At 39.6% G+C, this 126599-nt stretch overlaps 3 protein-coding genes across 7 annotated transcripts; 2 read left to right on the top strand and 1 right to left on the bottom strand.

The window, feature by feature from the left end:
* Positions 1-61811: 61811 nt before the first annotated feature.
* On the bottom strand, positions 61812-82585 carry OSTF1 (osteoclast stimulating factor 1). Its single transcript, XM_067315584.1, has 10 exons — positions 82430-82585; positions 72891-72937; positions 72177-72227; positions 72025-72088; positions 69342-69395; positions 68787-68894; positions 68284-68333; positions 68107-68185; positions 67543-67641; positions 61812-64640 (listed from the first exon to the last, which is right to left on the bottom strand). Exons 1-10 carry the CDS (start codon positions 82461-82463, stop codon positions 64582-64584), a joined length of 645 nt encoding a protein of 214 aa, XP_067171685.1. The 5' UTR covers positions 82464-82585; the 3' UTR covers positions 61812-64581.
* Positions 82586-82824: 239 nt separating this feature from the next.
* Positions 82825-92385, top strand: NMRK1 (nicotinamide riboside kinase 1). 2 transcript variants are annotated; one of them, XM_067315995.1, is made up of 10 exons: positions 82825-82931; positions 84340-84471; positions 85220-85278; positions 85778-85868; positions 86545-86593; positions 88164-88335; positions 88414-88485; positions 89507-89613; positions 90618-90707; positions 91092-92385. In XM_067315995.1, exons 3-10 carry the CDS (start codon positions 85250-85252, stop codon positions 91109-91111), a joined length of 630 nt encoding a protein of 209 aa, XP_067172096.1. In that variant the 5' UTR covers positions 82825-82931; positions 84340-84471; positions 85220-85249; the 3' UTR covers positions 91112-92385. The 2 variants fall into 2 exon arrangements, with proteins under 2 accessions (XP_067172096.1, XP_067172097.1); XM_067315996.1 differs by lacking the exon at positions 84340-84471.
* Positions 92386-95720: 3335 nt separating this feature from the next.
* Positions 95721-126386, top strand: LOC106490920 (carnosine N-methyltransferase). Of its 4 annotated transcripts, none has more exons than XR_010887031.1 (8): positions 95721-96098; positions 98554-98749; positions 99590-99753; positions 109487-109627; positions 114774-114952; positions 116511-116620; positions 117531-117634; positions 117927-118013. XR_010887031.1 is itself a non-coding variant. In XM_067316685.1 (8 exons), exons 1-8 carry the CDS (start codon positions 95770-95772, stop codon positions 125255-125257), a joined length of 1284 nt encoding a protein of 427 aa, XP_067172786.1. In that variant the 5' UTR covers positions 95721-95769; the 3' UTR covers positions 125258-126386. The 4 variants fall into 4 exon arrangements, 3 of the variants coding, with proteins under 3 accessions (XP_067172786.1, XP_067172784.1, XP_067172785.1); XM_067316685.1 differs by lacking the exons at positions 109487-109627; positions 117927-118013 and adding exons at positions 112625-112709; positions 125099-126386 and having other exon boundaries at positions 114820-114952; positions 116511-116624; XM_067316683.1 differs by lacking the exon at positions 117927-118013 and adding an exon at positions 125099-126386 and having other exon boundaries at positions 116511-116624.
* Positions 126387-126599: the final 213 nt, after the last annotated feature.

Below are 126599 nucleotides of genomic sequence, written 5' to 3'. Positions count from 1 at the left end.
GTGTCAGTGTTCCTTAAAGCACTCGGATATTTTGGCCTCTTAAATACCTAGAAATGCTTTCTAGCTCTGGTACAAAGATCAGTCATTGAAAAGAAGTTTCCTGACCTTGCCACTGAGCCACAGCAACCTTGAAATCTTCTAGTTATTGGTTTGTTATTCATAGCTAGGAGGAAGTTGCTCCTTCTGCTGTTCAGCTGTTGCTGGGTCAAAAGTGAGTTCTTTTTCGACATTTTTTCTCCTGAGGATATTGCTCTCATTATTCCTCAGAAAATGTATTCCTTTACCATTACCATCTCTAATTGCTCATGCTCTTAGCATTATTTTGGGTGTGTTGTAATTGTCTTACCATTCAGGAAAGTATGTTGTACAGAAAGGAGCCAGGAATTCTGCCTCAGAGAGATGCAAAAATTGACTTTTTTAACAGTATGTTTCAGTTTAAAGTTTTGGGGGTTTTGTGGGTTTTTTTATTATTTTTTTTTATAATGCACTGAGATTGCTTGGCATCAGCAGGGAATAAGATGATTAGAAATTCTTTTTTGTTTTAGATCACAGTAGCGAGCAGCAGCCCTGGAACCTAGAAAGACAAATCTGGGCAGCGGCAGGCTGTGGGAGCAGAGAACACAGGAAATCTTAGGATAATGCTTTTCATCTTCACATGCTATAAACCAAAAACTGCAAAATAAGTCTTGGAGTTCCTCAAGCCTCTTGGCATCATCTTTGTAGTCTTGAGTCACTTCTTCAGTATCAATTTTTAACAGCCTTCAGGTTACTGCCAGAAGCATCCTGTCTACCAGCATGGTCAGTATTCCACATTAACTCTCAAGCAGTCTGTCCAGTGAAAAGGTAGCAACTGTGCAGGTGTGTTTCAAAATCTGAATTTTAGAGATGCATTCCTCCGAAGATCCCTCCCCAAGTTCTTTTGCTCCTCAGTTTTTGGGTGTAAAATGGATATATCAATACTTCCTTATCACGCAGAGATGCAAGGATAGGCATGTTTAAAGATTTTGAGGGACTCAATAGGCACAGTGTACTTGGAATAAGCAGAGAATTTTGGAGGGGTGGGTAGAGATTTTAAAGATTTTACTTCAAAAACGTTAGAGAACTTGTTTTATCCAATGGAGCCACAAAGTACTGGCATCTGATGCCCTACTGGGAGCACCTACACTCGCTTTCTGCATGTTTAGAAGGGCCCAGAACCCCCAACCCTGGCTGCATGTCCCCAGTCCGCTCCACCAGGGCAGCAAAAAGACTGTCCAGTTTGGACAAGACTAAAGCCGTATTGTGTGACCATGTGTTTGTCTTGCCACTTCACTTTCTCCCTTTCCTTTTATTTGTGAGCATAAAACTGACTTTAGATGACTTCAGATTTCAGGCTAGAGAACCAACAGTGATCTTATTCCATCAACTCTTGGAGATTCAAATTCTACCAATGGATGACTGTGGGCAGCCTGCTTTATTTTTCTGTGTTGTCCTTCTTTCCCCAATTTTTCTTGTCATCTGTTCAGAAGTCAAAAGCCTATCTTCATTTATGTGCTTACCCACTGTTGTATATGGTGAGATCTTGATTTTTAGATTCTGTTTATGGTATTGCGAATTCTTCCATATTTGCTGAGAGACATGTTGCCTTTTTGGAAGATTATAATATAATGTGAAATAGTTAATAATAAAAAGCAAGAAGACAATATCCCTTTGAAGCTGGACTGCATGAGGAACAATTGTAAGGATGAGACTTTACTATCAAAAGTAGAAAGCGGTTGAAGTAGTGTCAACTTTACCTTTCTTTTCAGAAACCTAATTCATAAGCTGACTGTGACTGATCTAAAATTAAAAAAGCAGGCAAGATGTTCCTTAGTATTGGGGTCCAGAAAGAGGACTTGGGAACCTGTGAGTTATGTTTGTCTTCACAGTTGTTTTATACACATTGAAAGAAGTATGGAAGAGGGAAGACAAATGTAGTATTATACATGTTCAATGTGGAAAAGTAAAACCAAGGTCATAAAGTCAAAATAGAGGTGAGCTTCTTAGGTTGAGCTTTTTATTGTTATTATTCAGCAGAATAAAATACAAAATACTGTTCTTTTTGACTGCAGGGAGTGGTTATACATGGTAAGGGGCTAATTATGGCTATGGTTAAGTAGGCAAAATAGGCAAACAGGCCAAAATCATTGTGCTCTGGCCATTAGCTTTTACACAGCCTCGGAAAGTAGACTCTGCCCTTAGTGACTGCTATCTGGATTTCACTGAAGATTTCTAGGGGACTTTTCTTTTATATATAACATACGCTAATAGATTTAGCATTGTTCTGTTAACTGAAGATTATGTACTCGTGCAACAGGAAAAATTAAAATTCCTGACAATGCAAGAAAGCTATAACAGAAAAGCAAATAGACATCTTTTGTATCGTATGGTACAAGTAGCCACAGGATTCCTATGAGGATCACGTAATTTATTGTATGTAATAGTCTGATAGATAGTAATAATATATAATGGATAATAGATATGCCAAAACTACACAAACTGCTTTACAGCCCCATGTTGTTAAACAGCTCCTAAAGCTGCCGTCCTACCTTTGCATAGACTGCCGTGCAAAGAATCTAGGATACTGGTATCCCAAGTCCAAGTGGGAATTCTTCCTTCACAAGCAATTTCAAGGCCTATGGGCACGCAGGAGCCCAACCTGGCCATGGTTTTACGAAACAGTGATTCTCCTGAGCATGAAGACTGATTCTCAGTCTCACCTTAACCCAGTTGCTGATAAGAAAGCAGAGCCTTTGGTCTCTCATCCTTATCTCAATGATAATCAGTCTTCTTGCCTCCAATGGCCACTGTAATGTGCCAGGAGAACCTTAATTCAGAGCTGCACAGAATATGCTGTAGCAATCTCAATTTGGAGTGCACTCCAGAGAGTTAACTTGATTTAGTAAATGGGATTTGAGAGGAAATAGGCTGGAGATAATTAAAGAAGCATTGTGTAAGGAACTAATTAGTGTTGGGTGGGGAAATGGAATCCCTTCTCCATCTCTAACCACTTTGTATGCCTCATCCTCTGTTCATGACAGTAACATCTAAGTGCCTTCCAGTACTGTAGTGAGCAACACTTTGGCCTTTTACACACCTTAGTACCTTCATTTATCTCCCCTGAAGACAAATGTGTTGTGGCTACGGGTTTCCTTCTAGGTGACACACACATATGTTAAGAAAAGAAATTTGAAGAAAGGAACTTTCACATAATCTATCTTCTTCCCTTTCCCTCACCCCCAGAAATCAGGCATCTAAATACTACTTTAAGCATCAAAAATTTAGATATAGCATCTCAGATTCCCTAATTAGCTATCATCTAATCCCTTAGCTATCTAAAATCTCTCAGGCATCAAGTTTCTAGATGGCACTTTTGGGAGATCTTTCTTTCTTGCCAACCAAGAGAATGCCTTCTCACCAAGCAGCTGGGTACTGAAACAGTGGTGGCATAATTCCCTCCAATGTAAAGCTTTTTCTGATTATTTACAGGATAAATAACTATTTACTAGGAAAGAGAGAGACTGAGAAAGAGACTGAGATTCTCTCTGCCCATTGTTAGCGTTTTCTCACTGGTTCCAAGGCCTCATGCTTGAGAGATAAGAGACACAAGTCCTCTAACTTAAGATGAGAGGAAATTGCACCTTTTGTCTTCTGTTTCACAGTATTCTAATTAACAGGATATTGTTTGAGAAACACTGACCTCTGCATCTAAGTCTAGATATGGTTCACAGCTGCAAATCTTGGCTGACGGAGGTACCTCCCTGCAACCAGAACTGTTGTCTGCATTTCAGGGAGGCCTAAAAAAAAGACTTTGGAAGAGTATCTTTCTTGCCATCAAGGGTGCCTCTGACCTAGAAAAAAAAGGAAAAGATCATCTTCCGGTTAGCTATTTATATAGGAAATGAAATCTGTGCTTTCTGAAAAGGCAGAAGGAATTAATAATAATACCACAACAAGGTCTTATTAATCACTCTCCAGTTTGCCCTCTCTTCAGGGTCTGGGAAAGTGTCCTTTTCTTAAACCATACTCATTCATGACTTAAGAGCTTTCTGGGTGCTTACAGCCTCCTCCTGCAAAACAAAGAAACACCAAGGTTATTGTTGGTAGGACCCAGACAGATTAGTGCTGCCAGGTTCTGAACAAGTTTTGCAAAATGCTGTGATGACTAGGGTCTTGCAGAAATCAAGGAGATACAACTCTGTAGAAACATCCCTTGATTTTGCAATGTTTTCATTGCCATTTATTGGTTTCTTGGAACCATAAGCTGTAGCTGGTTGGGTTTTGTGGATTCGGTTTGGTTTTGTTGAATCTCTGTACAAACAAATGAGAGCTCAGTATAGATCATGGCAGCATTCCCAGGAGACATAAAACAGTGTATAAAATAGCTGTGGACTAAAATGGGTTCATTAATCTTTTTTCACTCTCAAGTATAGTGATTTTGGTTGGTTATGAAAGTGTTATGTAGCTGGAGGGAGGATTAAATCTTCTGTTTGCTGAAATGTTGGACTTCTGCAGAAGAAGACCACATTCAAGTCTTTTCTTTTCTTTTCTTTTTCTTTTCTTGGCTGCCTTTCCTAAAAGATGTTCAGTCTGCACCCACCCCACCCCCCTATGCCTGGCACAGCACTTGCTTTGAAAAGTGGCAAGGCAGACAACCCTGACACAGAGAGACCATTATGTTTCTTCATACACAGGTATAAAAAAATCCCTTTGTGTATTTTCTCAGTAAACCCCAATGCCACACTTGCATCTTCACTTTAAAACAATAAAAAAAAATGAGCCTGTTCTTTGCCATGGCCAATTCAAATATAGTTTATAAACCTTGATTTCACTGTTAGGTGGGAAGGATGAGAAATTCAGCTAGGGCATAAAGGAACTAAATGAACAATGAACTAAAATAGACAAAACCAATTCCCTTGGTTATGGATACCTAAAGTAGTGCAAAGGAAGACAGACAAAAATAAATTGGGAAGAAGAGGTTGCTTGTTAATTGTCTTACAGTAAGGACTGGATCTCAAGTTTCTCTCCTCCATGGCTGCTTTGCAGAAGATATTTCCTGAGTAGGACTGAATCTTGACCTATTCTATGGGATAGAGTACTTCTTCTAGGAGTCCTGCTCCCCAGCCTCTCCTATTTTCCAACAGAAAAAGACATCTTCTCTGGAGAAATGGCTATTGAAGCCTAGATTCTCAGATCCAGCAGCTCTTCAGAAACTGTTCAGCTAAACCCTTTAATAAAGCAATTTGGTGTGTCCCTAGCTCTTCAGAGGTCACCTTGAGATACCTACCTCCTGCTGAAGCCCACTGGAGTTGATGGTACTGCTCTCTATGCTGGTGGTGATGAGCACCTGGCAGAAATGGGTGCTTTCTGGAAGCGCCATTGATCTCTCTCTACTGTTACGCAATTTTCCACACCAATGTGGCTTTGTTGACGTCAGCAGGATTTCAGTGGCAGGACAGTGGTGTAACAGAGCGGAAAATCGAGCTGTGAGCCCTTGAATGCATTCAAGTGAACCTGCTTCTCTCCTTTCCAGCTTTATCTCCCTCTGCCCTTCTTCACTACATTCAAATAATGACAGAATTGCTTTTGATAATTGTGTCTTTCTCTCTTCTTGTTCTTAATTAAAATCTTTAGTAACTCTTTTTTATTAGTGCACCCATTTAAACCAAGCACATGAACAATTTGCTGTGCTGTGTTTGTGAGAGATGGAGTGAAAACTCCAGTTATAACAGACTAATCTGACAAAAAAGCAGCCTCTACCAACAGGGCTGCATGAGGTTATGTCAATAGGGATACGCTGATTATGGGTGTAGTTCTGGATAATGCTGGGATATAGAAGATGCTCTCAGATTAATTGCTGCAGCTAATCCTAGAATCAATGAGCAACATCACTGATAGGATTTAGGCTCAGAATGCCGGTCTCTCCTCTGTAGACTCCAGGCATGGATTTACAAGGCATAGCAAGTGGCTTTTGCTTCCTCAGTACTGCATTGTCTGGTGCCTGACTTTTACATGGCTTGTGGCATAGTTTTATGACTGTACAGGCTTCCTTTCCTTCATTTCAACATCACAAGTCCATCCTCCTTTAGTGCACAGAACATCACTATTTGTAATTTGCACTGTAATAGCAGCAAAATTTTATGAGGCTCCTGTGTGAGCCTTTCTACAGACCCATTGCAACAACAGCTCTGTTCTCAAGGTCACTCGTCATCTCATATGTAGATAATCTGAGCATAAGACACTTTCAGGAAGCAGCACGATGTCTTAGCGAAATGAGATGGGTGGGACAGAGTTGGAACAAAAAGATTTTGAAATGTTGCTACCACACTTAGAGCACAGGCCTCTGTTCTTTATGAAATCAGGCTCCCACTAAAGTTCAAGGAAATTCTGAGTGTGCAAGTCAACACTGTATAATCCATTTTTATTGCTTTATCATTGATTACATGAAGATAGTCAAATCTCAGCTTTTGGCATTGCCACAGTCATCAGGAAGAGTTATTGTTATTCTGACACAGACTGCACAATTGGATAGGAATGATTGTTTTCCACTTTTCTCTAAAGCATTAAATCCTGGAGCTTCGCTGTGGGGTTATTCACCTGCTCAAATTTAAGACTGTGCTTAAATTTGAAACTGTAACAAGCCTGAAACTAGGGCTTCATCGTCTGTCCCAGCAAAATGAAGTATAATAGTGAGCAGGAAGTGAATGTAAATGGAACTTAAGGCATTCAATTTTTACAGATACTCTTTGGGGGGAAGGGGGCTTGTTTTTTTTCCTGAAATACAAATTACTCACATGAGATCAAAAGGGAATGGAAAGTGAAGCCCTCCCTTCCCACACCATTTATTAATTACAAGTTGCAGTTTGCCCTGAAACTAAATGGTAAATTTTATCCACATCGCAATATTCTGTCCATGTTTTCTGAACATGTACACAAACATAAGACACCAAACTTCAGTTGAAGAAATGCTACATACAGAAGTGCTTTGTTACACATGTTGCAAAAGTCAAAACAACAAGTTACTTTGTTGGTCTTCCCATATGATCACCCCCGAAGGGGCTTAGCTTTTTAAGAGCACAGCACAGAAGTGCAAGAACAGTAATCAGATTTTTCTTTTAATTTACTTAAAATTTAGGTATCAGTTGTGGTAAACTCTTCTGTAAGTCATTCCGGAATACACACAGACTGTGAACTGCAACAAGTTTTTTTGTTGGTTTTTTTTTTTCGCTTTTGTCTTCTCAACTTGATCGAGTTGGTGGCTTGGTTGCTGTAACTCTAAGTGCACATGCTTAGGGAGAAAAAAAAGTAAAACAGATCTATGAAAATCCTCTACAGGAATGACCTAAAACAACTTCCAATTCAGGAAAGATACCACTAACTTAAAGTCTGGTATCTTCTAGCCCTGGCAAAATCCAGTGTTACGTTTCATCAGAAGGCTGAGATTCTGTCTCTGCCCAGGTTCCCATAAAGATTTGGAGGACCTGACACTTTTACATATAGGAAATACTGCTGGTTACTCTGCTTAAGCATTGACTGTGTAGGACTGTGTGCATCTTCAGTTAATCACACAACACACGTGTGCAGTGCATGTGCTACAAAAACAATCGTGTTTTGCTCTGCTTTTGAGCTGCAAATCAAGAAACTGCAGTTTACCAGCTGTAATTGCTGTGCTTCCTTGGCTGTTGAGGATATTTTACTGACCAGAAGACAGAGAATGAGGGCACTCATGAATGTTTGGCAGAATTTATCAGCCGAAAGAATCATTTTTATAAGGAATATTTAGCATTTCATACTTAATTGGGCAGAGAAGAAAATACATGGCAGCTGTCTGCTTTGCATGCTGTATCCAGTTAAGGAAGAAGAAAAACATGACTCCTTGGAGAAATCTTCAAAATTATGAGTAGTTCAGTAAAGCATCCTGGGGACTGCATTTTCAGTAAATTGCAGGGAGAGGTTGGCACACAGCTCCTGCACTCCATAAAGTCTCGAGTCTGAAGCTGTATAGTGACTAACAAAAAAAAATAATAATAAAATGATATTAACAAGTTAATGATGCTCCAGTATTCCCCATTTACAACTGACTCTGAAAACCACTGAGTCAAAAAGAACTACTTAAAATTGTCGCAAGCATAGGAAAAACTACGGGAAAATGATGAGCATTTCAAATTCCCAGGAAGAGTGTTGTTCTGGTTTTACAAGGCATTAAGACCCACAGCAGCTGGGCGAATGAGGTTGTCATAAGGCAGGCTCTTGAGCTTATAGCAGGTGGGGAATGAGGAGGGGCACATAGCAAGAAGCTGGGGGTGTTTTGCAGGTGAGGGGATAGATCATGGAAAGATTTCAGTGATTTCCCTATGGCAAAAATATTACTTCAGTTATGACTGGCAGTCTACACAGGTAATGGCACATGGAACCATACTTATTCTGGTGTGTTTTTTTCCCACGGATTTCTGAAGGTGTTAGACACTTTATCAAAAGTACTCTTTTGTACAGAACATTGAATTTCCTTCTTCCCTATCGCCACATCTTATCCATGGGATGCTGAGAAGAGGGAAATGTACTTGTTGCTTATCTAATATTACTTCATCCTTATCTTTACTCTTTGCCCTTATTCCTTGGTAATGTGCTACTTCAGCTAGTTGAAACTGTCATTTTTTTCCTCAGAAGTGTGCATAAACAATGAACAGACTCTTGTGGCCATGTATTTTTACAAGAAAAAAAACAGGAGGAATCTTTTAAATTTCAAAATGAAGCTGTTTCCATTAAAATCTCTCGTGTTATGGTTCAGATTCTGGTTTTCAAATCCCAAATTGTTAGTGTTAGGGAAAAAAAATATTTTTCAAAACCAACCCTTTGAAAGAAAGTCTCAGTGAAAAACAATTGCACCAGCTCTACGTGTGAAATCTCAAGCCATCTATTTTAAAAGCAATTACTGTGGTCTGCATATAGCAAGTATTCAGGTGATGCAACAAGCTGGCAATCTAGCAGAGTCCACTCATCATTAGTAATAGGCTAATTACTCCCTAGTAGTGAGTAAGTAAGCAGTTAGAAGCAGCCGGTAAAACAAGTTTCAAAGGGGGTTGGATGGAGGTAGTGTGTTTATAGGATGATTCCTGTTATCACAGGTGTGACGAACAGGGAAAATTGAAGTAGCCTGGGGGAGGAGGAGTCTTGTCCTGTCTCAGATATGGACTCCATGGGATGACATCCAGAGATGAGCCTGGGTCACATTTTTTGTTGCCATTGTGGAGGGTAGAAGTGGCAGATGTCCTTTAATGCCAAGCTAAACTGTAAAGGTTGCCTTAGTGACTAATCACGCCTAACACTATTGTGTGAGAGAGAAACTGGTGGTTAGATCTTGAGGTCTTTGTCCAAGTTTGATTTTATTCTTTACATAAATCAGAACTATGTATAAAATTCTCAGTTCAACTGGGAACTGAATAAATGGCATAACCAATAGGAGTTGTCTCTGCCTATTCAGGGTCACAATTTATATTTTAATTCTTCCTTTCCTTTCTGTGCTTTTGAAACTAACACATTAGATTCATTACTTTCAAACAGCACAGCCTGAACAGCTCTGTCCCTCTGTATGTAATGACATCTTAGAAATGTTATGATTTGCTGTGATGTATTCCTCCTGTGGTACTTGTGTTCAATCTAAGCAGATTTCTAGCATCTTTTATTTGTACTCCTCTTTTCTTCCACATGCAGCACTGAAGATTGCATTGCAGTCCAACAAAAAGTCTGCTCAGATTACTTCTACGCCTCTTTATAGGAAAAAGTTTTGATATGTTCAACTGCTGTTATTATTGGTTTTTGAATTCCTAAAGACTGACTCATTACAGTCTGATGTTCATCTTGATCACATTGGACTATTAGTTTTTGATCACGGTTAAAAGCTAATTGGTAGGTGGGTCTGTGGCGTACACAGAGTTAATGCAGGAGGTGCAGAATGCATAGAAAGGAAGTCATAAATCTTCACTAAAGATTGCTTTATTCCTTGGCACAGAGCCAGTGAAGAGCACTCTCTGAATGCTAATACGTTCCAGGTCATTTAAGGATGCGGTTGTTGACAGTGATGTGTTGGCTGAGATATGGATTAGATGTCCTAATAAGACTCTTTGATGTTTAGGTTCTCTGAACTAACAAAAGCTCTAACAACCTGGTGTGTGACTTAGAAATACCCTCTGATTATGCAGCCATGGGCTTGGAAGAAGCCTTCATAGGTCCTGGAATTAGGTCTGGTCCTGGTGCCATCATGGACCGCAGCATTCTGGGGAGCGGTGCAGGGCTGGACACCAAAGACATGTGCACACCTACTTCCAGCTGCCAGAATAGGCAATCTATCTGCTCTTTGTGGTTATCAAAAAAGGAGAAGTAGTGCAAACATGCCACTAGGCATCATGCGGTGAGCATGCTGCAAGGCTAAAGTTGAACACTGCTTGTGTCCATTTGAACTTAGCTCCAAGTGACACACAAAAGCAAAGGACCATCTGAGCAAGTGCTAGGGGAATGCTTTATGGCCTTGGCCAATACTCAGTGTGTTACATCCAGACTCTCAGATAATCCAAAACATAATCCTGAGAGGGAAAGCAGAAGAGTTACTGGTGGCATTATCATCTCTCTCTGTAGTGGTAGTACTCAAAATTGATGCCAAGGAGTTCACAGTTAGGAATTACATGTTTTCCAGTTAATATTGCTTAACTATGACAACTTGGTCTGAACCAAGCAGCAATATAGCAGCAATATTTCAACCTGTACCAAAGAAATTGCATGATAGTGAGTCACCTTTTGCAGAGAGCAACTTGATTTTTCACTGGATTTAATATACATTATATATGTTTAGAATGTCTTATGTTTTTGTGGGTTAAACAACAAGCTAAAAATTGACCTGCAGCATTAGACATCACTGTGGCAGAATCAGATCTAAAACTTTCTGACCACCAGTTGTTCCTTGTGATGAGGATGTATCTGAGCCGCTCTCATGGCCAAACTTTAAAAAAAAAGAAAAAGAAATCTAAAATGGTCTCATTTCCCTGCAGCCAGGCTTAGGTCATAATGTTAAGAAATGAAACCAAAACTCCTTTGGTAGGTGAACAGCTATGTTAAAGCACTGGGAACCTCTTTTCTTGTTTTGTAATAGACATGTTTCCCAATAAAGTCAAATGGAGGAAGTTCACATTTGCAGAGGTTGAGGTCGGGAGATTTCTTTGCAGGGGTGCTGCTCCCTGGTGTGTAATTAAAACCCTGAAAGAAATCTACCTAAACAAATAATAGCACTGTTATGACACGAGTTGACAGATGGTGCATGGTCATGCAGGTATACAAGTTGTTTTTGTTTTTTAACATATAAGCAAACTTTCTTTGAAGTAAAGTTCTATTGTTATAAGTAGATCTATGCAGAGGGAAGCAGATAGCAGGAGACTTTGATTTCTGTTTTATTCTCCTTGTACATATTCAATTATTGGAGAAAAAATAGCTACCTTATATGTGAGCTGAGAGTTCCCGAAAGGGAGTGGGGGGCAGGGATTGCTTCTGTAGTGTTTGTCTGCCCCTCTTCCCAGTTGTATATAAAGCTTGCCCATAGATTAATATACGCAGTGGTACTGTGTGGTGTGATACTCCACATCATTCTTTTCTCTTTTGTTCTCAAGAAATGTTGCAGGTCTTTGGCATCTAGTTCTGCTCAGGAAACAGACTAGTATCTCAAAAAATGTTTTCTACTCAAAAAGTGCCTCTTCTCAGAATGGAAATGTGGTTTGAAAAAATGGTCAGAATGTTGAAATCACAGCCATGACCTATCGGCTTTCTCACAAAAGCATTTGGCAGACAACTTCGAAGTTTGGTGCTTCAAGGGCTGCAGGTGGGAGCACGCTGCTCTGTGTCCATGAGGATGGTGCTTGAGGTCTCCCCATTCCTGTTCTATGGTAAGGTTTTAAATCTAGGATTAGTTTGGGATACTTTCCCCTCCCACCCAACTTTATTTTCCTGGTAAATTTCACCACTTTTCTTTTTTTTTTTTTTTCTTATCTTTCCAAAACATCAGAATTAATAGTGGAACAGAAATTCTGAATTTTGATTAGCTCTCCTCAGGAAAGGTGATGTGCTTGGTGTTTATGTAGTGTTTTCAGTAACCAAATCAGGCTGTCTCTACTTTGCAGATGAAGAAAGTAAACCACAGATAGATTAAGGGACTTCTTTAGACTCACAAAGAATACAATGGCAAAACTGAGAGTAGCAGCCAGATCCTTCAAATTTCCATCTGTAGCCGCTTTCAGGGAAATTAGCCTGATTTTATTGCAGAGATCACACAATCAGAAACCGTGTCAAAGTCTTTCCCAAATTGAGAAGATTAACTTTGTTCTGGAGGGATAAATCCTGGTTGATCTCAAACCTTTTGCTTACAGAAAAAGTCAAAAGTACATGCTATCAGATTAGATTGTTTTGGATTGTTTTAAGGGGTTTGAGATATCCAGATGTGCATGGAAACAAGGGCTGGAGACATAACTGTGTTAGTTGCTAACCCATTGATAAATAGCATCCATGCAGCACGCCTTTTATACTAAACTCAGAACTGTCACTGATCATAACTGAGCTATTATATAAATACAGCTGTGGTAAAATATTTGGGACAAATGTTCGACATGATGGTGAAGTATATGGCAATCATGTGCTATCACCTCATTAAACTACTGTTCTGTGATCAGCTCCATCTGCCTGTCACGACTGTGTTTCCTATCACAAGCACTTCATTTTTAAGCTGTGTTTTTCTGATGTGGCTGTACAGGTTCAACCTCAGAATGAATTTAAATATTAACCCATATACGGTCAATGCACAAACCTTTTCTCCACTGGCCTGTCATATGCAATACATACAGAGACAACTAGTAGTTTTATGAAACACTAAAAAGCAGTTTATCCACTATATGGGCTTATGGTTTGTCCTAATCTAGTCGGGACTTCAGAGTAGTGAGGGTGCACAGCAGCTCGTAGAGCTGAAAGGTGCCATCGAATTTGGAGGAGATCTCCTTCCCCTTGCCTTTTGGCTGTGCTTAGGTCACTGGATGCTTAGGTCACTGCTATACTCAAAGGATAGCCTCAGATTTACCTATTTTTATATTGTGTTGTTCCATTACAGTGATAAAACACTTACTAGTATGTTTGCACCATCAACAATTATAGAAATGAACATTATATAGTTCCTTCCCACCAATGGAGGAAAGATACAGAAGGAAGTAAGAATGAGAGAAAGGAAATAACCAGGAATATAATTCTATTATGTACAAAGAGATACTTAATAGAGGAGATCAGGGATGAGTTGACAAGGCTTTGCTCCCTTGGTAGGGAACCAAACAGCTCTGGCCAGCATCTCTTGCATGAATTGTGTTGCTTGTCTGTAGCTCCACATGCTGTTTCTCCTGGTGGTGTCTGCAACATGGCTGATGCGTAAGTGATGGCTGGACACAGGCATCATGCAGGGATCAGAATTTGCTGCTGGACTTCACAGGGACTTGATGATGAACATGATGGAGAGCTCATCCTTGGAGCCTGGGAGGCCTCATGTTTGGAGCGGGTGTTATCTGGAAATCCTGCCTCCCTCCACATCCCTGTCGCCCTCCCCGAGGCAGTCAGTGATAGTTTTCCAGAGCTGGGCAGAAAGTTTGCAGCAGCACAAAGTTGCAGTAGCAGTGATGGATATCAGAACAGCAGAAGCTTTGCAAGGAAGCTGGCGCTGATGTAGCTGTACGGTGCAGACCCATCTGAGCAGTGGAAAAAACACCAGTGTCCCAAATGAGGTGGGCAGGCAGTGCGGCAGGAGAGGGCTGGCAGAGGAGAGCTGCTGACATGAACCTGACAGGGACTGAGGGTCGGTGTCTAGGTCAGTGAGGTTTGCAGCACTACTAAACACTCACTCTCAAGCAAATTGCAACTACTAGCCTTTAATAGCAACTCCCAAGAGCACAAAATGAGCAAAATGCCATCAGTGCATGTTAATAGACATGGCTATCACAGCTTAGCTGGGAGGAGAGAAGGTGGAAGGTGGGAGTATCTTGGTCCTCCCAAGGATCCTGAGGGTTTGTGAGTGATGAGAGCTGGATTACATGGAGCTAGAAATAGGAGTCAGCTCTCAGTCAGGGCTTGAGCAATAGTCTTATTTGCTTCAGTGAAGGACCCCCACGCAGACTGAACCCAACCTGTGTTGTTGCCGTTGGCACCAGACAGAGAATTATATTTAGCTAGGTCAATACAAAAGAAATGTTTTAACTCAAATTTTCCATGTTTCACACCTCTAAATTTTCACTTGCTGTCTGAGAGTCAGCTCAAGAGAGCTATTTAGAGTAATATGTGCATGGGTGTGCCTGTCTATTGTAGAGGCTTGCTTGTTCTGATGGTGGTACTTTTAATGTTGAAAAGTATGTGATGCCATTCTATGCCATGCCCTATCTGAACTCAACACTCTACTTTCCTGGTTGTTTTTTTTATTTATTGGGTTACTGTCATCCGGTAGTTTGTTTCCTAGTACCTCCAGGGAAACCTCACTGATTTATTTGAACTGTCTCCTATGCTACTTCTTCAAAGCTAACCTGCAAAACTTTCCTCCTTTGAATCAGTTCTGTGTCCACCTTCACCATGTCTGCTAGCTTTTAGACAATAAATTTCAGGCTCTGGAAGAAGTCCCAAGGAGCTCATGCTCTTTCAAGCCTAACTTTATATTCTCCTTAAGAAGAACGACTTAAGAATACTTTTACATATCCTGTTTTCAAGGCAAGCTGCTGTTATTTCCTTCTGCCCTTCATTTGCTCATTTGAGTCAGTCAGCTCTTCCTCCAAGGATCATGTCCAGGGTTAAAAATATTTGTACAAAACCTGTCTGGCATTATCTTGATCCCAGCCTATGGTCCTTATTCACCATAAACAAGTACAAATTCCAGTTATTGTAATGGTGTGTATTGAGTGTAAAGGGTCCCGTACTGTTGGGTTTGCAAGCGAGTGGAAGTGAACTTGTCTGAAAGCATGCAGGTCTTTGCTCTGAGTGAGGTGAGCCATTTTTCCTGCACCGGGAGCAGGTCACATCTTTCCAAGGCTGTTTCTGAGCTCTGTGGAAAGAGGAAGAGCCTTGGACAGATTTGGGCTGGCTGAGAGACAGGCTCTGCTTTTCCTGCAGAAGCAGGCTGAAGGGCATGATTTGATTAAGTAGAATAGGCTGTTTCTTAAACAAAATCTTTCTTTGCGCAGGGATTCTTAAATGTTATACTTTTAAAACTTTCACAGTGAAATCACAGTGTTCTAACACCAAAATGGTTGGATTTAACACACTGTTGGGGCTGCTAGCATGCTCTGACATACGACACAATCTTTCTCATGCTGACTTAGCTAACCTGCTTGTCTGTATTGACCAAGAGGCATTTTTCCTCTTGCTGACAGTCTGAGTAGGGAGGTTGTTGGTTTTTTTAAGTGATGTTGACCTAAAGGCATCCTTCTCCCTCTCTCCACCAGGCTGTGATACACTCAGCTATCACTCACTTCTGGCCTAGAATTTCACTTAAACTGAGTACTTAACAGGACACCTTTTCTACTACTATTACTATGATTACTCTTCTTTCAGCATCTGTGACTCTTAGCTCAGGAATGTTGTCTCAATGAGAATCCATTCCCTCTGGCACAAAAGCATTGAATGTCACTCTGTTAAGTCTTACTCCAATCAAATAATAAAATGTATAATTAAGAAATTATGGCACTGTTTAAGTGAACACAGTTCTTTGATCAAAAGGTCTGATTTAATTTGAAAACACGTGGCTCTACTGAAGTCTGGGCCAATCAGTCTAGATGCGAGCAATGTGTGTGGGCCAGATGCAGTTTGGCTGTAGTCTTTACTGAAGTCACAACCCGCCTTTTAAAATTCTTGAAGTGCTGCAAATCGGGGGCAGGGGCTGTTTTGGTTTCATTTATTTATTTTAAACTAAAGGCAGCAGCAGTCCTACCTCTGCTTGTGAAGCTCGGACTGCCTTTGCCTGCTGGAATTGGGGGGGGGTGGTGGTGGCAAGAAGAGCTTTAAAAGTGATTCTGCTCACTGAAAACAGTGAAATTTCAGAAATGAAATGCGAGGAATTAAGCCTTCCTGGAACCTCATGGATGCTGGCTCTCCAATGTGCCATGTGGTAAGATGGGAGTGAGCCGTCGCTTTTCCTGCGGAGGCACAAGCCACCCCACTGCAGTGCTGGTCTGTGGCCGTGCCTGCTGCCCCACAGGGCACATGTGATGGGGGGACAGGAGCTGCGAAGCCACCTTGCTTCCTCTTTTTCTGCACATCTGCTTAGTTTGGCCTTCCGGCTCCAGCAGTAGATCAAAACGCCCTGTCCAAGTGGTGGCTGGTGGAGTGGGAGATGGCACCTGACCTTCTGGCCAGGAGTGGTCAGGCTGCATTTTCACTGTAATGATCCCTGATGCAGAGAAAAAGCACAAATTCCCCAGAGCAGCCTGCTCTGAGCTTTTTCGAGGAAGGCAGAAGTGGCTATGTTCACCTACCCTGCTCCCACCTCAGGTCTGCAGCTGTGCCCTCCTGGCCACCACACTCTCTGGGCCTCCTAGTTCCTGGGTGTCTCCTCCCACTTCACCTTTCCTTCTCTTCTGCTCCGAGAAGGGGGAAGGAGGTGTTTAAAAGAACCACATGTGCAGGAGAAAATGTGTAGTTCTTGTCTTTGGCTTATTTTTAATAACAGTAAAATTGAATGGTGGCTGTGTTGATATGAAATATCAAAATACCAGCTTGAAACCTGCTTTATTAAATAACTTGCATGTGGGCAGAGTATATGTAATTTTTAGTGTTTTTTAATAATTCTCTTTTTATTAAATTTTTCAAGTACAACAAGATGTGTTACGATGTTATCATTTTCAAATAATGACAGCCTGTTTCCCTTGGGCACTAACAGTTTACAAAACTCTTGTGCTTGGGCTTGTTACACTTTCATAATTATGGCCTTATCCCATATTCCTTGACATTCCCATCTTCTATTAATTTTAGTGGGAGTTTTAGATATACAGGCCATCCAGGATGGAGCCTGCATTAACAATGAACAAAGTGAGCTAATTCTTTTCTTAGCTACAACTGTATGCACCCATGAAACCAAGTCTACATGATGCAGATAGGTTAATACTGGACCATGCATTTAGTGAGTATGGGAAATGTTTGTTCATTTAAAATAAAAATAAACAAATAAACAAACCAGGAGATTAAAAATACCACATGAATAGTGTGACTGCCTTGCAGTATTGCTATCATAAATATCACTGTTCAGTAGCTGCTTAACATTCTTTCTTAGAGGCTATGTAGCGGACTTCTGACAGAGACTTTTGTTTGTGAACCCAACCTGTCCATCATCTACTTAAATGACTCTTGAAGTTGAACCCTGGTATATCTTCTGCATACAGTGCTCTGCATATTTTGACTTGGAAGCAGATTTAAATCACAGCACTTCTGTTTAAAACCATAGCTTTACCAAGGGGAAACCTATATGCACTTTGAGTTGGGAAGTTTGGACATGTGGAAGGAACTATAGACTGGAAAACAGGGTACGTTGGCCAAACAGATGGAAAAAAATGACAAGAGCTCCGTCCTTGCTTAGTCCTTGTCAAGAACAGAGCAAAGCAACTGCTTGAGGTCTTTCCTGAAATCCGTTAGGCAATTGTTAGCTCTGGAAAATCCCTTTTTATCTAGCTAGTCATGGGCTCTCTGTCTTTTAACTTTTTAAACGATCCTTTAATTACTTGGTTTCTTTGAAATCCATGTAGCAGGAAGTTTCATTACTTTGTAGTCTCTTCAAACAAGTTCTCTCCTTAGGTTCACTGGCCGCTTTGGTTCAGAGTAACCAATTTACTCCGAATCAGACAATGTGATGCAAACACATGCAGACTTCTTCCTCTGCCCATGACAAGACTGTGGCTTATTCTTTTTCCAAGAAGCAGTATACACAGAAACTGAGCCACACATAACGAACATGAAATTATTACAATTATAACCTCTTGTTTTCCTCAAAATGGTAATAGAAGGATTCTATTCTATTACTAATTCTTAGTAATATACATTCCTTTTAAAGCTAAGAGTTTAGAGAAATGCTATTCTTTGCATTATGTTTAGCTAATTCTGTAGTAGAAATATTGTATATCTTCTTGTTCCATTCAAAGACAGACTTTTGGACTGCAGGACATAGTTCTATGTATCTGAGTATTTTCAAGCTATCTGTTGCAGCTCCCAGCATTCATTCTGCAGTTTTGATATGGCAAAGTTGAGGTATTTCGCTTTCAAAATGTCAGTATATTAAATTCTCAGCAGAAAAAGCAATACCATGAATTGCACTTCAGTGGTTGTTATGATTTCAGAAAGTAGCCACTACCCTCACACCTACCATGTTGCTTGGAAAGCACCTATTCCTTCTGAATAATGCCTATTCAGGAATAAAACACATTCAGTTGAAAATAATCCCTGAAATAAAGAGATGAAAATGAACTTAAAAAAAAATTAAACTGAGATCAGTGTGGCCTTTTTAAAGATAAGTAGATGGAAGAGTTCCCTTCTACAGCTGGGAATGGAGTCATGGGCCCCTGACCACACCTCTGATGGGTGCAGCTGCCACTATGCTTGAAAGTGAGGTTGCTCTGGTGGTACTGGGGGTCTTCTGATGAGTGGTAGTACAGAAAGTTTTGTTTGAGCTCATTTCTCTTAGCTGTCCAGAGCATCCACTTGTGGACATGTCCCAGATAAAGACGCTCATCTGGGAAGTGGGAGACTTTTATTTGAAGCCTTTGTCCAAATTTGTCCTACTTCCTCCAGTAAAACCTGCATTGCCCCCACTCCCCATTTTCCTGGTTAGTACAGCCCTTCCTCCTGCAGCTCCTCACAGCACCTCCCGCCTCTCCCAGCCACTGCCACAGAGGTTTCCTTGCTGAGACAAGCGCTGCGAGGGGCGAGGGCGAAGGCTGCTGAGACGTGCTGGGGAGAGAGGCAGCGGCGCGCCCTTGTCTGTGCCTAGCGAATATTTTCGTAGACCAGGTAACGCAGCATTAGCAGCACCTACTGTGATAGTTTGGGGATTAAGGCATTTATTTCAGAGTTGGGAAGTGATCCAGAGCAAATGCCTAGCCAGTGGGAAACCTGCCATGTTGGTCTTAAAAAAATGGGCTTTCATTTCCATAGGCTTTCCTAAAACTGTCCCAAAAGGGGAGCTTTTTATTTCCGGTTAAATTGAACACCTGCTTCAACACAAAATGCATTTTACCTTTTTCTGTTAATTTGTTTAGGCAAAATCTATATAATGTTTTTCCTTACCTTTGTGCTTCAGCTTTTGAACTAAATTGGTAGTTGTTAAGTGCAGGGGCTTTGCTATGCCATGTAATTCCTCGCGGAGGGGAGAATATTTTTTTGTTTTACAGTAGTAGTACTCAGGACGCATTTTTACAATCAAAGGAGGCCAGCAGACTCCTAAAAGATAACCTGTAACAGTAGGATAAACATAACTCACTAGCTCCAGGATTTCGTTGCTGCTGAACTGCAATAAGCAATTACTTCTGAGAAACCGAGAAAGACAAAAGTGCAAGCAGAGGACATGATTCTACAAATAATAATAAATAAAGTTGGGAGAATGAACCAATGTCTTCACCAACTCGGCATGCCTCATCTGGGTCTGGGAACTTACTAACGAGGCTGCCAATGTTGCAGAGTTTGGACACTGCCGTTTTAAAATAAAAGTAGCTAGGGGTATATCTCCCAAGTCAGAACGGTCTCAGATATGTGAAAAACATCCCTTATAATGTATAGCCTTTGGCTTAGCACAAAAAGCTGTAATTCAGCCCAGAGGCGTTACTAGTTAATATCATCAACTGTGAAAGCACAGTTCAGGGGGCTACATAAATTAAATTGCAAGAAAGAGACTGAATTTTATTTCTTGCCTTTCAGTTGAGAACAAAGATTATTGTTATTACTGTATTGGCGTTTGTGGGGAAATCATGCAGCAAGGATAGATTATTGCATGGGGAAATAAAGAAGACAATGGTTGAAAAGTGTAGTGATGGCAAATCCAGATTATAAGGAATGAATCAAAACTTTGGAGAGTGGCAGAAAACAAATGTGCCACTGGCATTTCCTCTGCAGTTAAAGCCGCCATTGTTTCGTTTATCATTTTTTAGATCATGGGTCAGATTTTCTTGTCATTTATGAGGAGGTAAATCTGGACCAATGGCAACTATTCTGAGAATGAATCCACCAGTTTAAATGAATTGGGCCATTACCTTTCTTATCTAAAATGGCAGCTTTGTCATTGAAGTTATAATTTCATCAGTGGTGCAAAGAAGGGGACTCAGACACTGGAAGCATACTGAGAATATAATTTTGGTTCCTTATGCTAATATTAGAGACTCATTTTACCATGGGTGGACTAATTCAAAATGCTTAGGGAGCTGTAGCATGGCCCATGAGCTGTCACAGTCCATCTACCATAAAGTTTAAAAGGAATAGAGCATCAAATATTTATCAGTCAGTTAGCTGTCAGGAAACCCTCTGTCTCTGACCAAAGAGCTCATGTTTTCTCTGACTGATCTTGAGTTGCAGCTCCTGTTGTACACACTGGCATGACAGAGGGATTTGAGGTATATGGAATTATCTCAAATTGTTTGAAGCTGTAGTTATCCAGCTAAATACAAATATTGGATGAATTTGACCTTACCTGCCCTAACACCAGAGCTTTCTTTTTTACAGTATTAGACATTCTTCAGGCCCATGTGTGTGGTTGTCTGCACTTAGTCATATATTTGTGCTGTGCAATGCAGAGATGCTCAGCACAGTAGGCTTATTGCCTGGTATTAGGTAGTGCCTTGCAGAGGTACAGCCTTAGCTCCTGGAAGCAATGTAAGCAATTTTTAAGACACTTCCTTAAGACCTCTCTCTTTTGGTGGGGTGCAGGGATAATGGCCAAGCTGCTGCTAGCTCTAGGACTGCCGTGTGAGGGTCACCTCAGTAAAACATAGTGCAAGGTTAAGGTGTTCACTAGGGGACCTGCCCAGTAACACCACCAACAGCAAAACGCAGTGGCAAAACAAACACACGGAAAACCTAAGGATTATAAATACAGATCACTGTGCAGGGATTTAGCTGGGTATATTGTACTAACCTCAGAGGAGCCATGTGCCAAAATCCCCTGGCACCACCTTCAGATTTCATCGCCAGAAGTCTTATTTAAAGTAACAGTGAAGATACACGGCTGATGTTGGCACTTTTCCCTTGCCCACTCTGTACGCGAGTCCTGGGGCGCGCACACACACACCGGTATATCAAGGCACAGGCATATTCTGTAGGTTCTTGTTCACTCCTGCAGTATAGTTGGCAAACTGGAAAAGTCAATATTTATTATGTATTTTCCCTCTTCTGAAAAATTTCCTGTACTTAAAGTGTATATTTCCATGAGATATTACACCCCACCATAGCAAAGATATTGATAATCTTCCTAGGCTTCAAAGGAAAGGAGTGAAACCTTAGTTACTTTGCTTTTTATTGTTGTGAGTTTGAATCTGCTCACCAGAAATCTTGCAAAAAATGGTTTCTCTGTGTAAACTGATTCACAAGAATGAATGAAACAGATACATGCTCCATAATTATTGTGCTCAGTAATTGAGGTACAGCCACATCCTGTTACTGAAATTGCACATAGATGCGTCTGGAGCAAACTCTTCACACGTTGACTGTCAGATGCTAAGCTTCGGCATATCGCATTTGTCTGTGTTTAAAGGTTTGGGTCTACTTGGAAATGACACATCATTAGTGACAAAAAGAGGATTGTTTATGTTCTTAGTGCCAATTTTGCAATTACTAGATAACATATATTTTCTGGCTTATTTATGATAGGATTAAAAGATCATTTTGTTGATGTATATACACTATGTGCAAAGCTCTAGACCTTGTTCCTCTCATATTTTCAAGGAGAGGCAAAAGCAAATGCAAACATAAAATACAGCCAGGCTCTCTCTGACGTGTATTTCCAATCCACCACACCAGGAACGGGTGTACAAATAGCTTTGTGGCAATGTTTTACCCTCAGCTTCATGTAGTGCATCCCCTTTGATGCTGGTAGTGTTGCACTGCGTAAGCCAAGAAACAGTTTAGTTGTTCTGTGAAGGAGAGGAGAGATCCTCCATGTAACCAAACATGCCTCTTTTGGACCTGAGATTTTAAGACTATTATATGCAAATTTTCTGTATATGCCTCAGAATTATGTGTTTGCAAATATAAGGAGTGGTTAATTAGCCCACATTAATAGAATAGGTTTTCCTTTAAAACTTACCATGAACCCTTCCCAGTTGTTTGAGTAGACTGTTATTTTACTCTGGTCTTTCTGAGGCAGAGAGTTTAAGTGTGTGTGTCTCACGACTGATTTTGAGAGTTTTTCTGATGTGAGTGCAAACAAAATATGTGACTCCATGAAGGGCTGGATGATTAAAGAATTGGACCTCTCAGCTCTGAATTGCCTTCTCAAACCTAGCCTGGCTTGACAGCAATGAAAGACTATTGCTACTTGATGTTTCACACAATTTCATAGGAAACTATTTTAATTTTAGCATGCTGTCCAGTGGACAGAGGATGCCAGAAAATTGAGAAGAAAGTGCAGTTTGTGCTGCTCAGAATACAGACTCACAATCACAGTTGACATGCCTGTGCCTTGACAGTCTTGGGCAGGAGACAGAGCATCAGATATTTCCCTCTGGGACCTTTTAAAGTGATTCCAGCTCTCCCTTCTGCCTTTCCCCTGTTGTCCCATATCTTGTCCCCATCTTGTGCGACCAAGCAGCGAGCTGAGCCTGAATTAAAAATAACCAAAGGGAATCACTACAATATGAGATGTAGTGGCCAAATTACCTTCTCCATAATTGAAGGGCTTTAGTGAACAGTCTCTGGTGAGATGAGAGGTTGCAGCTCCTGTCCTGGGGTGGCAGAAGCAGGCTGTTGCCTTGATGCTGCAATTACAAATAAGTTTGCTAATTTAAACTGCCCCAGCAAGGTACTCTCCTGACTCCCCCATGATGCTGACAGGGATTTGGATGGCACTAAATATTCACGCACCTTTCTTGCATGCTTACCTGGATTAAGCATGTGAATTTAGGCATCTGCTTAAGCAGGATTGCTGATGGGGTGCTGCAGGTGGAGCCATGCTTGCCCCAGAGAGCAGCGGGGCTGAACACTGCTGAGGAGTTGGGGTGAGGAGGGGCAAGACTCTGCCAGCAGCGCTGGGGTGGGTGCAATGGCGCAAAATGCCATGGTGAGCAATGCCGGGCACTGGTGTTGGAGATGCTGATCAAGCATGCCATTGGATTAAAGTATTGAGGCATCCATGCAATGTAAAGCCAACCGCTTTATTGAACTCGTACTTTATAAGTGTGTCAACACTTCTGTGGTCTGCAGAGTGCTGTTATAGGTTCAGATGACTGGATGATGGTCTTGGCTAGCTCAAATCCATGGAGGAAGAGGCTGGAGGAGACAGTTCAAAGGAAAAGAGATAAGTAAGTTTTAACTGGAATGTTTTGAAGATCAGTCACCAAACAGCATTCCAGTGCTCTCCTAGGACCAGGCCTTCGCTGCCTTTTTTTGCCTGCATGTTGGTTACTGCTCAATGCAAAATGCATCTCATATCTCTTTGGGGTCAAATCAAACCCCTGCACAAATGGAGGGAGTGTTGTATTTGGTTCCTTGAAGGAGCAAAATAAATGTGTCACTGAGTTAAGCACTCACTGAGGCTAAGAGCTGTTCTTTGCGTTTTTCTTTTTTTGCTTTGTTTCCACAAAAATAGTTTGCATTACAACAGTGAATTATCACTGCATTTTAAAACATGACAGATCATGGTGGGATTTCTGTCTTTACGCAAGCCGTCTAGTTGGAGATTGCAATTTCCACATGTGGCATACCTCAGACAAAACTGCCAGCCAATTAACATGTCCCCTTGTTAAGCTGAAAGCATTTTTTTGTTCAGCTGAATTATACATAATAACTTTGTACAAACCCCACCCTGTACAATCTGACTACCTGAGAGCGCCAGGAAAGCAAGAGGCTCTTTGTTTATTGCCTGTTCTATTGGCCTTTGGACAGTTATAGATATTGATCTTGTTCCATAGCATGGATTCAGCTACTCAATCTATTTCAGATCACCATGACTGTAGGTGATCAGCCTTTTAAAGCACCAGAGAAATGAAGGTGAAAAATGATTTACATTGTTCTTGCTGACTTTTTATTACAGAAACAGATGTTGGAGTTTTACTGACTGAAATAATCAGCCACAGAGCTAGTAGGTCATCAGCCCAGCTTTCCCCACTAAGTGCCACAATTGTAAAACAAAATGCACATTCCATAAATTACAAGTTTTATTAGAGATGCCAAAACCAGCATCTAGATAATAAGAGTATAGATGGGGGGCGGAGTGGAAAAAAGAGCATGATAGCTTTGCATGATGTTGCTTAAGACTTTACAGTGAATTTTGTAAATCCACTGTCTCTTCATCCTACAAAACGTAGAGAATGTTTTGCCTTCTGGAGGAAAGATGGGAAAGGGAAGGAGGGGTGAAGTGTTATAAGGGTATAACTGAGGTGGCACGGTGCATAACAATACTTGCTGCTACTTACAAATCTTGACTCTCACCAAGTGTTAATTGAGTATTCTCCCTGGTGTGGCAGAAACTGAAAAGCAGAAATATGAAAAAGATACTGCAGATGAACTAGGGAATCCAGAAGTAGAATTTGGGGGTTGCTAGCACTTTTGCCTGAGCTTGGGTTATATATCTCCCCACATGGGAAATTCTAGCTTCTGAGGCGCAAATAAAACAAATACAGTCCATCGGTTCAAACTGCATGGGATTTTCTCTATCTACATTTTGGAAAAGGGATCCAGTTTTCATGTAGTTGATAGTAAGGGAGTGAGGAGGCACCCAGATGCTATTCTGACAGAGAAGGGGACCAGTGAGTGAAGGACCAGCTGCAAATGAGAAATAGAAAGGTTAAGTGAAGGCAGTTGCAGCTCCCTTCTTTGAGGAAGCTAATGGTGATTAGGACTCAGTCTACCTAAAAGACAAAGCTGACAGTGTGAAACAAGTCAAATAAGAATAAGATTGGAGGAAATTTTTTTAAATGTGACTCTAGGCCCCAGTGTCTTACTGAAAATTAAGAGAATTTAGATTCATAAATGCTTAAAGGTCTAGGGTTTTTTAGAATAGAGTAATGGGAGCTGAATGGCCTGAATTTGTCTTCAATTCCAGGTCTAAACCATTTTGAAAATGTTACCCAGGAATCATATGGGCTTGCAACTGACAGTTCAAATGAAGCTGCAGTGTAATACATTGCACGCACAATGCCATTTGGAAGGAACAGAAGGATGTATGAAACTTGCTCTTAATGACTGTCTTTACTTAGAGGAAATGAGCAGTTTTTTGCAAGGGGTTCTGAGCCAGAAGAAATAGCTTGGTAATGAAAGGTTATGGGTCCTCTTCAGAAAGGAGAGAGGTCAAACTATTTCCTAGTTATTGTTCTGCTAATTTCCTGGTCATGCAAGAAACTGTGTTTGGTGAGACAAAGCAGTTTGTGTGCAGGTGTAGGGTACAGTTCATAATCACATTTCTCCCCCTGTGGGCACGAGCTGTGTAAGTTTTTATGTCTGTCTTGGGTAAAAAAATCTGCACATTTTCCCTTTGGGAGTTCAAAGACCAGACTGAATAACATCTTCCAAATCTTTCCTTACAAAAGCTCCTCAGAGGAAACCTCAGGAGCTTCAATTACTGTCTTGGAGTTAAAATCCTGGCCCTAGTTATGCATATAGTGCTTGTCGCAGGTGTGAACACAACTGCATTTGGAGGTGGCAGACTACACCTGTCAGAGCTGAGGCTGAATGGCACTTCATTCATGCCCAGTGGATTATAATAGCAAACAGTTAAAAAGATGCTTGTATCAGAAGTTAAACACAGGGTGACAAGCTCAAATGACTGGTGAACCTTTTGGACCTAACCATCAACCGCAGTATGTCATTGGCAGAGGAGAAGTAAAGCTTTATGTTAGAATGTAGGTTTTCTGCTTCTTGGCGGAAGACACTGAGCTAGTACATTTCTGACATCTGGATTTGCTTGGCCATCTCTGCTGCACTGCCAACAGAAATGGGACAGGGAAGAAAGAAAGAGCTCCCCTTGAGGTTAAACTATCTTAGATGGTCACCAAAGGCCCTCTTATAAGAGATCCCACAGAATGGTGTGATATGTAGCAGGATTTCTTTCACCTCTGTTGCTCTTATTCCTCCAGTGTGGGCTGTAATGGCATAAAACAGCTACGGTTTCTGCTCGGTTAGACTCCACATGGGATTGGAGTATCTTCAGGCATTAGTATTGCTACCTGGACAACAGGAACATGCTTCCTCTCTCCGTTGCCACTGATAAATGCGGTGTTCCCAACAGAAACATGCCTTGAGGAAACCTCTAGGGAGCAGGGCGAACATATCTATGCCTAACATACCAAGGTAAATTCACCTGACACATGAATTGCCCAGACAGGAACATAATTTATGACCACAGTGAATCCAAAGAGTGTTGATGGGTTGGGTTTTTTTCTGAGACAAAGGGCTGTTGCATGTTGGGCATGATTCTTGTCCGTTTTCCTGCAGCTGATGTGACTGTATGCAGACCGTGGTTGCATATGCCCTGAAAAGATGACAGATGAGGGGTCTGGGTTTCTGCAGAGGTAAATTTTCTCTGAAGCTTGGATTATTTCAGAAAAAAAACTTCAGCTCTTTTACTCAAGAGTTTAAGAGGCTCCTGTACAGCGCTTTGAGTCTTGCATTTGTTTGTCTTAATGTCTGCTTCAGTAGGATCTGGGTGTCAGTCATGAATGTAATGTTAAAGATCTTTTAATGTACCACACTAGTGTCTATTTTATGTAATTTGGACTGGATTTTTTTCCCCCTCAGAAGGAACTTTGAGCTCATTTCCAGCAGACCTTGTATGGGGTGAAGAGATTATGGCAGAGTGATACATGCAGGTAAGGTCTCTGCTCCAGTGGAGCTCTGTACAGTCTGCAGGGAGAGCAGGGGGCTGTTAAAGCTGGGAGGGAAACAGGGCTAGTTTGCCAAATGGTTCCATAATGGAAGTTGCACATGTTAGTGGCAATTTGTAGCAACTCAGCAGAGCTTAGAAAACCTACAGAGTGAAATGCATCCTTTATTTGCTTTGTGTTCCTAAAAGAAAAATCCACATAAATGTCTGTTGTGAATATTCTGCTGTCATTATTTGGCAGACGGAAATCCAGATGTGCTAATGTGAAGGCAGACCTGTGCGCAACACTGTGATTTCCACACACTCAGTGAATGAAGAAGTCACTCTGAATACAAAAAGCACGGTGCTCCACTGTCATTATGTAGCTTACATGGCCACATTGAAAGCATTGGGAAGTATTACCCGAGGTGTTACTATAAAGTCTTGCTTTAGTTGCATCTTGTGAAGGTTTTTGCTACCCATACAAAAATATAGATGTTAACGTTATTAAAACTGTAGCCTACAGAGAGCAGGATTTGCCCTAGTAACACTGTACAGCTATGAATACAAAATCTGCCGAAAGCAACTTTGGGGCTGCCCTGGAGCCCAGATGTGCATCTGTCATGCTGCCAGCTTGAAAGCATAGCCTTGGGGAACAGCCAGGTTGCACCCTTTGAAGAGGTGCAGGACACTGTGTGCCCCGGCATACCTAATGTCGTGAGCACGCACCCTCAAGCGGACTCGCGGGGGCAGTCCGCGGGCTGGCAGGGATGCAGGCAGCAGGAAGCAGGGCTGAGCTCGCAGCAGTCACAGTTCTTCTTGCATAGTATAAAGTCCAATAAACCAGTGCTCTTGCGACAATGCCAAGTCCAGCAATGACACTAGAACTACATGCAATAAAACAGTAAATAACAAGTAAATAACTCATTTTTTCTTTAGATACTGTGAAATGCTACCCATGTGTTTAGCTTGTAGAAGAATACCTAAGAAGAAGAATACATGTTGCATTGTAACTTGAGAATATTACAGACTGAACTATATAGAATATGGGGGTGTCAATTAGCAGACAGAACTGGGGACGCTTGTGTTAGTATTTGCAAGAGGTGATAGGTCATAAATGTAGAAGTAATTGGTAACTTTTATTTTAACACAATTATTTTCATCAGAAGAGAGCCAATGTAACCAAGCCTTTCCTCAAAGGTGTTTCTTAGTGAAAGTTGTGCTAGGTGTGCTAGGGTTTTCCGGGCCTGAGATGGATCTCCAATCAGCTGAAATCAAAGGTTTGGGATCAGGGCTTCCCTCATTCCAGCTGAGTACCTTACCAACCAGCTAGTTCACTGGTGTCAAGAAAATATTCTGAAAAGTCTTTTTCCCAGGATATTTCAGAGTAAAATAAGTGTCAAAGCCAATTTTTGTTTTTCATTGCTGTTATTTCTGATATTCTTACTAACTCTTTATGGAAGCTCCAAGCTTCTATAGATACTCGTCATGCCTAACCATTATTTTCTTTATGAGTACTTGACTGTAACTTTATCATTAAGTAATGCTGCAATTCATACCGAATATTTATTGAATGCATGTAGCAAAACCTAAACTGACAAGCGTTCAAAAGAAGGCTGACCTTGTGGTGGAAATACCATGATTAATAGGTTGGTCCTTGCATTTTTTTTTAAGGATCCTGCTGTCCTTTCTTTTAGACTTTGATATAGCATGATAATTTTTAATCAAGAAGAAGTGCATGCAGGTGTCCTGTGACTGGAGAGATAGGAACCTCTGTCAGGGGGAGAGGTTCTCACCCATTTTCATATGAGGATCCTTTGCAAAGGTTTTGACAAGCTCTGTGGTGTGCGTGTCCTACAATGATACAACTCCCTCGCCTCTAATAATTTGCTGCCTAAAAAGACCACATTGGGCCAGCTGCGATCTTTTGTCTTTCTAACATTTAATGCAAGGACTCAGAAGGAGAAAACAGCTGTAACACGACATGGCCATCTACTGATAGAAAACTGTATAACTTGTGAAAGGTGTGCAACAGGAAGGAAGGGAGCATAGATTTCCATACCTGTTTAATATGAGTTCTCCCCTAAAGATGCCATGCTTCATAGATGGAAAATGCCCAAAGAACCAATAACCTTTTATCAAGAGCTCCACGTTTAAAAGCTGATGTAAACAGTAGACCATCAGCTTACTACTTTAGGGTTTGTCTACAAAGGAAAAAATTACCAGAAGAATTACAGCAGCATAAATCCTCTGTGGATAATCTGCTCTTGATATGCGTGTGCATGCAGAAGTTACATTGCTATAACTTTATGCAAGTAATTATAGTAATTGTACCTTCAAATCTTCCCTGTGAGAACACAGTCTTAGAGGTAAGCATGCAGCTGTGGGAACTCAGATGCTTAAGAAACTCTACGGTCTCTTCTTCCCCTTCCCCCACCTTTACACTGTTGAAAGTCAATACAGATTTTAGAAATCTCCTGATGGTGAAGGCAGTTACATATCATGCAACGTAAAACTTTAATCATTCTTCTAAGTAATATGATATTCTGCCAGAAGTAAAGACCTCTAAGTGCATATGGGGCATTCCCAGTTTACATTTTGGCAGAAACATCTGAGAAAGAGATTTGGTATTTAGACACTACATTTGGTGGAAGTGATATCGGAAACACCTAAGTGAACAGATGATGTGAAAAACAAAGCTATGCCAGTATTTAAGGCATTACCCATGAGGTCTGTTTGTGACTCATCTGTTGTGGCCTTTCTGAACCTGTATAGCACTGCTTTGGTACAAATATCAGTAAAGTAATCTTCTTGGGAATTTTTATTCCAGTTCACCTCTGACAGCTCTGTGAGTGCACTTTTCTCCATGAGAATATGTAGAAACCAGTTAAAAGTTCCTCCATGAGCTATCCTGCAGAACAGGTCTTGCACATAAGGAACTGTTTGATATCTGCTGCAGTCTTTTTGGAAATGATGAGGTTCCCTCTCCAGGGAGACCATATCACTAAGCCCACGGGTTTATAGATAACATATTTTGCCATTAAGGAGAGGCAGGAGGACAAGGGAGGGAAATTCCCTCTTTGCTCCACACTCTACATCAACGCCAGAATTATCTGAAAAGGTGAGATCGTGAAGGTAAACAGAATTTAAATGCCAAGCAGAAAATAGAAATAGGACATTTGACAGAGGTGAGAATGAGGTGTGACAGACTGAAGCAGAGGTGCAATAGCTTTCAATGAAAATTAACATGGTGGCCTAAGAATGGAAAAAGAAAGTTTAATTTCTCCCCCGCCCCTTGGAAAGACATGATAAGGCGAATTTGATTCTGCTTAAGTACTGTGCATTAGGTAATGTGTGTAGCACAGTACTGTGTGTAGGTGTGTTCCTATGTGGATATATATATATTTGTACTATGTGTGTGTGTGTATGTATATATATGTATACACACATACATATATATGTATGTGTATTCCTTGTTTCTATGACATGCAAACACCTTCTGAAATACTAGAATACAGCAAGAGTCATCTTGCCTGTCTCTTCTGTTACTGCTACGTCCAGGCAAGTACCTCAAGGTATTCCTATTTAATTTAGATACATAACTCATTTTAAGAATAGCGTGGACATAAATCTATCTCCACATATACGTGTACATGAGGAGAGAGCATGCTTGCAGTTGCATTGCCGTCTGTGGGTTGATGGAGAGGAGGAGCAGAGAGGTGGAAGGGTTCAAGGCTGTCAGCTTCATAGTGTCTAAATGACTGAGGAACGCTGCTCCAGCTGCATCCATCCTCTGCATGCCAGAGAGGCAGATAAGGGCAAAGTTAGACCTCTCCTCTCCTACAAGTGCTGTCTGAGTTATTTTATTCTCCGACATGAGTTCTCCACAGATAGGAAATATACACTGATGTATATTTTATCAAAGCGGCTACTTGTCAGATAGAAGTTGGAAAACACCTTGGCAAAAGGAGATAATGGTGTTTGGTATCTAGCTCTGAGTTATTTCTAGTAAAATGATTACTGAAAGCTACCTTTGACTACTTTCACTTATCAAGAAATGTATGTGACAGGATGGTCTGCCAAGGAAGCAGTGCATGTGGTATAAATGGACAAGGTCGTGTGACACATTGGAGGGCTGAAGCTCACCTTGTCCCTTTTCTGGTCCCATATTCTCTTTTGTGTTTTTCTGTCACTGAGGTTTTCCTGCGGTCCAAAGACTGTCATTCTTTGAGACATGCTCCGCTATTGCTTAGCCAGAGACTGTGGTTCCTGAGTCCCTTTAATCTGAAATAAATCCATGCTAATTCTAAGAGTGATATTGCTTCCCTGCCATTCATTTCTCTCTTGCTAGCACTAGCACTTGTGGGGCCATATGTGGAGCCAGGCAAGGAACTGATTCATCTGAAAGCGGTTTCCGTGTGTGCCAGCCGTGGCAGGCATTTATGCTGGATTAAATTGACCGTGCAATTATGGCCAGAGAAATGATGGCTCATGGCCCAGTTGTCCTTAAAAGGCTGGTGGGAGACGTGACAGCCAGTAAGCAACCAGAAAAAATATATAAAGCCAGCTCTCTAGAGCCTGTAAAGAGAAACTTAAGGGCAGAAGGAGTCTGTAGTTCCAGGGCAAAAGCATTGGAGGCGTTTTTTTTTTTTTTTCCCCCCATTTTTTAATAAAATTTCCTCGAAGCCATGCTGAAATAAATGTAGAACCCCAGCCTTTAAAGGTGCTGTGTCTTCACAGAAGCCAGAGCTAATGCTCAACTTAGACTGGCGATCATCAAAAAAATGTTCACAATATGGATTTGTGAGCACAACTCTGTGTGTGAGGTTTAGCTGTGGGTGCCAGGTAATGTGAATATAAAATAACTTCTGCCAAGAGGTTGTGATTTGCTACAAGGAATAGGCATGGGTGCATACAAGTATTGACATTATCTTCCCCCATCCTGTCAGAGTTTTCTAAATGGGAAATATGCCTTAATTTTTACCTAAATGTGTGAAGTGGGACTAATTGTAACAATTTAAGAAGATAAAAAGTATTTGAAAGAAGAGATTATTTGAAAAGATGACAATATGAAGAGAACAGTAGTTGTTCAAAGGATTTGTTTATTTTTTGTCGGTATTACTTCCAATGTTAAAAAAAAAAATGTTGATTTTAAATATATTATGCTTTCTGATGGTAGGAATGGCAGGAAAATAGTATCTTCTTTTCATCTGTTTTTTAGCCTTAAATTTGCACTTTCATTGCTCTTTGGAGGGTTTTGTCACAGTTATGAAGGCTAAAAATGCCTAAACTTTTAATACAAAGTGCACTGAGATTCTTCTAAAACATCTTGATTTCTGGTAGCTCAGGCTTTAAGGGAAAAAAAGACAAATATCACAGAACTTTCAGGAAGATTGAGATAGCTGATGATACAATAGTGTGTGTCCTCTTTAAATCTTTCTTTCTGTTTTGTTGTACTTCTACCTGCAATTTTCCACAGATGATTATCTCCTGTCTGCAAACTTAACTCTTTTAAAGAAATGTCTTTTTTTTTTCTTTTAAGGTGAAAGAAATAATAGGAAACGGGAAGAACAAAATAGGAAAAAATAGGATAATAGGGTTCTTGATTTAGAAAAAGGAACTAATAAAAAGAAACCCTTGTCCTAGAAAGCAGAGATGCACAACAAGCCAGAATATAGCTTCAAATCTTGTTAGGGTTTTTTTTGTGGGCAAAGTAAATTTCACTGCAGCTTTTAAACTTCTGACCCCTGATCATTATCAGGTAAGAACCTTATCAATTACCATAAATTTAATTACACTGCTTTAAATATTATGCAGAAAATAGTGCATGGTAGAACTTGTATTTCTTATCTACTCCTATAAATGTGTTATGCTGAAAGCAGATTTTTTTTCTTTTTGTCTGTAAACATGAAGAAAGCCTAGAGAATGTTTCAGAAAGGAACTGAGAACATTCAGTATTTCTCATGATAAAAAATTCCTGTTTTCCTTCGCCACTGCACTCCCTACAGAAAAGACTGTGGATTTCTTTCTTTGAAGACTAACACTTTAATCTTCAGAAATGATTGACGCTATTTTACTTGAAATAGACATTTTGATTCTGATTCAACAAAATAGGATTCAGAGGACCAAGCCCTGTTGGTGCCATCATGCCCTATAACACAAGGACTTTTTGTTGGGCTCCCTGTTGTGTCCTGGTAAGGGAAATAAAACACTTACCAAGTTATGTCTCTTAACTTTGCCAAATCTCTTCTTTCAGTAGAACAGAGTCCCGTTCTTACATCTAGACATTGGCCTCCACCTAAACAGCTTTTCTGTTTTCTTGAACTTTGTCCAGGTTTTGGACCCAGGATCAGCTTTCGTGGTCATTTATTTATCAAATGCAACAATATGATCAATATATGGATGAGATCGTTCCTTTTTAAATGACTACCTAGCTGCTGGCTAAATGTTGGTTTCAGTACACGGGCAGCTACCAGCTGCTCTCTTTTCCAAGGTCCGTTCTGTGTTGCTGGCTTCTGGGGGTAAATGCTGGTCTGGGTAGCTCATACAGGCTTTGTACTGTTGTCTCACAGAATCACAGAATCACAGAATGGTTGAGGTTGGAAGGTCCCTCTGGAGATCATCTAGTCCAACCCCCCTGCTCAAGCAGGGTCACCTAGAGCACATTGCACAGGATTGCATCCAGGCGCGTTTTGAATATCTCCAGAGAAGGAGACTCCACCACCTCTCTGGGCAACCTGTTCCAGTGCACTGTCACCCTCACAGTGAAAAAGTTTTTCCTCATGTTAAGATGGAAGTGTCTGTGTTTCAGTTTGTGCCCATTGCCTCGCGTCCTGTCGCTCGGCACCACTGAAAAGAGTCTGGTCCCATCCTCTCGACACCCTCCCTTCAGATACTTGTACACGTTGATAAGATCTCCTCTCAGCCTTCTCTTCTCCAGGCTAAACAGGCCCAGCTCTCTCAGCCTTTCCTCATAAGAGAGATGCTCCAGGCCCCTAATCATCTTTGTGGCCCTTCGCTGGACTTGCTCCAGTAGTGCCACATCCCTCTTGTACTGGGGAGCCCAGAACTGGACACAGTACTCCAGATGTGGCCTCACCAGGGCTGAGTAGAGGGGGAGAATCACCTCCCTCGACCTGCTGGCAACACTCTTCCTGATGCACCCCAGGATACCGTTGGCCTTCTTGGCCACAAGGGCACATTGCTGCCTCATGCTTAACTTGGTGTCCACCAGCACTCCCAGGTCCTTCTCCGCAGAGCTGCTTTCCAGCAGGTCAACCCCCAACCTGTACTGGTGCATGGGGTTATTCCTCCCCAGGTGCAGGACCCTGCACTTGCCTTTGTTGAACTTCATGAGGTTCCTCTCTGCCCACCTCTCCAGCCTGTCCAGGTCTCTCTGAATAGCAGCACAGCCCTCTGGCGTATCAGCCACTCCTCCCAGTTTTGTATCGTCAGCAAACTTGCTGAGGGTGCACTCTGTCCCTTCATCCAGGTCATTGATGAAGAAGTTGAACAAGACTGGACCCAGTACTGACTCCTGGGGGACACCGCTAGCTACAGGCCTCCAACTAGACTCTGTGCCACTGATCACAACTCTCTGAGCTCTGCCATTCAGCCAGTTCTCAATCCACCTCACTGTCCGCTCATCTAACCCACACTTCCTGAGCTTGCCTATGAGGATGCTATGGGAGACAGTGTCAAAAGCCTTGCTGAAGTCTAGGTAGACAACATCCACTGCACTCCCCTCATCTACCCAGACAGTCATTCCATCAGAGAAGGCTATCAGATTGGTTAGGCATGATTTCCCCTTGGTGAAGCCATGCTGACTACTCCTGATCACCTTCTTTTCCTCCACATGCGTGGAGATGGCTTCCAGGATGAGCTGCTCCATCACCTTTCCAGGGATGGAGGTGAGGCTGAGTGGCCTGTAGTTCCCTGGGTCCTCCTTCTTGCCCTTTTTGAAGACTGGGGTGACATTGGCTTTCTTCCAGTCCTCGGGCACCTCTCCTGTTCTCCATGACCTTTCCAAGACGATGGAGAGTGGCTTAGCAATAATGTCCGCCAGCTCCCTCAGCACTCGTGGGTGCATCCCATCAGGGCCCATGGATTTGTGGGTGTCAAGTTTGCTTAAATGATTTCTAACCCACTCCTCCTCCACCAAGGGAAAGTCTTCCTTCCTCCAGACTTTCTCTCTTGCCTCCAGGGTCTGGGGTTCCCGAGGGCTGGCCTGACCAGTAAAGACTGAAGCAAAGAAGGCATTCAGTAACTCTGCCTTCTCTGCATCCTTCGTCATCAGGGCACCCACCCCATTCAGCAAAGGGCCCACATTTTCCCTAGTCTTCCTCTTACTGCTGATGTATTTGAAGAAGCCCTTCTTGCTGTCCTTGACATCTCTTGCCAGATTTAATTCCAAACGGGCCTTAGCCTTCCTTGTTGCATCCCTGCATACTCTGACAACGTTCCTATATTCCTCCCAAGTGGCCTGTCCCCCTTTCCACTTGCTGTATACTTCCTTCTTCTGGTTGAGTTTTGCCAGGAGCTCCTTGCTCATCCATGCAGGTCTCCTACCTCCTTTGCTTGACTTCTTGCTCATAGGGATGCACCGCTCTTGAGCCTGGAGGAAGTGATGTTTGAATATTAACCAGCTCTCTTGAACGCCCCTTCCTTCTAGGTCCCTAACCCATGGGATTCCTCCAAGTAGGTCCCTGAAGAGGCCAAAGTTTGCTCTCCTGAAGTCCAGGGTTGCGATCCTACTTGGTGCCCTGCTGCCTCCTCGCAGGATCCTGAACTCCACCATCTCATGGTCACTGCAGCCAAGGCTGCCCCCGACCTTCACATCTTCCACCAGTCCTTCTTTGTTTGTTAGTACGAGGTCCAGCAGCACACCTCTCCTTGTTGGCTCCTCCACCACCTGTGTCAAGAAGTTGTCACCAATGCTCTTCAGGAACCTCCGGGACTCTCTGTGCCTAGCTGTGTTGTCTTTCCAGCAGATATCAGGGTGGTTGAAGTCCCCCATGAGAACCAGGGCCTGGAATCATGAGGCTACTTCCAGTTGTCTGTAGAAGGCCTCATCGACTTCCTCTTCCTGATCAGGTGGCCTGTAGTAAACACCCACAACAGTGTCACCCATGCTAGCCTGCCCTTTAATCCTTACCCATAAGCTCCCGACTCGCTCTTCATCCACCCCTAGGCACAGCTCAATACATTCCAGTTGCTCTCTCACATAAAGAGCAACTCCATCACCTCGCTTTCCTGGCCTGTCTTTCCTAAAAAGCATGTAGCCATCCATGACAGCACTCCAGTCATGTGAGCTATCCCACCATGTCTCTGTAATGGCAATGAGATCATGGCCCTGCGACCGCACACACATCTCTAGTTCTTCCTGTTTGTTCCCCAAGCTGCGTGCATTGGTGTACAGGCATTTCAGGGAGGTGATCGAGCATGCAGGTTTCCCAGGAGGGGTAAAAGAGGGTCCTCCATAGCCACATCCCATGCGCACTTCCCTGGCTGCATTCACCTGCTGGAGGCATCCCGACTTGAGCTGTCTTTTGCCAACTACCCTGGCACTATAACTCTCCCCTTCCCCCATCATACCTAGTTTAAAGCCCTCCTTACCAGGTTGGCCAACCTGTTGGCAAAGACCCGCGTGCCCCGCCTCGTGAGGTGGATCCCATCTCTCACCATCAGTTGTCGATCTTCAAACAGGGTCCCATGGTCATAGAAACCAAAACCCTGTTGCCAACACCAGCGGTGCAGCCAGTCGTTAACCTGGAAAGTCTGTCTCCTCCTCCTCTCATCCATCCCCCTCACTGGCAGGATTGAGGAGAAGATGACCTGGGCTCCCAGACCCTTGACCACCATCCCCAGAGCTTTGAAATCCTGCTTGATGGTCTCCAGTTTGCCCTTGGTGTCATCGGCGCCCACATGGAAGAGCAGCAGTGGGTAATAGTCCAAAGCATGGACAAGCCTTGGCAGTCTTTGCATGACATCTCTCACACGAGCCCCCGGCAGGCCACAAACCTCTCTAGACAAGAGGTCAGGTCGGCAGATAGATGCCTCCATCCCCTGCAGCAGGGAGTCCCCCACAACAATCACCCGCTGCTTCTTCCGGGCGTTCCGGCAGGGCACAGGGTCTGTTGTCCCAGGTACTTCCCTGGCAGCCATGCCCATCTCCTCCTCATCCTGGAGGGCACTGAACCTGTTCTTCAGCTTCAAGTCTTTGGGAGGAGTAGGAGCCTTTCTCCTCCCACGAGCAGTGACCAGTTTCCAGCCTTCTTCTACGGTGTTATGATGTACCGTTTCACACGGCACAGAGCCCTCTGGCAGCTCCACTGCTGCGGGGGGCTGGGACTCCCGAAGCTGCACAGTCTCCGAGAATACCCTGTCTATCTCATGCTCTGCTTCTCGGATGCTGCGCAGCCTACTGACCTCCTCCCGTAACTCCCTTACCTGACGACACAGCTCGCCAACAGCAGCACACCTCCTGCAGGAGAGCTGGCTGCCAGCCCAGGCCTCCCGGAGAGGCCCCAAGCACTCCCTGCAGCCTGACACCTGCAGGGCTGCATCTACTGTCAGAGGGTCGGTCTGGGTCCCAGCCTCTGACACAGCGACTCCAACAGCCGCTGGGGAACGCGCTGTGCGGCGTGTCACGACCATACTTGAGGAAGCGTACACCGCAGGGAACAGAAACGAAGGTCCCTTCGCGCGCCCTTCTGCACAAACTGCTGCCTCTGTTCACTGCCTCTGTTTGCTGCGCTCTAGGCCTGGCTCTTATATAGGCCTCTCCCTAGCACTGACTCACAGGGTGCTTGACCGCCCAATCAAGGGCCACTGGGACCAAAGGCCCCAACCCCCTCTGGTCAGGGGCAACCCAGAGAGCTCGTTAGCAGCAGCCACTCCTAGCTGGAGCTTTTCCCACGAGCTTTTCCCAGGAGAAGTCAAGGCCTCCTGCAGTTGTCCTTGCCTAGCTTCCCCTTTCCTGTTCACAGCGATCACCTTCTAGGTCCTCGGGGGTCCTCAGAAAGCCCACAACTTCCACAAGATCCTCAAGTTCTAGTCAGAGCCCAACCACTGCTGCGCAAACTGCTGCGTCTGTTCGCTGCCTCTGTTAGCTGCGCTCTGTGTTGCTTTTTGTTTTACAATTGAACCCACTATTGGTGCCATGCAGTTTCTAGGTGACAATTAAAATGAGCTTTTGGAAATATAAAAAATACTCATAAATGAGTTGCCTTGACTGCCCTGTTTGAGGCTAGGGTATTTACTTGGAAATTAAGAAAAGAGGTTTTTATCCGAATTTGGCTGAGGCAAACCGCTGGTAAAAACCTTTCCGTAGGCAGTGTCCTGAATCCCTACTACCCCTATTTATCTACACAAATTTCAGGTTTGCAGAGGAAGTATGAAGTGGTTCTCTCATAACAGTTAAGAATGAAGTGTTCCCACAAACCTAAAGCTGCTAAGTCTTTCAGTGCTCCTATTGCTTGGGCAGCTGGCTGGCTTCCAGAGAGGAGAAACCGATGCTCAGGCCATGGGGAAGGGAAGGGTCTGACGGCATCATCAACTAGGAATTAAGTGTCAGCTTTTTACTGGCAGTTTGCTTGTGTGGAGGCAACTGCTATGACACTTTTCAAAAAAGGCTTTTTGCAATATTAAAGATAATTTTTTTTTTTTTTTAGGAGAGAAAAAGAATTAGAAAAAATCTTGTATTTGAATCTTTGTTATCTTTGAGAGATTAAGAGGTCAAGTGCTTTGAACTGAAAATGTTCTGGCACAATATTATGGAATTAAATTGCTAAATATGAGGTAGTTGGCATGAGCAGGAACACTCCCCACAGTCTGCCAGAAGTCTCAACTCATGGGTACTCCTGAAATTCCCAGATGTTAGAGATGGAGGAGCTATCTAACCAAAAAGCAGCAATGATGGACACAGAAAACTCTTGATTATTCTTACCTAAAGAACCTTACAATTGGCCATAACAAAAATAGTAAAAGTAGCACTGCTGTCCACGACCCCTGGCTAGTCATCAGCATTGGGCTGCAACTCTCTAAACCCGAGACTGGCCTCTGAGAGCTGCCTCCTGGTTGTCCCATCTGAAATGCCTGGTGGGTCACCCTGCAGTGGGGTGCCGTGAGGCAGGAGGTGAGCAGATCTGTGCTGAAGACTTTCAGGGTGATGGAGAGAAGTGATGAATACCTGGAATCTGCAAGCCCATGCTTCAGTGAACCAGAAAATGCATTACAGCTGATGGCGAGTGCTGGCTCTGTGTTAGGGAAGGACTGTTACGGGGGAGTTTGTACAACCACAAACTCAGCTGCCAAAAGTTTTTGAAGAAAAATTCAATTGCAACGCTTTTAGCAGTAAACATAGTAGATATTACTATTACTTTTTATAATCAGTAAGATTATCTTTTAAGCATAAAGCCAATCAGAGTTAAGGTTTAAAAGATGTTGTAGGTCACGCTAGTATATTTTAAAGAAAATATAGTTCTAACCCACTGCCAAGACACAGAAACGCCAAACTCTCACAATACCAAACTTTGGTTCCCTAGCATTTCTACACCCAAAACCCCTCAGCTAATTTCAGTATCGTATGTGCAGACAAGAAAAGGGGAGGCATTTTATAATGTATGGTACAATTACTACATACATATTGGAATATCTCTTAATATGGAAAGGAAATTATCTGCCAGTCCCATAGCTTGCTATTTCGCAGAATTTAGGGCACTAGATTTTTTCATATAAAATGAATATCACCACCTTAATTGCATACAAAACTAATTTCTCTCCCTCAAAGATTAATGCTGGACTGGCTGTATTTTAAAGTCAGCTTTACTATAAAATAAGGACATGTCTCTCTGATTTTGATTTATATTTTCAATATTGTATTTCAGAAAATGAACATGCTCATTGCTCTGCTTATTATTTCACCAGATGAATTTTTTTCAATAAATTTGTTGTTTATACATATGCAATAAATGTACATCCAGCCTGTGTTGCATTATATGGTGTAGCACATTGCATTCCAGCTTTTAAAGATGATGATATAAGGTATGATTGTAATCTACAGACCCAGAAATACCACTCCGCAGATTCTTTTTCTAATTTTTAATATGGAAAATTAGATTGATTGTGATTTCTTTATCAGATATAAGAGCCATTTAGGTGTACTTTGAGGCTAACGCTGATGCATTAAATGCACTTAAAGGCAGTTGTGTGTAATATGTTAAAACTAGAATGGAAACAATAGATCAAGCAATTTGGTCCCTCCAGCACTGCTTTTGGCAGTTGCCAATACCCTATTTTTTGTAAAATGACTGGCTGATCACCTATCAAAATTGTTGGTGCTACACTTGGCTAGTTATACAGTGTCAGAGACTACACCCGGGGAGAGAGACTAATCTCCAAAACAATTCTTCCTAATCTCCAGAACAATTAATATATTCCCAAATAATTAAGGTTCACACTTCACCTTATATCTTATCCCTGCTTGAGAACTGAGCATTCAAAATATCCCCCAGTTTGGCTTTGTTTTGTCTGGCTTTTGAATATAGTTGCATGTACGGGACTGTGTAAGCTGAAAGAGTGTGCGCGTGTTTGAGTGAACTGGTACAAATGGCATGGTGAAAAGGTAGAAAGATGCAAAAACAAGTAACTGAAGATTAACATCAGGAGGACCCTGATGCTTTTTTATGGTGTTACTATAGCTGAGGAAAAGATCTAAATGCAGGTGGTATGAAAGTGAACTGCTGGTCTTTTAAGCATTGGGTAATTCCATAAAATAGGGGATTTCTTTGTATAACACGAATCAGGATCGTGCGTTAACGGCAGTTTTATGGCTTCTGACAGGAAAAGTATTGCTAGCATTGCATGTCACTTGGACTGAGAAGCATTTAGCAAAGAGAAGATTACAAAATTGTTTACAGGATCAAGCCTAATTTTATTAGTGCAAAGCTCCTTTTAATTCATACAGCTAATCCAGAAGTCTATAAAAAATTGAGTTGTGTTTCACTCTATAATGTGAATTTGTTTAGTAGGTGAAGAAATGTATTTATGATAGAAATAATTTTATAATCCTGTTTTTCAGAGGCTGTATAAACTGGTTATTTTTGTTCTAAGTGAGCAAACTTTCAGCTAGTAATAGCGATTAACTTTGTATCATTGTTGTGTACAGTCATTACAGTCTGTGCAAACTCCCTTCCTCAGAGTTCACTGCACAGTGCAGGTATGTTTTTGAGACAACTCATGATACTTCCACAGTAGGAAAAAAAGGGATCGTAAAAAGAAGAGAAACAAAAGTCAAATGAATCTCCTTTCATCTCACTTCGCTATAGCGTTCACAATTGTTTCAAAGCATAGATCTTTCAGGTGAAGGATCTTTGAAGAAGCAAACCAGACTGTGTCTGTGGAGGGATGCTGAAAAGGGGCTGATGCAGGAGGAGCAGAAATCCAGGCACAGTAAAATGCATCCAAAAGTGGCTTAGTTATTAAGTGTATACAGAGGTAAAGCAAGTCACCCTTCAGCTGTTGTGTAACAATTCTAAACAACAGTTTATAATTTATAGGGCTCATCCATAGCTTGTACTTTTATAGAAGTGTTTGTTGATTTTGCTAGAGTTATTTGCAGAGGAGAGTTAGAAATGCGTTTAAGGATTACAAGGACTGAGTCCCAACCAAGCACAGATGACAAACAGCATCAACATCTTGACATTGTAAAGGAATCTGTTCTAATGAGATTATTTCACAATTACTTGGTGTCTCCAAGATGTGGGTTTTACTTCTGGCGCTTACACTGAAGCAAATCAGGCATTGGGCAAGTATCTCTTCTTCTTTTTGCTGATCTTTGAACACAGATGACAGCATGTCCCTGCAATTCTTTCCTAGTGATCAAAATTCTGACTATGAGTGAGCAGGAACATGAGGAGCTGGTAGGACTAGAAATTAGTCCATAGAAAAAGTCAAACGTTCAAGCAGTGTGTGCCTCTAGATTCAAATAACAGTGTAACAGAATTGATGCAGAATCCTTGTGGGGAGAGGATAATGCACAGCTAACAGCAGTGAATAATTCCTTGTGGTGAAACAAACTCAGATAAGCCAATTTAAAAATGCTGGCAGTCTAATGCACATGAAGCTGTAGGAAAACTTTGTTTTACGGGGCCTTTGGGGGAAATCTATTCCACTCAGCATATTCTCTCTTTTTCTTCCAAAGCATGAATTTCTACTGCTCTCAAGTAGGTGATCAGTTTTTGAGAGTTTTTAAATGATTACCTTCCACACTAATTGATTGTATTATAAAAAATACTTATTACGCTTAAATCTTATCTTGGCTTATTCATAAGACTCCGTATGTCAATCTCCAATGGAGACTGACTTTTAGTGTGAAGCTCAGCCTCAATGTAATCAGTATTTGCAGGTTTCCATGCTCTGCTCATGTCTTTTTTACAGAGGGGACATATTATTTCCACTTCTGCACAGACATAAGAATGACATAATAATTTCCACACATTTTGTCTTTAAATCTTGCTTCTCTCAGATTCTTAAAACACCAGAAGGTTTCTTAAGACAAAGCTTGTGCAGCATCTACACACTCTAGCAAATCTTTCAGACCCAGTCCTCCGTCAACTTTCAACCCTTCAACAGTGTTCAGGCTATTAGAAAGTTCAATGTCATTTTTCTTTTTCTTTTTCTTTAAGTAGCTGAATCAGTTTAGAGTGACTGCTATACTGAAATCAAAATATGAAGTCAGGTATGGGAACGCTAATGTGCATCACCAGATACAATCTTTCCATTTTGTTCTGCTTTGCCATGATGGATTTTTAGACAAGACATATCTATGAGCAAATAATTTCTTATTAATTCTCTACTATAACTTTCAATGAATACATTCATATCCTAAATTCCAGATCCATTTGTTCTCAGTTTAAACTGTGTCATAAACTTGTAGCATGTTGCAAAAGTGTTGTTTGGACTCTATCAACCTTAAAGCAAGCAATCAGGCAATCCTCCCATAATGTACAGAAGTAACTAGCAGCTGTAAAACACTTTAAGATGCTTTCAGTTGCAGAGTATGGTAATAACCATGTGGTGGAGATATGACTCAATACTGTCATATATTTAGGGCTGAAAAATGGAGTCTCTCCTCTGTTCCGAAACCCTGATACCAGACCAGAAAGTGGTTGAAGATGTTTCTTACACAGCCTTTAACATCAAATTGTTAGTTATCTGGCAGCATAATCTGCATTTTACATGCATTTAAGTATGACGTCTAGACAGTTATCTGGAAGCAAATACTCATTTTCATCTTCCATAAATTTTAGGCAGAGTATTATCTCAGAAAGTTCAATTTAAGTGTCTTCAGTTGCAAGGTAAGATACTGTCAAAATATCAAACCATTTGCCTATGATACACTTATTATATTGACATGTCTTTGCTGTCTTGAAAATGGACAAAGCACTATATCCCTTTCAGCTCTGCCGTAGCAAACAACTGTTGTAAGTCTTTTGCTTTGCTGTTTCCATGTTTTTTAGCACCAGTGATCACTGGATAAAAAAATGCCTGTCATGGCCAAATCTCTGTTTTCTCAGCTGAAAGAAGAGTTATGGTATTTTTGGCAATAGGCAAAGCCTTCATCCGATTTCGATGAGTCATTTTAATGGTAAATAAATCTTGAAATTTAATTTGCTGTCATAGGCAAATAACCTATACAATTCAGAATGGATGCTATTATGGCATACTCCTGTAGCTCTTCAGAGCAGCCACTTTGCCTTTTGTTGGGTTTTTAGGTTTCTTAAAAAGAGAGTTTCAAGAAAGCCAGTCTAAGACACCACACGGGAGTTGTACAATCTTCTCTCTTTGGCAATTCCTCCTACATCTGACATCTCATGATGAGTTTCTGAGGAATTTCTTTTGCCTTATAGCCACCCCTCCACTGTTCTAGGGATGCAGCTCAGGAACACGTCTTGCCTGAACTTTCTGATGGAAAAGTCAGTGCCACGGTCACTCCCCCCCCCCCCCCAGGAATGGCACCAGCGACACCAGGCAGTTACATACCCTGAGCCCTGCTCCAGCTGCATTTCCTTTAGCTAGACTTGAACTGGCCTAGAGTAGAAATATACTTAGCTAGACTGGAAAATATATATTTTTTCAAACTTCTCCTTGGTAAGGAAAGCAATTTCTGTACGTTTAATGTCTATAAATTTCCATGTGATCATTTGGGGGGCAAAAGTGCTGCATGAAAATAAACTGAAATGATGAGTGATTTGGGAAGACAAAAGTGTCTTTGGGGAAGAGAGCAACCCAGGCCAAAACAGCTTTCCACTGCCTCGGTAGGACACGCTTGCTCCCAGGGATGGGGCAAGCACAGGAGGGGGAGCGAGGAAGGAGGGAGAACTAGGCCACTAGGAAAAGGGGGAGTGAGAAAGGACATTTATTTGTTCAGGCCATGCTCCAAAATTAACCTGTTTCTTTATCCAGTGTCTTCATGTCACTCTTTCGACCTCTCTGGGGCTCAGGACACAGCAGCAGGGAAGGTCTCTGAGGGCTAGAGGTCTCCTTGGGGCACACACGGAAATGTGCAGAAACCTCCAGGGAGGCCTCTACCTTGGGAATTTTAGCTCTGTTTTTCAAACCGGCGCCTGACAAACAGGACTCACCACAACTTTGCAATAAACTGTACCAGTCTGTATATTGGACAACCCTTCAACAGATGGTGGTTTGCAGTACCATTTAATGAAAGTTTCCAGAAACTTTATTCCTTGTGGTCTAACTTCTTTACCTGCATTGCAAGTGCAAAAACAAATTTATCTGAACAGGTAAAATTTCAAACATAGAGATGCAGTCCTGATTTAATGTTTTTTTTAGATTTTTATTGTGATTCTTTGTCATTTTAGGACTGCAAAAAGAGACCAAAGAAAGCACTATTAGTGCTTTGTGCCTGGTGTTTAAGACACATTTGTTCAGTTTTTTTTTTTACACTGAGACCAACCAAGATTTAATCAAATGTTACATTGCTTAGTGTGGCTTTGCAAAGAGTTTATTGCTTCTGCTTTCTCACTCATGTGACCAGAAGAATGTAGCACAGATGTTCTTTAACATAAGGGATGAGTGGTCACAGTAACTTAGTGTCAAATTAAAATATTTCATGCATCTTTCTTACAGCAGTTTTAAGAGGATGTAGAAAATCTGCAGCCATTAAAAGTGTGTGTCTGAGATCACAAAAGAAAATCCTCTCTCGTAGTACTTAAGCACTACTGAGTGTTCTTCAAGTGCTCAGAAAATCATTCTGAAGCTACTTTAAAGTGCTGCAGCCAGTGTGCTTTAATCTTATGAGGGCATCCAGTAGGTTATGCAGCTTTATAAGAAAACTTTCCTTAACTTCCAGCTTGTTCATCTTCAAGTTTTCAAGTACTTCCAAAGCACAGCAGCTGTTGCAGTAAGGCAAGAACTGATTTTTTTTTCTAATAGTGTCTTTATTTGGAATTAGTTCATCTAACTACTTGAGTATTTGATCCCCTCATACTGTAATGTTGGGAAGTATTTTGTTTTTTGTTACAAGGGCAATGTTTTTGTTTATTTTAAAAATAACTATGTCTCAACTAGCATGTTATAGAAAATGGAAATATTTTATGTGCTTAGAATTGCAGTACCATAGCAGCTAAAAAGTCACATAACAAAAGGCACTGTCCTGTAGATTTCAAAGAAACCGTTGGTAAAAATATTCCAAGCCTATCTTTCTGAGCAGCTCATCTCTTTAGGATCATAAAGGTTCTGTAAGTAGACTGAAAAGTTTATATCAAAATGATGGCTGTTATCAAATGGGTCATAGATTTTTGTCCATCTGCCATGCACTGAGAGAAAACGCTAGACCTGCTGCACCATTTTTTTAAGGAAGTTAGCAATACCAAGTCAGGAGTTAAATTCTGGAAAAACTGTGGTGTGCCCTCATAGGTGTTAGTGGTTCAATGAGCATAGGCATTAACTGATAAAAAGGGCTAAAACTAAAGAATGTAAGCATACTACTTATTCCTACTCCCTTATCGCTGCTGGAATTTTGCACATACAAGCCTTGCCAAAAACCATTACTTCTAGGAGTCTGGTTTTCTCCTAACTGGCTGTTTTTGTAAGCCTCTTTGACCCTTTAAGGATTAATATCCTAACACTTGAAACAGCAGTTACCATGGGAGCTTTAGAGCATACAAGGGAACAGTACACTTTTAACCTTTCCTAGGAGATAAAACTTATTCTAAAAATTTGTCCTTTAACATTCAATGCTAGGAAGATGGACAACTGAAACAACAGAAAAAAGGTCAGAAATGAGAGAATTAAAATCCTGCAGTGAAGGCAGGAGACTTTTTAACTTCTGCCTTGAAAAAGACAGATGTTAAATGATGAGGAGTGAAACAGGGAGGTAAGAAAGAAACCTGCCCATCGCAGTTGTAAATGAAAAAGGCTATTTGAGCAAGACAGATTTAGGCATATCAGAAGCAGGAAGCTTTTGAAATGAATACTGACTTTGCTGGATTCCCAGCAGGTGAAAAGAGTATAAAGGTTCATTAATAAAACAAGAGAAAAATTGCTGTTTCTTTCTTCACTTCAGAGGTCGGTCAGGGTGTATGGGGTAGGCTCCTTTCCTGGGTAAGTAAGTCAAGCTCGGGTTCAGCTAGACGGGGAAGACAAAACTGAAGTAGCTGGCACAAAGTAAAATTAACAAGTTCTGTATGCCAGAGGCTTGTCAAATGGACGGATCATTTGGCTGTATTTCTTGACAGAAACAGTTGCAGCGCGTCAGAGCACTGAAAAAAGAAAAGCCCCAGTGAAAGTTTTGTTGCACCTTAAACTGCCTGTTTTCTGTGAGCCTGCCCAAGGAATATTGCAAGGTCATACTTTTCTGCAAGTGGGATAATAATAATTATAACATAGCAGCAGCCAATTGAGCCTTCACTTAGAAAAATGAATGCGTGGACAAGCATGCTTGCAGCATATGCTCTTAGGCAGACCAAAAATAAAGCATGGAAAGGCTCCCTCCAGAGAGCTTGATGGATGGGTCATTAATACATGTGGCTGTCAGAATAGTGGCAACCTCTTTACAAGAGGAAAACATACTGTAGCTCATCATTAATGTGCCCTGACCTAACAGTTGAAATTTCCAGTTTTCTGACAGACTTGGTGTTCCAGCCAGCGGTTGTGGGGTTTTTTGTTTTTTTTGTGTTTTTTTTGATGTTATTTAATCAAGTGTGCACTGAGTAAAAGTAGTGCACAAAGAGAACAGTCTTGATAAGTCTTCCTACCGTGCCAGAGCAATTAGCAAGAGCTTGTTAATAAGCAGAAAACATGGTAAATGGAAAAAAATAAAAGTAGGGTGAAAATGTTACCCTAACAGCTCCAAAGACGTAGACTGGTTGCCATTAATAAATGGCAAATGCTTGGTTTGCCAAAAGATGGTGTGCAGATTTATGACCAGGGCAAATACAGTGACATTGTCTCTGCTATCACTTGCAGTGACTTCAGTGTTGGCTCAAACGAGAGCCCTCACCTCAACTGGCACTAATAAAGCTGAGGGGGCTCACTGTGTCTTCTGGCTTCAGGCAATAAAACTTGTATATAAATTTACCAGCTGGGAAATGCTGTTTCCCCTGTGAAATGTAAGGTTCTGTCCAAATGAGCTATCTGGTTCAAAAAACAGCTTCCCGCGATGGCTGCCAATCTGTCTGAAATGTGGCAGTAAGGCCCTATCCGCCACCAACACTTTGGGCCCCTCTTTCCGTCAGCTCAGGTGAAAATACTGCATATTAACACAATTTATCCACCTTGTGCAAGAAGGATAAAGTAGAGTAACTATAAATTCTATCAGCATAGTCCACTGCTGGTAAAGTGAATTGATTTTCCATTCTCTGTCTCTCAGAGCTTATTTCCTTGAAAAGAGACAAGTCTGGATGCAACCTTGGTAAACAGTAAATCAAAAAAGCTTTTCTTTCCTGTTGTATAGTTGGATCAGTTTCAGTGACCATTGCTCTTGCTTTTCTTTATATTTTTAATGTTCTTTGTAAAAGTATGTAGCTTAATGTCACCCCAGGGATGCTGAGAATAGCCAGCAAGGTTAGGAGCTCTGATATTCATTGAATAAACTCATATACTATAGCTCAGGCTTCACATTTGACCAAAAGTACCTTTTTATTAGTTATAATAGTCCATAAATTCTCCTGATTCCAAAACCTTGACTCTTTAAGATTTCTTTTTCAGATGTTTGTTCTGTTTTCTTAAGCTTTGAGCCTTTACATTTCCAAAGCGTGTAGACATTGTAGCAAGTGCAATAAAAGTTCAATTATCATTTCCTACATACCATCATACCTCCCCAGTTATTTAAGATCAGTCTCGGACTCAAGCTGTTTATGATCTAGTTCAGACACAGCAAAGATGGATTATAAGGAGTAGTAGAACTAAGATATCCCAGGATGAGCCAAGATATTTATCAAAGCACCTTTAATTCATTTTTGAGTCAGAATAGAGTTGTCTGAATAGAAGAGCTTTGCTTCTAGAAAACAGCTTTGGTGGTAATAAAACTGGAGGGGGACAGCAGATAGGATTTGGACTTTCATGGGAGGGCCGGGAGATCAACATTTGGTTTACAGAAAGCCTTGTACAGCTCTGCTATTCATTCAAGGAGCTCGTAAAACTGAATGCAGGCAGACAGGGCACTTGACCTAGGAAACGCAAGCGGACACGAAGACGTGTCCGCTGCCCAGGGCTGCTGCAGGGTGAAGGCTGAAGACACGCAGTTTCGCAAGCACCGTGACATCTTGCTTGACTCAGCTGCCGAGCAGCTGAAATGCTGTCAGAATAAGTGGGGATTGTCAATGTAAATGAAAAGCCACGTGGCTGGGAGCACCTTGAATGTTCTTAAAGCTTCTTTTATTTTATTCCTCTTGAACCTGGCTTCTACACACTGAAACCCCGTCAGCCATCTGAAAGCGCAGTCACATGCAATATTGAGAGGGACAGGGGAGGCTGCTTAAGTCTCCTCACTGCTACATGCTTCATGCTTCCTTTTCAAAGCAAGGTCCCTTGTTCTCATACATTTTGTACTATGAAAATGGAGAGCAGAGTTATTTTTAATTTAATTTCTTATTTTCTTTATGTCTATACTGTTCCTTTCAGGAAACTGTTTCATTTCCCCATGCTTTTATTCCTGACATTTTGCTGAAATCTAAACTAGACTCCCAACAAAATGTCACAGTCTTATACTGTAGGTGTTAACAATAACAGAAACGCCAAAACAAGGGTTATGCTAAGATCCCAGTGAAACAAACCAGTTCACCTTGATCTCTTACCTAGGGTGCCTGTGAACTTGTTTCTGTGACAAGCTGGGTAAGCAACTGAATCACAGCAAATTATAAGTATTTTTACATAATAGTATTCATACCATCTCACTTATTAAATAAGCTGAGGACATTCCTGCTGATACATTAACATAAATTAGAACTTGCAAAATGAATTATTGCCAGAATATGATGCTATATCCAAACCAGAATAATTCTCAGAAATAAATCCATTTTGACAAACTTTTGCAAAGGAGAGGGGGCCCATATGACTGTGTCTAGCAGTCTTGTTCCTGGGGAAATTTTTTCAGGACTTGGAAGCCACGTCAGGCAGAAAGCAGAACTGAACACAAATTTCTCATACCTTATAAGCAAGTGCTTTGGGATTTAAAAAAAAAGCCCCAAACAAACTTTAGCTCTTCCTCAGTTGAGGAGGAAGAGTGGAGTGCTGGGCTGGGGTTTTCGTGCTGCAGGCCACCCACGGGCATGCTGACATGGTCCTGTTTCCCAAAAACATGTGAGAGGTTTTGTTTGCATTGCAGTTCAAGGAGAGAAGAAAAATGAAATAGCCAAAGTTTTAGTGAAATAAAAATGTTTTCTAGTTAGTTTGACCTGAAATCCACAATGTGTCCACTGAAATCACCAGAACGACATCCTGGCACTGAAAAGACCATGGCCACTGCTGGGGGTGGCTGTGTTTTCCAAATCATCCACAGCGTGTCTCCTGCAGTGCGATGAGGGGTTGCAGGAATGATGCTGGGTGCATGCTGCTGCAGGCTGGTGCATTGCTCATTGCACCACTAACAGGTCTCCTTTAGGTGCAAGGAGTTTCAGCTTATGTGGTAGGTGATATCCAACAATCCAGAGTACAATATGGGAGGTTAAAAGAGAACAGCTCACATGCAGCCCCTGGGCTAGCAAACTTGGGAGCTGTTTTTAATGTTGTTACCAGTGACCTCTTGTGGCTCAAATACTGCTGTGCTCAGAGAAGCATTTTGCTGAACCCAGGATGGGAGATGGCTGAGAATAACCCCACATTGCAGGTGCCACATTTCCTGCTCTCCACCATCATCTATCTATGTGTGGTCATTTGGGCATGCACATTGAGTCTCCCCTTCTAGGCCCAGGCTGAGGAAAAGGATAAGATACATGGGAGACTCCTTATACACTGCCAAGACCTTGGTTTTCCATTCTTCCAGAAACTGTTTTTTTCATGGTTTTCTACCTATTCACTTCTTGGTCATTCCCTGTGTGCTGGTGGCTTCTGGCTAGTTTAAATGCAAATCATGGTGTTGAGAATCCCTTTCCATGCAGCCTGCCTCTGTCTCTGCACTGCTCAGCTAGCAAACTTCTGGGAAGCCACAAGATTTTGTCGAGGGGGAGTATCACAAAAAGCACTATTTCTTGGATGGGTGGCTGGAATTTGCATGTCTGTGAAGTTACCTGGAAGAAGTTGGCAAAGACAGAGGTCCAGGTGTATGATACTCCAGGGAGGGAGTATATTAAGTGGTTAAAACTCCTTCCTGATAAAATTAAGAGCAGTGTTAGCAAATCTGACAAGTCCATCCTGCTTTGAGAAATGTGGGCCTTGGGCACATGTCCCACTGACCTGTCCTAATCAATCACTGCTTTTTTTTCCCCTAGTTTCGCTCAGTCGCTCTGCTCTGGCTGCTCATAGCAGGCCAGTGAGCCTTGGTCTACCCCAATCTCCCCTTACCCACCAGTGTCACATGGGATGCAGCTAACTGCAGTAATACCAAGAGGACTAGCTGTTTAAGCTGGTATGGTCCCGCTTTCAGCCTGGCAAATGTATATTCCACTGGCATCACACAGCCTTTTTGTGTCCCTAAATTGGCTTTTTACAAAAGGTGGGTGGTTGTAGTACAGCTAAATAAGCCAGAGTGATAGAGGGTAGTGGACACAGAACACGTGAAATGGAATAGCTCTCCTCATTTGTACACAGAAATGCCAGGTCCTTCAGAACCCTGAATCTCTGGTGTGTCCTGTACCGTGATTTATGAACTACCATCCATGATCACTCCTAAGGTGCAGAGCAATTGTCAGTAGAGAGGACGTGTGTGCAGCAAACAAACTATAAAATGCGAGTGCTGCTGCTAGCTTCAGCATGGTCAGAAAAGCAGTTGTTGTAGTCCAGCTGTCGCTTTTGTATTATCAGTTATGTCTACAGCATTTTGGGGCAACTGACTTTCAGATTATCTACAGCTATCCAGCAGAACCTGTCTGCTGAATATGCTCCTTATTAGGTGCAGTGCAAGCTCCTCACACTACTTCATAGATGCCTGTTTTCTCTGTTTTTCTGTTCTGATGCAGAGATGTCAGACCAGATCCCAAGGCTTTGGGGTAGTGTCAGGAAGCAAAAACCAGGATCTCAAAAATCTGTGGAGAATGGCACATTAAAGATGGTATATGAGTATCATAAAAGTGAGAAACAGGCAAAACAATTGACTTCTTAGAGATTTTAGACTGAAGCAGGGGAAGTAAAGAGCAAAGAAAAATGCAACAAAGATTTTACTGCTGCAGCTTCCAAGATGTGTGGTTCAGTCTACTCCAAGTTTTGCCCAGGAATAGCTCCCAGACCAAGCATCTGGGAATTCTCATGCCTATCATAGATATGTATTTGTAAGAACTGAAAAAGCTATTGTGAATCTGCAGGAAGGGAACTCACAGGGAAACATAGAATAGTTATCTCTGACATATGACCTGCAACTAGGAGCAATTCCTAGTGCCACTGTCAAGAATTGCAGAAGAACTGTTTAAACTCTGTAGTTCCAAAGGAGTGAGTGGCGGATCACAAACCAGTTTCTAAGTATCTCTGCCAATGTAGTTTTATCAGTTTTGAAGAGATCAAGGTCATTCAAATGATCTCTTATCATCCTCAGGCAGATGGACTGGCGTAGCAAATGAATCAGTCCCTCACAGGAATACTACAAAAATATTTGCATTCAGATCCCATGCACACAGATAGGTTGTTGCTTTATCTTTTATTAGCATTTTCTGAATCCTACAAACTTCTGAATCCACCAAACTTCGCTGGGGTTTGCTTCACTTGCATATACACAATAGCTTGATGACATATAAGATCTGACTAGGAAAACCAGAGAGGAAAGGACTTTAGATTCTTCCAGTATAATGGATTCATCATAAAGAGAAGGAGGAAGCCTGCAGATGTTTCTCTCCTCGTCAAAAAAAATCTAGATGTGATGTAAGTTAGGTGACTCAGTGGAGGAGTGAGCCTAGCAAAACCTGGGGCAGGGTAGTGTTTGGTTACCCTCATCCTTTACAAAATGGTAAGGAACATTCATTGCAACAGGCAAGGAGGTCAGTGAATTTGTATATTGACCTGCCAGATAAAAAGAGAAATATCTTTCATGGATATGTGTTAAAACTACTATTGAAAGATAATACCTGAAAGGTAGCATTGACTATATGCCCTGAATCAAGCTCAACAGAGGTAGTGTCTACCAGATTAAAACCTGTGTACAACAGAGGAGACTATTAAAGGAGGAAGCAGCTGGCATCTGTACTTGGCTGCTATGTTTCTCTGGCTGTTTTTGTCAAGTGAGGAAGGGCTGGTATTATCCAGCATGTTGCTGATACTGATTATCATGTGCTTTCCAAAGAACTACACAACAGCTGAACCCCAAAGCAGAGCAAAAGATGAAACAAAAGTTTATAGTAGAAGTAACTCAGCCATCTAATACTCTGTGTGGTGGCCATGGGGAAACTTGGCATTGGGGTCCAGGAGATTCAGGCTGCTTCAGCATGTGCTAAGGTCCCATGGAGGTGAATTATTATATTGTTAAAGGATACAAAATATCAAGTGCTGGATTTCACAAAAGAGCTCTTTCACAAAACAGCACAAAAGATCTGTGCTCAAATCCAGTTATTTCAGGGATCCGCTGCTTGGGTTCAAAACAAGCAGCATGTTTTGGTCATAGTATTCCCCTAGAGCCCCACCGAAAGAGCTGCTTGAGTCATTTAGAAGTTCCTACAAGATGAGATAGAAAAAGCTATCTCAACTATTAACCTCCAGATGTGTGCTGGCTTTCTTGAAGATGAAGTCCCTTGAGTAGCTGATGAGGGAATGGAAAAGTTCATCTGAATTTTTCCAAGAATATAGAAGCTTTCATCGCTTTTATGGAGAAAGGAGCTCATCAAGAAAAAAATACAAAGGACAAAGAAAACCCCTAAAACACAGTTAAATTGCTTTTTATGCCTCAAAGAAGATTCTTAGTTTTGAACCAGTTTAGCTTTAAAACAATTATTATAGTGTGAACAGATGCATCGAAGTAGGATTGCAAGCTGTATTAACCTAGGAGAAGAAAGGGGAAGAACATCCTGTGTTGTACATTAACAGAAAAGCATATCTGCAAGAACAATAATGTATCACCATAGAAAAGGGCCATCTCATACTAAAATGGCCATTGAAAACAGTGGAGTTTTATCCCTGAGGATTTATTTTTACATTAGTATGAAAAGCTTCCATTAAATTGGTAAAATACAATGAGGTGTAAAAGAATGTCTCTTATCAAATATGACTAAGTGACATTTTGCCTTACAGTCTTGCAAACTTGTAACATAAATGGGAAGTGAATAAAGAATAGGAATCACCTTTAAGATATAGGAAAATGCAGGCAGAAAGCGCAGTTAGCTCTGCAGGGGTGGTGCTTTAGCAGGAACGTAGTACAAACACGGGAGCAGGATGTAGACAGTTTTGTCATTTTTGTTTGCTTGTTTTTCCTTTTCTTTTCCACTGAAGACACCCACTCTTTTCTCATTTTAGTTCTTATTTCTTTTAAGGCAGATCAGCCACACTCTATCACAAAATCTGAATGGCTTGGGTTGCAACAGGTTCTCCAGCATTTGTGGAGGAGCACTACATAAAGGGAGATTTTAATGATGCCTTTGCAATGATATTATGATTTATTTTTAATACATTTCTGTTACAGATCAATATATAAGGCCTAACTTAGAGAAAATAAAATAAGAACTCATTCACACTCACACAAAATATTCTAAAACCCACAACAAATTTGCCATTCTAGGCTGTTGAGTAACAAAAGGGATCTGGAGTGACCATTTGAATAAGGAAGGGACTGGTAAGAGTAGGGAAAAGAGCAAAGGGTAATTTGCAAGTTGTCCCTAAGAGGAAATTGGTATTATTTAAGGAGAGATTACAGCCTGAGCAAAATCACAACTCCTTATTCTGTAACCGTGACCTCCCTTATTCATCCTAGCTGCCTAGTTATACCTAGTTATGCATCCTAGGTGCATAACTTTGCATTTAATGCTCTCTTAGAATTTTGACTTGCTCCTGGTAAATAGTAATCTACATCATTATTTACCATTTGACTAGTCTTTATTACATCCACAAACCTGATCATCAGTGATTTTATAGTTTCATGCAATGGATAAAAGTGTTACATAGTTTTGGGCATATAACTGATCTTTGCCAAAATGGACCTTTTTTAAGACATGTGAGAGTTAGCAGATGTATCTTGCATTACAGTTGTATTTTAATGAGAATTTTTTGTAGTATTAAGTTATATATTATATGAAAACAAATGTGCTGTTTCTGAAACAAACTGGTAACCTTCACAAAGAGTATCTTTCGCAGAATAACTGGAATATAATTCAGGTTCAGGTCAGAGAAGAAGTTTTACTGCTACCAACACAGAGCAGCAAAGAGACAGTCCCTGCTGATACAAACTCTGCCAAGTGGGATGGTCATGGAGCTGATACACTTTTGGATTATAGGACTTGTCCTTCCCAGAGCTACAGTGGATAAGCAGGATGTGGTGAGTGACAATAGGGAGTGAATTACTTCAGGAAAGGAAGTCCTAATGCTGCAGAGAGTACATGCTTTTATGAACAATACGTTCCTTCAATAACTGAGTCATACCAAAGGCCATTGTGGAGATCTCTTTGCTAGATAGGTCTGCAAAGGCCTCTGAGGAGTTAAGTGTTTTACTTCCACTATCATTAGGTTTGTTTGATAAAAAACTCAGGCTAAAGCTCTGCTAGTTTTACATTGCCAGTCTTTACTAGTGAACTCTCCATCATATCAAAGCTCTGTGGGTTTGCCTGGGCATGGTAAGGCTTACTGCATTTGAGCTGATTTTCCTTCCTGAGTACAATCATGACATTAGTTCTTGTGTCTGCCTGGAATTTTCTACTGTTCAGGGATTTATTCTGGCTTTATATGCTCCTCCTTAACAATGTTAATAGCTTTTTGCTAATAAAAATTTGGAAAATACTTCATCATGATATAGGCATGTTACCTTCTTCATTTATTAAACGTTTCTGGTTCTCCTGCATCTTGTGCCATGCTTATTCTAGAATGGCCAGCCTCAGAGCAACTCATCTTGGCCATGGCCTACTATCTTCCTGGAAAGGCCTTGGGATCAAAATATACCTAGTGACAGGAGAATAAGAGAAGTGGAGGTGATAGGAATATGTTTTTCTAGTCCTGTGGTGGAGCACAGCTGTGTGTTACACCATGTGATGGGGGATGTCTGTGTGTACAGTCTGGATGGTGGGTGAGCAGCAGAAGAGACCTGTGTGCCTTGCCCTCATTAGATTTTAGATGCTTCTGGTCTATTCTACCTTAAAAAAAAAAAAAAAAAAAAACACCCCCCAAAAAAACTATTTGTATTTATTTGTATTTATAAATTATAAACAAAATTAACCAAACCCTCCTTTTCACTTAGTCCTGTTACAATCTTATTTATCCACTCTAGTGCAGAAATGAACACAATAACTGCCTGCTGCATTAGGAGTGCGTCAAAAGGTTTTTGCAACAGCTAAACCATGTTAATAAGTCAAGGTTACTGAGAGCACAGTGACTTGTCTTGCCTACAAATAAAATGGCCATCTTGCCTTTAAAAGTGAGAGTTAAGTCATTTTTTCAAGTAATTGACAGAAGATGAGGAAATGAAAAGAGGAAAGGTAGGAAAGATCATACAGCATATCCTGAAGGTAGGGGAGCAGGAAATGAGTAACCACAAAACAACCTGGGGTTAAATATAAACTAACCAACTAAAGTCTTGGATCTTCCTTCACTTCCTTTTTTTCCCTTCTTCATCGCCCAGCTAAAAAGGAAAGTATATATTATTTGCATATATTATATACTTTTAAAAAAAGAAAAAGAAGGAATCATGAATGAAACTGGAGCTGGAGTCCCCTAGCTAAAAGCTGCTGTGAATACACTGCAGTGCTGAAAATGTTAAGGTAGAATTCACATGTCAATATTTGATCAGGGAAACTATATTAAAGTCAGAGCTGTCTGCATATATATCTATTTAAACTATCTCTTAAAATCTAGTATTTGATACTTTTAGTCAGGTAATTTTCCTTCAGACGATACCTCATACTTCCAGTCTGGCCTTATCCTGGTTTCTGGATGTATTTGCATGATAGAGTATCTCAATAGTCTTTTTCACTGCAAAATAGTTGAAAATGTGCTCTTTCAAAAGAGTGGTAGAAATGCTAGAATTAGCTTCAGATCATGTTCAGACTTCTATTTTGAGCCTGAAAGCCTTGTGTTTGTTAATACACTTAGTTATACATCCTGCTTTGCAACAACTACAAGATTGGTTCATATTAGCATAGGAACACTGGTCAACTAGGCAAGAGCAACATTTCCCTGATCAGAAAAGTTAAAGTAAACTACTGAAGGAATGGCTAACATCTTTGTGCAAACTGTCAAGATTTTTTGATCAAAATCAACAAGCTTTACTGCAATCATGAGACAAACATTCTTGTAAACTGAGATGATTATGTTTAATAAACTGCTCTGCTGAGCAGCTGGACTCAGCACAGGGAAATTTTTCACGTTTTTATCACACGAGCCAATCAGAATATTCTTCTTGGAATCAGACTTCATTCTCTAATATGTAAATATAACTCTCATTTTTAATAGAGGAAAATTATGAAGAGTTAAAGTCAAGAAATCCAGCCTGTTAATTAAATATGGGCAAATAATAATTCTAGTCTATCTTATGCTGCATTGGCAAACCAGAAATTGAGAGACTGGGCAAAGCTCTAGCTTCAATTTGCTTGACACGTGCAGCTGCATTTTGCAAAGTCTGTTTATGTAGCCACCTTGTGCAGTCAATAAGTTTGTACAGAGTAATGATTAGGGCCTAGTAAACACAGAAAACTGCACAGAGGCTGTAATGAGACCTGCAGGCTTTTTACTTATGGCATGGAAAGAGGAAAAAGAAAGAATTCAGCTTTGCTCTTTAAACCCTAACTGGAGGATCATTTATATCACTGGCAAAGTACACTTGATATGGTTAAGTTATTGAAAATAAAATAAAAATGATTAAATAATAAAGCTCAGTTTTATATATTAGAATGAAAATCAGTTATATGTAACATTTTGGATTCTATGTTAAATTGTCTTTAACACAAGTGGGAAGCGCATTGGAACACCTTCTAAACACCATCTTTATTCGATTAATGCTTAGCTGCTCTTAATGACTTTGTAAAAAGCAGAATATTTCAACTTGTGACTCAATATGGCAGCCAAAGTAGTGTTTGTTATACAGTACTGTTGCTGCCATGAAGTTATGGGCATGTAAACCCCCTAAATGTGCAGAAAACATTTTGGACTTTCTTCAGGCGAGATTTTGAAATTCCCCCTTCGGAATTAAGGCTAACGCTAATGCTTCCTGGAAATCAGAAACTGCGTTTTGACAAATGATCATTTCATTTTAAGAAAGCCCCAAATCAAGCCATAGATATAGACACACTTCAATAATAAAATCAGGTGATAGTAATTTCAAGTTGCCTTCAAGTAATGCTATTATGTTGGTGTGCAGGTACTTATATACCTGGTCTTTCTACAGTGTATGCTAAAAGATGCCATACTGCCCTAACTCTTCATGTTTTTACATCTGGGAAGGCATATGAGTTACTAACCTGCAGGTCATCAAAACCATGAGATTTATAAAGCCCATATGGCAGGCATTAGGTTTTCATTTAACTTTTTATTTTCTCTTCACTTTCAAGATACATTTAGTTCATATATGTATTTTAGTCTCTTTAATTTTGAAGATCAGGTAAGGAGAGGGCTACAGTACACTTCAGTAGGTCATCCAGTTTGAACAACAAGAACACTAAGGCCAGCACAAGAATATCTAATCTCTTTTACACTTTTCTAACTGGGCTGAAATACAAAGAACTCCAGGATATAGATTCCAGGCAACTGGTGTCACTAGGAAAAGTTTAAAGCCACAGCCTCAGCTAATTAACAGCTAATAGCCCTTAAAATAATAACTAACTCTAAACTGGAGCTTCCTCAAGATAATATGAGTAAGACTGGAATCTTTATGCAATGGTAGAAAAAAACTTTCCTGAAAAGAGTTTCCTGAAACTGTTTCTGGTATAGCTTGGCTTTGGGTAAAACCCATTGGAAATAACTCCTTGTTAAACGTAAGTATCATCAGAGGCTTTCAACCTATTTTCTCCTGTGTAACAGCTTTCAATTGCAACTCATTTAATTTGGTTCAAAACTATCTTGTCATATCTACTGAAGTAATTCAAGCATTTTCAGTACCAGTTGGAAGGAGCAGATGTGAATCATTCATATTCAGAGAGCTTGAAAAAACTGTTTGCCTCTGCAGTGGTTTATGCTTTTGAATCATTTTCGCCTGACTAGAGAGAAGTCTGAAGTCCTCTAGCAAGCCAAAATTCGGAAGCTTGTTGATTACCCCATGATTGTTATTTGCATTCTCTGCTGCTGTAACTCCATGTGAAACGTATTTTTTAGATGAGTACTTCCAGCATTATATCTGAACTGGCCATCTTCTCTGATTAGGCTGAGTCCTTAAAACCAAAGTAAGTGCTAGCCCAGGGGCTTTAATCAATCTGTGCAAGTTTTTCATATAAGCAATGCCTGCTACTCAACCTACCTCTTGCACAACTTTTTCATTATCAATGTTTACCGCACTGTTGCCTTCAGCATAACTGCATGAAGTTCTGACACTTTTTTTGGTTTCTTTGTTCCTCTTCTCTTTATCGCCTAGAGCTAGGCAGTAAGATATCAGATCTCTGTAGGATTTTCTAGCAAAATAGCTTAAATAGAAATCTTAGGGAGATGTATAAATTAACTTTTGTAGAGAAGTAAAAATTGATAGACTGAGAAGGAAATATTCTATCATTTCATAAATTTCAGATTATGTGAAATGTGGCATAACTGTGCCTACATTAGGGAAATAATATGAGAAGAAAAAATAAAAATCGTTAATAAATAAATAAAAAGTCCAGGGTAAATTACTAACACTGTGAAACTAGTTGTGTTATAAAAGTCTGCTGAACAGGAAAGACCTATTAAAATTGGACATAAATTTTGAGGATTTAATTATAATTTTATGTTGTACATCTCCAAAGAGGGATAAAGATTAATTTCAGTCTGAGATTTCCTTGTAGACATGAAGTCAAGCAGAGGTGTAACTGCAGTAAAGCTGTTAGCAAAGATATAGTATATTAAGAAGCACAAATCAAGAGACCAAAAATGGTTCTGTGCTGAGCTTAAAAGCAGGGGACTTTCATTTCCCATATACGTTCACTGGCTTCCGGACTCTTGTTTCAGACCTTCAAATCAGAAATATGATTATGTGAAGTGTCTAATTTGCTTGTGGTATTACAAGATCTTTGCACCTCTTTTATGCTAAATCTCATCCCAGTCCTTTAAGTTTGGAGTCAGTCTTTGCAGAGAGGAGGGAAATGAAATACAGATTTTCATGCTAAGAAAGATCACTTTTCACATATTCTAAATAATCTGTCTCTTTAAAGGAAAATGCTCCCAAGTGCTGGTGGAGAACAAATACAAGTTATTGCCCCAATACATCCAGAGACACAGTGGGGAAATGGATCAATAATCTATCTATATATATTATAGAATTATATATATATATATTAGATTATAAATAATATATATTATAGAATTATAGATTATAGAATAATCTATCTATATTTTATATATATATATATATATATACTCTGACATGTGCTTGAGGATTTCAGTAAAAACTATATCCCATCGCTATGTTCTGCCCTTGCAACAAGGGAGCAGGGTAAATTATGAAGCCTTTCCAGGTTGCATAAACTTCATGCATGTAGAACAGCTAAGCGCTAGTGTCATTCCAAGATCTGTGCTGTTTTGCACATGTTGAAAGAGTGTCTAAATAGCATTGCCTTTGCAACATGCTTCCTCAGCCTCCAACCTGTAGAGTCCAGCACTTTCAAGACACTCTGGAGTTGCTCGTGACCACAGGAACCTGCCTCACTTCTGTAGTCCGCACTGAGACATGAACATTGCCTGGAGCATATTGCTTGTTCAGTGACATTGCTTGTGGGTCATTTGGAGACTGGCTCACAGACATATACTGCTAGAAAAGAGTTCTCCGGCATGCTCTCAGATTTGCCCTAGACATCCCAAACGAGGACTGGTGAGCTTGGTCCAAGGTATAAAGAGTCATAATGAAGCTTTCTGGGAGAGGCTGCAGACTGGACATATCTTCAGCATCAATTACCAGCTAGGGAAACAGCAGCATCAGGTAAACTGGCGCCTCATAAAACTGTTCCTCTGCCACAAACTTAACTCCAGACATTAACAGTCTAAATTCTGCCCTGACATTTATGTTGTAAGATTATATTTTTCTTAACTGTTTTTGTACTATTTTTAGTATCTCCTTTTTTTTAATAGTGTAGCTTTAAAAAAACCCAAACAGTTCCTGGATTTTCATCTATTTAGGGAATGAGGATGCACTATTTTGTATCAAATTTATTTGGTATCAAATGAATTTCTTTTGATGACTGTTTCAAGTTCCTGAAAACCTTTTCTACTTGCTTCTGGCTCCAGTGCCAAAGTGCAGTGTGACTAGTGTTGCCTTGAAACACTTTTCGTAACTTCAGCTTATGTCTGTCTCAAAAAGTAGCGGATTGATGGTCTGTTATTTTCTATTCTGCTCCATATCCCTGTGTTCCATTTTAATGGCCTCACTAGAAGAAGGCAACAGTTAAAAACAGATCTTTAATTCAGTGATGTATGCCGCATGCTCAAACATCCGACTTAGTAGCACATAACTCAAATGATCATAAGGTCATGCTAACTTACTTTTAAGCAGTCTTTGGTCCTTGATACAAAACTCAAGTACAAGAAACACAATGCTGTCTTTAGAAATTAACATCTGTGGGGTGTGTGTGGGAGTCTAAATTGCAGAGCGTGTTAGAAAATGGGCCACCGAGTTTAAACATTTAATGTGACCTTAACTATTTTAAGCAAATTACATTTCAGCTGATGGGACTTTTGAGAGCCTAATGCAGTAAGGAGGATTTTAACTTAGTAAAAATGTAACTTGAAGATTACCCACCTGGACTGATTGGTGAAAGAATTCACATCTCTTTTCTAGAAACAGGGATTAAGCATTTGATTTTTAATGAAGCAAATTGTTATAGTTTGAAAAAACACAAAATAAATCAGAACAACTGTTCCCAAACAGCATAGCACTTTTAACTGGAACTCAGCTGCTTCTGCATGGAAAGGCCCACATAATTCAACCAGCAGCATGCAAAACTGACCCTTAAGAGTTCAGTTAGGGGGTATCAGGAGCTACCATTGTGCCACTCTTAAAAGATATTTTTCTTTTTACAAACCTGAATCTAGCTGTGCTCGGAGAGAATCTTAAATTTAGATATATCTATTATAACTAAGATACAGTATAATCTCACACTGGCTGTAACACTAAGACTTTTGCCCTATTTTTTAAATCAAAACTTAACTGCTAGAGTTAGGCAGAAAGTCATTTATTGCCTGTTTTCACAGTGATTTGTATTTCATAAGATGAACTTACAGCTGCACAAGGAAAAATGAAGTTTTGAAAAAATAACTGTAATTTTGGTCCTAGAAACCTGTTACAGCACTAGCTGCACAACATGATGTAACTGTGCCTCCTTTGGGATGTCCCAGTGAGGCTTTGGGGACCCAAGTATGCTTCTGCCACCCTCCCCAACTCAGAGCACCTACATGCGTCTGCAGAAGGACCACAGGATGAAAACCACTAGTCTTCTGGCAGCAGCTAATTCCACAGATACGAGTGCATTGTATTTTTAAATCCAATGCTGCAGCTACCTTGTAGGACATTAAACCCATGGCAGCAGAAAACATCAGATGAGAGTTATTTATTAATGCAAATTCTGCCTCCAAATTTTGGTGGGAAAATGGTATTTTGGGGGAAGGGTCATTCTCTCCAGGTCATATGAAGTTGAAGAATTTTAAACCTGTGATCTTCCTTTATGCAAGAAGGAGAATCCTCTAACAGACACACGAACCTGTTTGCTTCTCTAGCCTCTACTTACAAGTCCTTTATTCGTTTGCACTGGGAAACTGCATCATGTTAATCAATAGCATTCAGCATAACGTGTGGCCTGGCTGTGGTAAAAAAAAATAACTGTCTGACAAAATGTGAAGCAGGACAGTCTCTGTCTACTATGAGTTACACTTAATTGTTCTAATGAGAGCTGGGAGAAAAAGATTTGTCTGCTTTTTTTCTTCCCCTCTAGCATTTTCATTTTTGGTTCACACAAAATAAACAAAATAGACCTGTTCAACTGATCACAGTATTTCATGGGACCAAAACACTTGTTCAATACAATTAACACTTAAACAGTATTGAAATTAAGTGTTATGACTGTTCAAAATCTTCTTCCAGGACTGGGCCCCTAACAGTAGAAGAGACCATCTGCAGATGATGCAGATTCGTGCAATGCCTCAATCTTGCACAGTTCTGGTCAATCCAATACTGCCTTCTTTGGTAAGTGTTCATTTGAAAAGCTTTAATTCTTTCCAGGATAATAAAAATACAAAATCTGATCCAATATATTTTTCGAAGTAGTAAGTTAGAGGGGTCTATACTATTCCTAATCTCTAAAATACTGTGGTTTTCATGCATCTTTTTTTTGCAAGAGCTTTTTTTTTTTCCCTTAAATTATCACACACTATGGATTGTTAGACTGAATCTGTCAAAGTTGCTAATAAGAAAGTTAACAATAAAATTTGAAAATGAGTACATATGCAAATACTTGTAAGATCTCTTACCAGCACAGTATCCCTCAGTAGAATATAATCTTTGGCTGCAGTTTGTTCAAATTGCTCAAAGTTCTTGGTTTTTAACTCTGCAAGGAAGCTTAGAAGTAGCTTTATTTATTAGCTTTAATTCATGGGAAGAAACCACACATTCTAAAGATGTTTATTCAGATTAGAATATCTCTTCTGAGGATATCTATGGTATGTTCAACATACACCTTCCCCATTCCTTCAAAAACACTTAAGCTTTGAGGTAATTTAGGACAAAATACAACACTTAAAAAATAAGAGCAAGAGACAGTAAAAAAATTTTAGGCAGGATAAATAGAAAAATATTCTGTCTTCCTTTCCCTGTTAATAGTTTCAACATAAAGGTACTTCAAAAAGCAAAATAATCAAGTTTCTCAAGCAAAATTGACTTCAGCAAGCATTTCACCTGAGCTAACATTTCAGGATTGGTCCCATAGCAGTAAATAAGACATCCAGGGACAGATCATCCCATGTCATTCTACCCCATACACTGAGGGCAACAGGGGTGAGGGTGGGCAATCAACCCCCAAAACCCTTTGTTGTCTTTCCAGCTCCATGTTGGCAAAAGGTTTCTATAGCACTTTCTATAGCAGCATCTCTGTTCACATCTGTCAGCTAGTACTGACTCTGCCAATATTATTTTATCTGCTTACAGGAACCTATACCAAGGGAGATGGGTAATGCTAGCAATGGTATCCTGTTGTCCCAGAGGGATCTTTAGGTTTGAGGAGTGTAACCCAGAGACACAAGGCACTTGCTGAGAAGGCCTGAGATGCAAACTGTGGGTTTAGAAGACTTTGTCCTTTGCCTATTCAACACATAAGAGAGGTAAGGCCCCTCTCTTAGGGCATGCCACTCTTCCTCTGTTCGATGATTCCAATGGAACTCTGACTTAAAACACGGCATCTTCTGGCACACATGAAGGTTCTTCCTTTGGAAAGCATGATTTCACTCTTATTTATATGCTATACTGGAAGACTGAAATACTCTAAGATATTTTTACAGTAGCAAAGATATGATTTGGGAATGACATAGGCAACAGAGGTTACAGTTCTTAAGACAGAATGAAAAAGAAGCTAATCGGAGTCTTCATCATCGAGGTATTCCTCTGCATTACTTAATGTTCGTACTATATCTGGAAAGAAACAAAGCATTCTCTTAATCTGGGATAAAAATCATACAAAGCTTCACATTCGCAGTGCTTGCAAACCACCATCTGAGAAACCCAATTCCTGTATTGTTTAGGGATGCTAGGGCTAAGATTCACAGGTGCTGGGGCTGAAGATATGCATCTCAAAGACAGGGCTAGGCCAGTAATAACATCTCCTACATGTGTGACTTAGTCTGAAGGGGAAAGCACAGCAAAAGCAAATTTGCTGCTGTTCTACTTCTCCTCAGCGACCTCCAGGAGCCATCTCCTGGCTCCCTGGAAGCTGTGCAGCAGAGCTGGAATATTTAATTCTCTCTTCTGTACATAGTACCTTTAAATTGCAAAGGAAAGTATAAGTGAGTTGGTAAAAAGAGTTGGTTTATTTATGAGTGCATAGCTGGCTGTCATTCTCTGCTTAAAATCAGACATACTCCATCTATTCTCTTTTCTCCACACTTCCTTGTCTAGCTTTTTTCCTGAAAAAAGGTTTTTCAGATTTACCTATGAGCTTATGCTATCAACGGATGACAACAGAGAACAGAAGTACTAAAGTATCTTCCTCTAGGTTTGTAGTATTGCCAGAAGAGGTACATTTATCTTTCCAATTGTACAAAGATACACAGGAAAGGCTTTTTGTGACAGATGATTGCTTTCCTACAGATCTTCAAAGGGGCTGAACTCCTTAACTATAAAGGAGTCCTGGGCCAGAATAGTTGCTCATGAATTATTTAGTACATTATAATACATAATACAATATATATATTATACATTATGTTGTACTATTGGGAGCAAGGGACCATCACATCCTGGTCAGTCATAGTCTTGCAATAGTATATTAAAAATATCAGGTACAGACATGACAAGACTGACATAATTCAGAAACATGCTAACTACTTACCCTAGATTTCTGGAAGAAGAAAAGTGAGTAAATTTAAAACCAACCCACTGAACTGTTTCAATAAAAGAAGTCTAAAGACAGAAGAAAACAAAGGGAAGAAATTGTAAGACTTCTGTGCTCAAGGGGCCATACTTCAGGAAAGGACAAATTGTATTGCTTCCATATAATACTTCTTCCCTCCCTCAGGAGCACAAATGACAATCTTTTCGCATTTCTATGATGGTATTTTAAGAACTCTTTCCTTTTTAGAAGGTACCTTAGCAGTCATTACTTGTGAATAAGTGCTTATATGCATAAAACGTAACTATATTTAACTGGTTGTAAAGTAAGTTTCTTCAGAGCAAATAAAATATTTTACAGAAGGATTATGCAGAAGCAATAGCTAAACAGGAACAGATTTGAAACTGGGGACAGGAAGACTTCTGAAATAGGACTAAATCTTTGAAAAGGAAAGATCATTTTACCGACAGACGTGGGAAATACTGAAATGTGATATCAGTCAAAGACATGGAAAAGAGAAATGAATGCAGATGACCAAGAAAATACAAGAAAAGTACACAGCTTAATAGTGTCACAGAAATTACAGAAGACAAAATTAAGAGAGAATACCAAGCAAGAAAACTAATATTGAAATTGCAGTGAAAACTGAGAACACTACACTGAGGCAAACAAGAAAAGACCGTGTGTCAGAATATCAGAGCCTGGTAATAGATGAAGTGACTATGGACAAAAAATTAGCCAGCTGTGAAACAAAAATAATTTAGATGGTTAACTTGTTACTCGCTCGACAGATGGAGTGAAGCAAATGCACCAGAAATAAAAAATAAGCTTCCCAGAATCAGAAAATGAAACATTAATATAATTAATAGGGACATTAGAGAACGTTCCAGTACCAGGTGACTACAATTGACAGGAAAAGATGAAATTAAAAAAGTGCTCCTAATAGGGATTAACAAACATTGGGAAAAAATATGCAAAGGAAACTGTCATTAGTCACAGCTGCTTTCTTCAGAGTCAAACTGAGGGTAGTAATTTGTCAAGGCCTTCTAGGAAACCCTGATACTTCTACTAAAAAGCTGGACAGTGTTTTTGCTGCAACCCCTCTTCTTGGCCCTCTAAAAGGACTGCCAGATATTCCACCATGTTATTCCCATAACCTCCTATCACTCATGCATTACCACTCCCTCTGTTCTCGTGTTCCATGCTAATCCTGCAATACAGTTACTAGACTGCATATCCCACCGATACAAGTTGTAACTCTGCCTGTGTCTTTAAGTCATTTCTCATGTGTAATTCACCGAGGGCTTCTACCCCAATTTCAGCCTTCTGAAGGCTAAAGGAAACAATTCCTATGTGATCCTGAACAGTTCAGTCTTTGTTCAGTTTTTAAAAACGGACTTGTACCTGCCCAACTCTTCTCTACACAGCTACTGCGCTATTAGGAGAGATGAACGTGGGAGGCAGTGAGACTGTTTTGATAAATAGCTGAGAGCTTTTTCATTTTATTTCTGTTTCTCAGTCAAGCAGGGAGACATAGGAATAAGAAAAAAAACAGGAGTGAGATGTAGATAAGAGGAGCTTCTGTTATATTGGGTTAGTCTGGAGAAATAGACAGGTGGAATATATCACACTCTTTCACTCTCATGTCCTGCCCCTAGCAGCACACTGCTCTTACAGGAAGTTTTCATCCTTGCTTTCCTTCCATTTCCTCCCCTTTCCACTATTATTTGTGCATCTTCTGAACACCTTTGACTCTTGCTGACATAACAGCGTATTTTGTGTGAAGTCATCAACACTGAATGTGATGAACCACAGACCTCTATCATACCTCTGCTGAACTACTACTTAACCCCTCCTTCCAAACACAACTTTTAGTCCACGTAGCTTCAGACTGGTTTTTATGGCTATCAACATGCTGATACTTGGTTGAAACATTAACTGTCCTCTAAAAGGGGAAAAGTGTATCAGAAGAATAAAAATCAGAAATACCCGCACTGTTTTTCTTCTTAAGCAGGGAAGCACAAGCTGCATTGGTCGCCATGTCCAAAGCCAGTTTCTTCTCATTGTTCTTCAGATCTGTTCTTGCCCCTTTATAATAGAAAATTTCCATCATGAATCACTCAGCTAGTCTCAGCTACTTCTTGATGGTATTATCATACAAGTTTCAGTAGTAAGGGTAAAACAGACCAGAGTAATGCTCATCTGTGGACTGATATGAAGCAGACTAAAGGCTATGGATGTTTTTCCATAAGCTACAGTTGGCTAGGGAGCTCACTGGCTGCTGTCCATTTTCAGGAAGCAGATCTCACTGCTGTTCTGCGGTTAAGTGCCGCATTTTGTCTGCCAAGCAGGGTGATATTTATCTTGAGCAGGTCCGAAATCTACTTTCCAGACAACTGCCAGAATTTTCTGCAAGGATTACAAAGTCAGGCAGGTGAGTTAGCTAGGGATTGTACCTAGGTTATAGAAAAATAGTTAAAAAATACAGATTAATAAACATTCAGGAAGCTAGTCTGCCACACCGATTGTTGAAAACTTGGTGAAGATCTTTACCCTTTGCCAGCAGCACCTCTACAATATCTGCATAACCCTTCCATGCAGCAGCATGCAAAGCTGTATCGCCCAATTTGTTCTGTGGAGTTAGAGGGAAAAGCAACAGAATTAAAATACAGCAAAAAACAGCTTGCACCAAGAATGAATGACATTACATCTCTAATGTAAAAGTCCTACCTGCTGGTTTAGCTCTAGGTTTGGCTGGGTAAACAGGACATCCACTATATCTACAGGGAACATGAAAAAATAAAAGGAAAATTTAGTGGAACAAAATATGCCTTTTTGCATTCATAGTATAATCTTAAAGACTCAATGAAGGAAAGATCCAATCAGCTAACAAAAATCTATTACAGCAAGACTGCATTGAACAAAAAAATCAGTTACAAGGAAATATTAAGGCATACTGTACCCTCAAAACCCAACATTTTTTGGTCTGTCCTTACTCCCATTCTATATCTAATTGTTACACTGATTAGAATGGCTGCTTTAATATCAACAACAGCAAAACACGACACTTGATGGATCTGAACCTCCCATCTGGCTTTAACTTTTCTTTTAGAAAACTAGAATGACATAGAACAATCCTGGGTTTATTATTTAGTACTCCAATTTTAGCAGTCTGTCTAACCAGCAAGTCAAGAAAATCAGAGGACAGTCATTTCAAATGATTTTTCTCATACCTTTATGCCCTCCATGGCATGCCCAATACAGAGCTGTGTTTCCGGCTTTGTCTAAACCGTTGACCCCAACTCGGTTATCCAAACACTCTCTCAACCAGCTTAGGTTGCCTAAAAAACAAATTCTGTTTTACTGACTTTTTCTCTGAAAAATTAACAGAACCATTAAGGCCACTTAGTTCTCTCTCTGAATGCCATACTCCTATGAACTTATAAGGAGAAAAAGTGTTTAGCAGCAACACTTTTAACTCATAAAACAACCAGTCCAAGTGATACCAAAAATCTCTTCTTCCACTCCCATAGGGCCTTTAGGCCTCTGTGCAGCTGACTGGACGATACAAGACATTTCTGCTGTGCGTACAATCAGACTGACAATTCTATTCAGCTGTACACAAGTTCAGCTTCTGAAAGCTACAAAACTTTACCAGATAACTTGTTCAAGATACTAGATAACTGAAACAAACAACACGCCTCTTCATTTTAAATTTAATTAAGGGCATTCTGACACAAAACAGACAAATCTTTCTTTAGCTTTACACAACCAAAGTCCAAACTCACCTCGTTTGGCAGCTTCATGCAATGGGTTATCAATAGACTCAGCTTGTTCTGCCACTGAAATGAAACAGATAGTAAACTCTAACCGGTTCTGAAACTGAACAGGTATTTGATACCTGTACGGGAATAAAACTTTGCTTTGTTCTGGAACAGCCAACAGTACATATCCCATTTTAATGTGAAGGGGACTTCCAAGTGATGGACTAGTTGGATACACTTCCATTTCCTGTGTATGGGAAAGAAATTCAGAGAAGAATCTGTGAAAACTGCAAAGAACAGCCTCAAATTGATTAGAGGCTGCAAGCCACTGGGAATCTGACAATATTTTATCCTGGTTGTTCCTTGCCTTTCTGCACCTGTAAACTATTTTTGAGCAGTCGCATGGGGGGTGGTCACTGTTCTGCAACGCAGTGGCTTTCAAGCTATAGCTTGCCACCTGTAGTTATCAGTGGATTACTTTTAAGGGGGTCTGTGAAAAGTAACTAAGAAAGTCCACTCACTGTAAATAGGCTTCCTATTTATTTTACAGAGGTTTGCATTTCCCCTGGAAAAATTATAGGAGGTTTGCAAATCAAAACTGATTTTAGTGATGGGCAGATTGAAGTTCAGTAGATATTCTCTTCATCTTGCAAACTTCAGGGTTTTTTGGAGAAGAGCAGGGAAAGATTCCTGGTCACTGTGCTGTTGCAGCAGCAAAAAGAAACTGAACAGCACTGTGGAACAGTTGGAAGCGGGGCTGTGACGTGGAAACTCCCTTTTTTAAACTTCTTTTTAGGTGAAAGCCTGTGACTACTATGGGTACAGGCAAGTAGGACCGCATCCAATCTGAGATGACTGGGTTCTCTAAGCCCTTGTTCTACTGCTTTTATAGGAGGTAGGCAAAATCTGAGAGGGTGTTTCTCTGGTCAAAGTGTTACTATAATCAGATGCAATGCAGGCAAATATAAAGTACTTCTGCCACCAGAAGTAAAAGTCTCAAGTCTATCATGACCTATCCAGATCTTTTCTTTCTTTGGTGTGTATTGCTCACATAATGATTTATAATCGCAAGATTTCATGTGTTTATCTCTTTAGTTGCAAGTAAAATAAAATGCAAATGTTATATTCTGATATTTCAGGTTAGAAAAATTTGTGCAGTGAACATAATCCTAAAGCAGTGCCAGAGAAGCTGGTCCCAGAACTGACAGCCATTATACAAACAAAACACCCTAGTCATACTGAACAGTGCTCCTAAGGCACAGCAGAAAGCATTAAGATTAATCTCTGCAGATAACACTGTCTCAAAAGCGTAAAAATAACTTTGTCCTTATAAAATTATTATCAAAAGCAGTAATAAGTATTTTTAATGCAGATAGCACCGATTCTGGCTTCATCAGCGCTTCCACTTATATCTACTTTCCAAATGTGCTCCTTCCAGTCCAGCAGATGGAGCACAAGACCCCACCATGAAATCAGTAGTTTCCAGTCTGTCTGCATCTTCCCCTAAAAGGTTATAGAAGAGCACAGGAGAGTGCAGTGTTTCAAGTAGTGCAGGACTGGGACTGAACCTGGGCAGTCCTAAGACTGACAAACAGTGGAAGTAGGCTTTGAGTGATTTTGCACAATTTGTCTAAATCAAAAGACATGCTTGTATGCAATAAATATGCAACCAAGTATACTACCTGCACTGTGTAGCAGCTAGAACACCTCTGACTTACTGCTGTGTACAGACACACCACTTTTATGTCCCAAGTACCCTTTATTTGTAGTGTCTGCACAGGCTCCTGTTCTGCTCACATACAAAGTTTTTGCAAATGTGCAGCACCAGCCTAAAACAGAAGTGGAAGCTGCAAAAGTTGGAACTTTAGCTCAGATAATTTTTCAATAAAACACTCTAGAGCCAATTTTTCCAAATGATCTCAATGAAAACATACAAACAGAATCAGTAAGCTGCTGGGTTTATTCTAAATATAGCATACTCCAATGTCTGCAAGAATTCAGAGCATAGGTGAGCATGTGTAAACCATTCTTCTAGCGCGTAATAATGACCACCTCTGGTAGATGACTAGAATAATCAGTCTGTCAGTCACAAAGTTTCTTTCTACAAGCAGAAATTTCTCAGTAACTGCACTGCAGCCTTCCATTCATGGATTTCTACTGAAACAGCTCACCTAATCTGACTATAGGTTAGGGCAGGGAATCATACCATTGCTACCATAATGTTTCCTAGTGAGGAAGGGATGGACATGAAGCAAGCACACTGATACCGACATATCCACCAGACAACATGCAGACTGAAAGAATATAGCTGAGAAACAGCTGATGAGAAGATATTAAAAGCAGGAACACATCCAGTAAGGGTATCAAGAATATAACACTATCACTTTAGTGTTCAGTCTGTAAAATCATCCTGTATAACCATCTATTCATTCCCTCAAGACGGAAGGCATCTCTTGCTACACATCTAAAAAATATGAACTTGCCAAACTCAAGCTGTCTGTAGATTATAAAAACCTCAGACAGTCTGTACATAGCTAACTGGGGACTGATATTGCAGAATTAGAGTATTTTGAAATACTCTGGTAGAGGACAGTTAAATATCAATACTGTTATCACAGTTTCTGAAAACAAGTGTATCAGCAATTTTCACTTAGCATTTCCTTTGACTACGAATGACCTTATCAATGGAAAATATTTTAGACATTACCATAGTTGCTTGGAATTAGTCCAGTTCTCCCTTTGCAAGTTCCTTTCCACCAATTTGTATCACTCTGGAGAGAAAGGGGAAAAGAGTTTAGAAGGGATAATGCTGCATCTCAGAAGTATTCAGTCTATATATATGGGATGTGTCAGACTCACCATGTCTGAGATGTAAATGATATCTCCTTCTTCAAAGTACAATTCATCTGGCTTAAAAAAAAAAAGAAAGAAAAGAAAAGTAAATAAAGTCCTGAATGTATTATCTAGGCAAAACATATACATGGGAAAAGCAGAGTACCTTCAGCTCTTTCAAAATTGCAATAGCTCAAATTCTCCAGGAAGACAATTGCCTGACAGTCTTTCATACTGTAGGCAAGTCAAACTACAGCTAACTTTTTGGATCTGTGACCCTCCTGACTGGTAAACAAAAAAGCTGTAGTCCTTCCTACAGAGCTCTGTGCAACAAAAGCAGTGGAATATAGCCAGTGTTTGCTAATTTCTTCCCTTTTTGGTTGGTTCCAGTTCATCAAATCTCTCCGTTCCGAATTATCTTTGTTGCCTTTGGAAGAAGGGGGGGGTGGGGGGGAACAGTGAGCCTGCTTATCCTAGACTGCAGGCAACTGGTACTAAAGGAGAAGACATGATGCTTTTAGAAAGAGCTGGACTTGAGGAAGGAGAAAGCGGTGATATATTAGGCAGTTATGGACACGTTTAAGAACTGAGATCCATCAACACTGGAGGCTTTTTGCATTGAAACTGTAGTACAGCAAGTCTGACAGGGCAAACCAAGCAGAACTCAGAAAGATTTTGTTATAGACAGGATTAAACAAACATACAAAAAAAATCCAAACCCTAAAATCTAAACATTCTTACCGTTCTGGGCTCAAATGTATACAGGGCTCTGAACACTTTAACCTGCCCTAAAAAAGAAAAACAGTGTCAATATCACGTTTTCTAACCACAGCATATACCTACAGCCCCCAAGTCCAACTGAACTCCTTTTCTTAAAGGTTAACTCTGTTTGAATGAGTCTGTGGTATGCTTGTATGAATGAAAATACTCAACCCAGCAGCACAAGTTCTGAAGGAAATGGGCTGATTGATCAGCTAAGTGTAACCTGTCCGTTGTGCACACCTGGCTCACCATGTAGCCCTTGACTTCTTAGGCAAAGTACAGCTTGAATCACACAAAAAGCCACCTGCACATCTGTTACATATATGTTTCTATTAATAATGTCAGATGGGTCAAATGTTACAGGATTAAGGAAGGAATAAAGAAATATAACAGCACTGAATATCTCCATCATTTTTTCATATTTACTTTTGGTTGTCATTAATTAGAAATTATTGCTGGACTTTAAAGAAAAATGAGAAATGGTCATCCAAGCAGTATTTATGTAATGTACAATGGATATGTTGTTCCATTTAGATATTTAAAACAAACTATAAAGTTTACAATTCCACTAAGTGAGCAATATTTGTTTTAATAGGTCAGCTTTAAGAGACTGTCAGTGTCATCCAAGCCCAGAAATGATAATCTTAATGCAGAGAAGTACAAATTTAATTGCATAAACTGCAAAGAAAGCATCCATATAAACATTAAAAAAAAAAAATCAACATAGGTATATTTCAAAAATACAAAGGAGAAAGTATAAAATGAGTTCAGGAGAAGAAATAACTATCTTGCATAATTTTATTAACTGAACTGCTGAAATCCACTGAACAATGGCTCTTCTTTATTGTTTACTTTTAAATAGCTGAAGTCTTAAGTATGCAGGTATTCCATACTGTACTTCAGGTTCTTAAACTGTAAATTTTACATGGTTATATAGATCAGTTTGTAAACAAAACAGTACTTAGTCCATCTGGATAATGCACTACTTGGACTACACTTAGACCAGGCTATTTTGTGTCCTCAGAGGCAACAGGGAATTTACTGCCAAAGTTTGGTACTGTAAAATAAACAGTATGCTTACACAGAATCCCGCATAGTATATTAAGCCACAAATTATATTAGGAGAATTGAGTGACAAGGAAGTAGGCACTCTTCATTACCCTAATATCTAAAAGCCTTCCCACAAGAAAAGTGATTGTTTTAGAATAGTAACTTAAGGGCTCTAGAAATTTCAGTCTAAATATATATAAATTGAGATGCCTGAGAAGAGGGGGGAGGATATTCAACTGCATAAGCTGCCATGTTGGCCAGTCTGTCATTTTGCAGCATATCCAACAGTCTTGGATTGGATCTTGAAAGATGTATTCAAATATCTCTGGATGTTCTCAAGCAAGAGCCATGCTACAGCATGTGTTTATGAAAATACATTCACCAAGGTGCAGCTCCTACACAAAACATTTCTGTTGTCCTGTATCTCAAGCTTTTTGGGCCTATGCATATATAATAGTCTACCCATAAAGTTAATCTGCGATGCTTTCTAAATAGCCAATGCATGTAGACACTGTAGATAAGATTCTTATCACAATTCATAACCACATCCTGTGCCTATATTCTGGACCTTACTTTTAAGTAACACTAACATTTGAATCTGGCTTTATTTGTTATCTCTCTCACTTCTCAGACATAAAGGGTCCAATACTTCTCAGATCTATGCCCTAGAAACTAAATATCTGCACTGTGGCAGCAACTAAAATGAAACCTCATTTTTGTTCATTACCTATATGGTGATGATGAACAAAAGTAGAGGGTAGTGTGTCCTAGATCTAAGAGCTTCAGAATAAAATGTTCCAGCTGAGGCAGGGAGGAAGTCAACTAAAAAGAGAAAAAAGAACAAGAAATGACAAAACAGGAAGGGAGACAGAAAGGGCTGGGCGATAAAGGGTAGTTCCCCTCCCTCCCTTCTCCCAAGCTTTTTAAACAGATGACAGAAAAATGCAAAATAGAATTGCACAGCATACATTGTGACAACTTTAATCTTCACTCACTAATTTTCAAGGTTTTTTTCAAGCACAATTCTGGACTAGAGGAAATGGAGAACAAAGAGGAAGAATAAGAAATATTAAAATGAAAAGATGGCAGAAGGCAGAGAAAAATTAAGAAATGCAGATCTCTGTGTGTAGTGAGTGTTTCCTGTAATAATGTACTGCATCTCTATCAACAGATTTTTCTAAAACTGTCATACCCTTAAGTGGAGGAGAAGAAGAATGAAAACCCTTAGGCTGATAAAAGTATTGTTAAACTGTTGTTTAAACCTTAGGCAAATTGGCTGAATTTTTTTAGTTCTATACAACAGAAATGGAGTTACTTCCCCAAATATCAAGCTGTGGTGTCACAGCACAGCACATTCCAAAATCTCTTCCCATGATGAAGTACAAAGTACAGATCTGTATCTATAAAATGTCAGTCTGGTTCATGTTAATTTTACAGCACTTTATATGGGAGTTGAACACTGCTGCTTACTGGCACTTCTGAATGATCTTTATAAATATTTCTTGATTTATACAGTGCTGCATTTAAGAGCTAAGAACGATAGGATTTGAGCACTTGATGTGGTACTGATTTGCACCTTGTTTTTAAATGCAAAAATCAGTCTAAAAGATTTAAAATAATAAAATATAAGGACTCAAAGTACAGATCAAACTAGAATCCCTGTTCTGCAAATACTGACAAATTATCTTTAACTGGGCACATGAGTAGTTGGAATCGCTTGAATAGAAGCTACTTTTATTTAGTGATGCACATCCCTAGGCAGGCAGAGAAAATTACAGCTTTCATTTGCCAGTGTCCTTTGCAATAAGAAAAAAAGTCAGAAAGAGCTTGATGATACTCTCCTGCTCCCCTTTACTATCCCCTCTCCACAGCTAACCACTTTGCAAGACATCTGTGTCAAGGAGAACTAATATATTAGCACTGATTTGAACTTATCAGAGTTGACTAACTGTACCTCCCCACCATGTATTTCTAGGACAAAATAACTAAAATACAGAAGACGTTACTTGAAAATTTCAAGGCATTAGACAAACATTAGTGAATCTTTTCTCAGCTTGATCAATGAGGGGGGTATCCTTTTGAAAAGATAAAGAAAATGGAGGCACAGTGCAATCAAATGTTCCACAATAAATCTCTTTTTAAGCAGAGGGAAAAGTATAAACCCTGCTTTCAGTCCCATGCTTTAGCCACTAGACTGTCTTTTCTCTTCTCATGGAATTTGGATTAAACATCTGCAGAACACCTATGTAACAAATAAAGATAACTTCTTATGCATACTAAGCAGACACAAATGCATCTTAGCATACAGACTCCCCACTCCACAATTTACAAAACCCTCCTCAAAAACACCTCAGGGTAAGTGAGTCAAACTAAGGATTCACTCTAAGACATTCTGCTGCCACATAAAACAAATGCCTTTATCATGTCTGACTGACCTCACTCCCTTTGAATTCTTTTGGATCATTTCTTAAATAAAGATAAAATGCTTTTATCAGGAAAGGAAACAGGCAACTCAGATTTCTAATATTGCCCTCTCCCAGCTAAAACTGATTTGCCGGGAAGTTGAAAATGAAGTGCGTAAAAGTAAACTGAGGTTCTGGTTTAAATAATTAAAATGCTAAAATTGTTAAAAAATTAAAATGTTAAAAAATGCAGCTTCCGATATTTACTAAACAAAAAACATCACTATTGTGCTTTGTAATGCAAAGTTAAAAAGAAAAGACAATTTTGTCAAAAGATTATAAACCTTTTGTCTCCTCCTAGCAATTTTGAGGTTTATTTTAATTGCAGTATCATTAATGGAAGGTTGTTTTCAAAGAAATGCTTAGTGTTTTCTCAACAAGAAGTTACTGTTTCTCTCACAGTGAGGCTTTTTTTCTGCTTCCCCCCACCCCATTCTTTTACTCTAGCTTCTCTGTGCTATTGTAGACACTAGCATTAAAATCCCTTCTTCCACTAAACCTGCCACCAAAGCATTCGAGTGAGGCTGAACTTCCAGAGCCACAGAGGAGAGAAAGCAACTTCACTAGCTGGCAATTTATTTTACTTCCTCAACCAAAAGTAACGTGTACTAGATGTGAGAGCCATTTACTTCAGTTAAGGAAATAAACACGGTAGTAAGCTAGTGTTCACAGGAGCTAATAAGGCTTGCACCCAATGAACTGACACAAGTCTTTTGTTGGAATTTCACACCCTGGTTCTCCTACCATAGACAGATGCAAACAAATCTCATTTGCTCTGACACAAATGAGACTCTGCAGAACAGATGTTGGTTCTGACGCAGCAGCTTTTCATTAGCTATATTTAGAGTGAGTAGCTCCAGACTGCCATAAAACCAGAATCAGAAAAACAGACTCCCTGGGTGTCACAAAGCACTATCAGTGCCTGTAATACAGAGAAAGCGATCATCTCTGTGCTGTGGGAAATCCTGCACAGGCCATCGTTATCTGCACATAAATTAGAAAACTTCAGATCTATCAGCATTTGTGAGGGGTCAAGCTAGTCCTGGGCTAATAGTCACCATCCATCCTCCCTTTTCGCCCGGTGAGGCTGCATAGAAGCAGCTGAGAATCGGGGACACTCTCTAGCATAAACTTGACTATAAACAACTCATTTCAATCCCCAGCTATAAAAACTTAACCAAAAAGAGAAAAAATGTACAAGCTTGCAGAAGGAAAGAGAAGGGCAGTTTGCAGGTTTCAGGACCTATGCTAGTTTCTGCATCTTTTCCAGATGGGGGAACAGAAGGAAAAACTGGGAACATGAATTCTGATACACATTCAGATGATTTTCTCTGTAGCAAGAGTCATCTTCTGCCTGATCTCACAGAAAGTATGGTAGCAAAGGGACAAAGAGCATTTTCTGATTGTCAGTCTAAGACTCTCCAAAGAAAGAACATAACCTGGTAACTGCAGCAACTAGAAGACGCAAAGTTTTGGTCAAGTGCTAGTATCACTAGTAAACTGCAAATCAAAATTATTTGCAATATGCTTACAGGTTGCTTTAGTAAGGACAGATATGTTCGCGTTATGATCTGCATGTCTCTTGGGGGATGTGGCAATTTTATTAGAAGGGCATTAAGGCCAGATTGAAATGTGCTTTTGCAGCTTCTTAGGAACTGGAAAAAAAGGTGCTTTACACCCAGGCCTTCAAGTGGAATAAAAAAAAGCGGTAATACATTTTACAGGACTGCCACTTCAACTTTGGCATTTTGCTCTCAGAATCTTGCACAGAGACACAAAAGAGTACAATACAGCATTTAAGCATTGCCACAACCAAGGCAAAAAAGTAGAGTTCCCACTGGTTAGAGAACCATCTTCCACTTCTTAGTAGCACTTGTTAGAAAGGGGAAATGAATACAGGGCATCCAAATCACAGGGAAAAGGGGGAGAATGCACCAAAAAAAAAAAAAAAAAAGCCTAGGAACATTTGGGTAGTGACACCTGGAAAAGACAAAGGGTGGACTGATATCATTGTAGATAATAAAGTGGGGTAGCCCAGAAACAGTCATGAGCTGTACTTGTCAGCACCTAGAGTAGAAGGAATGTTTAGCGTTCGTTTACAGAAAACTAGAATTAAGAATATCCTCGCAGAAGATGTACATGAATATCTTCACTTAATGTTTGCTGCAAATAATTCACAAATGAATTGTGAGTTGCCCAGTTTGATGCTGAAGTCTTCCCCTACTTACTACAGGTTTTATTTCTGCAAATACAGAAGATACCTTTACTTGTAGAAAGGCTACTTCTGGTCACAGCAGCTTGCAGTAAGTGGAAGGTTTGGGATCAGAAATAAATGTTTATAATTCGTATTGAAAGCAGACTTCAAGCTGTTTAAGAATTCTTCTGATGCTCTTACCCCCCCCCCACCTTAGAGGTGGTGACTGTAGCATAACTGCCCACATTCACATTTACTCCTCCCTGACTAACAGAAACCTTTCTTTGACAACAGAAGGAACCAAAACCATCACCTAAGCCCAGTTTAAGCCTACTGATTGCTCAGACCTTTTCCACGTGACTCAACACAGGGTTTCTGCTCTTGTGAATAGTGCCTGCCACAGCTCCTACTTTACCTAAGCAGTAATATGAAATGAACTTGACTATGATTCAAACTAAGTACTTATATATAGGATTGTATTTTTAATTGTGAAATCTACTGCTGGCTGCAAAGGTAACTATTTATGTTACATATATTATGTTTTCTCCTGCCTCCCTTATTCTCAATTGTAATTACATTAAATTGTAATTTCCTTGAGACAAAGACTTGTACCAAGTTTTCTCTGTAAAATGTTGTGTGGATTGTACCCTAGGATCAATGAATCTTTCTCTCTGGAGAATAGGAAACCAAGGTTAACTATTATTAACTATTAATACATTACTATCATCTTTCCAAAAGTTGTTGCTGCAGCCTATGTAAGGTTCTAAATAACAATCAGACAGGGAACGCTGTTCAAGCAGACAACTAGCAGGAGCCAATACAGCTTGTTGGGTTTGAAGAATTTAATAAGCAACTTTTTAAAATAGGATTAACATTAGGCACAGAATGTTTACAAAGTTAATGAACTCTGCAAAGAGCAATGCAGTTTGAGACATCAATAGAGCTATTGAGGGGAAACTCTACACTTGCATAGTGCTGACATAGAAGAAGGTTTCAGTTATTTTCAACTCCCACTCCACTCATTTGAGTCACCAATAGCAAATCTAAATAGAAAATACTGCTAAAAAGCAGAGTAGTAAAATGGCATCAGCAAAAAGCAAAGCTAGGAGCTTGTTAAAAGCCCTTAAAAACAACCATGATCCTTTATTCAGAACCTAGCCACAGACTCCAAGATACAAGCTCAACTGTTGACAAATAGATTAGATGATTGTTTACAGATGTCAAAAATATCTCTTTGCAACTGAAATCCTAACAGAAGGTGACCATGACAGGATTATTAGAAGTGAAGAGCTTTGTCAGATAAAAAGCTCTCAGTTACCGAAGAAAATTGCATTTAATGCAACAATTATTTAATTTTCTCCCTTAATGCCTCCTTTTTTCACATTTTTAAAGGACTGTCTGCCCATCCAACTGTAATCTCCCAACACCCCTCTGATGAATACACTCACTGTTTTAGAAAGGATGAATATTTATTTCACTGAAAATTCTTCCCTGCCACAAGCTCTATCTCCTTCTATCTAGTCTGCACTCTTCCCCCCAGCATTACTAAAGGACTACAGTAGCCAAAGTCTCATTCTCTCTTCTATCCTTCTTGAATTGTAACAATTCACTGGCAAGGTAAGCAGGTTTGCTGTTCCCCGACACCGGTTATAGACCCGTATGCAGACTGGTATACTATACCTGATATCTGTCAGTGAAAAAAAATTAACATAGCATGATCAAATGCACCGAGAAGATGTTCAAACAACTGTAGTCTGAAAGCTACCACTACAGAGAACATCATGGTGCTGTAGGAATTGTTTCAACAGATGCAGTCCCTATGTTGTATCTACTTGTCTTTAAGTTAATACATTTTAACGTCTATAACCCAGGAGATTCACAGAACAATGACAGTATTATAGGAATAACTGACATCAAAGACAGAGCATAGCCAGACACACATGCCTTAATACAAACATATTTCCACGTAGGCTAGAAAACAATTTCTTCCTTAAAATACCTTTGAAAAAAATTAATGCAATAGCCTCCATGAGACATTCTCTATTCAAAAATGAGAGATTCGGCAAAATGAATCTCATTACCCTTAATATGATCTAAGAACCACTACCAAAAAAAGTCTTGCTCTCTTCCTCTTCCTCCTTCAGCCATTTGTTTCTGCCTCATCCTTTTTGCTGTGTGTAGCAATCACGTGGTAAACCAGATCAGCAAGCTGATTAGACAGAAAAATAACTTAACATTTAAAGAATCCTGTAGGATCAGAGCACCGATCCAACTTGTCACGTTGTCACTAAATCCAATGGAAAAGGGAGGGCGAGGGAGCAGGGAACCTTCCCTTTTGACAGCAGTCTGCATTTGACCAGATTAAACTAACACAAAACTGTACACTAGCAAACCAGGAAGGGATGCCCAATGTCGGAAACAGCATGTCTGATTTAGCCCCATAGCTGATGCACGTTAAACAAAACTAGAGGCTTTAAGAATCATTCTCTTAAGCTAACTCCTCTTTCTGCAGATTAGAAAAATTAGTTAGATGGAAAGTTCAATGGGAAAATTTATTCTTCTTACATATTTGGATGTTAAAAGTCACAGCAAACTCCCCCAAACAAATTTCCTCAGTATGGGTTTTCAGTGGGAGACCAGAACAACAATGCTTCTATTAGTGCTTTTCTTTTTCTTTTTAAATAAGCCCCGTTTTCAAAGAGGCTTAGTTAATTGCAGGGTAGATGAAAGTCACCCAAGGATGAAACTCTGCATTCAGAGCTTCACCAGATTTTACTTCTGCAGGTAGGTAAGTGACTGTTCTAAACTGGGTCTGCAACTACTTGATTTTAAACAAATTAAAAACTTATTTTACAAGTTGGCTAGTTAGAACACTCAATTTTGTTGTGTATTTAAGTATTCCTAAAACACACAGGTATCTCAAGGATATTCTAAGGGAGGAGAATATTGAAATTTGGACATATTTAGTGGTCAGATGATCATATTTTGGGAGACGTTAACTATCTTATCTACTTGATTATGTTAAAAGTGAATTTTTAACTATAAGTAAGAATCTAGCCTTTTATACTGAAGAATGATATGCCAAAATGGTAAACAGCAATAGCACTTTCCAGATCAATTCCCTGTTAAAAAAAACAAAACCCAAAACCTCATGTTTTAAATTTTGACAGAGGGAAGGCCTTAGCTTCCTTACCTGAAAGAAGACATTTTATTCCAAAAACTGTGCAATTTCCAATGATTTTTAATATTTTTTTTAGAAAAATACCTGATTCTTACTGATTTTTGACAACTAACTTTGCGCTGAATATATCCAAGCAGGTTCAGGGGCAGAGATTTAAGCATTGCGATGCCCAGGTGTGCTGGAAAGGATGATGCACGCACACGCTTGCAGCAGCGTGCCAAAGGCCAGCAAGCTTCGACGGGCAGCGGCGGAAAGCTTGCGGCGGGAGAGCGCAAGGTGCGGCTGCAACCCAAACTGCTCTGAGGCGCCTCGCCACCGCGGCGGCCCCCCGGCACCGGCTCCCGCCCGCGGCGCTCTCGAACCTTCCCCGCGGGCGGCGCGGGGGGGATGCGCGCGCTGGGCCGGGCGCGCTGGCTCAGGCCTCGACCGAGCGACGCGGCGGCTAATGGCGGCGGGGCCGCGGGCCTCGCCGGGGGCTGCGCCGGCACTGACAGCCCCGGCCGCACTCCCGCACCGTCCACGTGCCAGGGGGCGCCGGGTCGGGCCGCTCCGCAGCGACGCCGCGCTACCGGGCCGGGCGGGCCGGGGCGCAGCTGGTGAGGCGGCCGGGGGGCGCAGGCCCTCGCCTTACCTGGCTTGGCCGGTTTAGGGGGCGGCTTGGACATGGCTGCGGGGCCGGGCCGGGCCGGGCCGGGCGCGGACGGAGAAGCGGCGGAGAGCGGGCGGCTCCGCGGCGCTGGGCGGCGGCGGCGCAGGCCCTCGCCGGACTCTCGGAACGGTGCGCGTCGGCGGCGGGCAGGAAGGAAGAGGGAGCGGGCGGGGCGGGGGCTGCCGGCGGCGCCCCGCGAGCCGGGGGCGGGGCGAGGCGGGGCGCAGCCAATCGTCGCGCGCGCCCGGGCTCCGCCCGCCGCCCCTCCTCGCTCTCCCCTTCCCCTTGCGCCTGAGGAGGCAGCCAATGGGAGCGCGCGGCCGCTGGCGGCGGCCGGGCCCGAGGGGCGCGTGCGGGTGCCCGTGGGGTGGGGGCGGGTCGCGGAGTCCCGCCGCCGCGGGCCTGTGGCAGGAGCTTGGTGCCGGCTCCGCGGTGAAGCGCGGTGGCGTCGCGCCTTGGCCAGCTCCGTCGTTACGCGCCAGAGGTGGGAGCTCTGCCTGGGTGAAAGCCGTGTGGCCGGGATGGCTCCTTCGGGACGCCCTGCGGCGTCCTTACGCAGCGGTCGGCAGTAACTGCTGGCCTCGGAGGCGCTGAGGTGGTCGTGCCGAATGGGAAGCGTGTTTTGGCCGTTACCGCGTGCTGCAGCTGTGTCACGCTGTGCCGTGAAAAATAGGATAATAGCAGTTCTCTGATACGGTCATAACGGGTTTGTGTTCTCTTTAGAGATGCTTAAACAGAGACAGAAAGAATAATCTAGGAGTTTTGTGTTGCAACGTTGGTGGCAAATTTGTTTTTGTAATTTGTGTTATTCCTTACTGTTGGGGAGGAGGCAGGGGGGAAGAGCTAGTGGATTTTGTTCGTCTTGATGTTTTTTCCCTTAAACAAGGATTAACTTTCATACAGACAGTGACGTAAATTAGAGTCCGAAGCTCAGCATGTGTATCTAAATGCTATTTAGTCTGTTAGATAGTGGGTTTTTTTGTGGGACAAAGGTTAACCCTTTAGAACACAAATCTTACTGATGTTTTTTAGAAAATAGCAGTAGTTTTTTGAGGGACTGAGTATCAGAGCTTCCTGAGAGCAGGTAGTCTGTTAGCACTCTCTGAATAGACAGGTAATACCATAAGCACGCAGTGTATTGTCTAACTTGAGAATTATAATATTCCTAGCGAACCCTCAGATGCCAACTTCTAAAATTGCCCAGTGCCAACTGCTGTAGGTACTCAGCACCACTGCAGATCAACAGCTATTGTACTGATGATAACTCTTGGACTAGTCAGTATGTTTTTTTTTTCTACCAGAAAAAATACATAAAATGACCATGTAAAGATTTTACAGGCCTGTGAAATAAAGAGAATGGAATATAGTTGGACTTTCAGTCTTTTGTTCCAAGTACAAAAGACTAAAACAGCTGTCTCTCAGACTCTGTGTATATCCAACTCTTACTTTAAAACAGAAATACTGTGGGTTTTACTTTTCATTCTAATACCCTGCCTTTTGTCTAGTATAGTACAGCAGATACTTGTTTGTTACTGGGGAGTTTTTTTTTTTCCCCACCTGTTTTACCCCTTCTGCTCTATCAGGTCTTATGTGTCATAGGCCTTATCTTCTTAAGTGTGACCTAGTAGGATGGAGTGGATGAAAAACAGGGTGTTTGTGTGTGGTTAAATAGTTATTAATTGGTGTGTGCTCTTGGTAAGTAATGTTTGACAAATGTTAGACTATGGTTTGACAAATTCTCTACACTAGTGCTGCTGTAAAGAGAAGCAGCTCCATTGCTACCTATCCTTCTGCTACACTGTATCTTCGCTGGCATGGGTGAATAGAAGGTAAATTGAAGGGAATTAATTCAGCTGACAACTGCTGTTCTTTTCCTCCCTTCCCTTTTGCAGAACTGTTCTGCAGGTGGAGTAGTTTTCCAGTGTAGTTCGCTATGGGTTCTGCAAACACCTGCACCATCATGAAGTTGTAAGAAAGATTTGGAGAAAGACAAGATTGTGTCTTCTGGCAGCAGACAGCTGAAGGTGTGCAGCCAGTCAGAGCCTCAGGGTTGGTTTCTTGGCAGCAGTAGGCATGTGGGTGAACATCTGTTCCAGACTTTTATTTTTTGATCTCTTCTGGAGCAGAACCAGTGTTAATATAGTCTTCTACAGTACTAAATCAGCCAGGATGGCTTAAACTGCTCTTACAGTAGTTCTAATGAATCCTAATTGCTCTGTTTTGAAGCACTTGTATGGTCAGTGCTGTTAACTCGAGACAAGGGAATGGTGAATTCTTAAACTGCTGCAGCCAGATTCATAAGAGAATCTTTGGACATACTCTTTGTATAAACTTTTGTGAAATTTTAAAAACATCTTTCACCTTGGCACATGGCATTGGGTTCTGTGGGTTTTGGATTTTGTTTTTTAGTTTTTTTTCATCACAACATCTCTTTTTCTTACCTAGTGTTTCAGCTAGCTGTTTGAGCTAGTGATTGTGCTTTTCTTCCAGAAACTGCCATGTTAATTGATACTGGTAGAACCAAGTCTCTCAGAGTTCCCCCCAAACTGTTAAAATACTGTCTGTGGTATAATGCATCCAAATCTGATGTAGTATTTGTGGGTTTTTTCTATTAGCATTAAGATGGTAGAAGAGTTGGAGGTTCTGACAGTAACTTTGCAAAGAAGTAGGACAGCAAGTGTAAAAAACATTATCTATACCTGGTGTTACTTAATGCAACAGCAGCTTTCCTTGTCAAATTAAAAGTTTTCACTGGCTTATTATTTTTGACAGTGAAAGAAAGAACTGAAGAGAATACCAGCTATGAAAGTATTGGTTATTGGCCTCGGAGGGTAAGTATTGACAAGTTAAATTTCCTTTAAAACTTAAGACTGCTATTTGTTTCAGAATTAAGTGTGATATTGTTTCTTTTTTTGATAAATTGTATTTTGCGATATATTTTGAAAATAGATTCCAAATACAACACAATACTGACTGTTTTATATATATATATATATATATATAGTCACGTAACTCTTTAGAAATTGTCCCTGTCTTTTTCATAACTCTCAGATGCCATCTCTCTTCCCTTTCTTGCCACTGTTAGATTTACTCTCTGAAAGCTTTTAGAACTTGCCAGCAAATTTCTGGATGTAGGGAGTATTTAATGTGAATAAACTTCTTGGGTTTTGGATTGTATCTGTATTTTGGCTTACCCTAACTATATATATATGTATATATATATTATATATATATATATATATAAGTGGGTATGCATGTGCATATGCCTGTGTGCATGTGTATATGCGTATTTTTGTCTTGATGCAATTTTTACTGTGTTTTCTAATTCAGTGTAACAAATGGGGGGAAAACAACACTGGCAGAGAAGCTTAAGAAAATTCTTCCCAACTGTGATATAATCTCTCAGGATGACTTCTTTAAGGTAAAGGCATTGATAGAAGACTGGATAGATAAAAGTAAGCTTAAGATACAGTTTTAGTAACATTTTTTCCCTTTTCAGTTCTCCTATTGATAAACTTTTTTAAATGGATGCTGCTTGCAGTCATGTTAACTTTATGTGAAAGAGGAATAGAATGAGACCACTGCAATAATAGAACTTTTCAGTTGCCAAAAAAGACTGAGTATACTCAACAACAAGGAGTTTATTGTATTTTTGGTACTCTGTTAAAATAAAGAAGAGGTGTACATTGGATGCATTTTACAAGATATTTTGTGCTCATGAAGCTAATGATATTTTTGTCTTAATTCTAGAGAGAAAATCCATGCAGCATTATGTAGTTCTGTGTTTTCCAAATTAAAAAAGAAAAGCAGCTCTTGCATTAACATTGGAGTTGTTTATTAAAGAGGATGAAGTAGTTCTTATTTCTAGAGAGTAAAGTTCTAATGAACTTAAGAGGTATTATTTGAAGAAACTGTTGTTCTAGATCAAATAAAGTATATTGTATTTTCATGGTTCTATACAGCAATTTAATTTTGAAGACAAATTTTGTCGCTTTTGATACAGTGGTATATAACTCATATGTTTGTAATTTAAGAGAATGTATCTGTGAAAGCGTTCATAAGAGCAGCCCAGAAAACGTTAAATTTTTTTTCTCCAGCCAGAATCTGAAGTAGAGACAGATCAACGTGGATTTAAGCTATATGATGGTCAGTAACTTTGATATGTTGTTAGTAAACTTTGTACTGAAATGTCTGCTGTGTAGAATTTTAGTACTTCTTCCCCCTTCCTCTTTCTGCCCAGAACAAGATGGTAAACAAATGGTTGTTTCAGAGGGATCCGTTGTTCAATTTCTCTAGTTCACCAATATGTAAACAGAAAACTTGCTGAACTAGTAAATAGCTGAAGCTTTTTACTTCTCCTTTTCATTTCTCTTTTTTCATCTTTTCCTCTGCTTCCTGAGTTTGTACCTGGCGCAGTAGCAAATGGCACTGCTCAGTTGAAAGTCCCTTGGCTTCCAGCACTGGCTTAAGCTTAATCTCATCACTTTCTGTACAGTGATGGATATTTTTCACTTGGATAATGAACTCATGGGATATGATGACCACTGAGTGTCTTTCATGATCACATCCCAAACCAGTCAAAATTTGGGTCCAATCTTGACACCTTTTTCTCGAGTCAGATCTCACATGGTGACCTAACGTTTTGAAGTTCATAGTTAGTACTTGCCCAACATGATAATTTAGTCTTTTAAACATTTAGATCCAGATCCACTTTAGGCCAGTGCTTTAGTTCAAATGATATCTATGAACGGTTTATTATTAGCTAATCTCTTTCAATACTTGGGGACCACAAAATGTATGACTTTCTCGATATTGGCCAGAATCTTAACTTCCATCTGAAAACTGATTTTCATCAGCAGTGCAGTTTTTGTCTCAACTTCTAGACGTCATGAAACTTGAACATGAAACTAGAGGGATCAGTTGGACATTCAGGTTCAGATATCCAGGTTTAATGCTTCTATTCTAGATTCCAGTACTGTCTGGGAACTTACGATGTCTTTACCTTTGTCTTCTCCTGTGGATCTGCACTGTGTGTTGTGGCCTTATAATTTTTTATTAAAAAATATGTCTTGCATCAATTTCTAAACTCTGTTCTCCTGTAAAATGTATTTGCTCTTATGTGAGGAGAAAGCCTGCTTTCTCTCCATCATTCGGTACTTATCTGATGTGTTCTGTTTCTGTCTGTAGATAGACATGTAATGGTGTTGCTTTATACTGTCCTGCTTGATATGCCATCCTTCTTTCTATCCAGTCTGTCTCTCCCCGCCTCCCAAATAGCCCAAACCCAATAAAAACCCAAAGCAAAAATTTTTTGAAACTCCTTGGCCTGTTTAAGTTACAACTGACAGAAGGGAGGAGGTCTTGGGGGCAAGCAAGTTTTTACAAGTTTCATAGAATTGGAGCGCAGTCTCACAGCTTTCATGGCAGAGAGAAAGGCTGTGAAGTGAGTTCACATGCTATTTGGTGTTGCACGGTTCAGAGGGACCACATCCACCGGAAATACCCCAGTCCTGGGGAAAGCTTTTAGTTTCAAAGTGTCATCCATTGCAAACAAGAAACAACTTGTATGTGTGTGAGAACATGTTTTGGAGGTAATCTTGTTCCTTTTCATTAATGCTTATGGTTAGATTATTTGACTCTTACCGAGGGGTACTGAAGGGTTCTTTTTCCCTCTTCTCTGTTTCTAAGAAGTGCTTGTGGTTTTGGTTTCATCTAGTGCTTGATGCCCTCTATATGGATGAAATGGTGAAAAGTATTCGCAGTTGGATGAACAGCCCAGCAAGCTCATGTGTCTTGACTGAAGAATCACAGACTACATGTATCAGTCCGAAAAATACAGAAGACATTTATATTTTGATTGTGGAAGGCTTTCTTTTGTATAATTATGAGTAAGCAATATTATGTAATCTGGTATATTAAAAGCTTCCCTAGAAGGGAAAAGAGAATTAAATATATTATTGTCTTAGGTCACTTAATGAACTGTGGGATAGAAGATATTTTCTGACCCTTCCTTATGAAGAGTGCAAAAGGAGGAGGAGGTAAGATTATTCAGTTATTGCTCACTGAGGGTCAGTCTGTCCCCTAGCATGAAGTGGTTCTTTTGTACTAGCTTTTCTTCTGTGCCTGCCAAATAAAGCTAGTAAGATTAGCTGTCCTCTGTGATTCAGGGAAGCTTGTGTAGACTATTTAACAAGCATTAACAAACATTTTTGTCATTCAGAGCGCAGGGTTATTATTTAAAATGTTAGATGTCTTAAAAACACTGAAAAGAGATTCCTTAGCTCAGAGAAATTATTTGATTACTGACTGCATATTGCAGTTAGACTATGTTTAAAGTGAGAAACACTTCAAAAAAGCATAAAGCAATCTTATCCTTGGGTGAATATAGGTACATGGTAATTAATGTTAAAGTAATAATATTCATGTATGATTTTAGTGTATATTTGGTTTAGACTGTGTATTAGTTATACTGTGTATTTGATTTAGATTACTAAACCAGTCTATGACTTGGCTCCAAATTTGGAGCCTGAATTGTGTGGTGAAGCAATCTATGTACGTGAAGTCAGAGTCCGCTGGCTGAGTGAAGAAATGCTCCATTCAGTTGGCTTTCATTTTCGCATGTGGCCAAGGATTCTGGCGGACTCCATTTTTTTTGATTCCTGTCTTGACTCGCCTTAACGGAGTTTGGCGTCTAGGCTGGAAATGACTAGATGAAATTGGTAGTCATCTAAAACTTGAGAAATCTGTACACTCAGTAAACAGGAAAAGAATAATTTGTTTTGGTAATGCTTTTGATAAAACTTAATTTACTTGAGAAAGATACTGTTACACAGAAACCCTCCTTTTACCTCATCTTAAACATGATTTGATTCGCCAAAATAGGTAATTCAGTAAAAGCTCCTATCACTGATTGTATTATAACAAAGGAGCCTCCCTTGCTCCAACAGTTATGCAGCTTCCCTGCCTATTTGTATTTTGGATAGATGCTCTAATTAAACCAGTTGACACTGGGGGAAAAATGTAAAAATTGCATGGGAAAGCAAATATATTTTTGTGTAGCACCAGAGTCTATCAGCCAGCAGATACACCGGGGTACTTCGATGGACACGTGTGGCCTATGTATCTGAAATATAAAAATGAATTGGAAGAAAATGCAAGTAATGTTGGTATGCTATCCTTCATTTTAAACTTATAAAATGATTAAATGTAGAATTTGGGAGGGTGGGTTTGTTCGTTAATTTGGTCCCCTACCAAAACAAACATTCTTCAGATTTTTTATTTGTAGTGCTTGGGTAGTAGGTTTGGACCTTTCTGTTGCTTTGTTTTTCAAGTTTTTAGGGTTTTTTAAATAGAAATGTGTAAAATATGAGCTTACAAGAAAAAAATCAAAATGTTCTGATCACTAATTAAGTCCATGTAACAAGCCAGCTTGGGTGTGCATGTATGTATATGTGTGTATGTCTAAATAGGAGAGTTCTGAGGTAGTATGTGATGTATTGGGCGAATTCTTCAAAAGAATTAAAATTCTGGCTGAAGTCCTGAAGGCCTAAACTTAGGGTACTTCCTAGGTGCTTTTTGTACACACTCCAGTTGCCAGTTTTGCATAAGAAGTGTCAAAGTTGGGTATACTGGTGGGGCTCTGCCATGAGTTTGTGTGATACTTTGTTTGTGCTGTAAGAGCTCTTGGCATTGCCTGTTTGTGGATGTGGTGGCGGAGGGAAGAGAAGAGTCATCAGTGTGCAGACCAGGGCACTCCTTACTGCCCTGTGAGAATGGGGACTGCAATACACCTCCTTGCCTTGCTCGTTCCAGCCCTAAAGCTGAGGGAGAACCCAATGTCTTCCACTGTGCAGGGATCTTTCTGCTGAATTATTCCATTACTCTACTGTCCCAATGTTACGACCTCTACCTTTCTGGAGATTTTTGGACCATAGTATTTGTAAGCGAGTTCTTAACTGGAATACCCTTCCATTATGCTAGGGTTTTTTGTTTGTTTTTGTTTTTAAACATTTAACTTGAATTCAGGACAGAACCAAAGGGACTACTGTTCTTGTCTTTTATTTTGTTCACCTCTTGTGATTGCACCCATACGACTACTGAAAATTTTCTTAATTGCTATTACAGATAATTGGCATAGAACTCATGTGAAAACTTCTTTCTTTCTTTTTAGTTTATTTGGATGGAACAAAACCCCAGGAGGAACTTTTATCCTGTGTGTACAATGATATAATACAGGAATTAAAAAAGCAAAGGGAAGAAAGTAAGTAATTTTGTTGGAAGTTGAATCTGCCTCTCCCATTTCAAATTAACAAAAAGTAATCTTTCTGTATGGAAACAGTGCGTGGATTATATATCTATCTATATGCCACAGTCCTTATACATGTTTGTCTATTACTTTAAGTCATAATAAGCTATAACTGTTTTAAGACGTTAATTGAAATTGGGTTTTCTTAAATAATAGATGAATCCACTACTAAAAAGGAGGAGGGAAAAAAAGCCCAACTCAGAACAGGGGAAGGAGGGGCAAACTGTTACTGAAAGCAGACATATTTTCAGGGTGGTAGTTTCTCCTAATATACAGTCATATCATGTGCAAACAGAGAAATGACACCACAGGTGACATGTACTTACTTATTTATTTTAGGTAAGCAAGTCACAGCATAATAATGTAGGAAGTTTGGATTCTCTCTGATGTGGACTGAAAACCGGACACTGTAGTACTGGGCAAGGCAACTGAACAGATGTTACATGTATGTCCATAATACTAGTTCGTACAACACAAGTGGATTTGTAGCGACTATTAACTCTGTAAGCCTAACTTATTGCTGAGTTATATTAACAGTGAAATATTTTTTATAATTCCTTCTAACAGTAATACTTTAGCCAAATGCCAATCTTTAAATCTGATTGCATGCTTATGTTTTTATAGAATATAAACAAATATTTTTGTATAGAAAAAATAAACTATAAAGATGCAGTTCTATTGATTAATAAAGATATTGGAAGATAGATTGTATGCAATTTCAAATGACCATATAGCATTTGGGAATTACAGAGTGATTAGAAGCTAGTAAAAATAGGGGAGGAAGTCACTGATAAACATATATAGAGGAACTGGCTATGTGTTGTTGTTAAAAAGGCAATAATAATTTTAAGACAGTATAGCTAAGAGCTGTTAGGTTGCTTATTCAGTAACTGAAGCTATTACTAATATGTTATAAGTGAACATATTTAGACTTGCTAAATACATGGTGTTTCTCAAGTAATTTGTATATTGCAGATTATTTGGAGCAGTTGGGAGCAGATATAAAAAAAACTGAAGAGAAATCAGGTTGTTGAAAAAGATGGGTGAATGAGATGTCAGTGAGAATGCAGATGCATCGCTGACAAGGTTAAGTAATGTATCATGGAAAGATTGAGAATTAGGACAGCATAAAGTACTAGATGATAAATGCATGCTTTAGGGAGGAGGAAGGAAAAATATTCTTTGTTAAATTTCAGAACTCATATTGAAATTATATTAATGAATGTATTTAAAAAGCAGGTATTCTAAATGTATGTTAAAACTTTCTTACATGGTTTGTGTATATATTTAGATAAACTAAGATGTAGAATCAGCTTCAGTTGTTGAATAAGTGAATCAGCTCTTACTTTTTCTAAACGTCCTCTTACATTTTTACCAACCAGATAAACAAGACTTTTAAAACTGAACTACATACATTAAAAGACAAGGGTAAACTACATATTATGCTTTGGCTGAACTGATCATGGTGATTGAAATGTAATAGTTCATTATTAAGCAATAGGAGTCCTAAAACTGTAAAAAGAAAAAGGCCTGAAACGGATTAGAGCTGTGTAAAACTATGTATAAGACAAAGTATTTCCAAATGCTGATTTGTATAATTATTTTGCAATAAAAGATACTTCAAGTTGCATTTGCTCAAATGTGTTGATGGACTGTCTGGCTTGAGGCTGTGTTTTTGTTTACATTTAATTTTGGAAGAGGTGCAACTGAGAGAGAATGGCTAATACATGGAGAAGAGGAATGTTGCTGTTGTCTCCCCTCCCATCTCTACACAGAACTTGCAGGCTTATTGTCCTCTTTTGATAATCTTTAGAAATATTTTCTTACATGGAGAAATGCATGAGTACAATTTCAAGAGATATGATGTTTCCAGAGGAACATAAGTGATGCTTTTATGAATTGAAAAGGATAGGAAGCAAAGGATAAGACTTAATGGGCACCTTTCAGGAGGAGGGAGAATTTTAGTATTGGCAGTCCCCAAGTAGTCTTATTTAGCAAATTTAGCAGCAACTCAGAGGCAGGAATGAATAATAAAATTGCTCAAGCTTGCAGATGATACTGAGCTTTCTCAAGTAGTCTGATGTTGAGCCAGTGGCAAGGAACTTGCTTTCTGAGTTTGTGAGATCCTTCCATGGGCAACAGGGATTGATAAGCTTCAGTAAAGATTTATGCATCTGTGGAAAAATAATTGAAATAATTTCTCTAAATGTTCACGGTGCAGAACTTGTAACTGGAAGTTACAGCTCAGGGAAGTTATCTTTGATGGTTCTCTAAAACCATTGGCACAGTGTGGAGCAGCAATCAAAATGCTGGGCATCTTATGGAAGGGTATTGAGAATAAGACAAGTGGTACTATTATGCTGCTATATGAAACCAGTGCACTCACATTTTCAGTATTGTGCAGTTCTGGAGGGAAGACATAGTGGAGTTAAGAGAGGGGCAACTAATGTAACCAAGGAAATCAAACAACTGCTTTGTGAGGAGATACTAAAAAGGCTGGGCTCTTAAATTTGCAGAGGAGAAGACTGGGAATATGGTCAAGGTTTACAAAATCTTGAAAGTGGTGAGTTGAGTGGATGCAGAACCACTGTTCACTAAATCTGACAATACTAAATCTAGGGGGCACTCTTCCATCTTTTGAAACATCTACCAGTTCACACAGCAGATAGTGAGCTTCTGGAATTTATTGCCACAGGAGGCAGACAGTACCAGCACGTTTAAAAGGGACTGGGAAATTTATAAGCAACGGATCCATAAATTGTAGTAAAAGAAGCAGACAGGTCCAGGATGGACCTGCCTTGAATTGACTGCAGAAAGTGGCCCGGCTCATGTCATAAACTACATGTCCTCTTGCCAATTGCTACAGCAACTCACCTTAGTGGGAAAAGACAATGAACTCTCCTGAGTCTCTTTGGGAGAGAAACTATTTCAGGTGCTGTAATAAAAGTTCACAGACCTCCCCTGCAGCATTTGCCTCTTTCCAAGACTTATGCTGTGTCTTGGTAGAATGCTTTGAAGATGGCACCACCACTGATGGGTAATATCTAGTTTGGCCCTGGCAGCTGGCTCTTGCTCTTGCACAGCCCTATCTTTTGTGCTAGCTCTAAAGCAGTTGGGGAGAGCTGCAAGACAGGAACCAGTGGTGAAGAGAGGATGTTTTTTGGAAGCAGTGCCACCTTCTTCTGGCTGCAACTTTAGGCTGTCATAGCTGAAGGAGAACTTTGCTGAGTGTCTTGCATATGCTTAGAAATGTGGGGATAGAAGTGTTGCTGTTGTAGAAGACTAATGCAAGTAAAATAGCTGATATACAGGAAGCAGAGAAATGCAGGGACAGGATTAGTTTGACACCTAAGAAGGTGTTTTCTTCATCATTATGATGCCAAAATAATGGAAAGAACATGATGATGTAATAATAACAATCATTGATGTAGTTGAAACAAACATTTTATTTCACAAAACTATTACTCCCTCTCTAACCTTCAAAGGTAAGTCTAGAAACTAACATTCCTAACTCCAAACACTACTGTCATTGACTCAGATGTTTATTTTGTCACATACACTGCTTTCTATCTCAGGTAACCACTTAATGCACTACTGGGAACAATTACCCTTTTGTCCATCCCACTGGGAATAATGTCTTCATGCTTTTTCTCCTGCACAGCCACCTAACGCCTTTATAGTTAAACTGTCCCATCAGGTAACACAGTTGCATCAAAGGAAGAATAGTTGTGTTAGTAAAGGCAAGAGGGGGAAAAAAATGAGAGTGTTTACATTAAGAGGCTGATGCTCCTATTTCAACAGTTAGAAGGTTGGTGTGCCCAAAAGCTTCTCTCTTCCTCCATTACCCAGTTATATCACTTGGTTTACTAAAAGGCCATTATTTCCTGCCAGCCTTTGGACAAAATAATGATATATGATAGTGCTTTTCGGGTCCTCAGTCTGAGGAAGGGATTGACCCTTAAGAAATGAGCTCCTCTTTGGTAAGAGCTGGCTGTTACCAGAGCAAGTTGAATGGCAGCTGTGGGATGTGCGGAAGGTGTTTGCTCAGACAAGTTTTGTCAGGATGAGGTGGAAATTCTGGACTGCCTATGGGGTGAAAGGGAAAAGCGGTTTTTGTGTGGGGAGAAGTCTGAAGTGTAGTGACTCACCTAGTGTTAGACATTGCTTGACTTACCTCCTTTTCTCCCTGCAGTCAGCTCCCATGCTCCTTTGCAGAAAGAATAACTCAGCTTTAGCCCAGTGTTTAATTATTTGCAGAGCTCCCTTTGCAGTTTCCTCTTCGTCAGCATTAAATGCCTTACTGCTAATAGCTGCACGGGATTGGATCTGTATCTTACTAGAAACAAGCAGTGAACAGATGGAGGCCTGTATCAGGCCAAGCAAGAGCTGGGTTTTTTAATTGCCTGACTCGTACTTTTTTTGCATGAAGGCTCCAAGGGAGCTTGGCATGTTGAGTATCTGCCTGGGTTTCAGACCAATTGTGAACAACCTCATAACGATGCCATTTTCTATAGCTTGGGACTAGCACTGTTCTACAGTGAAATTGCTCTCCCTGCCCATGATAGCTGACATAAAGAAATTGAGCAATTTGTCAGGGAACTGATTAAAAAAAAAAAAGAAAAAGGTGGCTGCTTATTACTGATTTTAACGGGAGGTGGGGAGCTTGCTATTGTTAATCTGGCCAAAGTGTCCTAGCAGAAATTAACGGAGACAGAGCGGCAGCCGCCGCTGCAGCCGGGTACACGTGAAACGCCGACAGCGGCGACAACAACCTCCCCTCCCCCCCCCCCCGCTACTGCGCCTGCGCCCCGCGCCGCTTTCCCCCCCCCCCCCGTCTTCTCGCGATACTGTCCGCCCGGGGGGCGGTGCCGAGCGGGCGCCCGGCTGCCCCCCGCGACCCCGCGCCGGAAGTGAGGGGCCCGTGCGCCGGGTGGGGTGGGGCGAGGCGAGGCGGAGCGGCGAGGCGAGGCGAGGCGGAGCGGCGCGGCGCGGGCGTTTGGCGGCCGTTGGTGCGGGGATGTCGGCCGCGTGCGCCGTGTCCCGCAAAGCGCAGCCGCCACTGCGGCCCCCCGGCGAGAGGGACCCGCCGGCCAAGGCGATGCGCAGGGGGCTGCGGCGGAGCCATGAGGAGGAACGCGAGCAGCTGCCGTGGCGGGGAGAGCGCGGCGGCGAGCGGGAGGCGGAGGAGGCGGCCCCGCTGAGCGACGCGCGGCGGCGGCGGCAGCCGCAGGAGCCGAGGGCGGCGGCGGCGGCGGCCACGGCAGCCCGGGCGGAGGCGGAGGCGGAGGAGGAGCGGCTGGAGCGGGAACATTTCCGCAGGATCATCAACGCCTTCCGATACTACGGGTAACCGAGCCCCGCCGCCGCCCCGGTCCCGCCGCCGAGCCCCGCGCAGACGTGCTCTCGGCTCGGCCTCGCTCCGCCGGGGTGAGGAGGTCGCTGCCCACGTGGGCGGCTTCACAGTGCCCCCGCGCCGGCCTCCCGGGTCCCCTCGCTCTTCCGTCTGTGCCCGTCCGCCGGCCTGTTCTCCGTGGGCAGCGCTGTGCCGGGGCTGCGCTGCCTTTAACTGGGGAGAGGAGCCTGAGTCGCAGAAGGATCGCTGCTCCCCTTTCGTTTCTCCATACGCACAAAGTCGGCCTCTGTCTTTTCGCCGGCTAGGAAGCCAAAAAGGAAACAAAACAAAACAATCCCCCTAAACCTCAAAATGCCAAACACCTGAAGCGAGGGGGATAGAAGGATTTGTTTTTTGTTTAAGATAAAAGTGGTTAAATAGGCACTGTGTAAAGTATTGAAGCACAATAGTAGTTTGTACTGGCAAAGAAATGCAAATGATATGTTACTTAGTCTTGGATTGTTGGGGAAATTTTTGAAAGACTGGTTAATTTGCAGAAAAAATGAGGCTTTTCGATAGCACTGATGGATGCCTTTTTGTTACAGTTCTAGTTATCTAAACGTTTGTTGAGTGAGAAAAGCACTTGATGGCCTTATAGGAAGAAGATAAGTGAGAGGAAGAGAAAATCTGATTTGCCACGTGAATTCATAGAATGAAAGAGAAAAGTGCCTCAAATTGCACGTGGCCATGGCTGAAAGGGGTCCAGTCCTTGGCAGTGTTTTGGCAAATTATCTTCCATTGCATTGGGTTTGTGAAGCAGACTTGGGATGTAGTTTCACTATGTATTTTTACATTTCAGTTGACAAATTGCATCATCTGTGCATTGTTATGCACTGACCACTTTTTGGCAATGTAAGACAAGCATATGCATAACATTTCAATGACAGTGAGGTTTGTGGAGGAGTGGGTGACATTTAGAGCCTTTCTCCTGTTTGTTTAGTGTTTTTGTATCATGGGGGCTTGGGGTTGGGGGTTTTGGTTGTTTTTTGTTTTCTAGAACTGTACTATTTGAGCAGGAAGTTCAACTATATGGCATCCTGATATCTCTTCCAAACTGAATTCTGTAATTCAGTTTGGCCATATCAAAGTCTTTGTATTGAAATATTCGTTTAACTACAGTTGTCTGTTATGGCTGTGTCAGTGATGTAATTGTATCCTCTGGCCTTAAACCCTTTGAAACTGTTGTCTTTGTCAGCCTCAAGCTCAACAATGATTCTAGACTGCTTTCAAGTACTTCAGTTTTAGTAATGGAGCTAAAATTGAGCTTTAGAGCTATTTGATTTGTGTTTAGAATAGAGGATTAGTTTATTTTTCTTACTGTTTTTTCTCTGTTTTTTGTTCTTTAAATGTTATTTAAAACCAGTGTAAATACTACAATAAACAGGCCCTTCTCAGTGGCATGTTTGTATTGTTGGAGAACATTTAACTGGTCAAATTTGTAGGTTGAGGTTACAATCAAAATTGCAGCAATTGCACCTTACTACTTCTGATTGCTAGTTCTCACCACCATGCTACAGTATGCTGACACAAAAGTTTGAGAAACTGCAGTATGGCTTAACCTGATAAAATATTTGCAGCTGCCAAAAGGGGCAGTATCCCTATTTACTCCCTTGTCCTGGCTTCCTTACCTCTCCCTCTCTAGTCCCTTTGACCCTGTGCTCAGCCAACTTGGCTCGCTAAGCTGGCAAAAAACAACAAATCTAGCAAAAATTGAATAGCTTTCTGCTGTGTTAATGAGTCAGACCAGGTTTACGGCAGACCTGGTGAGTGCCGTAACTGTCACAAGGTAGGGGGGCAGAATGAGAGGAAAAGGAAGAGGAGAAGAAAGAAGACTTTCTCTCACCAGTAGCTTCACACCTTTTCCTCTGTGGAACTGTCCTTTTGAGGAAAGGAACAAGTTATTTTTAGTGTGGATCGGTTGCATGCAGATTCACAGCCCTATATTCCCACTCCACATCCCACTATTGTTGTAGCCAAAGGTTACCACAACATTCAGCTGTTTCATTCCATTTAAATTAGATTTGTGAAACCCATCTGGCTATCTTTATGGGTTTGTAGTTTGGTTGTTTATTTAATTGAATCATTTTGTAGATTCATGTATTAGAGGTAGTGATCACCTGTGCTGGAAATGTGTGGCTGGTGATGGAACAGTACGAGGTAAAAACAGTATTTAAATTGTAACATATTGTTGAAAGAGTGGTAATGTGGACCTGGAGCTTAAAACAATCATTTTGCCTATAAAATTATTGAGAACTTGTTCTCTAGTAGGAAATTATGAAGTCTGACCACCTTCTGAGTTTAAAGAAATGGATGGTTGTAACTGGAGTAGCTTTGAGTGAATTCCTTGTATTTACTTATTGTATGTATTGTTTCTAAGTATCTAAAGACCTTAAATTTTTTGCTTTCTAGAACTAATATGCATGAACGGGTGAACAGAACAGAGAGGCAGTTTAGATCTCTCCCAGCTAACCAACAGAGTCTTCTCCCTCAATTCCTTCCTCACCTTGACAAGATTCGGAAGTGCATTGATCATAATCAACAGATACTACAGACCATTGTGAATGACTGCGTTCATATGTTTGAAAATAAAGAATATGGAGAAGATGTATGTTAAAACTGGACTTTTTCGTACTCCAGAATTAAATTCTGTATGCTTTGGGATTTTCTGCATTCTTTTTTTCCCACACATTTTGACCTCCAGCGTTCTTTTCTTTTGCCCTTCTTACTTTTTCTCCTTTATGAATTCCCGTTTGCTTACATTTTCTCACTCTCATTTTTACATTTTGTAGAGATGATTAATAAAATATGTTGTTAGTCCTTCCAGTTACTATTATGAAAACTAAGAGAGGATCTATGGCAAATGTCAATAATCATTTCTAGTAAAACAGTTTGTTTTTTTTACTCTGGAGTTCTAGCTCTACCCTGGTTATGCTTTAATCTTATTTTTCCAATTGGCTATGTAAGCCATAATTGATATTGTTTGCCTTATTATAGGTTATTGTATGTTATGGCATCCTAAATCATTTTAGGTAGCCAAGATTGTTATCATCTATAAAATTTAGGGTGGTGGTTTTTGTTTTTTTGTTTTTGGGGTTTTTTTTGCACTACTCATCTGCTTTTCAGTGTGGCATTTCTATCACACAATTGCACTCAGACTTGAAAGACTGGCAGTGATGGAAATTGAGGTCTGTTTTTGTTATCTGCAGGCTAAGTACAGTTCTGGGCAGCTCCTGTGTGAGCTTCTCTAGGCTGGCTCAGAAGTGACATAAAAGGACCTCCTTCTCAGGGTGGGAGATTCCATCTCTGTGCTAGCTTTTTATCAACTAGAACTCCGACAGCCCTAAAAGCATGACTTCTTGTCTGTTTCTACTTTAGTTTTTATTTTTCAAAACTAAAGATACTTATATATTTTCACTAACTTTTTTTTTCTTCTCACTTTAATCAGGGAAGAGGGAAGATTACACCAGCCTCAACATTTGACATGGATAAATTAAAGTCTACTTTGAAACAATTTGTAAGAGACTGGAGTGAAGAGGGTAAACCTGAAAGAGATTCCTGCTACCAGCCAATCATTAGTGAAATTGTAAAGAACTTTCCGAAAGAGAGATGGTAAATAGTGTTTTAAGACTTAATTTTATGTGGGCATGTACTGTTCCACAAACATTGCAAAGTTTTTAGGAAGTAAGAGAAAGTTTGGATTTAATAATTCAGCAATTGCCATGAATATTATGGAATTTATTGTTTAATCAAGAAAGATTGTTTTTAATAGAAGGTGTTAGATAAGAGCAGAGTCATAACCTTCACACGTAGTAAGATAGGAACAAATATTTGTTTTCTGTGGCTTGATGTAGTGGGGTCCCTGATAACTTTTAATGTGATAGTATTCAGAAGGTTGTGGAGTTAACCCAGTGGCGCTCAGTGAGGTGAAGTTTGCAGGTTAGCTGGTACTTAGAGTGCTTGTGCTGCAGATTAGGGAAAGGCCATTATGACAGCAGCAGATGTGAGTATTGCCCTTGGTGAAAAGGGAAAGGAAAGAAGACAACTAATTTTCCCCATTATAGTTTTATTGCTTTTATAGTTTATTCTGCAAATACTTAGCTCTAACCTTGGTTGCAGACAGATTTTACAATGCAAGTCTTAGAAAAACTTTGGATGTACATGAATAATTTTATTACTGCACTGGCTTGTCAAGAAACACCACCAAAATAGTAATCAGTGCAGTTTTTTTTATGTAACTTTAAGTAGAAGAATACTGTTAGAATCTGAGGAACATTTGTATGTTGAAGAAATTATTGCTCTAAGAATTCTGTCATTAGTGATACTGCCCAGTCAGCCCAGTTATCGTAAAGTATCTTCCAGTTTAAACATGACACTCTTATAAAAGAAAAATTTAGTGCTGTATTTATTTTAATATCACTTGTGAACTTTGTTCTCATAACATCTCAGAGTTTAGGTTTGATATAGCTGGAAGCTACTGTGGGTTTCTTTCTTTCTCAGTGATTACTAAAAATGCACTTGTATCAATTTGCAAACAACTTCTACTAGCCATTTCTTAATTTTCGAGAATGGGGACTACTAGTGGTGGCAGAACATGGTGTGGATTCTGACACAGTCAAATAGCAAGGTCTGGTAGATTGCTGGGTTTCTTTTTTGCTTTGAGCTAACTTACCTAAAGGTTGACAATAGTGCACCACTTAGAAGATTTAATTTGTAAATGAGCTTTCTACAGTACACTGGAAAATATAACTGGAATGTGCTTTTCTTGTTGGACACAAGGTATTCAAGAATCTTCAGTTTTATAAAAAACTATAAGTTTAGTTTTTACACATTTAAATAAAACTATTTCTTTAGAACTCTCCCTAGGAATTATCTTGGGGGGAGGGGGGAAATACAAGTAAAGCTTTTTGCCTTTCTAAGTGTTACAGTTTACATATAAACACTTTTGATAGCAGCCTCTTGGATCAAACTTAATCTTTGTCTCTAAAACTGGCTTTGAATTTTGACTTCATGGAAATCCTCCTTTAGTTCTTAGTTTGTAGATGGGCTATGCCAATGTGTTGCATATCTGATACAAGACTTTCTGTCTGAAGGCCAAACAAGTTGGATAAAGAGTGGAGAAAATTTAAGTTTTGTTCTTCGAATGTATTGTTAATATATTCAGTAAACTAGGAAAAATTGTATAGAAGAAAATTTTAAGCCTTTTTACTTATAACTCCTGGCTGAGAGCAGCAGCTTGTGAGTTCACACACGTTTAAAACTGAAAGTGGTAGAGCAAGGTGTCATACAAAATGTTTCTTAAAACATTTTTATTTTTATATTCACCAAGTCCTTAACTTGTAAGATAAGATGTATTTCTTGTGCCTGACAAAGGTCAAATCACTGTTCTGAATGCAAAATTTCATCTTGTGAAACTAAAAAGTGTAACATAAATGATGTAACTGTAAAGATGTGCTACAGACAGCTGTAGCTGCTCTTAGCTTAGGAGACAAAGGTGTGAAAGGGAGCCCAAAAGGTGATGTGGCAGAAGAAATTTTTTTTTTGAGAATTACTGCCTTGCTGATTTTTTTTATAGGAAGAAGTAGTGCTGTCTTTTTTTTCCTACAGTTCGTCTAGGAGAAGATCACATTTCTTTTCAGATAGAGACGTTTGTATCCAGCTTTGTGTCATGTCACTGAATTACAATAATGTATTTTACCCTGGCTAAAGCTGAAGACCACCTTAGCTGCAGAAGATTGCAAAATAGTAATGCTCAAAAAACCTACCCATCTTTAGCAAGCTATTAGAAACAAGAAACAGGAGCAAGAATCAGGTTTATTCTCTAAACATCTTCACTTCTTTTTCCTAAGGCAGGAATACTGTGTGAATTGCCTTAGTCATACTTTAGTTGTTCTTGAATTTTTAATAGGTTTTCAGTGCTAACATTGCTCTAGATGAGATAAAAATTAATTAAATATTACAAGTTACCTGATGTGTCTCTAGTGCAGCTCTATATGAGAGGTCATAGGTATGGAAGTAATCTGTTAAATCTTAAAAATGGCTGTTCACTTTTTTTTGTATGCTAGCTTTTAAAGTTTTTGGTTACAGGAGAGGTAACTGTTTTCTAAAGTCTTGGAGATGTGTGACTGAAGTTGGCAAGTTTTGACCTGACCTTTATCATCAGTAAACTTTGTTTCAAAACTTCAGATTGGTTTTAGGAAGCAACTTTGGAAACAAATTGGGTGATTCTCTAGTTGTTAGCTTTGTACTACTTTACTAGGAATTCTGTTGTTTTTTTTTTTTCTGTTGGACACAACAAATGTGATACTGCTTCTACCCCTGTTGTGATGACTCTGAAATACCAGTTACTTCCCCCCCCCCCCTTTTTCTGTCTATCTTTGTTTACATCAAACATCTCTATTACGAGTTTGAGTTTCTGCCCAGTGAAATATTTGCATTTTAAAAAGGTGTATTGCATACTCATCTATTTAAAAGTTTAATATTGAAGCTCTTTATGGAGTTATGGTAGAACTTATATAAAACCTTTTTGCTGTTTATATATTGTTAGTTATTGTCCCCAGCTCATTCTGTATGCTGGGATCCAGAGACTTTCCTACTTTGGTGTACTCTATCTTTTCAGAAGGCAAGAAGCACAGTAGTTCAGAAGTACTTGTTCTCTTTGTTTATGTATTTTAAGGCTTACTGTCTGTGTCACCTGAACCCTGTGGAAGAGACAACTTGTCTGGCAGGGAAGGCTGTCCTTGATGTGCTTCCTTTTTAAAAGTTTTTGTGGATATCAGTTGTTTCAGTTTGAAGGGATGGACAGGGCTTAATCTGGCAATCATGAAGTTATTCTGGCTGTTGTGTATACAGTGGGTGCAAAATCTGTTTCCTTCAGAGAGGACTGGCTGTGGGTGGTCATGTAGGAAGGTAGCCTGTGGATGGAACTTCAAATTGCACCTTTGCATTTCTTTATAGTTCTCTTTAGTAGTGTAAAGTGCTGAAGCATTGAAATTCTTACAGAAAAAGTGTATTTTTGGCATTTGGTAATGAAATCAGGTTTGCCTAGATGTATTTTGTGTTAAAAGTGATGGGGGAATAAATACTCTAAATTTAAATCTGTCACTACAAGTCAACCTATATATTCTTAATGGCTTCATCAGAATTGTACATTCACTTTCTAATTAACATCATTTCTATTGCTATGCATTGGAGTACTGAAAAAGGAATATGGAAGATTTGTGGAAAAGTTACACGGGCATGGTATTTCAATCAGTTTAGGTACTGAAGAAGATGATCTGCTATTAGAGGTTTTAAGTCACAATCTAAAACTATCCAAGTATGTTTGCTGCTGTTAGAGCTCCATGCATGCTGGTATTGTATTGTTACTATTTTCTGCAATATCAGCCTACTGTGGGTATGCAAAGAGTAGGAAAAGAAGTATTAAAATGCTCTATATGCTTGCAATTCTGGGATGCAGAACAAGTAACAGTGGAAAGCAGCTGTAAATTAGAAGAGTCTTGTGAGTAGGTGCTAATGTTATCTTGTGTTTCAGTCCAGTTTCTTGGCAAGACTATCAGCCAAAAATAAAAGACACAAAAGCTGTTCTTGCCTCCTGTTCCTCTTCAGAAATCTTTTTTTCTTTCTGTAAGCATAGAGTCTGTTAGTAGGATCATCAAAGCAGTTGAAGCGAGGTTACATGAGATAAGAGTCTTTCTGAAGAAGCAATGGATTTCCTTTATTATTCAGTTTGGAATTTCTAGAATTGTCCGCCTTCTTGACCAAGCCTTCTGAATTTCTTTGGTCTGAATGAATATTATCACTGTTTTCTGTGGGATAAAATAGTGAAACACAGACATATTTTTAGTTCTTGATGATGTGACCACTTAAGCATATTTATGGAGAAACAACTGAAAATCTAGATGAGTGTACTGAAGAGCATTACTTTACAGCAAATACTTCATTCTAAACTAGATAATTTTTTTTGTTCTAATTAATTCCTCTTTTTCTTCTCTTTTTTAAATTTTTCTTTTACTTCTAATACCCTTTCTACTTATCTGAAAAAACATAAAGATCCAATTTCTCATCCAAAAGGAACCAAAGAGATGTTAAACCTTTTAAGTTAGCTAATATCATTCCATGACCGAGATCTGTAAGTTTAGGTATTTTCTCCAAAGTTTTCCTTTGTTCATTAACTTGGCCTGTAGAACCCCTATCATTAGAAATTTAAATCTAACCCCTAGTACAGCAATTGACTATATTTTCAGTATACGCCCAAAAGAAGTGATGAGTACTTAGTTTCTTTTTTATTTGAAAAAATCTATCTCACTCATTTTAAGGCTGAGCTTGGCTATACTTTTTGTGTGCAGAGTCACATTTATAGTGACTCTAAAGTTTCTGTTTCTAGGAATTTTTTTTAACTTGCTATAAAATGTTTGTCCTTCTAGAGTTTTTTATCTTCTCCAAATTTGTGCTTTAACCTAAATTCTGCTTAAAGCACTGAATTTATCAGCAAGTGATGTCTTCTGTGTTGTTCCAGTCCACAGAAGGCTTTGCAGGTCCTGAAATGGAAGTATGTCAAGTTTGCAGAAGAATTGCTCTTCAACTGATTGCACTTTTTAGTTACCTTCACCACTTATTTAAAAAGCAGTTATGTTTTAAAAAATATTATTGAAAATAGGATTATAGTAAAATAATGAAAATTACCATACTGAAAATTGTGTCTGTTCACTATGTAAATTTACAAATATTACAGAGATAAGACATCAGGAAAGAATGAGTTGACAAGTTCCACAGTGTGATGCATGTCCACTGTTCTTCTATGGAGAGTATATTTCTGATGTTTACTGTTTCATGACAATATCAGAACCTCTTGAAGTAGGTGCCTTTGCTTTAAAAAAAAAACCCAGTGCTGGAATGTTTAACTTTTGAATTTACATGCTTCTAGTAACAACAACAAATGCGGTGTGTTATCTTTCTTCTGAGAGATTTGTATCAGTAAATAATGTTGAACTGCAGTGTTTAGTTTATGAAAATGAAGTTTATTTACAATCCCACACCGTTACATTTATTTTAGCTGAAGCATCTTCAGATTTTTCTCTTAAAACTCAGTCGGCATAAAATATGAAGCCTATATTTTTTATTGTGTATAACTTTACCTTGGAGAAATGATAGCATATTAAAGTCTTCAGTAATGTCATTAAGCTTTAAAAAATTGAAAATATATTAAGAGTGCAAAATGTGATACAATAATGACAAATTTCAGTAGCATTTCTGATGATATTCATCCACTGTCTCTTTGAAAGGCTGCAGCATGTACATAATTTATCCCAAACAGTACGTTAGCCCTCTTCCCTATACCTATAAAGTTAATAGGCCAATATTTCTCCCCTTATGTCCCACAGATGTTCATATTCAAAATGTGTGATGTACTGAGGTTAAGCATAATGCCCATTTATGTTCCTAACAAATACCAGAGCTCTTCTGATCTGTGGCTTAGAAATGCTTCTGCTGCTTGCTAGTTTAAGGTAATTTCACTGAGGATAATCTTCAGTTGTTATCAGTTATTAGGGGCTGGGGGAGTTCCTTTAATTGTCTTTGCTTCTGCTGCTATTATATAGCTACTGAAGGAAAGCAGGTTTTTCTAGCCTCCTAAATTGGCTCATGACTGTTTAGCCATTAAAAAGCAGTTTCTATGCAATATAAATTTTGTAGCAATTCTGATTCCCAGCTCTTCTTTCAGCTGATTTTAACATGTAGTTTGATGTTACAGCTATGTTCATGTAGTACATACCTGCTTGTTGCACAGTGAGTTTGCTAGGTACCTGATTTCTCTGATTTTAGATAACAGAAATGGTCTTGCACCATTTTGGAAGGCAAGTCTCCATGTTAGTGGGTTCAGAAATTTGAATATATTTTGTGTTCTGTTAGCAGTGCTCTAGATGCTGAAATGAAGTTGATGGCTGGCCCAAGTCCCTGAAAATTGATGTAGAGAGAGTAGGTAGGAATTAAACTGCTAATAAATTTCCAGACAGGCTTCAATCCTGTAATAAAGTTTCAGAGGAAAGTGCAGTTAAAATCAACTTTTTCACATTTTTTTTCTGGATTAAAAAGATAAAAGGCAATTGCAAGCAATTTAAAATCAGCTCGCTTGTATGAAGCTTCTTTTGCCAGTATGAATAAGGGTGCAGATTTAGAACACTGGTTATACCTACATAGCTCCTCCTTGTCAGTAGGTTATTTGTATAAGATCTTTTCTGATCAGTGTGTGATGTCTTGGAATTGGTATAAGGTTTTTCAAGCCACTGTAATTGTAAAATGTAAGTGTCCACATGAGGTTGCAAAAGTCTGCATAGAGCTAGTTGAAATATTTCTTAAAGATAAATTGTAAAGAAGTGGATGAGCTGGAACAATGGTTGCAATAATGGTGAATAGTTACACCACTACTAATAGAAACAGCTGCAAGATTGAAGTTCTTTTAAGTTCTCCCAGCAAGTGATTTGGATCCCCCTCCTCTCAGGTTCCTATTTTCAAAATTTATATTAAGCAAATAGTTTTCCCTTGAATTCATCACTTTCCTTTTTTCAGTAGGACTTCTTGGCTGGCTTGTTATTCTTTCTTCAGGTCTTTGTTATAGAAGAGAGGCAAAGAAAAGTAAACTCTCGTTTCATAGAAGTGTTTTTAAATAATTATAAAGTGCTATCTTTCTGCTTCCCGTTAATCAAAGAATAAAGAATCTGAAATTATAATTTGAAAGGAATAAAAATTAGGAGTGACAAAACTTTGGTTTTCAATTCGTGAATCTTAACCAATTAAGTGATTAAGCCACAAACCAAAAGACACTCTTAAATCACTTTGTTAGTTTGTGTGGCCTTTAGAAAAGGATACGAAATTATATATAGGTTGCCAGTACTTTATCTCTTCTGTGTTTCGGTAATCATCTTTAGAAATACTGCTTTTCAGAAGTTTTGAGTGCGTGCTTGCTCTCTCTCATGCTCACTTGCTCTCTTTCTGTTTTTAATGCGGATTGTGGCTTCCTTCATTTAGTTATGTGTATGTATTAAATTCATAGATGTTTTTCCTTTGAAGGTGTACTGTGAAAGGGAGGGAGAGCTGAATGTTCACCCTTGTTTTTTGATATATGAAATTAGAAAGTCCTGTTCAGGACTGAAAATTGGAAAATTGGTGGAGGATATTAAAATGTAAGTGCTTACATTCTTCATAGGTGTGTGGCCTTGGGTGGTTCCACTTCGCTGTATGTGTAAGACCAAATTCCTATGAATAGTGTCATCCTTTTAGTTAGCATTTGTGCCGTGTTCACCCTTTGGCTTCCCACAGCAAGGAGTACAGAGGTCTAAATGGCAATAAACGTTTAGTTGTGAGATTAGAATCCTGCACTATGTCTTGCAAACTTACATATTATGCTTTTAAATTACAATTTCTTTTATTATTTGGTGTGCTTCCTTGTTAGATGATACGTCTTTTCAGTTTGGTGTGGAGGTGTTTTTGTTTTGAGAGTGAAGATTCGCATTTGTGTTTGTCCTGTATATGAAACGATCTCTTCTCTTGTATGCAACATGAAATGAAAAGCCCTACACTGCCAGGTTTGATCATATTGTGATTCAACCATACTGGTTAGTTAGTATACATATATATTACCTTTTCTGCCTGGAAGAGGACATTTTGAGATTCTTAGTTGTTCTATTTATTAATTGTTGTACTTGGAAGCTGGGAGAGGTTAACTCACAGCTTTCTGCTACTCAAATGTGGGGCATCACCTACCAGAGCGAGTCTTCTGAGAAACTCCTAGTATTGGGCATGCTCTGTACAGCTAATTCTGCAGCTAGTTGTCCAGCCAGTACAGTTGTACTGTATCACAGTAAGTCAAGATCCTGGATATAAGCAAGTTATAACAAGCATTTCTCATCAGCAATTTTAGCATTGCCATAAAAGCGAGGAACACTGGTTTGTGGAGTAGATTGTGTCCTATGGAAAAGGAATGGAGATTCTCAGTCTTTCTCTGAGAGCTTAGCAGCAAATCATGCCTGAAGCATTAGTATCAGTCAAGACTGAAAAATATAAAAATGTATTCCAATTACAAAGTCTGCTGTGATGTCAGTATGTGATATTAGACACAGATTGTCTTGGTACTGAACAGCTTCAGTGAGGACAAAGATGTACTGAGAATCTTAGCACAAGGCTAATTAATACGTGTAATATTTTCATAACTGGAGAGCCTTTGGCTTCTCCACTGGCAGGAATTGTCTTTGTTTGAATCACTTCGGAGAGTCACTGCAAAGGTTCCCTTGTTGGTAAAACAGAAGCAGTGCCTCAGAACATCTCCATCACTTGAAGTGGTCAACAGCGCTTGTAAGAGTCTCTAGCAGAGCTTTTAACCCTTTGCCAACACTGTGTCTCTGGGATGATAAAATGAGATTTAAATAGAGAGTATGGTCAGGAATTTTTGTGGAGTCCGGGTAGAATTTAAGGCTCACACATATTGACTCCTCACAGTATGTTATGCCTGTGATGTTAAACGCCCCATTTTACAGAAAGAGAAGGAAGATATAGTAGGGTTAACATGCCCCAGAAGAGTTTAGTTAAGCTTCTCCATCTTTCTTGTGTGAATAGGTTATCAGACCTCTACACGTGAGCCAAAGTTAAGTTGGTCTAAATCTCTCAGTAACTGAACACTGCTGGACATTTTCCTGTAGTCTTCAACTTGATGTCTAGTTACAGGAATTGAAAGGCAGAGAGCTGCACTGTACTTTGCTTTAGGAAACCCGATGTTGCATATGTATTTGAGTGAACTAAAAACTCACAGTTGCTGAAAGTTAACTATTTTTAATTTTTTTGTAGTCTGAATTATTCATTATCAGCTCATAGAAATTTTGCCTGCTTTGTGTTTGCGATGTCAAAATATTTGTTTATTTCTTACAAGTATAAAGCAATGTAAGCAAGAACTGCATTTCTGATTTCTAGGATATTTACTGGTTATCTATGGGTATTGTAGAAGAATAAATGGTGGTATGTGATCATGTTCTTTCTTTCTGCAAATTACTCCAGCTTTTAAAGTTAATAGAAGAAATATTTTGTTAATGATGCACTGTACTCTAAGGATTGCATAGTTGTAAGTACTTTTATTCTGTGCACACATTTTCTTGATAAGTCATTTTTCTGGTTTTTTTTTTTTTTTTGATTATACAATTAACTGATCTGATCAAAATGGGCTAGTTTGCCTTTAAAAAAATACAGGAAGTACATTATAACATCTAAATATATGGGGGAAAATGTTTGACTGGACCTCTCTACATTTTGTTAAGAGGTATCAGATAAAGACTTAACTATTATTTTTGTTTTGTTGCAGGGATTTCTCCAAAGTTAATATCCTGGTACCTGGTGCTGGGCTAGGTAGATTGGCGTGGGAAATAGCTATGCTCGGTTATGCTTGCCAAGGAAATGAATGGAGCCTCTTTATGCTCTTTTCTTCTAACTTTGTACTCAACAGGTACATAGCTTATGTTTTACTTGCTGGTTGACATCTACAGGGAGGCAAAATTATTAATGAGAAAAACTTGAATAAATAACACTCAACAAGAATAGATTTATAAGTCCTAACACAGGTAACAACTTTATAGAACTTTTTTCTTCTGAAAAATATAAGTGGAATAATTGGGGGGGGTGGGAGAGGGAGGCATTATGAGTCTATATAAGTGGAATAATTTGAGGGGGGGAGCATTATGAGTCTTATGGGTAAGTTATTAAGTTTACAGTAGCAAGCATGCCTTTTCAGTTAAGAGACTTAAGATGACTGGACTCTGCCACAGATTTCCTGCATAATCTTGAATAAATTTTATTTTTATTTCTGTGAAATGCACACCTACATCACAGGTGTCAAAGATGGATTAATATATGCATGATACTTGGTGATTACTAATGGAGGAAACCTATTAATGAAAATGTAGCATTCTAAATTAAAATTTAAGGCACTGTTTCTGTGTAGAAGACAGCCAACTGAACTTGCTACACTGCTTCTTAAGTCTTGTCCCTGAATAACAGCTAAAATTATAAAATTAATAGTTCTGCAACTGCACTCGGGCACTAAATTTGAATGCAAGACAGTAACGTAAATTTTACTGTATAGGCTTAATTTAGAGTGATGTTTTTGTGTTTGGTATTGTCACTTGCACTGGAAATTATTGCTGAATTAATTTGTTAGAGAAGGAAGAAGGCAGCAAAATGCAGTTGTTCTTGTAAGAATGGGGGTGGGAAGACTATTAGCAGACAAGTATCAAAGAGATTTTTTCTTTTTTTAACCAAGTTCAAATAAGACAATTTGCGGGTTCCCTAATTCTTCAGTCTGAAATGATAAATCCTTTGTGAAAACACCTAAAAAACTTGCTTATATACTCTCTATTTTCATGGTGCTTTGCAGCCCTGTTTATGGGCTATGTTTCCCTCATGCTAGGCATGGGACCTGGAAGATGATTCCAAATCTATTACTACTTAAAACTCTAATACAGAGCAAGGGGAAAACATTGTAATGACTGCTGAATGTCTGAATATGACGGCTGTGGTCACTATAATGAAAGCAAATACTTGGTAGAGATCTATTTGCTCTTTTTCTTGCATCATTCATAAATGACTGTCATCTGGTAGTTAAATTGCGTGTTACAGTTGAGCTGATCTGATGCCTTGCAGCTACAGAAAGGAGGAGGTCATGTTCTTCTCATCCCTAACTGTACAGCCTTGTTGGCTGTTATGCTCTTTGGAACTTTTAAATTGTTTCAAAGCAGTATAACAGTACTCACTTTCCCTATTTGACAGCACTGATTAGCTGTCACATTGGTTCAAACCAGAAAGTATAACTTCACCCTAAATTACTTATGATAATATGATTTTTGCCTTCTTTAAATATGGAATCTTTAGGCCATATGTGAAATTCTCCTGAAAAATCTGTGAGTCTGGAGCTTATTCTAATATTCCATAAATCTTCTCATCCAACATTCATGTAGTGTTTCCTATCAGCATAAAATATATTTAGCAAAGAAGTGTATGTGTTAGATTTGCTAACAGTATTTAATTTTAGTCAGCAAAATTGTGTGTTGCTCAGCTGTTGTAATGTTCATCTTTCCTGGGCAAGTTATCAGTTACAAATTTTGGTATTAGCAGGAAGAGAACACAGATAACAGCTAACTCGATGCTGGATTTCAGTCAGTTCAATTGAGGTGCAGGGATAACTGTAGACTTGGGGTGCCTATTAAGAAGATTGTAGGGACTTTGAGGATCTTTCACTTCAGGCCTAAATGGATGTTCCCAGTTAGCTGTCTGAAATGGACGTTTGCCTTCCTGGACAAGGGAGTTGAAAGAAACAACAACGATCATTATGAGTTGAAGATATCTGTTAAGGAAGAGTGTGGTAAGAAAAGAGGATTTTGTGAATAAGTCTTTAGCTTACACTTCCTTTCCTCTTTCCCTCTTAATTTATCCAGAAAGAGGACAGAGTTGGTGCCTAGGTCTTTCCATGCTGGAACAAGGAAAATAACTTTGAGTAAAATGCTAGCTTATTTTATTGATTTCAGTGATGCTTAAAAAAGGTTAAATATTAAATCATTCTTTGAAAATTCTATTTAGTTTTATAGTTTAAACAGCATGGTATAGTTCCTAATTAGTTTTTGTTTTCAGCTGATAATGATATGAGGATTTTTCTAGTGTATGCTTACAGTTTTGATCTGCCTTCTTTGGCTTTGGTTTATTTTTAGGAAAACAAAGTACTGTCTTGAATATGAAGCCTACTACTAGAGTGGGCCTTCTGGATTTGGTACAGTGACTTAAATCTGTATACAAAGTGACATCTGCTGGTTTTAACATGTGAAAGAACTTTATTATCTTAAATTGAGAACTTATGTTGCTGTGGATAAAATTTCAAAGCATGGTATGTAGTGAACACAAAAGTTCATCAGCATGTAACTATGGTCACTGAAAAACTGAAACGAATCAACTCAGGTTTGAAAACTGTATTGGTTAGAGTGCATTATTCCATTGAGGAAGCTCCAGTTCCAAAACAAAGTGGCTCTGGAGAGTTAAGCTATAATGGCTCCAAAGCTGCTGCAATCCTTAAATAGAAGATTCAGCTTTTTCCTTTATGATAAGGTTTTTGTATTGCTGGTGTATTTTTCTTGTGTTTGGAAGAGTCCTGGATATAATGACAGATGGCAGAGGTGAGCGCTGGTGATGTGCAGACGCTCTTCATTTCTCACATGCTTTGGCAGAGCAAAACTTGAAAAAATCATAAGCAGTCTTCCTACCTCTGGGAAGCATACCAAAATTTTCAAGTGGTCTAGAGCCGCAGGACATGCATTACAACCCTTTGACATCTGATAGGGAAAACATTAAGGTGGTGTCTACATGGAGGAGACATGGGCTCTTACATAGTCTCATTTTTCCACTGTGCAACAGAATTGATCTAGTGTGCAGCGAGTTGCTGACTTGCTTTGTTTTGCAGCTGGAGATTCAGAGCAGACTCGGTAGCCTTAGCACAACAGCCCATCAGTAGAAGCAGTAGTCCCACCTATAAATATTTGAAGAAAGTGAGTTGAAGTAGTATAAAATCACTTTGCACCCAAACAAGAGGTAGTTTAAAGTGCTTGAATTATGCAAGTGGAATTCACACTGACAATTGGCTAACCTTTACTTTCCTGAAGGAATGTCTTTGCAGATAAGTCTGGACACCTTGAGAAGGTTGCTTAATTGTACTTTTTGCAAATTGATGAATGCCATGGGATGAAAACATTGAAGCATTTTTATCTTGAAATCAGTGTTCAAAAGTAAGATTTGACCTAACCGTCTTTTCCAGAATTAGCTTTTCAGACTGCGTTTCACAGTAAATGGTACTGCCCCATTAGAAGTGAAGTGCCTCATGCTCTTAGTTAAAGATGTTAGATATTTTTAACCTAAATTCTATTGTGCATCTTTTGTTGGAAGGATAGTAATTGTAAAGGACCGCAGTATTTAGTTTTGAGGTATAAATTAGAGAAGGTGGAAAGGAAAGGTTTTCAGGCTTGAATATGGAACAGGATTGTTCTTCTGTAGTAAATGGGGAATTGTGTTGGAACTGTCGAAGTCTACATGAAAATAATTTGTGCTCAAAAATGAAAAGAAAAATAAGTACTGAAAGCTGTGTGTTTGCTGGCAGGCTCAGAAAAGATTTCCTTTGCAGTCAGCTCAGGTCTCTTCATTTCTTTGCCTTGCTTGTCTGAAGATGTCATTGCTTTACAGAAGTATTCTAAGGATACAAATTGACTGTGAACACATGGAGAATGCTGAAATGGTTAACACAGAAACATTTGATAGACTTTTTTTATTATTATTATTTAATGAAGTCAGCCCAGTAGAAGTGTCTTGCTTGAAGGAAATTATATCCATGTTATCAGGGATTTTTCCCTGTTTGTTTTCTTTATGACTGTTAGGATTGCATATATCTGGCATTTATATATCCATTATATATGGAGACAGTTGATGAGCTCAGTATACTGCTGTTCATATGCAGTTGTTTGTTTTTACTGAGAAAACCAAATATAAACGTGACATCAAGGTCAAAATTTTTATCTCAAAGATTCTACCTCAGATGTTTTTTATCCACAAGCCAAAAGAGTGCATTTTATATAAACTGGTAGATTACTTGCAGTTTAAGAGGTGTTTGATATGTATTTTATAGAATAGATGTCCTCTGTTATCCCTGAGTATTTAGTTATGCATGTATATCATGGCTTTGGTAAGTGGGCTTGACTGCAGAATTTGGTGGTGATGCACGTGGAGAGAAAACATCTTCCTTTTTTAAGTTACAAATTGAGTTTACAGGACTCTTTGGGAAAACTTTTTTTAATTTACTTTTATATACTTTGAGTGCTATTTCATCACTTTTTAGAGTTCACTGAGTTTGTCAATCCACAGATTTTATTTAAGAAAATTACTTTGCATAATTGCAACACTTCAGATCTTAATAACTTAAGAGACATCTAGTGCAAAACTTCTGTGCCTTTGCAAAAAGATTTTGAAAATTAAATACATTCTTTAATATAGCATTTGAACACAGCTTTTGTTTTGCTGTGCTTCAAAGCCCCTATGATTGTGGTTCAGAAAAGGCAGAAGAACCTAGAATGAGTACAATATTCCCAAGAAAATTTAAGACAATCATGAAACTATTGTTGCTCTTCTTTCTTTTTAAAATAAAAAAAGATAATCCAGAAAGTCTTAATAGCTTTACTGAATTTACTGAATCACAAATTTTGTCCGTCTCACAGAAAGAATCTTGTTAGCTTTCTTTTCAGTGAAAAGTAAGTTGGAGAAAGTGGTGAAATGGGAGAAAAAGTTTTAAAATGGAAAAAAATGGGCAGTTATTGAGTGGTGATAGTTTTATGTGTCAAAGAGTGAAATTGTTTAATTTTGTTTGACCAGTTCATAAATTGATGGGTCATGAACTAGATAGAAGTGCTTTAGAAAGCTTATAGCTTTAGCATTAACTCTGACAACAAAATCATGGATGTTGGCAAAAGTCTTTTTGTGCAACATTTTATATGCAAGATGTCTATGTTTTTAGATAATACTTAAGCAGCTAAATGAAACAGAGTTGTTCTGACTTCCTTATTTTTCAGATGCTCTGAAATTAACTCATGTAAACTTTATCCCTGGATTCATCAGTTTAGCAATAACAGAAGATCTGCTGATCAGATACGACCAATTTATTTCCCTGATGTTGACCCTCACAGTCTTCCTTCTGGTGCAAACTTCTCTATGACAGCAGGAGATTTTCAAGAAATTTACTCTGAGTGCAGTGAGTAAATGCAAATATTTAGTCTTTCCATGCATCTACAGCCTACTAGTGATAAGACAATAAGAAATGATTACAAATAGAGTGGAACAAATAAATGATTACAAATACAGTGGAACTATATCTGTGATTGTTAGGCAAAAAAGTACTAAATGTAGCAACTTTTTTTTTTTACTTCAAATAAACTTTTCTTTTTAGTTATAAAAGAATACGCTATTGCAGTAGTGTCTTTCAAAATAAAGACAACATAGGAAAATTAGGGAGAGGTTTACTTGATTAAGAAAAGTGATGTTAAACGGGTGAACAGTGTGGAATAGAGAGTCAGTTCTTTTCTTTAGTGCAAGAAATACAAAGTTTTTTTTGTTGATTCCTTTTTGGTTGTAAAAACATATCTAACTGTTTCAGAAATAGTTAATTACAAATGAAACAAATGCATGCTATATTGAGTGCCAGTAGCACATATTTTGGGGGCACATTATGGAGATGGTAATTGTTAAAGATTGAGATATTCTAGTCAGTACAAATACCGTTATTTTTCCTGGTGATATCAGATTAGTCATGCTGTCTTCATTGCAGCTGTGAAGCAAACTTTTATGACTAACCTAATGTTGAATTAATCTGCAGAAGATGACCTCCTTTAGTGCTTACTCTACCAATTACATATTTAGGGTTTTGATCACAGGATAGCGCTTACCCTTAACACTTCTGATCCTAGTAGGCATACTCCACATTTCTTAGTATTTGTTCTATTTCAGAGGTCATTCTTTTTTTTCGCTCACACAGTATTGAATCTAACAGAAACTGCAAGTTCTGTTTTCTGCTTCCACTTCTCCATCCTTATTGGAGATGTAGTTATTTTCACCAGAATTAAATAGCTTTTGATCAGCCTTTTTTTGTGCAGCTAAGTTCCCAGATATTTTGTTGGAAGATGGCTTCCTTAAATTGCTCCATTTTCTGCAGATTAATCTGTCTTGTATTGGGCTATCTGATGCTGGTGATTAAATTCAGATTTTTTTAATTTAGAGAATTTAGACTTTTGCAATTTCAAAGATGATGTTTAGACAAAAAAATGGGGAGCCTCATATGTTGAAAGATACTCCTTGAAAGATCTTGCTTGTTAAATACACTAGTAAAATACATCTGAAGAAGCATTCAGATACTGGATAAAATGCTTTGAAGTTACATAATTTACAAAAATATGCTTTAATGTACAGACTTGAATTGTTCTAGGTGTTAGAATAACTGGAGAGGCCTAAAGTCACTGGGTATTTTTGCATTTATATTTTTAACCTTTCTGGTAGTAAAGTTCATAAAAAAAACAAGTGAGTATTAGCACATTTGGGCTTATATGTGTATATATATGTATATATATGCACACCCCACAATGTCAAACTTACTGTCCATCATTTGTGTAAAACACAGCTAGTTTCTGGTAAACATGAAAAGTGTTCAACTTTTATTATTAGTTGAAGGAAAGCCTAAGTGTAACAAATACTGGTGTTAAATTTTTACAGGGGGAGAAACATTGAACCTGATCTCTGTATATGTTCTTTTTGTGCAGATACATGGGACTGCATAGCAACCTGCTTCTTCATAGATACGGCACATAACGTTATTGATTATATTGATACAATATGGAAAATACTAAAGCCTGGAGGAATATGGATAAATGTAGGCAAGTGTGACCAGCCTTTCTTCCACCTATTCCCAAGTTCTGTTTCCTCGCATAACAGGCTCCTAGTGCCTGAAAAGAGTTATGGGGATGAACGTGTCTGTGCTGAAAACTCTGCAGAACCAAAAAAAATAATTTTTTTACAGCTTGCAGATCATCTCAGGCCTGTTCAATATGTCCAAATGTCAAAGAATATGTCCAAAGGATATTCTTGTTAAGTTACTGTCAAGTGATTTTATATGTGGAATCAAAGCTGCCTAGTGCCAGGTTTTGAAATCATGCATCACACGTTTGTTATTTAAGTTTGACAAATGTAGTGTCCTGTATTCTTTTTGCTGGCTTTCCAAGGAAAGAAAAGTTGTTCTGTCTGTATCTGTCATCTAATTGGTACTATGCCTATAAACAGAAGTTTCAGGGATAAGATTTATGGGATGCTTTAGCTTAAAGGAAGAGAGACTTAATTTCTGCCATGGTGAGGGAAAGGCAGAAGAACCTCGTACATCAAACATTTTGTGTAGTAGTCGATCAGTCACTACACCTGTCCTGGCCAGTCACAAAATGTGAACATAGCTCTTGTAGAGCCCACAACATGTCCTGCCTCCGATTTGGTAGAGACAGCTATGAGTCTACAGTGATGAAAGGGAATAAAATTAAAGAGACAGAAGACAATTTGATAGGAAACAAGACTTCATTGTTCAATATCAGTTGAACTAATTTGTTCTAATTTTACTTTGATTCTGAAATCCATTATAAAAAGCATATTTGAGTAATAGAAATATGTATTTTTTTGTCTGTATCTGATTGTGGGCCGAATATTAGCATTCTTAGCACTTTGAAGTATGTAATTCTGATTCTAAAAAAAAGTTTGGGTTTTTTTGACATCCCTTCCATTTTATCTTTATACTCTAGGTCCTCTCCTTTACCACTTTGAAAACTTGGCAAATGAACTTTCTATAGAATTAAGCTATGAGGATATAAAAAATGTCATACTGCAGTATGGATTCCGTATCGAGGTAAGAAGATACTGTAGTTTGGGAATGCACAGTATAGACTAGACAAACTCTTTCATACAAACTTTACCTTAAATGTAGTTTAGCTTAATGGCACAGACTAATAAAGTTTAGAACAGTTAAATGCTTGTAACTGTGTTGCAAATTTTTACTTTTCTCATTTTTTTAAAAAAGTGAGTGGATAGGCATTGAAATCTGTTGGTAGTACGTATACAGCAATTTCTCTCTGACTGAGAGAAATTTATACAGTGCCGGTAGAGAAGGTGTTTTGAAGACTTCTGCTTTTTATTTTCAGGTGGAGAAAGAATCTGTATTATCAACATACACTGTGAATGAACTCTCCATGATGAAATACTACTATGAATGTGTGTTGTTTGTCGTGAGAAAACCAGAATAGAAGTGGTTTGAATAGGTTAATCAGAAAAAAATGTTGGCTCAAATGCTAAAATTGAAAACAAAACTGACTGGGTGATGTCTGGACACAACCTCAAATCAGTGGTGCCTTCTTATTCCTAATTAGGATTTAGATAGTGTCTATTTTCTTAATCTCTATTGCTGTCCAGACATGTACTATGCCATGCATATTTGTACTATACTAATGAAAATGGAGGGGAAAATATTCACATACACTGTCCTTGTGCTTTGGAATGCATTAAAAACAAACATTTTCTTGAGTATAAAATTTTATGTTTGCCCTAACCATGCTAATTCTCCACATATGCTGCTTCAGTTTTCATAAATTCTTAATGATTTTTTTTTTCTATTTTGTGATGTTAGGAATGCATAGAGGTACTTATTGTACTAGCTGTGTTACAGTTTAAGGAAGTATTTCTAAATATGCACTTGAAATAAATTATGCAGTCTGAAATGGTTGACAAGAGGTAAAATGCTTCTTGGAAGATACAATAACCATCAGAACTGTTAGACAGCATTTTCTGTGGAACTGGAAATAGGAACAAAGTGGACTATTGTACAAATGCTAATCTTCAAATCCAACTGTTAACAATGTAATTAAAACAATCTGTAGGCAATTTAAAATAATATGTGAAAGCAGAGTACTAAGTAAAGAACATGTCATAGAGGAGCAGTAAACTAACCTCAGTTCAGGATTAATACCAGTTATGATTAGTCTGTTGGTGTTGAAACTGAAGTATTGGATGCTTTGCAGGCTTAAATGTATTGGCTTTGAGTCACCTGCCGACCACTTAAGTCAAAGATGTGGAAGCAGTATATTTTTTTTAAAGATAATTAAACAACAGAAAGTCCTGTTACACTTTGAGCTTTTTTCTTTTTTTTTAATTTTATAGCATAGCCGACTTATCCATGTATGAACAGGTAGTGGGTGAAAGGAAATCCCTTTTTCTCCTTCTCCCCCTGGCCCAAAAGTTACATGTAAACAAGGTGTACTGTAACCAAAACACCTCCTTGTCTGAGTCGGCATATGCAGACCAATTTGTAGATAATTTGGTTGTAACTTCAAGGCAATTTACCCATGCTACTGTAAAATCTACCTCTTGCTTCCTTATCTTAATTTTTTCCTGGCAAATAAGGTTTAGGTGGATATTTTATCTAGAAAACTTTGCATTATACAAGAGAGACAGAGACTTCTGTCACTTAGAAAATACGTAAATGAGAAAACATGAGTTAATAATTACTGTGCTAAGAGAAGGTATCATATTAGCCATTTGGGTTTTGTTTATATTAATATAATGGTTAACTTAGGTACCACTTTCATCCTTTTTCAAACAACCTCAGTTGTTTTCAGTTATTTTTAGTCCCTTTTTCATGGTGATGGCCTAATCAACATCTTTTTAATAGGGGTTATATCTGTTATAAGACTTTGGATTTTTTCTGTTAAGGCAGGAAAAAAGTGCCTTCATTTCTTTTTTTTAATTGAAAGTTTGCATGGAGGGAAAAACACATCTTTACCTTTGTTATAGTCTCAGCACTGCATAAGAGAGAGAGCTTGTGGATGTATCAATACTATGTCATTTTCTGCTCAGAATCCTTATCAAGGTTAAAGGCTTCTGAACCACGAACGTTTTCATTGGAGCTTTAACTTAAAATGGTCTTTGAACTGTCTCCTCTTCTTAAAGATGCACCACCAAGATTTAGCTCTGTTAATGAATACTCAAAGTTTAACCCTGTTTCAAGAAAGACCTATTTAAAGCTGAAACACTGCCATTATAATAAATAGGTACAAAAATAAGCCCTTGCACACCTCAAAGTCTTCTGTTGCTTTGATTTCCTTATTGTACTACTCACTCCAATTTTTTTCTATGAACTTTGTGATTCTTTGCCTTCATTCTGATTTTTTTCTTAGGTAAAAAGTGATTAGCATTTTATTCAATTTCAAGCTCTTTGAAATAAGACAAGGTTAGGTAAATGTTAATTATGCAGTAGCTGAGTATTTACATCTGTAATATTGACCAATTTCTGCCTCTCTTAACCAGCCTGTAGTTGCACTTGAAATGTGGTGTTACTGTTTTTTACAAACAGACCATTGAACTTTTTTGCATTGACTGAATCTCAGTATCTTTTGTTCCCTTGGGTTTGTTCTTCACTACCCATATTGTTGAAAGTGCCACTTTTTGCTTTGCTTTTGGAAAATATATCTTTTTATTGACTTATGTCAGGTATATAGTGATGTGCTTCTATTTTTAATTTAGAAAATGCCAATTTTCCCTGATGCTTTCTTTTTGAAATGTAACAGTTGTGTTAAGAGTTGGAAGCAGAAAAATCTTGTGAATGAATTGTATGAGTTGAGTAGTGTTTTACCTGCAGTCTTATTTATGAGTTCTTAAAATTCATTATTTGTATTTTTATGGACAGGGATAAATGTGCATTATTCAGTGTGATTGCATTCTTCTCAATTGTATACGCAGGGAAAAAAAAATGTGTAACTTGTTTATCAGCTGAAGCCAAGATGATTTAGGTCACTATTAAACTGTATGTGGTATTGAGTGTAAAATATAAAATGCTGCATAATTTGCAGTGTAATACTTCTTTATATGGGCTAAGTTTGACAAATGTAAAGTGTCCTGTATTTTTATTTATATGTACTACATTCTAAAATCAGTTATGAAGATAAGAATTGGAAGTTCCATGTCTTGGCGTGAACTTTCCTCTATTTTTAATGTGTATAATGGACTTGATTTTTCTTGGATATTAAAGTTTGCAGTATGACTTGAGGAGTCTCATCTTTGATTTTCATCACTTAGAGTGGATTTTTGTCAACTTTTTTTTTTTTTTTTTTAATTCTTGCTTCCTTAACCCTTTGCTCTTTTGCTTGCTCTTCTCCATGTGCTTTCCCTCCACCTTGGTCTGTAATTGACAGAGCCGCTTACCATCGCAGAGCTGCCTGAGCCTCCTTAAGGAATAAACGAGTTAAGCGTCTGGTGGAACCAGCGCGAGGTGTAGGTGGTTTTTTTTATTTTATTTTTTTTAACACCAGAAGTTGCTCAAGGCGAGGGAAGGCTGCGGCTGCCGGAGGGGCAGCGGCGCCGCGCTGTGGCGGCCGGGGCGGGGCGGGGCGGCCGCACGGCGCGCGGTGATTCTCGCGGGCCCCGCCCCGCGCATGCGCCGTGCCCGGGCGCCGCCGGGCCTGCGCTGGCGGGGGACGCGCGGCCGCGGGCCGGGCCGCTCCATGGCCAAGCGGCGCGCGGAGCCGTTGGTGTGTCACGTGCCCTTCAAACGCCGCCTGCCCGAGCCGCCGCCGCCCCGCGCCGCCGCGCCCGAGCGGCGCGCCCGGGCCGAGGCGGCCCGCGCCGCCCCGAAGCGGCGGCTGGAGGAGGCCGAGGCGCCGCCGGGGAAGCGGCCCGGGCTGCGGGGCGGCAGCCCGCGGGCGGAGCAGGGCGAAGCGGCGGGCCGGCGGCGGCGGCGCGGGGGGCCGGCGGCGCAGGAGGCGCGGGCGCCGGGAGGCGCTGGGGGCCGCGGCAAAGAGCCGGCCGCCGCCGAGGTAACGGGGCCGCCGGGGCGGAGCGGGGCGGGGCGGTGGCGGCGGTGGGCCCGCCTCCCCCGGGGCCGCCGGGCCGTCGCGGGCGGGCCGGACCGGGCCGTGCGGCCTCCCCGCCCGCCTCGGGGCCGGCTCCGGGGCGGCGGCGCGGCGCGGCCCGGGAGCGCCGTTGTGGCGGTTGCGGGCGAGGCTGGGAGCAGGGCACAACTCTCCTTTTTTTTTTTTTTTTTTTTTTTTTTACCTTTTTTGTTTGGGAAGAGCATTTAGTAGCGATGCCAGAGGTCGTGTAACCAGCGCTGAATACCGTCGTGCGTAGTTGCCCTTTCGTGTTCCTGGTTCACTGGGAGCAGCGCCCGGGGCGGCGCGCCCTGGCCTCGGCCCTGCCGCGCGCCGCGGGGTCAGGAAACGAAATAGCGGTGCCAAGGAAGTTTTGGCTTTGCAGAAGTAAAGTGCGAAGTTAAATTTCATACCTGCGTGGGAGTTTGATATATGTGAACTCGCTTCTCCTCCCACTTGTACCTTTGAACTAAAAGTAAAGGATTTGATCCAGTGAGTTGGAAAAGTCAGGGAGTCTAATCGGGTTAGATGGACTTTGATCTCCAATTTTAGTTTCCAGTTTTGAAAAAAATGATCCTTCAATAGTGTAACACCTCTTTATGATTTGTAAACACACTTGTGGCTTACCTTTCTCGGGTTCTTCCATTTTTTTCATTTTTTGTGATTATTAGTGGAATTAAGACATAAATGAATCAAGAAAAAAATTCTATATGCACAAGGAAAATAATGCAACCTTTTTAAACTAGACCTTTTAAATACAAGCATATCTTTCAGTTTGGAAGAGAGAAAAGGCTTCTTTTGAAATTTTTGGTGACAAATTGAGCCAAGCTCTACAGAACGGTTTTACTCCATTGCAAATATGATGCTGAATTCTTTACTTATCCCTAGAGGAGTTAGTTGTTGTTTAGTTGTGGTAGGCAAAGCAGTAAGCCCCCTGGATTCCTACCCAGTGAAGAGTGAGAGAATACTTCCTGAAAGAATTTCATAGGAAGATTTTATATATAGTTGCATATTTCCCTATATAAAATATTTCTTGTGGGACTGTATTTTTAAACAGTTTGTTTCCCTAAGTACAGTACTGTATAAAATATTTCCACTTTAAAATAATGCTTTGTTAATGTTAGGAGAAGGGGTTTTTCTTCTGTCTTCTGTGTGGTTAATGTTAAGAGAAGAGGTTTTTCTTCCATCTTTTGTGTGTCCTACCTGTATTTTTTAAATTTTTCATAAGAACAAATATTTTTGATGTTAACTTTTACAGCTCTGAAGTTGTCATTATTTGCTGTTTTGTGGCTTATTGCAAAACTTGTTAGAGTAATAAGCATGATAAGAAAAGTGTTAATTTCCTACTGTTGTTCAGTAAAGTTATGAGCAATACCAATAACACAGCAGTTCACCAAAAAGGAAATATTATTTGAGTTACATTTGCAAGCATACCTTTGCAACTAGAGTTAGGAAATTAACTCCTTAAAATGAAACAACTTCATCTGTAGAAACTGAGTTTTAACTTAGCTTGCTGTATGTAACCTACATGGCTAGCATTTTTTCTCAGACCCTGTTTTGAAAGATATTTAGCTCGATGGGAATATTTGGTACTCAGTTACTCATTTTATGTATTAATTTCAAGTGTTTGCTCCTGTCCTTTGCACTGCTCGGTTTTGCTCATTTTCACATTGAATCTTTCTGGGAGATGCAAATAAGCTGAAATGCTGCTGCTCTGAAGACTTGAATACTCTTCAGATTAATCCAATATGTAATCTGAACCTGAAATTAGGAGTGTGTGTATTTTTGCAGTTGTATGGTTTTAGATTATAATCTCTGTGGAATGAGTGTGCTGTCGTTTCCTTGGTGCATACAAAGCACCTAGCGCAATGGTGGTCTGATTTTGAAGAAAAGAATACTTTCTCAGCTACTTGTATTTTGGCTTTCTTCCAGTTTCTGTATAACCAGTCCTGTTTCTGTGGAACTCGGTACTTCACTGCTTTTGGTCCCAATCTCAACTAATAGGAACTTTGTTTCTTTAAACTTCCCTGAAGATAATCTTTTCCTAGTGAGCAAATTGATACATCAGTAGTACTCTACAGGCACACAGCAATCCTATTATTATAAAATATCCTCACCTTATATCCTTGTTTTAATTATCACAGATCATAAATAATGCAGGCTTTGACAGTAAACACAAGTAACCTAGTACAACAAACTGTTGTCCGCAAGAAGTTTGTGTTGTAACAAATAGAAAAATTATTTTTATATGGAACATATAGTAAATTTATTTAAAAAAAAAAAAGCATCATGTTATTCCAGTGTCTGAGAGGCTTTAGTGTCAATACTTACTGGGATTTTTTGGACATTACAGTTTTTATTATTCTGTTACAAAGACAGCAGACAGATCATGATTTCGTTCAAGAGCCATACTGAAAGTTGGTTATACCAGTTTAGTAGTTAAAAATGCTTTTTTTTCAAAATGTGTTCAAACTGACTCATTAAAGTAAAATGTTTAAAAATTCTAATCGCATGTTAGAAATGATCTAAACCAATATATACTGGAAATAATTAATTTTAGGTATGTGGCAGTACTCATTGTTTTTATGTAATAGAACAAAGTACATGTTCAAGACCTAAGGAATGACTTGAGAATTTCTTTGCTCACTTCTTAAGTGCATCACTTTCATAGAAATGTGCATGGATTGCACATTTGTGCATTTAATAATGACATAAGATTATAAGCAGACAGAGTATTTTCTAATACAGAAGGAAAAAATAAGTTTTGTGGTGGCATATACCAACGGAGTAAGCTAGTAGATAAATACATGTTCCTCCCATTTTTTTCCTATACAATTTATCTTGTCTTAAGCTTTCCGCTCCCTGTTCCAAAAAGAAATGTTGATTATTCTTTTGTATGCTCACATACAAAAAGTAGATGAAGAAATGAAGAAACACGATGTGGTAGAAACCCTCACTAGGGCTTTACTTTTCCTGCAAATACTGTTCTTTAAGTGGATGCAAAATAGTTAAATACATTTTTCGGAATACAAGCTTCTAAATGTGTATGGTGTTCATATAGCATTGTGAGAGGAAAAGGCAGTGAACAATTTTTACATATGCAAAGTACAAAAAGAATTGCACAAGTTTTTCAGCCTTGTTCCCTGCAAATACTCCAAGTGGAACAAATTGGTGGAGTTATTAGTATTTCCCAGAGGAAATTTCTTCCCAGAGTCCTTTGTAAAATTATATGAAATGATAAAAATAAACTATGATTTGGTTGAGATTTTCTGTGATGTTTTCCTTAGAAATGGTTCATATTTTTCCTTATAAAATTATAAGATCTGTCCATATAGAACAGTAGAGTAACTCTTCCTTGGCTTAGCTTCTTTTGTAAAAGCTTTTTTATTGTTTTCTTTTACTGCTGCGATATACATTAATGTTTTTTTGCTGTTTTTGTTTGTCTCTTTTTAAAGCCAGAAGAAGAATTTTGTCAATATAACTCATTCCTGTATTGGAGAGCACCACTGCCTGCTCTTGATTTGTCTGACATTCAGGATCTAGATGGAGAGACTGTACCGGAAACTAAAACTCCTTCAAGGGCTGAAACCATGGAGACTGAAATGGAGACCTGATCAGTTATTTCACAGCTGTAAATCTACTTGCAGGAAGCAAGTTTTTCTACCTGGGAGAAAAATTAGCATGCTTCTGACTTCTTGAAGAAACAGTGTTATGTCAGTCTGCAAAAGCAAGATTGAGTTGTCTAAGTTGATGGAAGAATCACTTTTAGATACTTACCAGTGAGCTGGCTGGAGAGGTAAATTAATATATCCAGTGAGGAGGATGCTATGCTTGTCTAGCAAGAATGCTTGAAAACATGGAGACAAACTAAAAGGAAACTACCAAAAATCGCAACTGGATGCTATTGTAAGAAACAGCTTGATATGTAACATATGGGAAAGAAATGGAAAATCATTCTGCCTGTTATGAACAAAAAGTTGTAATTGCGATACATGAAGGTGAAATCGTTATCTTGTGGATTTATTTTAAAACACACATTCCTCAAAACCACAGTGTTTCCTAGTGCATTTTTTCCCTTTAATAGCTAAACCAAAAAATAAGAACCCACCAAAACCAAACTGAACATTCCCTTTCTGTGCAAACTGAAAACAGCTGCGGTGAGGATGGGGAAGGAAAAGGGATTCTTTTCTTCTACAAGCTGTTGCTCTTCTAAAAGTTGCTTCACAGTCTCCTAGTGATCACCCAAAGCAGTGAACAGCTAGCTTTTGGGGTTTTGGTCCGTTCTCAAGTTAATACTATTCCTGTTCTTTGTGACATTAGCTCTGAACCAATTGGTGATGAAATGGCAGGCATGTGCAAAGCTGTCAAGAAAAGTTAGTGCAGTGTAAAATTATCATGTACTCTTTTTAAGACTTAACTGACTGAGGTCCAGTTTTTGCAGAGACTATAGATCTTGCAGGTTTTTTTTTTTTTTTTACACAATTTCACTGAATTAGTGGATTTTTGTTGTGAATTCTGAAGTTAATGCTTTTTTAATTTATTTTACAAATACTTGTCTTCAATAATAGACTGAAATTTAAAGTTGTATTGGCAGACTATCAGACCTTGAAAATGTGATTTGTATTTAAGTGTAGTGAATACGTCTGGGATTTTTGTTGGGATCATCTCTGAATAAGGCAACTTGTGAATTTTTGATAATGTATTTGTTAAAGAGCAATAAAGTTTTGCCTTTGTGTATTTGAACATTTTGAGACTATTGTTACTTGCATTTTCTGACTTTGTCTCTTAAGACTCTTGCTTCTGTAACTTTGTCATGTTATTAGGTCTTTTTGCTTAAAATGTCGATTTGTCAACCCTACTAGTAAGCATTTGGAAACTTTTTCAGTATTTATCTGTAGTTTTACTTTGCTGATTGTTTTACATAGTTGGGTCTTTTAGAGCTTGCAGAAGAAGGGA

The sequence above is a fragment of the Apteryx mantelli genome, chromosome Z, assembly GCF_036417845.1.
Source record: "Apteryx mantelli isolate bAptMan1 chromosome Z, bAptMan1.hap1, whole genome shotgun sequence".
Taxonomy (NCBI): Eukaryota; Metazoa; Chordata; class Aves; order Apterygiformes; family Apterygidae; genus Apteryx; species Apteryx mantelli.
The sequence above is the reverse complement of the archived record's forward strand: the minus strand, read 5'-3'. Positions and strand labels throughout refer to the sequence as shown.

What these genes read in the sequence shown, in the direction of transcription:
- OSTF1 (XM_067315584.1), bottom strand. Translation starts at nt 82,463, where the DNA reads ATGTCCAAGCCGCCCCCTAAACCGGCCAAGCCAG. An exon ending in TCATTTACATCTCAGACATG is followed by an intron (nt 72,089 to 72,176) that starts GTGAGTCTGACA and finishes CTTTCTCTCCAG; the next exon opens with AGTGATACAAATTGGTGGAA. An exon ending in GCATGAAGCTGCCAAACGAG is followed by an intron (nt 68,895 to 69,341) that starts GTGAGTTTGGAC and finishes TTTGTTTTTTAG; the next exon opens with GCAACCTAAGCTGGTTGAGA.
- NMRK1 (XM_067315996.1), top strand. Translation starts at nt 85,250, where the DNA reads ATGAAAGTATTGGTTATTGGCCTCGGAGG. An exon ending in TTTCTTTTGTATAATTATGA is followed by an intron (nt 88,336 to 88,413) that starts GTAAGCAATATT and finishes TTATTGTCTTAG; the next exon opens with GTCACTTAATGAACTGTGGG. An exon ending in GAGTGCAAAAGGAGGAGGAG is followed by an intron (nt 88,486 to 89,506) that starts GTAAGATTATTC and finishes ATTTTTGTGTAG; the next exon opens with CACCAGAGTCTATCAGCCAG.
- LOC106490920 (XM_067316683.1), top strand. Translation starts at nt 95,770, where the DNA reads ATGTCGGCCGCGTGCGCCGTGTCCCGCAAAGCGCAGCCGCCACTGCGG. An exon ending in AACGCCTTCCGATACTACGG is followed by an intron (nt 96,099 to 98,553) that starts GTAACCGAGCCC and finishes TTTGCTTTCTAG; the next exon opens with AACTAATATGCATGAACGGG. An exon ending in AACTTTCCGAAAGAGAGATG is followed by an intron (nt 99,754 to 109,486) that starts GTAAATAGTGTT and finishes GTTTTGTTGCAG; the next exon opens with GGATTTCTCCAAAGTTAATA.